The sequence below is a fragment of the Eublepharis macularius genome, chromosome 4 (genome assembly GCF_028583425.1).
Source record: "Eublepharis macularius isolate TG4126 chromosome 4, MPM_Emac_v1.0, whole genome shotgun sequence".
Taxonomy (NCBI): domain Eukaryota; kingdom Metazoa; phylum Chordata; class Lepidosauria; order Squamata; family Eublepharidae; genus Eublepharis; species Eublepharis macularius.
The window spans coordinates 161,620,199-161,763,317 of record NC_072793.1 but is presented as its reverse complement, the minus strand read 5'-3'; the positions used below and the strand labels follow the sequence as shown (position 1 = coordinate 161,763,317).

General features: G+C 44.4%; 5 protein-coding genes and 2 pseudogenes across 7 annotated transcripts; 4 read left to right on the top strand and 3 right to left on the bottom strand.

The window, feature by feature from the left end:
• Window positions 1-17,378: 17,378 nt before the first annotated feature.
• On the bottom strand, window positions 17,379-30,382 carry LOC129328118 (zinc finger protein 420-like). Of its 3 annotated transcripts, none has more exons than XM_054976901.1 (7): window positions 30,326-30,382; window positions 28,993-29,096; window positions 28,144-28,270; window positions 27,458-27,568; window positions 26,390-26,491; window positions 23,500-25,584; window positions 17,379-22,268 (listed from the first exon to the last, which is right to left on the bottom strand). In XM_054976901.1, the coding sequence occupies exons 2-7, from the start codon at window positions 29,086-29,088 to the stop codon at window positions 22,189-22,191; spliced, it is 2,601 nt and encodes an 866-aa protein (XP_054832876.1). In that variant the 5' UTR covers window positions 29,089-29,096; window positions 30,326-30,382; the 3' UTR covers window positions 17,379-22,188. The 3 variants fall into 3 exon arrangements, with proteins under 3 accessions (XP_054832876.1, XP_054832879.1, XP_054832877.1); XM_054976904.1 differs by having other exon boundaries at window positions 26,390-26,476; XM_054976902.1 differs by lacking the exon at window positions 30,326-30,382 and adding an exon at window positions 30,187-30,315.
• Window positions 30,383-37,378: 6,996 nt separating this feature from the next.
• On the bottom strand, window positions 37,379-50,995 carry LOC129329014 (zinc finger protein 850-like). Its single transcript, XM_054978396.1, has 7 exons — window positions 50,853-50,995; window positions 48,019-48,101; window positions 47,100-47,226; window positions 45,991-46,101; window positions 44,255-44,359; window positions 39,457-43,137; window positions 37,379-37,842 (listed from the first exon to the last, which is right to left on the bottom strand). Exons 2-7 carry the CDS (start codon window positions 48,091-48,093, stop codon window positions 37,763-37,765), a joined length of 4,179 nt encoding a protein of 1,392 aa, XP_054834371.1. The 5' UTR covers window positions 48,094-48,101; window positions 50,853-50,995; the 3' UTR covers window positions 37,379-37,762.
• A 13,309-nt stretch (window positions 50,996-64,304) lies between these two features.
• On the top strand, window positions 64,305-67,624 carry LOC129328360 (zinc finger protein 501-like). The gene is made up of 2 exons (XM_054977373.1): window positions 64,305-64,374; window positions 64,674-67,624. The coding sequence occupies exon 2, from the start codon at window positions 64,724-64,726 to the stop codon at window positions 65,669-65,671; it is 948 nt and encodes a 315-aa protein (XP_054833348.1). The 5' UTR covers window positions 64,305-64,374; window positions 64,674-64,723; the 3' UTR covers window positions 65,672-67,624.
• Window positions 67,625-69,804: 2,180 nt separating this feature from the next.
• On the top strand, window positions 69,805-105,096 carry LOC129327740 (zinc finger protein 850-like; annotated as a pseudogene).
• LOC129328361 (zinc finger protein ZFP2-like) lies at window positions 88,512-90,497 on the top strand. The gene has a single exon (XM_054977374.1). The coding sequence runs from the start codon at window positions 88,685-88,687 to the stop codon at window positions 89,180-89,182; it is 498 nt and encodes a 165-aa protein (XP_054833349.1). The 5' UTR covers window positions 88,512-88,684; the 3' UTR covers window positions 89,183-90,497.
• Window positions 105,097-108,537: 3,441 nt separating the features above from the next.
• On the top strand, window positions 108,538-116,844 carry LOC129328240 (zinc finger protein 883-like; annotated as a pseudogene).
• A 9,721-nt stretch (window positions 116,845-126,565) lies between these two features.
• Window positions 126,566-135,691, bottom strand: LOC129327739 (zinc finger protein 260-like). Its single transcript, XM_054976498.1, has 5 exons — window positions 135,671-135,691; window positions 133,575-133,641; window positions 133,175-133,301; window positions 132,766-132,876; window positions 126,566-131,279 (listed from the first exon to the last, which is right to left on the bottom strand). Exons 2-5 carry the CDS (start codon window positions 133,596-133,598, stop codon window positions 129,268-129,270), a joined length of 2,274 nt encoding a protein of 757 aa, XP_054832473.1. The 5' UTR covers window positions 133,599-133,641; window positions 135,671-135,691; the 3' UTR covers window positions 126,566-129,267.
• Window positions 135,692-143,119: the final 7,428 nt, after the last annotated feature.

The window sequence follows — 143,119 nt, the reverse complement described above, 5'->3', positions numbered from 1 at the left end:
AATCTCTTTAACATGTGTAATTATTTGATTTAGATCTTGTGAGATGTGCACTTTGTTCCCTCAGCACTACTATGTGGGAATCAGCTGTTGTGTTTCAGGCTCTGGATCTGACTTAGCATGACTCCCGTGCTAAGGGGAACACATAGAGGGTGGAATCCGGTAATACACGGACCCAAGAATCCCTCCTCTCTCCTCTCTTCCCCTTAGCTCTCCAGCCATTTCTGACACCAGGAAAGATTATTCCCAGCATTGCAAAACACCTGTGGAGTAGCAGTCATAGAAGTCAGGGAGGCTTCAGTGAAGAGCTGCACACATAGAAGAGAGAGAAATGGCAAATTTCATCCGCATCCCCATTGACTTCCTCTTGATGAGTGTGGCTATTACTCAACAGGAGTCCTGGAAGAGTGCTAGGAAATAGGGAATGCAGGAAAATCAGAGACACCTTCTGCTGACCTATCGCTGCATTCAACCCACAGAGTCCTATTACCGATTTTTTAATGCTCAAATTTGATATGTTTCTGTTGCATGGAAGGTGAAAACGTGACACATCAATTTTATTGCAGCATAGGACACATGGAGTACTGGTTCATGCTGCCCTTCTTGTTTGCCATTCAAGAGATCAACCAGAATCCTGAGCTCTTATCAAATATCACGCTTGGCTACAACATTTATGAGAACTATTTTAACGAAAGGATGACTTCTATTGCCTTGGTAGACCTCCTGTCAATGGGACAGAAAACTTTTCCAAATTATAACTGTGGAAGAGAGAACCTGCTGGCTGTTGTGGAAGGAACTGGCTCAGAAATCTCTAACCAGATTTCAACTATGTTGGGCCCCTACAAAATCCCACAGGTATGAACAGTTGGTGTGGTGTCTTGAGGTAGGGGGGTTATGTTATATATATCCTAAGATAAAGAAAATGTATATCTTCCTAATGGAAATGAAAGAAAATGATGGGGTGGAGAAATGTAAAAGACTATGGAAACAGAATTTAGGTAATGATATTGACCAAGTACAGTGGGATAAGAGACGGAAAGTAAATGTTAAAATAACTAAATCTGCTGTGTTTAAAAAGAATTTATATAAGATGTTCCATAGATGGTATCTAACGCCAGTTAGACTGGCTAAAATGTTTAAAAATATGTCAAATAAGTATTGGAAATGTAAAGAAGGTACAGGGACATTTTTACATATGTGGTGGTCCTGCAAAGAAGGACGCAGATATTGGGTAATGGTACATAAGTTAATACAAAATATCCTACAGATAACAATTCCTTTGAAACCAGAGATTTTTTTATTAAACCATATGTCGGATATGAAGAAAGAGCAAGAACACTTAGTAATCCATATAGTAACAGCGGCTAGAATCTTATTAGCAACCTATTGGAAACAACAAAGAGTCCCCCAACAAGAAGAATTAATAACGAAGGTAATGGAGACAGCGGAAATGGATAAATTAACATTGTTAATGAAAGGGCAAATGGAAGAAGATTTTTCTGTACCATGGGAACCCTTCTACAAATGGATGACAAACAACAATAACCAGTAAACATAAATATGATACTAAGATTAACTGTATAATGACATAATAGAGCTCACAATTGATGTAATAAGGTGGAATATAAGAGATAAAAGAAATAGATAATAAAGTAAAAGTAAAAGGATAACTGTCTCATGTTTGTATATATGTGTTGGAAAACAATAAAAAATATTTTTTTTAAAAAAAGAGCAGATATTTTTCCTAATTGTTAATACAATTCATGAAGGTGCCTTGATTCAAAAGGAGAAAATTATGGGCTGTATTTCTCCCATCAAGGCTAATTGCAATCCCAAGAGGCAACTAAGTTTATTTTAAAAGTGCCCATTATTTGACTCATCTCTCTCTGAGATATGAGAGCTGCTATAGCACCGTGGTTAAGTGGTTCAGCTGCAAATCAGCACTCTACTGGTTTGAATCCCACTACTGCCACGAGCTCAGTAGGTGGCCTTGGGTAAGCCACTCCTCTCAGCCCAAGCTCCCCAGCTGTATTGTGGGGATAATAATAACACTAACTTGTGAGGCACTAATCTATCTGAGCAGTATATAAGCGCAGTCATTATAATTATCATTTGGCACAGGATATTCAGTCTTGTATATTGTGTAACTTAGCCTTCAAGATTTATCTTGAATCCCAAACAACAAAAAATGTCTTTCTTCCTGTTACTAGGTCAGTTATGACTTTGTTAGTAATGTTTTCCAAGATAAAAATCAATTTCCTTTTTTCTATCGGATGGTCTCCAAACAAGAATCCCATTATAGGGGAATTGTCAAACTGCTCCTTCATTTCAGATGGACGTGGATTGGTCTCCTTGCTCCAGACAATGAGATTGGAGAGAACTTCATGAGCACTTTCGCACCCATAGCCACCAAGAGTGGTGTTTGTGTTTACTTCTCACAAAAAATCCCAACCTTTAAGCCGGAAAAGGCACAGTTGCAGAATCTCGATACATTTCTCAAGCAGAGAACATGCAATGTAGTTGTTTACCATGAGGATTCTTACTCCATGATCGTCCTAGGGATCTTGCTAAAAGAATATGAAGATCTCAGTGTCATTGTTGGGAAAGTCTGTATCACAACAATTTTGCATGACCTAAGTTTGACGCTGTTTTATGAAGTCTTTGATATCCGTGGCTCATTGTTCCTAATGCACACAAAGAAATTGACAAAATATTACAATTTTGACTCATATCTCTCTGCGATTAATAAAACTGGAGAGGAAGCATTTCATTGCTTATATTCGCAACACATGATGTCTGTGAAAGGATGGACAAGATGCAAAGAGAAGGCTGAGATGGAAACTCCATCCCAGGAGCTGCTTAATAGAATCCTGTCTCAAGACAACTACAGTATTTACAACATCCTTCATGCTCTGGCTCATGCCTTAGATACTGCATATACATCCAGGTACAATCGGATAATGAAAGTGGAAGGACAATGGCTGGGACATCAAAGGCTACAGCCATGGCAGGTATTCCTTTTCCCATGCAGTTTCACTGCAAATCGCTATTGATTGTTCAAGTCTAGATTCAGACTCAAATTGAAGAAGTGAAGTTTTGCACAAATCCAGGCAATTCCAGTTTGTGATGCATGTAACTCATGGCAAGAGGCATGTCATATGCTAATGAGTTATGCTAATGAGTTCCTCCAACTCTTTTTCTACAAAATGACCCCTGATTTTGAGTAACATTATGAACTTCATTTTGTTTCACAATTTTTATGAGACATTTATAGTAGTTTAGCTGTTGTAAAGTTCTTCAGTCTCTAGCATGTCCTCTCCATTTTCTTACTTTGTGGGAGCAATGACAATATGACTGGAACAGACAGCTTTACAAGGGAGTCTAGCTTGTAAAAATTGACCAACTTCACCTGAGGCTAATTCTTGTTCTCTTAAAGCACCATGTCACTGTGAGAGGGGGGAGATATAATTTAATATCTCTGACAACCCTCATGATGGGGCAATATCTCTTCACTTACCAAGTGCAGGATATACCACCGTATAGCAGAGTCAACAGAAGAATCCAGTGTGAAGTAAAATCATGTAAGAAGATAAATAGAAACTTCATTTAATAACTATTTACAGTAAAGAACAAACTGTGAGAGAAACATATTCAGAGCTTATACACAGGAGAGAGAGGCAGTTACAGCAACAGACATCTTAAATGACCTAGAAGGAATCTTCACTCCCTGCCGGGAGGGGCCAGTTCCATCGCAACAGATAACCAGACACTATACAGAACCTATACAAGGTATCAAGCCCCTTCTCCACCTGCAAGCACTCTTTACTCTTTCAGCTCAAATTAGGCCACAGGGTCTTATTCCAACAGTCACAATTACTGTCGTAGCAGGCATTTTTTTTAAGAGGATCATAATGGGAGTGAAATACATTTTAGAAAATAAAAAAGGACCAAGTTCTAAAAACAACTCACTTGTAAAGCTTGGCTTTTTGTGCAAAATTGTTAAATTAAATGAACACGTGCTCCAGGTAGTATAGGGTAGTCAGTGAGGTCCCAACCTTGCCGAGAGGTGCTATGAAGCAGCCAGTACCCCCAGCACTGCTCCAAATGCCGTGGTCATGAAGAGACGGCATGTCTAACACAATCTGAGGTGAAAGATGTGAATGGTGCTGTCAGCCTGTGCCCAGTAAAAACACTTGCTGCTTTTCAATGATGCCCCAAATCGTCTGCCTGCAGAGCTCAGTCTCACTTCTCGACCCAATGGGAACAGTGGCTTCTGTTTACACAGTCCTCTTTTCTTACTGCTTCCGTTTCTGTCATTCTAGCTTCATCCTTTCCTTAGAAACATCCAGTTTTACAATAATTCCAGGAAGGGAATGGATGTTGATGAAAATGGGGCTCTTACAGATAACTTTGATATTCAGAACTGGGTTGAATTTCCCAATCAGTCCATTATTAGTGTGACAGTTGGAAGGATAGAAAGACAGACCTCATCAGACCTAAAGATCACCATTGACCAGGAAGCCATTCAGTGGCCCAGGTGGTTCAACTGGGTAAGGAAACCAGATGATTCATTTTATTACTTTTAATAGCTCTTAAGATCTAATAATTTCTTATTGCTATCTGTGGTACATAAAGGATATAGTTAGGGTCACCAAGTGTGGCTTGGGAAATTCCTGGTGATTTGGGGGTGGAGCCTGGGAGGGTGGAGTTTAGGGAGGGGAGGGAACTCAGACCTCATCTGGAAGTTGGCATCCTAGATAGGACTCAGATGCAGAGGAGTTAGCTGTGTTAGTCTGTAGTAGCAAAATCAAAAAGAGTCCAGATGCATCTGACGAAGAGAACTGTGATTCTCGAAAGCATATGCTACAATAAAGTTGGTTAGTCTTAAAGGTGCTACTAGATTCTTTTAGATAGGACTCCTATCTGATTAGTTTGAAGTGAAATCACATAGGGGTATGAGTGGTTGGGATTATCCTACTTATAGAGATATGTAGGTAATACTTAGGGTTGCTAGGTCCCCTTACCTTCCCAGCGGGAGCGGGGGAGACCTGGCTCTTACCGCCTTCTTGCCTTCTTAATTCTTTACTCACATTCAAGTCCAGTAGCACCTTAAAGACCAACAAGATTTCCAAGGTATAAGCTTTCGAGAGTTAAGGCTCCCTTTGTCAGATACCAGTAGGAATTGAGATCCCTAATTCTTTATATCCCAGTCAGGAGGTGAGAGGGGCATTGTAAAGAAGGGAACCAGGATGCAAAAACACAATCCACATTGATTAAAGCAGGGAGAAACGTTAAAGGTAGGAAATGCAGAAAAAAGGCATCTTTAGTGAGATAAGAGTCCTCTGCTGATATACAGCCCAGGGACTGAATAGGCAAAGTATCATTTGTTGGCCATTGCTTTCCTGTTTTTATTCCCAAAGTTTTCCAGTGTGTTTTCAGACTTTTCATAGAATCATAGAATCATAGAGTTGGAAGGGGCCATACAGACCATCTAGTCCAACCCCCTGCCCAGTGCAGGATCAGCCTAAAGCATCTCTGATATAGAATCATAGAATCATTTTGCTGTGGTCCTAAGAATGATACTTCTTGTAAGCGTGGGTGTGGGGGACTAATTCAGTAAACAAGCTTTGCTGCAGTAAAATTCATTGGAGAAAAGCCTTTTAATTCCCTTGCATAGTTCCCCGTACACTGATACAAGATCTTGAGCGCAAAAATCTGCCCCTCAACAGGTGTTTCTTTCAAACTTGAAGCATTATGCGTATGTCATTGCACCTGCTTTCTCTGTTTCCTCCCCAGTTTTCTGGGCATCATGAGCAGGATGGTAGAGGTCAAACTGAGAAATGGAAGAGGGGAATAAGAGTAACAACATGGCCCATGCAACTGCAGTTTAAACTTTAGTACACAAGGGTGGATTCTTCACACATATTCCATTGTCAGATCTAGTTTGGCTCTCATTTTCCACGAAGACAAATATCTGTAAAGTATTTTTCTTTGATACGTCTTATCTGTGCTTCAGACCCTGCCTCTTTCTAGGTGCAATGAAAACTGTCGCCCTGGATACTCCAAGGTGATTCGGAAAGAGGAGCCTCTTTGCTGCTATGACTGTGTTCCGTGCATGGAAGGAACAATCTCCACGCAGGAAGGTAGGAGACTCCGGATACAGTAGGCCTAGGGGAATGCAGCACAGGTTCACTGAGCCAGATTCTGAGAAATATTTTTAAAACAAAGTGAAACTTTGATTCTTTCTTGGTTCGTATATTAAGAATATGAAAACAAAAAGATGCCTTGTAGGATCAGACCAGTGATCCTTCTCGGGGTCCCAGGTCCCCTGGTGAGGGATCCCCATCTCCCCCTGTACTGTTCCAGCAGCAAGATGACTATATTAATCAATATGTACCAGGCTAGACTGTATGCCTATAGTTTTAAGAGAAGTGCATCTTGGGAGTTGTAGTGCCTTACCCCACAAGTTCAGTTCCCGCCAAAATTTGTTAAGGCCATTTCCTCTTTTGTTCATTCACACCTCAGCAGGGAGAGGAGCAAGTCATCTCTCTTTTTTCACCACATTCACTGGGTCTACAAAGCTCCATCAAGTGCCTTTATGCATGAAAGATGCACTCTCTCCTTTCATTATTTAGAAGAATTGTGAGTAGTGATTCCTTATGTGTATGAAGAAGTTAAATAAAACCATTTAAGTTTGTAACCAGTGCGTGTGCGTTGACACTTGATGACAAAGGGTTGGGATTCCCTCCTTGCGTCGGAATACCCACCCTCCACCCTCTGTCACCACTCACGTGGCCGGTGTGGGTGAAAAGCAGGGGAACAGGCCTCCTGGGTATGCTCCTGGAGCAGCGTGACAATGCACTCCCATGCTTCACAAGAGGCTGATTTCGGGCCCAAAGAGACTTTGTTCATGTGAGATGGAGCAAAGAGAAGGTAAGTGCTGGGTCTCCCCCTCCTACCAACAGGGTATGGGGACCTGGCATCACTAGATCCATCTAGGCCACCATCCTGTCTCACACACTGACCTCTCAGATGCCCACGGAAGGAGGGCAGGTGGGGCACAGAGGTCAATGCCTCTGCTTGTCTTCACCCCCTCAAGTAGTGCTATTCACAGGGTTGCTGCCTGTCAGCATGGAGGTTGTACATGGCTAATGGCCATTGCGCTATCTGTGGCTCATGAATTTGTCCAAGTTCCTGTTACAGCTAACTAAACTAACTTGACAGGGAATTCCACAAGTTAATTACACTTAAAGAGCAAGAAATTAATTCGCTCATCACACAATGAGTGTCAGAAGAAGAGTTCTTGCAGACTAGACTGATGGGAGAGGGTACAGCCAAACCTACTGGCTCATATTCACTTTTTGCATCTTAAATCCACTCTACCATTTTTACATGTGAAAGGGTCAGAATCAAACTAAGTGGCATGAGACACCCACAGTAATGTGTAGTTTGTTCCTAAATGGACTGTTTAGGAGGGATATATGCAATACTGCCACTTCTGCTAGAAGATTAGAACTACACAAGCAGGAACCTGCAAGGACTTGTGGGGAGCATATCATTTCCCCCTCCTCCACTATTTCCTTTTCCCCTCCCCTTAAAGTCTCCCATAATCCTCTCCTTTTTTAATCTCTTTCTGTCCTTCCCACTTACTAAAGCAAATCTAATCTCCCTCCCACCCATCTTCAGATTTCCCTCCTTCCTTACCCGTTGCACTTTCTACCCAGGAAAACTATGGCTGAGAGAGCCAAACTACAAGTGATGCCTGACACTAGTTGGACACTTGTCAGCTTCCCTCAAGATTTGGTGGGAAATGTAGGCAGCTTGACAGAATGTTGGACAAGTGACAGTTGAAAAGTCCATTGGACAGCAGTCGGAGAGCCAAGCAGCAACAGCAGGACGCCTACATTTCCCATCAAAACTTGAGGGAAGCTGACAAGTTTCCAACCTGTGTCAGGCATCAATGGTAGCTTGGCTCTCAATTGCATGATGCCTAGGGTTGCCAGGTCCCTATAGCCTCCTGGCAGGGGAGGGAGGAAGCTGGTACTCACCAAAATGATAATACTAGTGCACACTCCCTGCACTGACTTGATGACATCACTTCTGGAAGTGACATCATTGTGCTGGCAGCAGGAGTACTCCCACACTTTGCACATGGCTGATTCAGTCTATTTGTGGAAAAAAATTGGCCCCTGCAAAGCATGGAAGTGCTCCCATGGCCAGCACAATGACATCACTTCAGGAAAATTAGAAATATTGATGATGACTCATGAGAAATATTTGAATTATTAGCTAAAATGCTGAAAGTCATTTGTCAGAGAAGGCAGGACACCTTCTGGGGCTGAATCTGACCAATGGGACCCAACTTCAATTCCCCAGTCAATCATAAACCTTTCTATATGATCTGGAGCCAGTCTACAGTCTCTGCTAAATTCTGCACACTGACAAGCTGTGAGAAGAGGTGCACCTGACCCAGGGCTTTTTTCCAGGGGGAACGTGGGGGAACAGAGTTCCAGAAACTCTTGAAAATGGTCACATGGCTGGTGGCCCCGCCTCCTGATCTCCAGACAGAGCGGTGTTGAGATTGCCCTCTGTGCCGCTCAGTGGCATGGAGGGCAATCTCAACTCCCCTCTGTCTGGAGATCAGGGGGCGGGGCCACCAGCCATGTGACCATTTTCTCTGAGGGCTACCCACTGAGTTCCACCACCTCTTTTCCCAGAAAAAAAGCCTTGACCTGACCTATGCCAACCTGAGCACTTTGGAGGAAGAGCTGGATGAAAATAGCATGAGTAAACATTGACTTGACAATAACAAGATTCTCAATAGATCCCTGTTCCGATTAAACTACATTCCAGAAAGGGAGTGCCAGGCATAATAAAGAGCCTATTACATAACCTTGGGTGCATTGACGCTGCTGCTCCATTAATCACAATTTAAATAAAATTGGGATGTGCTTTTTACTGAATCAGATCACTCTGTCATCTAGTCCCACATCTATTCTGACTGATGTTACTTCTGAGTCTCTGCTAGAAGATCCTGTGACAGGAGATGTTTTATGTGGGGAAGCCAGGGGCTCAATCTGGGACTTTCTAAATGTGAAGAATGTCCTGTACCACTGATATTTGGCCCACTGCCCCTACCATTTACATATTATCAGTTTTTCCCATTTACTATCTGTGTGGTTTCTGGAACTTGGGGCTCTCGTCCTTCAGATACAAGATTTATGAAATGTAATCAAATCAAGGATGTAAAGTAGATGTTAGTGATACTGAAGTCAGGCTCTCTTTTTTTTCCAGATGCGAGCCACTGCACTAGGTGTCCAGAAGATCAGCAGTCAAACAAGGACAGAAATCAATGCATTCCCAAGATTATAACCTTTCTGTCTTATGAAGAACCTTTGGGAATACTTCTAACTTCCTTGGCAATAATCTTGACTCTAACGACAGGCCTTGTTTTAGGAATCTTCATTAAATACTTAGAAACTCCAATAGTCAGGGCCAACAACCGGGACCTCTCCTACATCCTTCTTGTCTCCCTTCTGCTTTCATTTCTCTCTTCTTTTCTCTTCATTGGTCAGCCCCACAAGGTGACCTGCCTCCTCAGACAAACTGCCTTCAGCATCATCTTCTCTGTAGCCGTCTCTTCAGTGTTGGCAAAAACTGTCACTGTGGTGGTGGCCTTCATGGCCTCAAGGCCAGGCAGCAGGATGAGGAAATGGCTGGGGAAGAGTTTGGCCAACTCCATTGTCCTTTCCTGTTCTGGTATCCAAGTGGGCATCTGCACTCTCTGGCTGGGCATCTCTCTCCCATTCCCAGACTCAGACATGCACTCTCAGCCTGGACAGATCATACTGCAATGCAATGAAGGTTGTGTCGCCCTGTTCTATGCTGCCCTGGGCTACATGGGCTTCCTGGCTGCCATCTGCTTCACTGTGGCTTTCCTAGCCAGGAAGCTGCCTGGGGCATTCAACGAAGCCAAGCTGATCACCTTCAGCATGCTGGTCTTCTGCAGTGTCTGGGTGTCCTTTGTGCCCACCTACCTGAGCACTAAGGGGAAATACATGGTGGCGGTGCAGGTTTTCTCGATCTTGGCCTCCAGTCTGGGCTTACTGGGCTGCATCTTTCTTCCCAAGTGCTACATTATTATCCTGAGGCCTCATCTGAATACAAAGGAATTTCTAATGATGAAATGTAAAGATTGCATCTGATTTTCCATACATTCGTTTTCTTAACTTTTGCAGTTATCATCTAGCACAGGACCACTGCATCCAACAGAACAGAAAAGAGTCAGATGCATCTGATGAAGGGAACTGTGATTCTCGAAAGCTTAAGCTACAGTAAAGTTAGTTAGTCTAAAAGGTGCTACTGGACTCTTTTTCTACTTTGCTACTATAGACTATACAGCTAACTCCTCTAGATCTGCATCCAACAGAGACTTTCACCAGTTTAAGTGGTTCTTCCATTATAAGAGGAGCCCCTTCCACTGGAAGAAAGCTCCTTAGGCTGGCAAACGGCTTCATATTTTGCTCAGTGGAGTGCTAGGATACATTCCAATGCCTCAATACCCTGTCCTGGCAATTAAAACATATTTCATTGTCATAACTTGGTATGTGTTATCATGCCGCATTCATATTACTGGAGATTTTGCAACAAATGTACATGTGATGTAACTCGATCTGGTTTTGCATGATCTGACTTGGAATCAGGGGAGTGGTCATGGGTCGGCGGTCGAGCATCTGCTTGGCATGCAGAAAGTCCCAGGTTCAATCCCTGGCATCCCCGCTTAAAAGGACCAGGTGGTAGGCAATGTGAAAGACCTTTGCCTGAAACCTGGGAGTGCTGCTGCCAGCCTGAGTAAACAATACTGGCTTTGACGGACTGATCATCTCATTCAGTATAAGGTAGCTTCATGTGCTCATGGGTGTTCATGTATTGAAGTGTGATTGATGCAGCTTTGTAGCTCATCGTCTGCAAATATTTTTCGAATAACTGTTCTTGTCACTACCATTTGTGCACATATTTGTAAATGTCCTCTTAAGCGGTGCAACAAAGGCATTGACCCACTGTAAGCATGCGACAACGTTATCTAGAAAAGTGCCGCTGGAGCAGCTTGCAAGCAGATGGGCATTCTGAGCTGGACACAGGAGGCTGCCTTAGACTGAATCAGATCGTAGGTCCATCGATATCAGTATTGTCTACTCAGACTGGCAGCGCTGCTCCAGGGTCTCAAGCAGTGGCCCTTCACTGCTTGATCTCAAGTGTTCTGCAGTGCCATCACTTCAGATGGCAAAGAATGGTGCTACAATTTCAGCCCAGGTGGCTTTTAAGGGACAGGAGCCAGTAAGGTCCAGTTGGGGCATCTAAAACAACTGACTTGGGCCTTTATGAGCAAGTTGCTACCAAAGTGCCCAGTGAGTTGTAGATCTACCTGCAGAACCCACTCTTGGCATCAAGGCTTCCAGCCCTTCTTCAAGCAAGTTCCTCTCAATCTGGGTTGAACATGAAATCCAGATCTTAAATATATATATATATATTTAACTATAGCCTGGAGCTTTACAGAGTACAAGAAGATGGGCCCATGCCTCAAGTAACTTACAAATCTAAAAGAATCATCTTTATAAACCTGATTTTAAAAAAATTACGCTACATCCCTTTGTCTTTGAAATAGCAAACATTAGGGAACTATCTTAACCATTATTTGGTTATTGCTCTGCGTTGTAGGACCTTGTAGAAAGTCATGTAGCTCCTTCAAAAGCTTATGCAATAAATTCAGCACATCTGGATTTTCTCTGCATTTTCCGCTATACGCTAAATGGTAAACAAGTTGATGATCTAAACTGAGACATACAGAAAAGAATTTTAAAAATTGTGTCTGAGCTGCTGTTATTTGACCCATTGACACTGCTCTGAATCCCATAGACCATGGGTGGCCAAACTGCGGCTCGGGAGCCACATGTGGCTCTTCTAGACACAATGTGTGGCTCCCAGAAGTCTCTGAGCATCACTGTGACCATACATTTTAGTTTAGTTTATTTCCCACCCATCCTTTCTTTCCATATCTTTCCCTCCCTTTCCTTCTTTCTTTCCATGTCTTTCCTTCCTTTTTCCTTCCTTCTCTCTTTCCATGACTTTCATATTTTCAATAAAAATGTTGGGGTTGCCAGGTCTGACTCAGAAAATACCTGGGGACTTTGGAGGTGAAGCCTAGCAAGGATGTGACCACTTTTGTGATGTTACTTCCAAGTCAAAGGTCAGGTGATGGCTCTTCCCAAGCTCCACCCCTTCCAATGATGTCACTTCCAGCATACTGCACCAAAACTCCACCTTTTGCTGTGATGTCACTTTCAGGACACCCTGAAAGTGACATCAAATCCACCTCTTCATCTGAAGTCACTTCAATGCATCATGTATTGTGGCTGACGTTTAATTCTATGTGGCTCTTACATTAAGCAAATTTGGCCACCCCTGCCATAGACGAAGATAAAAATGATCAAGATGAGGTCATTTGGATTGCAGTAGACTAATATAGCTATCATCCTTTAATTTTTTTTATTAAAGACAGACACTGAATTGGTTCCTTATGTTCTGATTCCACAGGAATCAGAACATAAGGGGTGCCCTGCTGGATCAGATGGCTCAGTCTAGTGGCCCATCTAGTCTGGGCATCCTATTTCACACAGTGGTCAACCTAGAGAGCCAAAAACTGGGTCAGAAGCCAAGAATTCCCATGATGTTGCCTTGTAGCACTGTTACTCAAGATTTATTGCATCTGACATTAGACAGCAGTCAGAGAGCCAAGCTGCAAGACTAGGATGCCTACATTTCCCATCAAAACTTGAGAGAAGCTGACAAGTGTCCAATCTGTGCCTTTTGTCACTTGTAGTTCCGCACAATTGGCCAAGCTACTAGTGACAAAAGGCAAGTTTTGAAATGTAGGCATCCTAGTCTTGAAGCTTCGCTCTCTGACTGCTGTCCAATGGACTTTTCAACTGTCACTTGTCCAACATTCCGCCAAGCTGCCTACATTTCCCATCAAAACTTGAGGGAAGCTGACAAGTGTCCAATCTGTGCCTTTTGTCACTTGTAGTTCCGCACTGAATGTGGAGGTTCCCTTTAGTCACCATGGCTAGCAGCTAATGATAGACCTCTTCATGAATCTGTCTAGTCCCCTTTTAAAGCTGCCTCTTTTCTTGTGGCCATCATTACATCCTTTGTCAATAAATTCCACAAATTAATTGCTTGTCGAGTAAAGAAATACATCCCTTTCTCTGTCCGGCATCTATTGCCTATCAACTTAATCAAGTGCCTCCTGAGTTCTAACATTAGGAAAGACGGGTCTCTCTACTCATTTTTCCCACCCCATGTGCATCATCATTTTATAAACCTCTGCCCATCTGCCCATGAATTCCTGATTACCCCTTAGAAGCATTTGTTCCTTCCTAGGACTGGCCCAGCAAATATACTTTATTTCTGAATAGCACTTGAAATATATTAAAGATGACTGGTTTGCCCAGCATAAGAGATGTGACTCAGAGTTCCCTTCATCAGATGCATGAAGTGTAAATCCATAGCAGGATAGAGCTATACATGTGTTTACGAGTGAAGATGGCTTATGGTATGCTGCAGAGTTTTGTTCTGGAAGATGCAGGACACACTAAGTTATCTTGTTTGTCTGTACTTAAAATAACTTTTCTCACAAAATGTTGGCTACTTTGAAGTAGAAGAACTATGTCACTTCCTGAGCTAACTTCATGCTTGGATCCAGTGGCAATTTCCACTAATGGAAGGGGTTTCCATTAGCAGAGTACATTTCTTCCCTCCATCCTCCCACTGAAGCCATCAGAGCCTTTGCCCAGCCAAGGCTTGGTTAATTGAAAGTTTTAAGCAGCGACGGCAGCAGAGTAAAAAGTCTGGGAGGGGAGACGCCAGAACCTGTGGAGAGTTGTGAGAGAATCCATCCCTTCTGGACCAGTCTCTGCCAGCTTTGTCATTTAAAACTATGCTTCCTGGCTAACACTAAGTTTCCTAATACATGAAGAACACATGTCAAAATTATTGTGTAGGGAGATTCTGAGTAAACAAGCAGAGGCATCCTTGCAAAGCTGTTGGGATTCGCTGCTTTGTAGTCAGAGAAATTAAAGTAATACACATTAACTACAAAACTATCAAGTCCAGCGTCTAAAATTACCTAATCAAAAAGAGTCCAGTAGCACCTTTAAGACTAACCAATTTTATTGTAGCATAAGCTTTCGAGAATCAAGAACTTGATTCTCGAAAGCTTACGCTACAATAAAATTGGTTAGTCTTAAAGGTGCTACTGGACTCTTTCTGATTTTGCTACTACAGACTAACACGGCTAACTCCTGTGGATCTAAAATTACCTAATTGCCACACTGTACTAGACAAGAGTTTTACAAGAATGGATGATATTGTTCTTCAAAACCCACCGTAGCAATAGTATCCCTGTTATTTTCAGCAGCTTTTCAGCCACATGCTATGCCAGAGCCGGAGAAGTCAACAATCCTTAGCATACATCCCATTGACATTACTTTCTTCTCAGTAAACACATTTAGAATCAAGCATGTCTCCAACTTCTAGGGAAGCATTTCCCAACCTGTGGGTCAGGATCCCAACCTGTGGGTCAGGATCTACATAAGAGGGTTGCAGGCCAGCCATCCCTAATGGCAGCTCCTGCCTCTTGCACACTTCTCTCCTTTCCTTCCTTTCCAGCTTCTCACATTCATACCTTCCCCCTTTGCAATAATGGGGCGAGGGGGAATCTGCCTGGCAAGTAATACCTTTATGATAGTAGGTGGAAGAATGGGGGGAAAGGCTGTTGTCAACAGGCCAAGAATAAACAGATTGAAATTGAAGCCAGACAAGCTGGAAGAGATGCTGGTTGGGAAGGCAGAGATCTTGAAGGGCGTTGTGGTCCCCACTTTTGATGGGATTCAGTTGACTTTGGCTGACTCAGATCAGTGTTTAGGATCCATCGCTGCTACTAGAAAAGCACGCTGGAAAAAAGGCCTTCTCTCAACTCAGACTAACCTGCCCCAGTAACATCAGTGGACTACTGCAAGGCACTCTACGCAAGTTTCCCCTCAAAGCCAGCTCGGAGACTAGCTGGTACAGAACACCACACCTTATTATCAGAAGATAGACAGAGACGGGCACCTCTCATGAATGTGCTTTGACTGGGTGGTAGCTGTACCTGAGGGGGCAGAGTCAGAGCACTGAAAGAAAGGGGTTCTTCTGTCTATTTCAGTGAGTCTGTGTGGAAGCCAAGGTGGTGAGAGTTTTATTCTGAGAGTGAAGAGCTGAGAGAAGTCCCATGTTCATCTTTGGGAGAGAAAGGAGGGTGTGTGTATTGTGTTGATGAATAACCTCTTTTCTTCCTACACCTGGAGTTCCTGCAGTTAATGCTTGTCTTGCTGCACTCTGAATCAAAAATGGTGTTGGGACTATAAAAATAAACTAATGATCTGCTATGGTAAGCTAGTACTGGAGCGCAGCTCTTTGACAACAAAGGCACTTGTGAGTCATCCCCCCCCCTGGACATTCCAATCTCCCCTCTCTCCAGTGATTAGAGCCAGCCCTGCAATCTAACACCACCAATCAGCTCTGATAATTTTAAAATCTTCTGGGAACATCTAATCAAAACTAAATTCATCAGCCAACTCAGGGGAAACATTTAATTAACTATAGCTTCTTTGTAAAACACCAGGAGCAGTCACTCTAATTGTTCTGTTATATCCCGGCAGCACCAATCAAAGTACTCAAACATTTTGTTCTTTCCAGGAGGCAACCTTTTGTTTTACTAGCTGAAGTCACTATCCAGCCTCAAGGTCAGTTTCACTGTATAAGAATACTGGCTTTGCCCCAGTCAAATTGTACACACTTACTGGAACCCAACTGTAGTGCCTTCGGCATCTCACTGAGCTTCTCCTGGTTGAGAATGCTGGCTGTTTGAAGCCCTCTTCCTCCGCGGACTACACTACACTTCTGATAGGTAATTATCACCCGAAAAACCCTGAAACCTATTCCAACTTTCATCACTGCTTTCCTAGGAATCTTGTCTGTTTGTATATTTCCTTGTCTCTTGTGTGTGTGTTTGAGTTTTCCCCTTTAAATAAAAATACTCTTTGTTTGGAAAACACCCATCTCTCCTGCAGTTTCCTTAGGGAGGGGACCCTGTAAAAAATGGTGGAGGATCTCTTGTTACCCTTCTCCCATAACCTTCTCCTTGCTGCTAATTCCCCCTACTCACAAGGAGACCAATTCCAGTAACAGGTATATTACCCGAGATGTGTGGGAGATCTTGGGGTGGGTGGATGAAGAGAGGGAAGGAATGTCCACAGCCCTTGTCTTACTGCACTCCTGATCTTACTGGTCTATAAAAAAGGAAAAATTGGCAAGCAAATGTGGTGTCGTCAAGATAGCAAGCCAGAACAAACAAAGCCAATTGATCCGGTCTCCTGACCTACCAGTATAGGGGCCCTCCTGAAATTCCCCCTCCCACCCTGTGCTCTCTTCTCCATTGGATAGTTTGGCAAGGAAGCAAGGGTACAAGTACATAACCATGTTGCTTAACCTGCTAGATCTCACCCAATACCTTTTTTGGCCATACAGTTTGCAGGATCAATTTTATTTAGCCTGTTCTCCTACATAGTATTTTAATTACACTATCTCTTTTATACAGATTCTTGACATATTTTCATGCATGAGTTCCTTCAAAGTAATTCCACTGTTTTATCATTGAGAATATAGTAGAGTTGTAGACAATTTAATTGGAAATAACACTTGATCTTAATCTCAATGATTCATCTTACTTAAATCACTTTGTATCTAATAAACCATAACATTTTAAATAGTGTAATAATCCAATACCTCCAACAATTAAGGAACAATAATGAAACATCAAAGACAAAAAAATCCATGTTAATTGAATGCGCACCAGAGAAATCTGTAAAGATAAAATGTCAGGATATGTTGTAATTGCAAAACTGATGAGTTACATAAACAGAATTAAAGAATTTGAAGAGAAATTGGGAAATTACTTTGCTTATAATAGATAAAATCTGGAAAGCAATATATGAATAAGACATATCAGTCCTGTAAGTTTGATTATGATCAGGTGTCATTAAGATGTTGTTTGTTTCAAGCTTTAAATTGAGATAGAGGAAGGATAAATATGCTCTATAATGAAAAGATGTATACAGTATATATATATATATATATATATAGTTATAGTTATAGTTATAGTTATATAGTTATATAAATAGACGTGTCTTTTAATTTGATTGTTGTAAGATAATTAGTTGAATTAAGACAACTGTTAGAATACAATGTATGATAGATAGTATTGAAATATTGTTAAGAAGTCAGCACTGAAATATTGCTAAGAAATATATAAGACAATAAGGGTAATAATGAGTTTTTCTATTTTCTTAAGATGAGTAGAAGCAGGTTCAAATTCTGTACATGTTGTTTATTTGAAAATATACATCTCAAATTAACATTTTCAAATGTTACAAGATTTTTGTACTCTGTATTACAAAATAACCCTTATAACACACAGCTTTTTTCTTAATTTTTGTCTTTTCTTTTCGATACTCCCTTTAAAAAATAAAATTAAAAAAACAAATCCATAATCCGATACCTACAACAATTAAGCAAACATCAACGTCAATAAAGCCCATGTTAATTGATTTCTATCACTAAGAATTATCACACCTCTCATTTGTCATCCTTCCCCCTAACTGCAATCATTCTACCATGTAAAATATTTACACAACCACAAATGCATTCAATCAAATTCACTCCCCAAATCTCATCAAACTACTATATATAAAACTCAGCTCTAAAACAGTTTCCAGGTATTTAACGTATTTAACATTCTGACTTTTGTTAGCATCCATTATATAGAGTATCCATTTTGTTTAAATCAATTATCTTAATGCGAATGGAAAAAATTAAGGCTCTTAAGATTCCTGCATAGTTTTTCTGTTCTGTTATTTACCAACATTTTCACTGGAGAAGTTCACACACACTGTGAGGACACCGGCTGCTGCACTGTTAAATCCAGTCAATACCTCAATATGAGTCACAGTATACTCATTTCTATCGCATTTCTATCCCAATTTAATTACATCAGCCTTCCAACTAATTCCAACCTGCATGTAATTAATTAAATTACCACTTATTAAGTGGGCATTAGCCCTTCTTCATCCTTTAAGGGCTAATCGATCCCCAAATACAAGTTCCAATGACCCCCAAGAAAAAATTCAACTGGCAATCATTAATAAATCCACGATCCCTCAACCAATTTGAAGAGTGACCCACAGTTCCAATTCTAATGCAATGAAGCAGCCTGATTTCCCGGGTCTGCTTCCAACAGTCTTTCAGGTGCAATCCAAGGTGAGCTTTCCCAGCTTCCCAAGCAGGTGTAGGCAGGCAGAGCAATGTACCATGCCCACCATCCAGACTCAGTACTGATGCTATGCTCTGCAGCCCAATTTCACTGGCCCAAACAATCGGTTCTGTCTTCTCCACTCCACTCCCCCCATCAATTCACCAGGTGCTTCTCCTAGCTGCCACCCTCCAACTCCAACTCCCCAGCATGCCAGCTCCGAAACCTCCAGAGCCGCCTAGGGTGCGGCCTCAAGCCTCCTGGCATCTAGGCAATCAGGTGGCTGACAAAAACTGGGCAGTCAGTAGCCAGCCAGCAGCCAGCCGTCCTACCACTCAGCTTGGCTCAGTGTCAGATATCCGTGCACACAGCAATATGTGGGGGGGGGGGTGAGTGTCGCATTCAACCGGGTCATCCTCTCGGCGTCAGATAATCTAGCTCAACAGAGTCCTCAGCTTGGTAGGTGTTGAATTAGTTTCACTTTACTTTGCTCTCACTTTGCTTTGCTCACGCCCGGTTGTTCTCATACAGGTTCAGGGGAAGGAAAGGGCTCCACCTCAGTCAGCCTAATTCAGCCTCGCTCTAAGGTTGCCCCCAGTCCCCACTCCGCTTTGCAGGCTGGTCTAATCACTCCAGTTTTCCACAGGTCAGTTCGTTGCTGTTATTCTGCTAGTTGCTCTTCTCTCTTCCTTCTCCACTTCACACCCTGGACTGTTGTTGTTCTTCTGCTAGTCACTCTTCTCTGTTTTTCCTCCACACCTCCTCCACTCCCCTTAATGGGCAAGGGATACGCCCAGGTAAAAATAATAAAATAGCAAAGATAGACGTAGCAGCTTTGCCAAGTTAGTTAATGCTGATAAAAAATTAGCTGCTGCTAGTAAAAATAGGTGTTGCTAGTAAAAATAAGAATAAAAATAGCAGGGAAACCCATATAAAACAAGAGGTTAAAAGGAGGATAGCAGGAGCTAGCAAAACAGCTCCTGTCCGTGCTGCCATCTTTGTTATGTTACTAGATCAAAAAAAAAAGAAAAAGGCCCAGATCTTTTTTAAAGGATTATGCACATTTGCATAGAAAACATGACTACCGAAAATCATGAAGGAACAACAGCAAGTTATGAATGATCCAATAACAGCTAGAGAGATGGCTGAAGCAATTAAAAAGCTTAATCTGGGAAAGGCAGCAGGTCCAGATGGCTTGTCAGGCTGTTATTATAAATGTTTTGAAGAGGATATTATACATTTGCAGAATTTTATTGTAATGTTTTAAATGTTTATTTATAATGCTTTTATTGTTTAAACTGTATGTTGTAAACTGTATGTTGTTACACCGCCCTGAGCCCGTCTGACGGGGAGGGCAATCTGGAAATGTAATAAATAAAAAATAAAAAATTACAATGAATTCAATTTTACAAGAAAGAAAGATGCCCGAGACTTGGAAGGATGCTAACATTACATTTATACCTAAAGAAGGACAAGATTTGATTTTAGCACAAAATTATAGACCAATTTCACTATTGAACAATGATTGCAAGGTGTTTACCACAATCTTAGCAGAAAGATAAAGTTCATTCTCAAAGACACTGTTCATGAAGATCAAGGTGGTTTTCTACCCAAAAGATAGCTGAAGGATAATGTCAGGATGATATCGGACATAATGGAATATTTGGAGAAAAACTATGAGAAACAAGCAGCTCTAATTTCCCTAGATGCTGAGAAGGCCTTGACAATTTGAATGGAATTTTCTCGTTGAGAGTTTTGGAAGAGATTAGCTTTGGAGAGAATTTTATAAAATGGGTGAAGTCAATTTATACCTCACAGACAGCTAAAATTATGGTTAACTGAAAGCTAACAAAACCTGGTAAGATTCAAAAAGGAACATGTCAAGGATTTCCATTGTCACTGCTACCCTTTATTTTGGTGCTAGAGATTATGAATAAAGATATTAGACAAGATGAGAGGATTAGAGGTGTTAAAATAAAGAAAGAATCATACAAGGTGAGAGCCTTTGCAGATGATTTAGTTTTAATCTTGGAGGATCCACTAATGGGAATTGATATATTGATGGACAAGTTGAAAGAATTTGGTTTATTGGCAGGTTTTAAAATTAAGGAACAGAAAACAAAAATGTTGATAAAAACGTGGGCATAAAAAAAATCAGTCTCTGTTAGGGAGGTTATCTGAGATTAAGATGAATGTTTTACCTAGAATGCTATTTTTGTTTCAGACAATACCTGTTTTTGGATTTTGGATATAAAAATATACAAATGGATCAATGGGAAAATAGGTGGTAGAATTTTCTTTAAACTATAAATTATAAACCATGACATAATAACTATAAACAATAAACACAGAGAATAAGAAAAAACACAACATTCTAAACAGAAGACTAGTTTTATATACACTAACAGTACATAAAACTATACAATTTTTTAAAAACCCTAAATTACACTATAGGTTGAGTTCCGATATTCTCCACAACAAATACGTATCACTTCTAGAGTCTCGCTTATTCTAGGTTAATCATAAGAGTCCTCTTTTTTCTATTGTTTATGTTTCTTAATACATAAATCCAGATGTCTTCAAATCCTTGTTATCCATTTCATGTAAAAAGTCTATAAACGGTTTCCATTCAGTAAGAAGTTAATTAATGTCCTCTCTCTAATCAATTCAGTGTTTTACCATTGATGCAAACTCCAATGGGAAAATATGTTGGTAAAGGGACTTAAAATATTTGGGTAAAGGGACTTAAATTTACTTTGAATTCCACTATCAAAGAAAATTTTTACGAAATAATTACTGTTGATATATGTCTCCAGACAAACTAGCTAAAATGGCCAAAGGTATTTCGAATAAATGTTGGAAATGTGAACAACATGAGGGGGCATTTTACCATCTTTGGTAGACCTGCCATAAAGTTAAAAAAAAATGGTTACAAATTCATATGAAAATTCAGAAAATTTTGAGGATTAATATACAACTTAAACCAGAAGCATTTTTGTTGAGATTAATGGACAAAGCTGGAAAACAAGTATGGCACCTTGTTTTTATATATGACTACAGCGGCAGGCTTTTAAATGCACAAAAATGGAAAAGTATAGTACTGCCTTCAATAGATGACTGGATTGTGAAAATGATGGAGTTAGCCAAGATGGCTAAACTACAGCGTTGATTAGAGACAAAACATTATTCACGTTTATAATGAATTGGAAGCCCCTTACTGACTGACTGTGGGAGACGGAAAAAAATGAGCGGATGATTTGTGGATTTGACTTTTAAGAAGACAATTTGGGAAAGCTAAATAAAGGAGAAGGTTAAGTTTATGTATCAGTAAGACTACAAGAATGCTGTTTGTAATGATGATGTACTCGTCGTAGAGAAAACTGAAAATGGTCTATTATATATGTATTATTTTCTTTCTTCTTTACTTATTATTTCCTCTTTCTTTTCTTCTTTTTCTCTTTTTTCTTCTCATATATTTTCCTTTTCTTTTCCCTTTGATGAGATTTTAATCTCTGTATTAAAATAAAATTTAAAAGCAAAAAAAAAAGAACTCACAAAAAGACGCTGGTGACCGTGTTTCCATTTACATTTTTTGCAGCAGATTTGGAAAATGTTTACCCTCTTCAGAAATTCTGTTCCTATGAAAACTGTATATTGAAGCAAAGGTACTCTTTCTCTCTCTCTGAACGAATCTTCTGCTGCCTCCACTGAGCTATCCTCTTGAGGTGGAATGATGACAAATGAGAGCCTCTGTCAGGCATAATCTTTCTCCACAAGGAAGCTATTCATGTAATTTTCTTTCCTGAGTTGCTTTTCTGCTGTTTTCCACCCTTAGGGGAGGAGTGTTCAACCATCAAGAGATGCACTGGGATTAAAAAACAAAGAGAATTAACAGCGTACAGACACGTGGTTAAACCTCCAGCCAACCCATTCCGATCAACAAGATTCTACTGTCCCCCCATCATTACTGTTGTTCAAGAGAGTAGTTGACAGGAGATGTTTTTAAAACTGGCTGTTCTCGCGCAAAATTGCGCCAGGAAGACACTGCCGTTCCGGGAGCTCGGTGTGATGTTTCATGGCCGGTAAGCAGTGTGAAAACGGCCACTGAAATGCAGCACTAAAGAGGAGGTGGGATTTCTTTTTCCTGTCCCAAAGCATCCCACAGCTGCCTCTCCACAGTCGCTTGGATCCTGGGGCAGACTAAACAGTAAATGATTTGTTTGGCTTAGAAAATTCTCCCCATTTCTCTACTGTTCAAAAACTTAATGTAAGGGTGGTCAGCCTCCTCCCCATAACCTTTACCTGCAGACCCATGCTGTAATGCCACAGCAGAGCTCAGCTCAGAAAGGCGGGGGGGGGGCGGGCTTTAAAGCAATGGTACTCAGTTTGGGTCTCACACAGAGCCACGTTCACAATTTTCATCAGCCAAAGGGCCCTGCCACATTCTTCTTCTGTGAATGTGAATAAGTCCTGAGAGAAAGACTGACCTAAAGCCTCCTAAAAGGTTTCATGGCAAGCAAGGACTGGAATCCAGGTCACCCCAGACCTACTCCAGCACTTACCACTACAACACACTGCCTCTCTACAAGAGAGGCTGATTACTGTGCCAGTTTGGGATGCTTTTAGTAATTTTAAATGTAATAGTTCAATCTGGATTTTCCTTGCAAAGTGCCAATGGTTGAGAAATAACTTTTAAAAAATCAGAAATGGAACCTCTGAGTGGCACCCTGATGAAAGGGTGGGGGCTATGCAAATAGGGGCTGGCTCAGTTCCAAGGCTCCTTTGGGATTCCATGGACAAAGAACGTGAGCTGCAATCTGGGACAGAGTCGAAAGTGGGCAAAACACAAACACTCAAGTCTTCAGAAGTGGTTGAGCCCCACCTTCATGCTGTCAGCCAGAGGTCCCCTTTTACATTCTCCCATGTAATTGAGTGAGTGCCATACACAACAATTGGAGGAAATAAAATATTGTGCATAGTGCCAATATTGCATCGGAGGCAACATTTGTTCTCCACATGCTTTTCAGACACACACAGTACTACCACCACACCTGTCTCTGTAACACATAAACACTGTTTGGTGGAACATCTCTCACCTGAATGGGACCTTCGCTTTCCTTTGCCTTCCATGTGGACCTTCTGGTGAAACACAAGACGCGGACGCTGAGAAAAACATTTCCCACACTCAGGGCATTTATAAGGTTTCTCTCCAGTGTGGACTCTATGGTGAGTCAAAAGGTGTGGACTTTGTGCAAAACACTTGCCACATTCCAAGCATTTGTAAGGTTTCTCTCCTGTGTGGACTCTTTGATGTATAACAAGTAATGATTTTCGAGCAAAACACTTCCCACACTCCAAGCATCCATAGGGTCTCTCTCCACACTCTAAACGTTTACACTGCTTCTCTCGTGTGTGGATTGTCTGGTGAATTGCTAGGTGGGGTCGCTGAGCAAAACATTTCCCACAATCAAGACACTCGTAAGGTTTTTCTCCTGTGTGGACTCTACTATGTGTTGCAAGGTTTGAGTATTGAGCAAAACACTTCCCACACTCCAAACATTTATAGGGTTTCTCTCCCGTATGGACTCTTTGGTGTGTTGAAAAATCTGACTGTTGAGTAAAACCTTTCCCACACTCCAAGCATTTATAAGGTTTCTCCCCTGTGTGGAGCCTGCGATGAATCACAAGAGAGGAGCTGTAACCAAAACATTTCCCACATTCCAAACATTTGTATGGTTTCTCTCCAGTGTGGACTCTCTTATGGATCATAAGCTCTGATTTCCGAGAAAAATTCTTCCCGCACTCCAAACATTTATAAGGTTTTACTCCAGTATGAATCCTCTGGTGTTTTAAACAACTAGAGGTATAAGCAAAGCATTTCCCACACTCTGTGCACTTATATGGTTTCTCTCCTGTGTGGACTCTCCCGTGGACCACAAGGGTAGATTTGTCCGCAAAGCATTTTCCACACACTGTGCACTTATAACTTCTCTCTCCTGTGTGAATTCTACTATGTTTTGCAAGGTGGGAATGACGACCAAAGCATTTCCCACACTCTGGACATTTATAAGGTTTCTTACCAGTGTGAGTTCTCTTGTGGCTTAAAAGGCTTGAGGAATATGCAAAACATTTTCCACACTCCATGCATTTATAGGGTTTCTCTCCTGTGTGAAATCTCTGGTGTTTTGCAAAAGTTGAGGAATCAGCAAAACACTTTTCGCACTCCATACATTTGTATGGTTTTTCTCCTGTGTGGAGTCTCTGATGGTTCAGAAGGTGAGCTTTTTGAGAAAAACATTTTTCACACTCAGAGCACTTATAAGGTTTTTCTCCCGTGTGGATTCTCTGGTGCTTGACAAGGTATGATGGGCGAGCAAAACATTTCTTGCATTTCAAACACTGATAGGGTTTCTCTCCACCATGGACAGTCTGGTGTTTCACAAACCCTGAATGGTGAGCAAAACATTTCCCACACTCCATGCATTGATAGGGTTTCTCTCCTGTGTGAGTTCTCTTGTGGTTCAAAAAAGCTGAGAAATATGTAAAACATTTTCCACATTCCATGCATTTATACGGTTTCTCTCCTGTGTGAGTTCTGTTGTGGTACAAGATGGCTGAGGAATCTGCAAAACATTTCCCACACTCTATACATTTATAAGGTTTCTCTCCAGTGTGGATTCTCTTGTGCCTTATGAGGTTAGGCCGCTGAGAAAATCGCTTCCCGCATTCCAGACATTTATAGGGTTTGTCTCCTGTGTGGATTCTCTTGTGGCCTATGAGGTGATGCTGCTGAGAAAATTGCTTCCTGCATTCCAGACATTTATAGGGTTTGTCTCCTGTGTGGATTCTCTTGTGGCTTATAAGGCTAGGCTGCTGAGAAAATCGCTTCCCGCATTCTAGACATTTATAGGGTTTGTCTCCAGTGTGGATTCTCTTGTGCCTTATGAGGTGATGCTGCTGAGAAAATCGCTTCCCACATTCCAGACATTCATAGGGTTTGTCTCCTGTGTGGATTCTCTTGTGCCTCAAAAGCTGTGATTGGTGAGGAAACCATTTCCCACACCTCAAGCACTTATATGGTTTATGTCCCAGATGGACTTGACGGTGCCTGGCAAGAGTCCGTTTCTGAGTAAAACATGTTCCACATACACGGCACATGTTCTTCCTTTCTAAATTTTTCCCTAAATAAAAAGAAAATGGATAAAGACAGAGAACATCAAAACATTCCTTCTGAAGTTTTTTACGTCATATATATTTTGTACCCCAGCGTTGCAGAAACATATACTTTTGCCTTGCTTGTTGTTTTTACTGTTTGCATAGCAGGGCCACACATCACTATTAGATATGCAATACTTGGTGAGAAACTGTAACTACAACATATTTATTTATCTGGAAAATGTATAAGCCTGCAACTAAAACAAAAACATTAAAAGAGTCATTAGAAACAAAATAAAGCCATCACAGTCCGTGGGCCAGAGGCAGATCATAAAAGAACTAAAAGAGAGAAATCACCTTATTAGGAAAGAAGAGAACTTCACCAGCCACCTCAGAAACCACTGGCTCTGAGGTGGGGTGTATTTTAAAAATAAATAAGTAAATTTCAGAAAAACCTAGCATTCTACAAGGAAAATCGTTAAAATGCCTGACAAAGGAACATCACCATTTAGAGGGAGGACAAAGAGTAGGTTCTAGAGAACTATTAGGATGTTCCCTAGCAATGGGTGAATGAGAGGCTCTGATAGGCCTCAGAGATGTGAAAGCCGGGGGCGGAGGGAACAGTATCTGAATAAGGGCTGCCTTTATGGAAATGACAGCAGAAAAAGCTGGTCCCCAGAAGAAGCCTTTTTAGAAAAAACTGCCTGTTCATTCCACATCAACAAGGGTTCTGCTGAGACATTTTCATTTAGGCATAAGGAGGAGTGTATCCAGTCTTTGAATAGATCTGTCACCTGGCTTCCCCCCAACGCCAACCCCTGGTGCTCTTACCTGTGCTGGCGCCCACAATCTTTGTTTCTTCCTGGCAAACAGTCACCCTACGGGCTTCTTGTTCCAGCTGAGTAATATCTTCACGTTCTGGGGCAAGAAATCCTTATCAGAAAAAGAGCATTATGGGAGGGGGGAATCCTAAATTTCCAGGAATTTTACTCGTACATCTTTAATTCTGACTTTTTTCAGAAAGGTTTTATTTATTTGTTATTTATTTACTTCATTTATATCCAATCTTTTTCCCCAGTGGGGAGTCAAGGTGGCTTATATCATGCTCCGCTCCTCCATTTATCCTCTCAAAAATTCTGTGAGGTAGGTTAGCGGAGTGTGTGACTGGCCCAAGGTCACCCAGCAAGCTTCCATGATAGAGTGGAGATTTGAGACTAGTTATCCAAGATCCTAGTCCAACAATCTAACCACTGCACAAGCCATTATCTAGTTCCCATGGCCCCAAAAACTTGGGTTAATTAACAAAAAGCTTAAACGTGTAAAGCAAAAATAAGCTTAACTCAATGCAGAATTAGAATTTCAGGTTAGCATAACCTTAACATCCAAAAGGAATCCCAAATTAAAGACATTTAAGCCTCACTGATTGGAACATAAAAGAATCAAAATTGTTTTTAATTAGTTCTGTTAACGAATTAAAGAAATCTTACTGAAGTGATCATATGCATTTTAATTGACTAAATAGATAAAACCTGCACACATTTGCATATGAACAGAGTCAGATTCCTAAGCACTGAAGAAGAGGTAACATCAAGAGAATATGGTAAGAATTATTTTTATAGTCGGCCTTTCTTTCATGTAACTCAAGGGGGCCAAATAGTGGGCTCATGGGAAGTCTCACCTCCAGGCACTATCCCCATACAGGCCTCCTTAGCCAAAGCAGGGTAGCTGTGCCAGGTGTCTTCAGATCTCCACGTAGGCCAATTTAAACAGTTTCAACTTTGAAGAAAATAATACCTAAATTCATCCTCAAAGCATCTCACTCTTTTCCCCATGTTAGCTGTATGTCCTGCAAGAGCACTGAAAACTACGATGGGTCCACCCTAAAAACAAGACATTTACCTGAACCAGTGTGGGAAATCTTTGCTTCTTCCAAGCCCTCAGAATCCGGCAACCACGGCATGTCTCCCTGTTCCAGCTGAGCAATGAGCTCCGGCTTTGAAGCCGGAAATCCTTCTCGGAAAAGAAATGAACAAGAGACAACAGCAAGAATTTAGCATTTGTGTTGCTTTATTTTTATTTCTGTAATTTGATTTGATATTGTAGCCCATGCTTTCTTCCTCCTATGACAGGATTCAAGAACAAAGAATGTAACAACGTAAACAGAATAGACATTAAAGAACAATTTTGTTAGTATATCATTGGCAAGAAAACAGTTGACTGTGGCAGAACACAGCTTAGAGCCCATTTTCAGGACCATATTATGATGTGAAACTTGGAAAGAAAGTTTTCGTCTTAGCGGCTCATTTGCGGACGCTTTTACAAGTGGTGAAGGGGTTTCAAAATAGGCCTTTGAAAAATCTCTAACTCTCAGCATCCCCTACTTCAGAGGGGTCTCCTTGAAAATCAAATGAGACAAGGATATCACACAGGCAGGGTGAGGTACTCAGCGGCAAAGGACATGGTTAGCACACAGAAAGCCCCAGGTTCAGCCCCTGGCACCTTCAGGTCAAGGATCTTAGCAGGATTTGGGAAAGAGGCTGGCAAAATCTCCTGGTATCTATTAAATGAAGTGGCAATAACCTTACCCAAAGAGACCACATTCTCATAATTTTCCACCATAACATCCTTATATAAGGCTCTTTGGTTTGGATCCAGCAGAGCTGCTTGCCCAGCTGTGAAATGCACAGCCACATCTTCAAAGGTCACTGGGCTCTGCAAAGATAAACAGCACTCACTCAACACCCATCATCCTTCAAATTCTCTCAGTATTACAAAAAAAAATGGAAGCATTAGAATTCTGGACTTCACCTGTATCAAGCCAAACTGCAGGTGGGAATTTGTGTACTATTTATTTACAGAAAACTTTATACCTTGGAATTGGCACAAAAGTTTTCATTGGTTTTTCAGAACAAAACTGTAGAAGCACAGGTCTAATTGCAAAGACCACCAGAAATACTGATCTGAAAGCTAGCGGCAGAAGAAGTGACCAAGATCAAAGCAAGGGTCCTGGACATGTAAAAATTGTCCCTGAGTTGTACAAAGTGAAAAGCAGCTCTGCCAGATCTCTGCTGGAAGAATTTTAGGACTCTATCGAGTCAGTCTGCACACGGTTGGGGTCATTTTTCAATGTTCCCCACATAAAAAGTTTCCTGCATGTAATTAGCTAGGATATGAGGACAAGAATGCTGATGTGCTAGTTTGCAATCTACAGGGAGTGCTTAACAATATAACCCTCCCCCTCTAGTCTGAAACCAAACACAGAATTTTGCTGTTTCAGTCTATCAGTTCATGCAGTTTGGCCCTTTGAAAGATAATTTTTTAAAGGATCGAGAAAAGAGACCCAAGTGCACATTCTCTTTGTGTACTGATCCTCTTCATCACATCTTGGTCCCACCCCACCCCCTTGCCCAAGCTCACAACCTGCCATCTCCTACCTCCACAGCCTCTGATGCAACCTTTGCACTTCGCTGTATCAAGCCAAACTGCAGTTTAAGAAGAGGGGACAATCCAGATTGACATACGGACATCATTCTTTACTCTGTAAGGGCAAGAAAGGGAAAAGGGCAAATCAGTCAGGTGACAGCGAGGCCTGCATTTTCCAATATTTCATTGTATATCAAGGACTGATCTTCAGAGAGAAAGGCAAAAAGAGAAACAGAAGAGGGAAAGCAGCAAGAATTTCAAGGCTCTACCAAATTCCATGTCCCCAAACCTTTATGAAGCAAGTAGTGGGTGGTGCAGCCAGCCCCATTAAGGCATCTTAAAGACTAACAATATTTATATCAGCAGAAGCTTTCAGTGAGTCAGAGCTCCCTTCATCAGATGCCTTGGAGAGTATATCCCTCGGCTGGTGCTCTTACATTCAGAAGAGGTTAAGTGTACTCTAGAAGCTCGCACTTGGGTTTCAGTTTATAACATCAGATACCTCCACAAGTTTACTGACAGGCTCAAGCACATCTGAGAAAGACATAGGGTGGGGGATCATGATGTCATGATCAAAGAGAAAACAATATGGGTCCTCTTTGGTGGGATTCATTAGAACTTCTGTTCTGCTACATGCAATGCATCCTGTATACAAGGGAAGGTCTGGACATACCAGACCAAGGCGGTCCACTGAATGCACGCCTGACTTGTTTAGTCTGGCCAGAGCTTCATACTTGGGAATTTCCTTCTACTTCGTTTGCTAGAGGCCATTGGAACTGCCGTTCCCTTCCTTGAATCTCAGCCACTTGATGCCATTTGCTCTGCAGACCATTTCCTGTTCTCCCGCAGTGTGTTGCGATCAGAATTGTTTTGGTATGCATCCCCACGAGTCACGACACACACGTCCCGAACTGTTCCGAAGCGACAGTGACACACAACGGCAATCCACCGAAGAGTTACTTCCTTCCAAGCCCATTGCAATCAATAGGCTTAGACTGGTGCGACTCTGCACAGGGTCGCAGTGCTAACATCATCACATCGCCGCTGCCCGCCCGTCTTAGCCAGTCCTCCGTCCATTGTGAACGTGACCCCCCCCCCTACCCCTCTTCCGACATGGATTCTTCGCCACCCTTTTGGCCTCACTTGTTTCCAAGCGCTTCCTCACTCCGCTGTGCGTTTGCTACTTTCGCCCTTCTCCTACCCACCTTCAGGGCGGCCAAAGGAGAATCCAAAGGGCAGCCTCCGCCTCTCCTTCTGCAAACCGGCCAAGCTAATGCAAACTCGGATAAGGCAAGACCGACAGGCAGACGCCCCCAAGGCTGCCTGCCCCTTCGCCCCGCTTACCAGGAGTTGCAGGGGCGACTGCAGCAGACACGACCCCGCCGCGGTCCACGCGCTACAACAGAGCTTTCTTTTTCCCAGCCTGCCACGGGCGCGTTTCTCAAGGCCAAAGCAGCCAATCGGCTACCCAGATTCCCAGTTAGAGCCATTTCGCAAGAACTACAGGAGAGGATGTGATTCCTCCTGGGAACTGTAGTCTTTACTGGGAAAGCCTAGAGGATTCTGGGAATCGTAGTTTCAATGCGTCCTGCTCGGCTCCACAATGAGAAGAGAAAGCACAAAAGAGCTGCTCCAGGGGCACAAAGAAAAGAAAAACACAAAGATCACTGGAAAGAAACCCTTCTATAAAATTTCCTTTTACAGCAAATGCTCGTCAGCCCGTACTTGATGTCACAGGATCAATCACACCTGTGCCCTAAACTTTGGGCAGCTTTGGGTGAAAGAACACAAGAGCCTGCTGGATCGGACCAATGTTCCATCTGGGCCCCCCAGGATTTCAGCACAAATTGCTGAAATTGCATCTTCAAAGAACCTCTCTGAAGCCTTTCCTTGGTAACATTAATGAGCTCAATTCTTCAGGCTGGAACACAAAACCTTCCTACAATTTATTTATTTAGAAGGTTTCCCCCCACCTTTCTTCCCTCAGAGGGCCACCAAATTCAAATCTCATCTTAAAAACCATTAAAATCAGCACACAAATAAAGCATTAAAACCACTTAAAACCAGAGTTAAAATGAATACGAAAGATAACAACAGTTAAAATATTGGTAAGGGAGGAAGGTTCCTTGAGGGATAAGGTTGCCAGGTCCAGGCTGGGAATTTCCTGGAGATTTTGGGGGTGGGGTCTGGACAGAGCAGGGTTTGAGGTGGGGAGGGGTCTCAGAATGGTATAATGCCATAGAGTCCACCCACCAAAGCAGCCATTTTCTCCAGGTGAAGTGATCTCTATCACCTGGAGATCAGTTGTAATTCTTGGAGATCTCCAGCTACCACCTGGAGGCTACCAAGAGGGAATAAGAAGCGAAACAAAAAAAGTCTTCATGCACTCAAAGAAGATGGTTGCCAATCCCCCATTCCTGGCAGGGAATCCCGCACTTACCTGGCCAACGAGGGAGGCGCGTCTCCGGGGTGCACGCCCAGGTGGCATGGTGCATATCCACACACCACAGCTGCCCAGTTTGGTCCCCTTTCAGCCTGAACCAGGCCGAATATAGCCCAATTCCAGCCCAAATCAGGCTGCTGCGGAGCACAAGAGCACTCCCATTCTCTGCAGCAGCCCAATCCAGGCTGATTTGGGCCCAGATCAAGCTAGCCGCAGCCACATTCAAGCTTCCCACCACCTTTTTTGGCAGATAGGAGCAGGGACCTCTTAGGGTTGTCAGGTCTAGGTGGGAAATTCCTGTAGATTTTGGGGGTGGAGCCTGGAGAAGTCAGGGTTCAGGGAGGGAAGGGACTTCAGTGTCATACAGTCTTGCATCCAAAGCAGCCGTTTTCTCTAGGGCGGCACGTGTCATCACCGGAATGCCTTCTAATGCACACCTTACACAGGTATTGTGCCAGCTGCATTGGTTACCGGTGGAGTACCAGAACAGAGTCAAGGTTTTCATATTAACCTATAAAGCCCTATGCGGACTTGGACTGGCATATTTGCGGGACTGCTTCTCCCTATATGAGCCCCAGAGGATGCTTCAATCCAGTGACAAACAGCTGTTAATGGCCCCTGGCCCCAGGGAGGCCTGCCTAGCATCAACCAGCACCAGGGCGTTTTCGGTCCTGGCTCCCACCTGGTGGAACGCTCTGTCTAAAGAGACTAGGGCCCAGGCGGATTTGTTATCCTTCCACCAGGTCTGCAAGACTGAGCTGTTCCGCCAGGCGTATGGTTGACACTGGTTGGGCTTCCCCATCGGCCAACTAGAAGAAAACATACCCCCGTACCCACCCAGCCTGTTAAATACTTTGGAGATGGTTGGGTGGTGGTTATTGGAGACGTCTGCTGCTGTGTTTTAAATATTTATGTGGTTTTATTGGTTTTTAAGTTATATGTATTTTCAATTACTATACCGATTGCAATCCGCCCTGTGCCTGCTGATGCGGAGAGGGCAGAATATAAATAAATAAATAAACTGAGCTGTAATTCCGGGAGATCTCCAACCACCAACTGAAATATTGGAACCCTACTCCCTCCCAATTCTGCCCTTTGCAGAGTGCAGGAGCGCTTCCAGGGCACTCATTGCCTGCGTGATGACATCACTTACTGGAAGTGACATCATTGAGCGTGCTGTCCGCACACACGAAGAGGAACATCCCAAGGTAAGTCCCATGCCTCCAACCTCCTGCACGGCGGCTGAAAGGTCCTGGTAACCCTACAACTGAAGGGGAAGGCAAATCTCCATGGGGAGAGCATTCTAGAGTCTTGATGCCACTACTTAAATGTCAGCACCTGGAATTGTGCCAAGAGTGGGTCACTCATCTGTCTAGAAGACCAACATATAAACACATTATTATTATTATTATTATTTATTGATGATGATGATGATGATGATGATAAACTGGAAGCCAGTGTCGATGAGGCAAGTCTGGAGTGATATGGTCCCTATGACCTACTCCAGTCTGCATCCTGGCTGCAGCATTCTGCACCATCTGAACATTTGTTAAGGGGTGCCCCATGTAGAACATGGCGCAGTAATCAAATCTCGATGTGACCAAGGCATGTACCACAATAGCCAGACCTTTTCTGCCTGGAAAAGTTGCAGCTGGCTAACCCGCTGAAGCTGGTTAACAGCACTCCTAGTCACAGCTGCCACCTGCTTATCCAGCAATAGACCTGAATCCAAGAGCATCCCCCAACTGCAGACCTGCTCCTTCAAGGGGAGTGCAACCCCATCCAGAATGGGTGGGTTAAATTCAGGGTCAGAGCTTCTGTTCACCAGTAGCACCTGTCTTGTTGGAATTAAGTTTCATTCCCTTAATGGGGGTGGAGGATTCCCTGCTTTCACCCTTCTTCCCCCCCACAACCAATCACCTGGCTGGCAGTGGGGGAGCGGAAATAGGCCTCCCAGGCACACTCCTGGGGCAGCACGATTACATCCCAGATGTCATCACACCGCAAGAGTGCCTCTGTGCTTCTCAGTGGATTGATTTGGGTCCTGAATAGGCTGAATTGGGCCCATTTGTGGCCCAAATCAACCCACTGAGGGCCAAGCTACACATGACGAATGACACTTGAATGGCAAGTGTATTTCTCCCTGTTCACTTGCCCTCCACTCAATCCACTTGCCATTCAAGTGTCATTTGTCATGTGTAGCTTGGCCCTGAGAAGTGCATATAAGCCTCAACGCTGGTGCAATGATGTCACTTTCCAGAAGTGACATCACTGCACCAGAACAAAAAAACACACTAGGAGCAAGCTGCAGGTTAAGCGCTGGGTCCCCCACTCCAGCCAAGAGGGTAAGAGGACTTGGCAACCCTATTCCAGGCAGAATGGCCCATGTATTCCAAAACATATTATTTATTTACATTTCTGACAAAAAACCAAAATACAAATGAGGTACGTCTTCAGATTCTGGTGTTTGATTTTTTAAAAACAGTTAATTTTTAAAATAGTTCATGTTTAATCAAATAACATACTGAAAATACATACAGAAAAAAATATGAACAAATACCAGTCTTAGGATTCCTTGTGGAGATTCACAGATTTTAGACAACCTAAAAGGGGCGGGGGGACTGTTATAAGGATAATAAAGGCAAATTCACGTCAACTGTTTTTTAAAAAATGATTTTTTGCATATATGTTTTTTACAAAAATTATATTAATTTGGGCAGAACATTAGCTATATTAAAGCTGTACTGCAAATGCATTCATAAATACATAGTTTACATTTATGATATATGCCAAGGTGATCTGATTTATTGATCCTCTTCTATCTTAAGTTACATCTAATCCTAACTGAGGATCATTCAATTGAAGCACTATAAAAACCAAAGAGAAATTGATACTCTGTAAAAGGAAGAAATGGCTTTCTTCCACATTGCATATGTATTTGACTTAAGTCCCTGTTGCAAAATTAAACTTAAAATAATTTCCAAAAGAAAAATTCAGGAAAAAAATACAGAAAGAAGCTGAATCCAAGCTCAGTTAATTAAAATGGCAACAATCCAGACCTTTGTATGTAGAAGGGGTCTCAGTCCCCGTCAGAGGTCCAGAGGAATATACTGCCACTGTATGTGTTCAAAAAGAACATGATGATAATATGACCTGAGATGTGTGGGAGATCTTGGGCTGGATGGACAAAGAAAGGGAAGAAATGTCCGCAGCCCTTGTCTTACTGGACTCCTGATCTTACTGGTCTATAGAAAAAGAAAAATGGGCAAGCAAATGTGGTGTTGTCAAGATAGCAACCGAGAACAAACAAAGCCAATTCATCCGGTCTCCTGACCTACCGATACAGGGGCCCTCCTGAAAGCCTTAGGAATTCCCCCTTCCACCCTGTGCTCTCTTCTCCATTGGGTAGTTTGGCATGGGAGCAAGGGTACAAGTACATAACCATGTTGCTTAACCTTGACTCTTTAAAAGCTAGATCTCACCCAATACCGTTTTTGGCCATACGGTTTGCAGGATCAATTTTATTTAGCCCGTTCTCCTACATGGTATTTTAATCACAATATCTCTTTTATACAGATTCTTGACATTTTTTCGTGCATGAGTTCCTTCAAAGTAATTCCACTGGTATATCATTGAGAATATAGTATAGTAGACAATTTAATTGGAAATAACACTTGATCTTAATCTCAATGATTCATCTTATTTAAATCACTTTGTATAGAATAAACCATAACATTTTAAATAGTGTAATAATCCAGTACCTACAACAATTGAGGAACAATAATGAAACATCAAAGACAATAAGTCCATGTTAATTGATATTTCTGTTATTAAGAAAGAGCCCCATGGCGCAGAGTGGTTAAACTACAGTATTGCAGCCCAAGCTCTGCTCACAACCTGAGGTCAATCCTGGTGGAGGCCAGATTCAAGTACCCGGCTCAAGGTGGACTCAGCCTTCCATCCTTCCAAGTTTGGTAAAATGACTACCCAGTTTCCTGGGGATAAAGTGTAGGTGACTGGGGAAGGCAATGACAAACCACCCTGTAACAAAAAGTCTGCCAAGAAAACATTGTGATGTGACGGCCCCCCTATGGGTCAGTAATGACTCGGTGCTTGCACGGGGGACTACTTTTACCTTTACCTATCATTAAACATTAATATGTCTCTAATTTGTCGTCCTTCTTCCTAACTGCAATCATTCTACCATGTAAAATATTTACATAACAAATGCATTCAATAAAATTTGCTCCTCAAATCACACCAAACTGCTGCATATAAAACTCAGATCTAAAACTTCCAAATGAAAACCTGTTACCAAGTATTCAACATATTTAACATTCTAACTTTTGTTAGCATCCATTATATACAAACAGAGTACCCATTTTGTTTAAATCAATTATCTTAATGTGAAGGGGGCGGGGATTAAGAGACTTAAGATTCCCGCAGAGTTTTCCTGTTCTGTTCTTCAAAAACATTTTCACTGGAGAGGTTCACACACACTGGGATGTCACAGGCTGCTGCACTGTTAAAGCCAGTCCTTATCCCAGGAAGCAGCAGACACATGTCCAGTGTCTTACTCTCTTCGACTCTGTATGCAGTACTTTCTGGGGGGAAAGGGGTGAGCCATAACAAGTTGACCATAAAGTACAGAAACAAGTAACACCATCATCTGAAAAGTCTCCAGACTTGTGTTGGTTGCTATAACATGATTGCCTTGTCAGACCACCACACACTGTGTGATCACAACTCACCTGTTTAAGAACAGACCCAACCTGTGGCTTGCTCCATGTGTCAAGCGCGAAATACACTAGAAAAGCTCTACAGTCTCCATAGTCCAAAGTGTCACCAGTTATTGGCTGTGTTCAGATGATCCAAGTAAATCTCAGTTTGTGATGGAAGAACAAGCCAAAATCCTGATTCATGCACCCCGCACCCTCTGCAGCTGAAGCTATCTGAAGAAGTGAGCTGTGGTTCACGAAAGCTCATACCCTACCACAAATTTTGTTAGTCTTATAGGTGGTACTGGAATGTTGCTCTTTTCTGCTGCCACAGACAGACTAACATGGCATCCCATCTTGTTCTATCTCCTTGCAATTGTGCACAACACTGGAATTGTAAGCCTATTTGCTGCAACATTCAAGCTGGGCACTTTGAACAAACTGATTTGTTCCTTGCTTATAAACCAGGATTTTAAATCACCATTTGTAAAAGTGTGGTGTAGTGGTTAGAGTGTCAGACTAGGATCTGGGAGAACTAGGTTCAAATCCCAGCTTTGCCCTGGAAGCCTGCTGGGAGACCTTGGGCCGGTCACACACTGTCAGCCTAACCTACCTCACAGGGATCTTGTGAGGATAAAATGGAGGAGAAGAGAATCGTGTAAGCCATCTTCGGGCTCCATTGGGGGGAAAGGGAGGTATAAAAGAAGTAAATAAGTGCTACTGCACAACACTTGCAACCACTGAAGAGGGCTAGGCTCCCAACCTACAAGCAGTGTCAGTGTCTGGGCACTGGGCCAGAGGCACGAAGCAAAGTAACAGGTAGGTTGAAAACTGGAACAAAGACCTCCAGCTATGACTTACTTGTACTGGAACCAGCAAGTCTAAGACAAGCAACGGACTGGGTTTGGGTGGAGTGTTTCTACCTACTCCCTCATTTAAAGGGGCAATATGCCAGTTGGCATCAAAAAGAAGCTCATCATAAGAGGATGAAATAGAAAGGAGTCCAGTAGCACCTTTAAGTCTAACCAACTTTATTGTAGCATAAGCTTTTGGGAACCACAGTTCTCTTCGTCAGATGCATCTGGTTAGTCTTAAAGTTGCTACTGGACTCTTTTCTATTTTGCTACTACAGAATAACACGGCTAACTCTTCTGGATCTGATAAGATGATGGTCACTCTGTTTCTGTTAACATTTCTTGGCAACAAATCTGGAAAACATGCTCTTCCCCGGTTTGCTGAATATCAGGCAGCTAGCCATCTGCCCCACAGGCCTTTGCATATTGAGGGATTGTGCAACAAGAATGCCACGATGTTCTTACTTGAAGTGTTTTAATTATTATGCTACTTGTTTTACATTTCTGATGGGATCTGCTCTGAACCTGATTCGCAGGGAGAGCGGAATACAAGTGTAATAAAATAAATATAAACAAATTTACCCTATTCAGATAGTTTCTTCCTATGAAAACTGTATCTTAAATCAAAGTCTCTCTCTCTCTCTCTCTCTCTCTCTCTCTCTCTGAACGAATCTTCTGGTGCCTCCACTGAGCTATCCTCTTGAGGTGGAATGATGACAAATGAGGACCTTTGTCGGGCATAATCTTTTCTCCACAAGTGAGCTATTCATATGATTTTCTTTCCTGAGTTGCTTTTCTGCCGTTTCCCACTCTTAGAGGAGGAGTGTTCAACCATCAAGAGATGCACTGGGATTAAAAAACAAAGAGAATAAACAGCATACAGAAGCGAACTTTTTTTACCTGTATCTCAGCTTGCAAGGTACATAATAGAGTATGTTTGTGTGTGCGTGTGCGCACACTTGTGGGCATCACTGGAATCAGAAGCTATGCTCGGAGCCTCAGGAAAGCCTTTTGGGCCCTCTGAACCTCCAGCTGATTATTCCTTACTGTAGCATCAGACCAAGAAGGACCACCTCCACCTGTATAAAGCTACCCAATCTTGAAGTCTACGGGCAACTGGTCTCCTGCAGAAAGCTGCCATTATGGCAGTAACGTTAGGCTGGGACTTGTGAGAGGGTGTTTCCAGCTCCTCCCCCAGATTGTGAGATTCCCTTCCTCAGGAGGAGAGGTTGGCATCCTTCCTACAGGCATTTTGGTCATTCTTTTCTAGAAGGCCTTTGAGCTGGGTTTATTTATTTAGCGTATTTTTACTTTGCCTCAGCTCAGGGCAAGGAACATGTTTCTTTGTCCTCTCAACAACTCTGTGAAAAGGTTAGGCTGAGGACTGATTCTCATGTTACAAAATGCTTACATCCTCTGTATGGCCACCACTAGGACATTTGCTTACAGGTGTGCTGCAGGGTCTGTGCTCAGAATTAAATTCCCAAGTGTATGAGGCCCAATTTGGATAGGGACTGTAACACGTGAGGGACTTAACCGCTCCCCTGCTGTTTTCCTATTCTGAAACAGCTCCAAAGAGCTGGAGTATTGGTAGCTATATGGAAGCTTCCAGAGGAGGGTGGGGGAGAGAATAGGTTTAAGTCCCCTCTACCCATGCACCATGGTCTCGATCTGAATTGAAACACTCCCCCCACCCCCCATGCACCTGGGAACTGAATTTTGAGCACAGAACTCATAGCCCATTTCTTGTCAAAAGCACTTATGGCCACTGCATAGGAGCCAGAAATCATAAAATCTTTACAGCATGTGAATAAGTCCTGAGAGAATAATTGATCCAAAATCACCCACAAGTTTTCATGGGAAGCAAAGACTGGAATCCAGGTCACACTAGACAGGTCCAGCACTTACCACTACCGAATACTGCCTCCCTACAACAGGGCCTGCAGGGCTGATTCCTGTGTTTTGGATGTTTCAGTCATTTTAAATTAATTAATCTGAATTTTTCATTGTAAAATGCCAATGGTTGAGAAATAACCTAAAGAAAGAAATAAGAAATGGAACCCCTGAGTGACACCCTGATGAAAGGGCGGGGCTATGCAAATAGGGGTTGGCTCAGTTTCAAGGCTTCTTTGGGATTCTACAAAGAACATAAACTGCAATCTAGGACAAAGCTGAAAGTGAGCAAACCCCGAACACTCCAGTCATCAGAAGTGGTTGAGCCCCACCTTCATGCTGTCAGCAACAGTTACCTTTTTACATTCTCCCAGGTAACAAAGTGACTGCAATATACAGAAATTGGGGGAAATAAAACTTTGTGCAGGGTGCCGATATTGCATCGGTGGCAAAACTTTTTCTCCACATGGGGTGCAATGTCTCCATGTGCTCTCCAGGCACATATAGCACTACCACCATCACCCATCTCTGTAACACATACACACTATGTGGTGGAACATCTCTCACCTGAATGGGTCCTTCGTTTTCGTTTGCCTTCCATGTGAACCTTCTGGTGAATCATAAGATGTGGACGATGAGAAAAACATTTCTCACAATGAGGGCATTTATAAGGTTTCTCCCCCGTGTGGACTCTACGGTGAGTCACAAGGTGTGGCTTTTGTGCAAAACACTTCCCACATGCCAAGCATTTATAAGGTTTTTCTCCTGTATGGACTCTTTGATGGTTAACAAGAAGCGATTTATGAGCAAAACATTTTCCACACACTGAACATTTACACTGCTTCTCTCGTGTGTGGATTGTCTGGTGAATTGCTAGGTGGGGTCGTTGAGCAAAACATTTCCCACAATCAAGACAGTCGTAAGGTTTCTCTCTTGTGTGGGATTTCTGGTGTTTTAGAAAGCTTGAGCAACGAGAAAAAGATTTCCTACACTTGAGGCACTCATAAGGTTTTTCGCCTGTGTGCACCCTTTTGTGTATCACTAAGTTTGATTGTCGTGTGAAACATTTACCACACTGTGGACATTCATATGGTTTCTCCCCTGTATGGACTCTTTGATGTGTCACAAAGTTTGATTGTTGAACAAAACATTTACCACACTCTGAGCACTTATAAGGTTTTTCCCCTGTGTGGAGCCTATGATGATCCACAAGATATGATTTGTAACCAAAACATTTCCCACATTCCAAACATTTGTATGGTTTCTCCCCAGTGTGGACTCTCTTATGGATCAAAAGATCTGGTCGGTGAGAAAAACACTTCCCACACTCTGAACATTTATTAGGTTTTTCTCCAGTGTGAATTCTCTGGTGTTTCATACAAACTGACCTATAAGCAAAACATTTCCCACACACTGTGCACTTATATGGTTTTTCTCCGGTGTGGACTCTCCCATGTATCACAAGGGTAGATTTGTCCGCAAAGCATTTTCCACACACTGTGCACTTATAACTTCTCTCTCCTGTGTGAATTCTCCTATGTTTTGCAAGGTAGGATTGACGACCAAAGCATTTCCCACACTCTGAACATTTGTAAGGTTTCTCTCCAGTGTGGGTTCTCTTGTGTATCAAAAAGGCTGAGCTATATGCAAAACATTTTCCACACTCCATGCATTTATAGGGTTTCTCTCCTGTGTGAAATCTCTGGTGTTTTGCAAAAGTTGAGGAATCAGCAAAACACTTTTCGCACTCCATACATTTGTATGGTTTTTCTCCTGTGTGGAGTCTCTGATGGTTCAGAAGGTGAGCTTTTTGAGAAAAACATTTCCCACACTCAGGGCATTTATAAGGTTTCTCTCCAGTGTGGACACTATGGTGAGTCAAAAGGTGTGACCTTTGTGCAAAACACTTGCCACATTCCAAGCATTTGTAAGGTTTCTCTCCTGTGTGGACTCTTTGATGTATAACAAGTAATGATTTTCGAGCAAAACACTTCCCACACTCCAAGCATCCATAGGGTCTCTCTCCACACTCTAAACGTTTACACTGCTTCTCTCGTGTGTGGATTGTCTGGTGAATTGCTAGGTGGGGTCGCTGAGCAAAACATTTCCCACAATCAAGACACTCGTAAGGTTTTTCTCCTGTGTGGACTCTCTTATGTGTAGCAAGGTTTGAGTGTTGAGCAAAACACTTCCCACACTCCAAACATTTATAGGGTTTCTCTCCCGTATGGACTCTTTGGTGTGCTGAAAAACTTGACTGGCGAGCAAAACTTTTCCCACACTCCCAACATTTATAAGGTTTCTCTCCTGTGTGGACCATCTGATGTTTCACATACGCTGAACGGTGAGCAAAACATTTCACACATTCTGAGCATTTATAAGGTTTCTCTCCAGTGTGGACTCTCTTGTGTTGCTGAAGGTCTGACTGGTGAGCAAAACATTTCCCACATTGCAAGCACTCGTAAGGTTTCTCTCCTGTGTGGGATTTCTGGTGTTTTAGAAAGCTTGAGCAACGAGAAAAAGATTTCCTACACTTGAGGCACTCATAAGGTTTTTCGCCTGTGTGCACCCTTTTGTGTATCACTAAGTTTGATTGTTGTGTGAAACATTTACCACACTGTGGACATTCATATGGTTTCTCCCCTGTATGGACTCTTTGATGTGTCACAAAGTTTGATTGCTGAACAAAACATTTACCACACTCTGAGCACTTATAAGGTTTTTCCCCTGTGTGGAGCCTATGATGATCCACAAGATATGATTTGTAACCAAAACATTTCCCACATTCCAAACATTTGTATGGTTTCTCCCCAGTGTGGACTCTCTTATGGATCATAAGATCTGGTCGTTGAGAAAAACACTTCCCACACTCTGAACATTTATTAGGTTTTTCTCCAGTGTGAATTCTCTGGTGTTTCATACAAACTGACCTATAAGCAAAACATTTCCCACACACTGTGCACTTATATGGTTTTTCTCCGGTGTGGACTCTCCCATGTATCACAAGGGTAGATTTGTCAGCAAAGCATTTTCCACACACTGTGCACTTATAACTTCTCTCTCCTGTGTGAATTCTCCTATGTTTTGCAAGGTAGGATTGACGACCAAAGCATTTCCCACACTCTGAACATTTGTAAGGTTTCTCTCCAGTGTGGGTTCTCTTGTGTATCAAAAAGGCTGAGCTATATGCAAAACATTTTCCACACTCCATGCATTTATAGGGTTTCTCTCCTGTGTGAAATCTTTGGTGTTTTGCAAAAGTTGAGGAATCAGCAAAACACTTTTCGCACTCCATACATTTGTATGGTTTTTCTCCTGTGTGGAGTCTCTGATGGTTCAGAAGGTGAGCTTTTTGAGAAAAACATTTTTCACACTCAGAGCACTTATAAGGTTTTTCTCCCGTGTGGATTCTCTGGTGATTGACAAGGTATGACGGGCGAGCAAAACATTTCTTGCATTTCAAACACTGATAGGGTTTCTCTCCACCATGGACAGTCTGGTGTTTCACAAACCCTGACTGGTGAGCAAAACATTTCCCACACTCCAAGCATTTATAGGGTTTTTCTCCAGTGTGGATTTTCTTGTGGCTTATGAGGTGAGGCTGCTGAGAAAATTGCTTCCCGCATTCCAAACATTTATAGGGTTTGTCTCCTGTGTGAAGTCTCTGATGGTTCAGAAGGTGAGTTTTTTGAGAACAACATTTTCCACACTCCATGCATTGATAGGGTTTTTCTCCTGTGTGAGTTCTCTTGTGGGTCAAGAAAGCTGAGAAATATGCAAAACATTTTCCACATTCCATGCATCTATACGGCTTATCTCCTGTATGAGTTCTCGTGTGGTTCAAGAAGGCTGCGGAATATGCAAAACATTTCCCACACTCCATACATTTATAAGGTTTCTCTCCAGTGTGGATTCTCTTGTGCCTTATGAGGTTAGGCTGCTGAGAAAATCGCTTCCCACATTCCAGACATTTATATGGTTTATCTCCAGTGTGGATTCTCTTGTGGCTAATGAGGTGATGCTGCTGAGAAAATCGCTTCCCACATTCCAGACATTTATAGGGTTTGTCTCCTGTGTGGATTCTCTTGTGCCTCAAAAGCTGCGATTGGTGAGGAAACCATTTCCCACACCTCAAGCACTTATATGGTTTATGTCCCAGATGGACTTGACGGTGCCTGGCAAGAGTCCGTTTCTGAGTAAAACATTTTCCACATACACGGCACATATTCTTCCTTTCTAAATTTTTTCCTAAATAAAAAGAAAATGGATAAAGACACTGAACATCAAAACATTCCTTCTGAAGTTTTTTACATCATATATATTTTGTACCCCAGCGTTGCAGAAACATATACTTTTGCCTTGCTTGTTTCTTTTTTCAGTTTGCATAGCAGGGCCACACATCAATATTAGATATGCAATACTTGGTGAGAAACTGTAACTACAACAAATTTATCTATCTGGAAAATACATATGCCCACCTCTCCAGAAACCTGTCTGAGGTGGCCTGCAACTAAAACAAAAACATTAAAGGAGTCATTAAAACAAAGCCATTAAAAACAAGGCAGGGCGTAAAAGCAGCATAAAACACAAAGAAGTCTAAAATGGTTTTGATAAATCAGTCCTCAGGCCAGAGGCAGACCACAAAAGAGATAAAACACCTGAAAAACCTAGCATTCTACATGGAAAACCTTTAAAATGCCTGACAGAGGAATATCACCATCTAGAGAGAGGACAAAGAGAGGATTTTGAAGAACCATTAGGATGTTACCCAGCAACGAGTGAGTGAGAGGCCTGGATAGTTCCCTCCTGGGAGATGTGAAGGCCTGTGGGGTAGAGGTAAGGGAACAGGGATGGTGTCTGAATAAGAACTTCCTTCATGGAAATTACTAATGAGAAGAAAAAAAGATGGTCCCCAGAAGAAGCCTTTTTAGAGATACCTACATGTTCATTCTAAATCAACAATGGTTCTGCTGAGACATTTTCACTTAGGTATACAAGGAAGAATGTATCCAGTCTTCGAATTGGATCCAAAAACCTGAAGGGATCAGTTTCTCACTCACACCTTAGCTATGAAATTATTGATTTATCTGTTGACTCTGTACACTACTGTTTACTTTCTGCAACAGAACTCATTATAGACTCCCAGCTATTAGCCCCTTTACTCTCTTGCGATAAAAGCTGTATAACCAACCAAGTCTGAGTATGGCGTGACAACTGCTTTGTGATGATTACTAATGAAAAAATCTGGCCCAGTTTGCTGACAGGAGCTAAGCAAAAGAGTTTATGTAATAATAACAGCCAATAGATCTGTTATCTGGTTTACTGCTCCCCTCCCCCACCCCCACAACCTCTGGTGTGCCAATACCTGCGCTGGCGCCCACAATCTTTGTTTCTTCCTGGCAAATGGTCACCCTAGGGGCTTCTTGTTCCAGCTGAGTAATATCTTCAAGTTCTGGGACAAGAAATCCTTCTGAGGAAAGAAGAGAGCATTATGAAAAAACCCCCTAGGTTTTCGGGCATTTTACTTGTACATCTTTAATTCGAACTTTTTCAGATTGGTTTTACTTATTTTTTATTTACTTACTTCATTTATATCCAACCTTTTTCCCCAGTGGGGAGTCAAGGTGGCTTATATCATGCTCCGCTCCTCCATTTATCCTCTCAAAAATTCTGTGAGGTAGGTTAGGCGGAGAGTGTGTGACTGGCCAAAGGTCACCTAGTAAGCTTCCATGATAGAGTAGAGATTTGAACCTAGTTATCCAAGATCCTAGTCCAACAATCTAACCACTGCACAAACCATTATCCAGTTCCCAAGGCCCCAAAAACTTGGGTTAAGTAACAAAAAGCTTAAATGCATATGCGTAAAGCAAAGATAAGCTTAACCCAATGCAGAATTAAAATTTCAGGTTAGCATAACCTTAACATCCAAAAGGAATCCCAAATTAACGACATTTAAGCCTCATTGAATGGAACACAAAAGAATCAAAATTGTTTTTAATTAGTTCTGTTTATGAATTAAAGAAATGTTACTATGAATTTTAATTGACTAATCAATATATAAAACTTGCTAGATTCCTAAGCAATGAAGGAGCAGTAACATCAAGAGAATGTGGTAAATTTATTATATTTATAGTCGGCCTTTCTTTCATGTAACTCAAGGGGGCCAAATAGTGGGCTCACAGGAAGTCTCACTTCCAGGCACTATCCCCACAGAAGCCTTCTTAGCCAAAACTAGAGATGGGCATGAACAGCAATACTAACTAAAAAAAACCCACGAACACCCCAATCTGCTGTTCACGAACAAGCTGTTTGTGAGGCCCCATTCTAAACGAACAGGTGGTCATTGCAAGCCTCATTCATTGCTGTTTGTCAAGCCAGACAGTCTGGCACCTGCAATCAATTCCCTTGGCAATTTAGACAGGGATTGTCTGAACTCTGTCTGAACTCCTGCTGTTGCCCTGGAAACCCCAATCTAAGTCAAATTTAGCTTGATAGGCAGGATAGGCAGTGTGGAGCTCCAAATTTGTTACAAGGGAACAAAGACCAGGGGGGAGGGGGGCTCCCAGCTCTGAAGACAGTTGCTGTTGGCATTTTGATAGAGAGAGTGCATTGGAGCTTGAATTTTCTTTGTGTGTGGTGGGATAGGGATCTAGCCCTTCGAGTTCCAGAGCTGCTGCCAGGCTCAGGGCCAAGCTATTATTTATTATTGGTACCTTTCCTGCTGCCTGCTAAAGTAAGGTTTCTAGGAGTGGTGCAGTACGGATCTTGACTTGGATGATGGCTGGAGGAGAGCCTGCTGGCCCCCACGAACATGTTTGTGAACAGGGCCATGTTCGTGGTTGTTCGTGAGTCCCTGTTCGTGGATGGCAACGAACAACCAACATGTTTGTTTTTTTCTGTTCGTGCCCATCTCTAGCCAAAACAGGGTAGCTGTGCCAGGTGTCTTTAGATCACCACATAGGACAATTTAAACAGTTTCAACTTTGAAGAAAGAAATACCTAAATTCATTCTCAAAGAATCTCACTCTTCTCATGTTAGCTGTACGTCCTGCAAGAGCACTGAAAATTAGGATGGGTCCACCCCAAAAACAAGACATTTACCTGAACCAGTGTGGGAAATCTTTGCTTCTTCCAAGCCCTCAGAATCCGGCAACCACGGCATGTCTCCATGTTCCAGCTGAGCAATGAGCTCCGGCTTTGAAGCCAGAAATCCTTCTCGGAAAAGAAATGAACAAGAGACAACAGCAGGAATTTAGCATTTGTGTTACTTTATTTCTGTAATTTAATTTATTATTGCAGCACACGCTTTCGTCCTCCTAGGATTAATTTTAAGAACAAATGAATTTAACAATGCATGCAGAATAGTCATTAAAGAGCAATTGTCTAAATATACCATTGGCAAGAAAAGTCAGGTACAAAAACAGATATTCTTAGTGACTGCCCCTCACCCTTGGAATACACTTTGATGGAGACTTGTCAAAGCTGGAGACTCTTCAGCAATATAAGTTATTCTCATCCACTGTTGATTTTGATGGCCAGGGAGAGGGAAGCAGCATATTGTTTGTTTAATGATTAAGTTTTGGCTACCTACCTCAAGCTTTTGGGATGGAGCAGGCTAGAAATCAAATTAAATCAATGTGTCACAAATAAACTGTTGACTGTGGCAGAACACAGTTTTTCAGGACCATATTATGACGTCGCACTGGCAAAGAACATTTTCATCTTAGTGGCTCATTTGGGGATGCTTTTCCAAGTGGTGAAGGGGCTTCAAAATAGGTCTTCAAAAAATCACTAACTCTCAGTATCCCCTACTTCAGAGGAGTCTTCTTGAAAATCAAATGAGACAAGGATATCACACAGGCAGTGTGAGGTACTCAGTGGCAAAGGACATGGTTAGCATACAGAAAGCTCCAGGTTCAACCCCCGCCACTTTCTGGTCAAGGATCTCAGCAGGATTTAGGAAAGATTTTTCTTAGCCTCAGATCCTGGAGAACTGTTGCTACTCAGAGTAGACAATACTGAGAAAGATGGATCAATGGCCTGACTCAGTGCAGGCTAGCTTTATATGTTTATATCTGTAGACTCTGGATAAAGTAAGGAAGAAATCTAAGCAAATAGAGAAGATAATCCAGTCCTGAAAATGTGAATGACAGTGAAAAAGGCTGGCTAAATCTCCCATTGTCTATCAAAGAAAGCAGCAATAACCTTACCCAAAGAGACCACATTCTCATAATTTTCCACCATAACATCCTTATATAAGGCTCTTTGGTTAGGATCCAGCAGAGCCGCTTGCCCAGCTGTGAAATGCACAGCCACATCTTCAAAGGTCACTGGGCTCTGCAAAGATAAAGAGCACTGACTCAATACCCATCATCCCCCAAATGCTCTCAGTATTACAAAAAATGGAAGCATTAGAATTCTGGGCATTACCTGTATCATGCCACACTGAAGGTGGGAATTTGTGTACTGTTTATTTATAGAAAACTTTATACTTTGGAACTCGCACGAAAGTTTTCATTTTAAAATATGCATAACAGAAAGAACCAGATGGCTTCCATTTCATTTTTTGTCATGGTTTTTCAGAACAGGTAGAAGCACAGATCTAATTGCAAAGAACACCAGATATACTGATCTGAAAGGTATAGGCAGAAGAGGTAACCAAGATTGAAACAAGGGTCCTGGACGTGTAAAAATTGTCCTTGAGTTGTACAACCAGAAAAGCAGCTCTGCCAGATCTCTGCTGGAAGAATTTTAGGGCTCTATCAAATCAGGCTACAGGGGGTTGGGATCATTTTTTTAATGTTCCCCATATAAAACACTTCCTGCATGTAGTTAGCTAGCAATTGAGGACAAGAACATTTCTGTTTAGCCCTCTCTCTGATATGCTAGTGTGCAATCTATAGGGAGTATTTAACAAAATAACCCTTCCCCTGCAGTCTGAAATAGAATAGTCGTAGAATTTTGCTGTCTCAGTCTACCAGTTCATGCAGCTTGGCCCTTTGAAAGATAATTTTTAAAGGATCCAGAAAAGAGACCCAAGTGCACATTCTCTTTGAGTTTTGATCCTCTTCATCACATCTTGGTCCCACCCCACCCCCTTACCGAAGCTCACAACCTGCCATCTCCTACCTCCACAGCCTCTGATGCAACCTTTGCACTTCGCTGAAGAAGAAGGGACAATCCAGATTGACGTACAGACATCATTCTTCACTCTGTAAGGGCAAGAAAGGGAAAAGGGCAAATCAGTCAGGTGACGGCGAGGCCTGCATTTTCCAATATTTCATTGTATATCAAGGACTGATCTTCGGAGGGGGAGGCACAAAGAGAAACAGAAGAGGGAAAGCAGCAAGAATTTCAAGGCACTACCAAATTCCATGTCCCCAAATCTTTATAAAGCAAGTAGTGGGTGGTGAAGCCAGCCCCATTAAGGTAGACAGTCTGCATATGAACTGTCATAGATACAGTTAGAACTATAGGGGAACAGTTGGTGGATTTGATCAAGAAAGTGATACAAGACGCCTTTGCACATAAAAACAGGGCTAGCTCAGTCCCATAACTAGACAGGCCACAAAGGGAGTATAGAGACCTAGAACAGAACAACCTTGGAGAGGAGTATGAAACAATGGAGCAACACAGTTGAATTGCCCTGTGTAGATTAGAAGTGCTATCATATCAGTAAATATAATATCCCAAAGCCCAGGAGGAGGGAATATCTGAGAATGGTAGGAATGTCTAATGTTACAGAAGCTGGCAATATTATTCAAGGATAAGTGCATTGGGGGAGGGCCGAAAGATATTGAGATGTATGAGAAACCTGTAATCACTAATTTTACATAGACTTTGTTAAGATAAAAAGTAGCATGTATGTTTCAAGAAGATGTTTCAAATATGGATAACCTTGTTCGGCGTGTGAAATCACAAGATAATAAGTTAGCCAAGAATTTGAGTCTTTGAAGCAGGATAGACAGTTATTGTCAAGAGAAGGTTCTGAAATCCTATAAATATGACAGACTAAATTGATCAATAGCTTCTCCTTAGAAGAGGCTCCTTGCCTGTGACCTTCGTATCTTCAGGTAAGATACTTTTTTGGACTCGTGTAATGGCTCTTCTTTAATGATCAATATAGTTATAATAGATGGTATGATTTTCTTCTGTTGATTGAATTGATATTAAAAATACTGAATAATTATTTTGTAATAATAAAGGCTTAAAATGGAAGCAGACATTCCATCATCTTATTACTTGCGTACAATACCCAGTAATGAACCAAAGATTGTTATCTGTGGTGTAGCTCTAGCCAGGAAGTAAATGACTTGATGTATGAAAGTTAACGAGATGCTCACGGCTTATTAAGTGCACACTTCTATCTAAATCAGGCCTGACCAGAGTCATCCAGAACACAATGCATCTGGCAAAGTGGGCTGGCAAAGGTATTTCAGGGGGGCAAGCAAATAAAAAGTCCCACTCCCAAAGCCTGTTGGGCTTAGGTATATAAAGGCTGGCTCATAAAAAGGCACCTACAATGCAGGGAAACTAGGGGAAGAGAACAGGCATCCAATGGCATCTTATAGATCCAGAGGAGTTAGCCGTGTTAGTCTGTAGTAGCAAAATCAAAAAGAGTCCAGTAGCACCTTTAAGACTAACCAATTTTATTGTAGCATAAGCTTTCGAAAATCACAGTTCTCTTCGTCAGATACATGGAGGGCAAAAAGAGAAACTGGTCAGATATAGAGGAGGGGGGGCAGGGTAGATGCAAACATCTCCTTCTGATATGCAGATGCAGACAGATCCTTTTGGTGTGGGGATCAGTTTGCTTGTGTAAAGGTTCAAAGGAGTTTGCCATGTTAGTCTGTAGTAGCAAAATCAAAAAGAGTCCAGCAGCACCTCCAAGACCAACCAATTCCACTGCAGCACAAGCCTTCGAGAACCACAGCTCTCCCCGCCAGATGCATCTGACAAAGAGAACTGTGATCCCCGAACTAACAATATTTATATCAGCAGAAGCTTTCAGTGAGTCAGAGATCCCTTCATCAGATGCCTTGGAGAGTATATCCCTCGGCTGGTGCTGTTACATTCAGAAGAGGTTAAGTGTACTCTAGAAGCTTGCACTTGGGTTTCAGTTTATAACATCAGATACCTCCACAAGTTTACTGGCAGGCTCAAGCACATCTGGGACAGACGTAGAGTGGCGGACCATGATGTCATGATCAAAGAGAAAACAATGTGGGTGGTGGGATTCATTAGAACTTCTGTTCTGCTTCATGCAATGCATCCTGTATACAAGGGAAGGTCTGGACATACCAGACCAAGGCGGTCCACTGAATGCCCACCTGACCAGTTTAGTCTGGCCAGAGCTTCATACTTGCGGATTTCCTTCTAGTTCGTTTGCTAGAGACCCTTGGAAGTGCCGTTCCCTTCTCTGCATCTCAGCCACTTGATGCCATTTGCTCTGCAGACCATTTCCTGTTCTCCCGCAGTGTGTTGCGATCTGAATTGTTTTGGTATGCATTCCCACGGCACACACGTCCCAAACGGGCCCGAAGCGACAAAGTGACACACAACGGCAATCCACCGAAGAGTTACTTCCTTCCAACCCCATTGCAATCAATAGGTTTAGATTGGTGCGGACTCTGCACAGGGTCGCAGTGCTAATATCACATCGCCGCTTCCCGCCGTCTTAGCCAGTCCTCCGTCCATTGTGAACGTGACCCCCCCTCTACCCCTCTTCCGACATGGATTCTTCGCCACCCTTTTGGCCTCACTTGTTTCCAAGCGCTTCCTCACTCCGCTGTGCGTTTGCTACTTTCGCCCTTCTCCTACCCACCTTCAGGGCGGCCAAAGGAGAATCCAAAGGGCAGCCTCCGCCTCTCCTTCTGCAAACCAGCCAAGCTAATGCAAACTCGGATAAGGCAAGACCGACAGACAGACGCCCCCAAGGCTGCCTGCCCCTTCGCCCCGCTTACCAGTATTTGCAGGGGCGACTGCGGCCGCTTCCCCAACGTTGATACAATCCCGCCAGCCCTGTCTGCTCGCGCAAGGGCGCTTTCTTTGTCCCGGGTCCGCTACGGGCCACAAGATCAAAACAGCCAATCGGTCACCCAGACTCTCATCTCGGTCCATTCACAAGAATTAAGAAAGGAAATGACCGCCATCTGGGAAGAGGCGCTCCTGGGAACTGTAGTCTTTACTCGGAAAACGTAGAGGATCCTGGGAATCGTAGTTTCTGTGCGTCCTACTCTACTCCTACTTCCTTTTGCCTTCACAATGAAGGCAAAGGGAACCTTCACTCTTCTATGTCACTAAGATCAGCACAGATTAGGAAAGGGAAAGAAACCCTTCTATAAAATCTCCTTTTAGAGTAAGAGCTCAGGATCTCATACTTGATATCATCTGAACCCTAACCTTGGGTGAAAGAACACAAGAGCCTGCAGGATTGGACCAATGTTCCATCTGGGCCACCAAGGATTTCAGCACAAATTGGGGTGGAGGGAAAGTCCAGCATCTTCAAAGAACCTCTCTGAAGCCTTTCATTGGCAACCTTAATGAACTCAGTTCTCCAGGCTGGAACACACAACCTTCCAAGAATTTATTTATTTGCAAGATTTCCCCCCTCCTTTCTGGCCTGAGGGGGCCACCAAGGCAGCCAACAAATTCAAATCTCATCTTAAAAACCATTAAAATCAGTACACAAATACAGCATTAAAACAATTTAAAAGCAGCATTTAAAATAAATACAAAAGAGAACAAAAGTTAAAACATCGGTGAGAGAGGAGGGGTCATTGAAGGAATGCCAAACAAAACAAAAAAATGTCTTCATACACTCAAAGAAGATGGCCACAAAAAGGGAAGGAAAATCTCTCTGGGAAGAGCATTCTAGGGTCTTGGTGCCACTACTGAGAAGACCCTCTCCCTGTCTGCCACCTAGTGTCAGAAGGCAGGGGTACCTAGAACAGGGCCTCTGAAGATGACAGCAATCGATGGTTGTTGTGGGTTTTCCGGGCTGTATTGCCGTGGTCTTGGCATTGTAGTTCCTGACGTGCCAAGACCACGGTAATACAGCCCGGAAAACCCACAACAACCATCGTTCTCCGGCCGTGAAAGCCTTCGACAATACATGACAGCAATCATTCTGTGGATTCATAAAGGGAGTAGGCAGTCCATCAGGTATGTTGGTCCCAAACCATATAGGAGTTTAAATGTCAGTGCTTGCACCTGCAATTGTGCCCAGACATAAATTGATAATAATAGAGATCGTTTTGGGGAAGCTGCTGTAGCATAGTGGTTACATGGTTGGGCTGCAAATCAGCACTCTGTTAGCTTGAATCTCGCTGCTGTCCTTGGATCAGCAGATGGCCTTGGGTAAGCCACTCCTAGCAGCCCCAGCTCCCCAGGGGCATTGTGGGGATAACGATAACACGGAGTCTTTTCACTGCTCTGAGTGGGGCACTAATCTGGCTAGAAGTGTGGTATATTGTTGTTGGTGTTAAATTGGAAGCCAGTATAGATGAAGCAAGTTTATGATAGGGTTCCTATGACCTACTCTGGTCAGCATCCTAGCTGCAGCATTCTGCACCAACTGAACACTTTCTAAGGGCGGCCCCATGTAGAACATGTTGTAGTAATCTAATCTAGATGTGATCAGGGCATGTATCCCAGTAGCCAGACAGATTTTTTTTCCTCCTGGAAAGGCTGCAGCTGGCTAATACCCACTGAACCTGATAAAAGGCACTCTTGGTCACAGCTGCCATCTGCATTCAGTAGGCCTGAATCCAAAAGCATTCCCCAACCGCAGGCCTGTTTCTACAAGGGAAGTGTCACCCCATCCAGAATGGGTGGGTTAAATTCTAGGTCAGAACTTCCGCTCACTCGTAGCACCTCTGTCTTGTTGGGATTAAGCTTCAATTTATTATCCTGCCTTCACTCCCAAACCGCCTCCAGATGGAATGGCACATGTATACCAAAACACAGGGCTTTTTTTCTGGGAAAAGAGGTGGTGGAACTCAGTGGGTTGCCCTCGGAGAAAATGGTCACATGGCTGGTGGCCCTGCCCCCTGATCTCCAGGCAGAGGGGAGTTTAGATTGCCCTCCACGCCCTTGACGCCAAGGGCGCAGAGGGCAATCTAAACTCCCCTCTGTCTGGAGATCAGGGGGCGGGGCCACCAGCCATGTGACCATTTTCTCCGAGGGCAACCCACTGAGTTCTACCACCTCTTTTCCCAGAAATACCCTGTATTCTACTAACAAGACTAAGTATCAATGCAGTTATTGTTAATTTTATTGATAAAAACGGGCAGTGTCTCTTGAACAAACTTAGGTGGCACATTTCTGTCGGAAATAATTTGATCACTTTAAAACGAGCAAGCAATTTCAAGACTTGTTGTCCACCTATGTGCTACGTCAGTCTGAGTTCTGACAAATAACACACAGGCACCATCTCTTGGTTGGAATGGCCACAACGTTATTGATTACAGCTGGAAAGGAAAAGGACTCAGTCAGGCAGAGAGAACAAAACGTCAGTGGCTCAGTGGAAAAGCATCTGCTTTGCATGCCAAAGGTTGCCAGTTCATTCCCCAACATCTCTAGATGAAGGTTCAGGTAACATGAAAGTCTTCTGCTGGGGCCCCTGGAGGGCCAGGGCCTATCCAGAAGACAATAGTGATCATGGAAAATTAAGGGCCTAATCAGCATAAGGCAGCTTTCAGTGTTCATTTCACATCGGAAGGGCCTTACCACCAGGGGGCGCTCTTTGAGCAGACAGTGAAAGATGAAGGATTGCAGAATGTGGCAGGGCTTTGTCTGTTTTGTTACTGGCCACCTTTACAAACCCATACCATCTGATCCAGCTCGGATTCAGGAATTCTCTATTATGCCAAGTCCAATGCTTTGAACAGTTTTTAAAAAGGAGATGTAGGTCTGACTGCAATATTGTGTCAGCTTATGAGCACTTTGTGGTATTTGAAAAGTGGGGGAATGGCCGCCATGGGGTATTGGGCCCAATATCAGAACACTGAGAGGTTGTAGCAAACCATTGGCTCCAGTTTAGACTGAGTCCCTTCACCCTCAGACTCCTGGACTGCCCTTCTATAAGCTTGTCTTTCTCCTTGCTGTACCCATGTAATCCTTATGGTTAAAGAAATCATGCAGATCCTTTAGGCAGGTCAAGATGCCAGGAGGCCAACATAGAGCCTAATGACTGAGGACCTGAGCTGTGAACTGGAAACGACCCTAATTCAGAAACACATTGCCTATGAATTCTCAGGTGGCCATACTGCTCCATCCTTGAAGCAATGGCTCTGAGAAGGCACAGAGTGCATATTGCCACCCCACTCCCACCCCATAATTGATTTAACTCTTTTCCAGCAGTCCCAGAAAGAAATTACAAAGTCCATGGCTCTGAGAACCCCAGAAAGAGGCTTCGGGACGAAATGACTTCCTCTGTCTGCTCGGGGTATTTCACAGTTGTGTGGACTCTGGCTTGTGAGCACAGCTTCTCCCGCGCTGTCATTAAGCAGCCCTGGATGCAATCGCCCACCAGCACAAGACAGGGTTCCCAGGTGAGGCCTAGAGATATCCTGGAATTACAACTGATGTCCAGGCTACAGGGATGAGTTCCGTGAGAGAAAATGGGTGCTTTGGAGGATGGACTATGACATGATACCCCACTCAGGTCCTTCCTTCCCCAACACCTGTCCCCCTCAGGCTTCACCCACAGATCTCCAGGAATTTCCCAGCCCAGAGTTGGTAATCCTTAGACCATACACACACAACCACACCTATGTTATCTGGCAACAAGGAAATGCGTCCACATCGCTAGTTCAACAAGCATGACAGATTGAACCTACTCAAAAAGAGTCCAGTAGCACCTGATACAGTCTCTGTATCAGGCATCTGAAGAAGAGAACTTGATTCTCGAAAGCTTATGCTAAAATAAAATTGGTTAGTCTTAAAGGTGCTACTGGACTCTTTTTGATTTTGCTACCACAGACTAACACGGCTAACTTCTCTGCATCTATGAACCTACTCAGTTCTCTTCAGGAACTGACCAAACAACCCTGGGTGACTGAGACAGCCTGAAAGAAGAATGGTCAAGATCAGTAGCCCTGTTAGAGCCAAGCTACAAGTGACGAATGACACTTGCCTGGCAAGTGAACAGACTCACGTGTATTCCTCCCTGTTCACTTGCCATTCACTTGCAGATGCGACTTAAACCGGGGGAAAAGAAAGAAAAGGTTTTCTGGTTGTGAATGAGTCCATGGGGGGGCGGAGCCGAGACAGCGCCCCGCGACAGCCAATGGGATGAAGCCCAACCTTCCAAGGGAAGCGACTGAAGGGAGGAACGACGAAGCTGGCCCAATTCAAAGCGAAACTAACGGCGCTTGGTGCGCACTCGCTCCTGGGAAACACCGGTGCAAAGCGGCTCTGCAGGGCGCAGATAGGAAGAGGCGCGGCCTATTCTACGCGTGTTTAATGGGGACGGGAGGAAGTCCTCGGCAGGCACAAGATCATGTACTTATCGGGTCTCTTCCATTACGACGCAAGCACGAGGTGGATGAAAATCTGCTAAAAAGAAGGCGGTTACTGCGGCGGTAATCGAGGAATAATGCGACCCTTTCTATTAAAAAATACTACTGCCTAGTCCAAACTGTAATCTGTCTTGAAACTGGGTGAGAAGGCGGACTATAAATAAAGAGGGATGTAATAAAGAACGTGCAAATGTTGCTTCTTTCATTAGTCCGGGATGGGGGTGGGTAAAGGGGGAGACACCGAGGCGGGATTGCCGGCAGCGATCAAGATGTTTCCTCCTCCGCAGAGCCACCGATCGGGACTCTCGAGTCTCCCTACTGTGACCTTGGGCGGCCTGCTTAGAGAAGAGGGTCGCCGCCCGGAGGGGAGCAGAACTCGTTTCTCAGCGACGAAGGTGAACCGAGGCTTGTCTGGAAGGGCAGACACGTGGTCAAAAAACACGTCGGTAAGGCATCTTCCTTCCTCTGAGTTTCAGATTGCGCATTTTTTCCCGGGGAACATACAGTTGGAAGAGTTAGAAGCAGGTTGCAGAAGGGCTGGGTCATTTCACCGTTTGGTGAGAATAGTTTCAGGTAAGTAGCTGCGTTAGTCGGTAGATTTCTTTTCATGGCATTTGGCACCCACATCCAGGGGTGAGGATCTTCTGAATTAAATCCCTGTGGCAGGGAAAGAATTTTAGCTATACAGCACTGACCTCCACCACTCCTTTATACGCTCCGGCTCCTTAGCCTTAGCAATTTGTCACAAACCCTCCTTTCTACCCTTTAGTAGGTAAGAAGAGTTGTTTGGAGTCAGTCCAAAAGAATTACGATGATTCCCTGCCAGGTCAGATCCGTGGTCCATACAGTTGCCTTTTAGAAATGAGGTCTACTGCTTCTGGATGGGGAGGATCCATTTTCTTTCTAACACTAGTTATTACTGCTGAACCTGTCTTCTAATCCTCAAGTCTAGTGGCTATCACTACATGTGGTGGCAGTGAGTTCCAACATTCTATGTTTTTCTTCATACTTGATTGATTCTTGTTGAAGAAACTGGCGTAGAAGAACTTCTTGACTGCTTGTGTATCTTAGCTAGCAGGGATTTTTCTTTGAAGTTGGACTTACAATATACAACGTGTATACTGTAAGGTGCAGTTTAAAGGAAAGTGCTGCACAGCAGCACCTGAAAAGGATGTTGAAGTCGGGCATAGGGATGGAGGCCAATCACTGAAACTGCCCTCCCCATGTGGCTCTATTTATGCTATCTGGCACAGAGTTTCAGCTGGACAAGGACCCAGTCAGCTCAAAATGGGACTGAACAAATAGCCATCTTTTTTAATCTGCCTGTGCGGATTAATAAGAAATATTATTAATTCCACACTTTTGGGAGCATGAAGTAGTATCTGTGTACTTACACACACACTGCAACTAAACACTGACTGAGCTCTTGTTAGAACATGTTTAACATTTTGGGGTTTCGCACCTTTCCCATACAACTAAACTAATAGAAAAGACCAAACAGCTGTCAAGGGGAGTCGGAGAAAATGGTAGCAAGAGAGTTAGGGGGAAGGAGGGTTTGGAAGGGAACTTGGTAAATTGGATGAAAATGGAGCCTGATTCCTTCAGGCTGGTCTAGGTGGCCTTGTGGGTGGTAAAAACTTTTTGTATAGTGTCTTTTGTAGATATATTTGCAAAGAGCTGGGAGTAAACAGTGGACCTAGAGGATCACATTTCAAACGGGATGCAGGGAGCATTAAAGAGTATTTAAACAGAGGAGATAAAATAAGGGTTGTGATTGTATGAGAGGAAGCTTCCCCCTGCTAGGTCTTGAACACTGGCGGCAGAAAGACGTCACTGATGGGATCCCATCCACAATTTCTTTGCAGACGAGTGGGAAGAACGGTTTTGCAGAAGGCTCAGGTCAGGAAGATGAGCAAGGAACTGCATGGCTCCTCCTCCCCTTGTCACATAAACACGGTAGGCTATGAACTCTGCTCCCATTTCCCACGTGAAAATAAAGAATCCCCCCTTGGACTTAGCTGTGGATAAAATGCTTCCTCCCTCCAGGGCCTCGTGTCCTTCAAGGAGGTGGCCATCTACTTCACAGAGGAGGAGTGGGCTCTGCTGGATGCTGGCCAGAGAGCTCTTTACAGGGAAGTCATGCTGGAGAACTATGGGAACGTGGCCTCTCTGGGTAAGCCAGTATTTCACTAGTGTGTGGATGGTCCTGAATCCTTCAGGGAGTGTCCTGTGAAATCTTTGACAGAGATCCCCCTCTGTTCCTTATCTGTTACACTGAATTGTCTAATGTTTAAGGGGGCCCACTTGCCATCGGGCAAGCTGACACCCTGGCCAGTCCACCACTGCTAGTTAGTTTGTGCTGCTTTTCTTCCAAGAAGGATTTTGGACCTGCAAACCTGGCCTCATCTCCTGGCTGGAGGAAGTGGGTGAGACATTTGTGCAGGACTCTGAGGAAGCCAAGAACTCAGCAGGTATGTGCAGCTGGACCCTTCAGCATCTGAGAGTTGTGGTTCTGCCTTCATTCCACTTGGAATATGCTGAACTATCTACCATTGGTGGTTTCCTTCCAGCCAGTTCTGTGGATTCATGTCATTCCCTTCTATCTGACAGTAAACTTGACATGAAACCGTGTTCCCTTCCAACTTTGACTAACTTTGTAAGCTCAAGCATACTTCAATCAAGACTGAATTATTTCAGTCCATTCAAGCACCAAGACCACCTGTACTGGAACCTTCCATTCAGTTACCAAGGATTCCATCATTTGTTCTTGCTCCTGCACATTAATAAAGCAGGCTTGCTTAACAATAGAGAAAGGATTTCCGTTCATTATTGGTTCAAGTTCTTCATGTTAGCCGAATTAAATCTCAAAGCTCGGGCATCCAACAGTTTCCGGTTTTCATGTTTATTTGAGAAGTGGTCTTCACTATTTGTAGATGAAGGTACTGTCTTTAACTCCTGTGTGTCAGTGCAGGACTCAGTGAGCTATTACCACAGAAAATCAGAAGACAGGTGAGAGGAAGGAGGGGAGCGAGAGTTAAGGTAAAGGCAGAGCTCCAGCAAAGATGGAGGATGGGTTTTGCTGCCATGGAGGGGGCCACTTCTATGAAACTTGTCCTTCATGGAAAGCACGTCTGCCTAATAAAAGACATGAAACTAAAATGGAGATAAACATTCTCTTTCTCTTCACTAGTAATCTATAAAGGAATGAAGCATAATGTTTAGCCTACTGGCTGCTTTTCTTCTGGGATCTGAAAACCAACAACAGGCCACTATGCCCTTTCAACTAATCTCCCCTCCGTTTTGCTGTCTTTACTGATCATTAGAGACAGAGGTTTCTCACAGCCTGTTGCAGCAAGAATACATCACTTAGAACTCTTTCTGGAGGGCAATGCGCACGCGCTAGCGTTTGGACGCCTTGTCTCCACTCTCCCGAGGACATCCAAGTTAACAGCTTTAAAAGAATGTAAACTGCTGATTGAAACTGCTGAAACTGATTTATGAGACGTCTGGCACAACAAGAAGAAGCTTGGTGAAAAGAATAGGTGAGAGGATAACAGAACTTGTTTAGTTTTAAAAGGGAAGGGAGGACGAGCCGAGACAGATAACATGGCGGCTACTGTGAAAGGCTTATCAGAACAACTGGCACAATTTCAAGCACTAATGCTTGACTCCCAGACCAAAATACAAACTTCTTTAACTGAGCTAACAGCAGAAATGAGAAATTTGGGCTCAGAGGTTAAATTGGTGGCAGGCATTGCATCGGAAGCCAAGGCTCTTGCGCAACAGAACAAAGTGGAGATTGACTCATTGAAAAAACAATACGTAGACTTATCCGACCGTAATAGGAGGGGGAACATTATTTTCTTTGGTATTTCTGAAGAAGTTAAAGCATGTGATTTAGAGCGGACCCTGGTGGGATGGTTATCACAACAGGAGCTGGAAATAGAAGAAGAAGATATTGAACGTGCCCACAGACTCCAAACAAGAAGAATGGGGGGGGAACCGCGCCCGGTGATAATGAAGCTTGTGAGGGAGAAGTTACAGCAGAGGATATTCAAAACACTCAAGAAAAATAAAGAGCTGACATTTAAAGGCAGAAGGGTTTATGTGAAGGAAGATTTTTGCAAAGAAACGCTTTATCAAAGGACTCAAATGAAACCTTTTGCACAGAAACTTAACCAAAGCAACATTAAATTCAGCTGGGCGTACCCAGCATCCCTGGTTATTTACCAAGAGGGGAGGAGGCTTTGTGCGAGGAACCCTGAAGAGGCACGGGACCTATTAGAAACTTTGGGAGTAAATGTGAGGAATACTGAGTCAATCCCGATGGATGAAACGCATCAACCTCGGCCACAGCAACCGGACTCTGAGGAAGGTCCATCTAACCGTCAGGACAAGAGGCCAAGACTGTCTCGAGACTGAGACATATTAAGGGAAGTATACAAACAAAATTAAAATAGTATTAAAATGGTTATTAATATAACTCGGGGAGTGGAGGGTGCGCTTACCCCAGATGTGTAGAGAAGGGATGAGTACTCATCCCCAGCTCATGGCTCTACACAAGGGAAGGGGAGGGGGAGGGAGGGGGAAGGGAAGTTGGGTATACAAAGGGGAATATCAAACTAAATATCGGGCCAGGGGAACAAAGGGAAGGTAAATCTGAGTTTGAAAATGGATAAAACGCTACAGGTGCTGACACTGAACGTCAATGGTCTGGGTTCGGATTTAAAAAGGTATAAACTTCTTAGATTCCTTAAACAACAGAATATAGATATAGCATGGCTCCAGGAAACACATAAATCAAAGAAAGATAAAAGACCTTTATTCAGAGACCCTAATTGGGGGATCTTGGCAGAGGCACGTGGATCATCAAAATCAAGAGGTGTGGCAATTCTGGCTCACAAGAGGAATGATATAAGAGTAATAGAAGTGATAAGAGATGCTGAAGGGAGGTTCATAATGGTTAAATGCCTGGTTGAAAATAGATTAACAACATTGATAAACATATATGCTCCAAATATGGGACAGAAAACCTTTTTATTAAAGGTATTAAAAAAAGCGCGTAGCTTCTCTGAAGGAGAGGTAATTTTGGCAGGAGATTTAAATAAGGATTTTAATAAAGATAACATAATTAATTGGAAACAATGGGATTTGACTGAAGTACACAAAGTTCTTAACCTAGTGCCCAAACCCACATATTTTTCAAGTAGACATAAAACCACCTCATGTTTAGACTATGTACTTATAAATAGAATGAGTACCTGGGAGGTAAAAAGAGTAACCACCCATCCAACATGGATTTCAGACCACGCCCCGGTAAGTGTAGAAATAATACTAATGCATAAACAAGTTAGAAGACCATGGAGATACAACAACATGATTATGGCTAGGGAGGAGGACAAGCGATATATTACGGATCAAATAAAGCTATACTTCAAAGAGAACAGAGGAACAGTGGAGACAAATACACTATGGGATGCGGCTAAGGCGGTAATTAGAGGGCAATGTATTATGAAAGAAAAGGAGATAAGGAAAAAATGGCATGCCGATAGGGAAGGGAAACTACAGGAATTAAGTAAGTTGCAAGAGGACCAAATAAAGAAATTTTGCCCCAATAGACATAAATTAATTAGGGAACTGCGGAAAAAACTGGATGTTCTTGACTCCATGGCATTATGGAAAAAGCAGGTTATGGTAAAAAACGAATACCAGAGAAATACACTTAATTCAGCCAAGAGATTAGCAAATTACCTGAGAAGGGAAAAGGAGAGACAAAGGGTGAGGAGTATTAAGATAAATAAAAAGGTGACACAGAATCCAGAGGAGATAAAAGGAGCATTTGAGAAATTTTATAAAAGTTTATATGAGGAAAAAGAGGTGAAGGAATTTGAGGAAGAGATAGGGACAGTGTTAACGGAAACTGAACGAAGGAGGCTTGAGGAGGATGTAAAGTGTCAAGAGATTGAGCAGGCGATAGGTAGCTTAAAGATAGGTAGATCTCCAGGGTTAGATGGTTTTTCAGCTGAATTTTATAGGGAAATGAAAGAGGTATTGATCCCTGAATTACAAGAAGTATTTAATAATATACTAAAAGGAGGAAAGGCCCCGGATACCTGGAGGAAAGCAGAAATAACGGTGATTTTGAAACCTAAGAGAGACCCCCAAGAAGTGGGTTCATATAGACCGATTAGCCTGCTGAATCAGGATTATAAACTCTTTGCCAAAATATTGGCAAATAGACTTAAGAATATTATTCAGAAAGTGATAAAAGAGGATCAATACGGTTTTATGGAGGGTAGAAACATTGCACACCCAATAAGAAATTTAATCAATGTCTTGTGTCATAGTAAATTTAGGAAACTGGCTTTATTAAAATTAGATGTTTATAAAGCTTTTGATACACTGTCATATCAATTTTTATGGACAGTTATGGCCAAATATGGAATTAGTCAATCAATTATACAAGTATTCCAGGAAATATATAGAGAAGGCACAGCGGTAGTTAGACTCAATGGGGAACATACCTCACAATTCTCAATTCAGAGAGGAGTTAGGCAAGGATGTCCGCTTTCCCCGTTCCTCTTCATAATGGCTATAGAACAACTAGCTCAACGCATTAGGAACTCTGGGAGGATAGAGGGATGTCAAATAGGCAAGGAAGAAATTAAATTAAACTTATTTGCAGATGACCTGATCATAGTTATATCTAATCCGAAAGAGGGAGTCAAAGAGACAAAAATTATATTAGAAGACTTTGAGTTAAACTCAGGATTAAAAGTTAATATGGCAAAATCAGAGATAATGTATATTAATGTGAGGATGGAAGAAAGGAAAGCGATACATAAATGGACAGGAATAGGTTTAGGGGTCAAGAAATTCAGATATTTAGGGATAGATATAGTTAAAAATGTTAATAAGATGGTAGAGAGGAATTATAATCGGACGTGGAACACAATATTGAAAGAAATGAGGAGGTGGGGCAAGAAGACATTAAGCATAACAGCTAGGATTAATATAGTGAAAATGTTCTGGACCCCAAAGTTATTATATTTGTTTCAAACGATACCTTTAGAAATCAATAGACAAAAAATTAACAGTTGGAATGCGAGAATAAAAGAATGGGTCTTTGGCAGTAAAAAAAGTAGGGTTTCTAGATATTTCATATATGCTCATAGATCTGACATGGGATGGGGTGTCCCAGAACTGGGAAATTATTATGAAGCATTTCAAATAAAAACATTAATGGAAATAGGGGAGAGAAGTGAACAAAAATGGGTTAGAATCGAGAATGAGGCAAATAAAGGGGTTGGAAGATTTGGAGTATTTACAGGAGGAAAGTTTAAATACAGTATGTTAGAACCGGGACCGAGAAAAACAGCATTAATGATTTGGAGGAAATGGCAACCGAAATGGTTAAAGGGAGTATCTAAACAAGTATTATTAGAAGCATTGGATGAGGAGGAGGAAGATGAGAAGTGGTGGAGATTACTTAAACAGAAAGGGTACACTAGATTGCAAGATATACTATGTGGGCAGTCACTTAAACCATTACAAACATTACATGATGAAATAGGAAGGCAATATTGGTTGAAGCTAATAGGTTTACATAATAGACTTAAAAAGATAATCGAAAATAGGACTCTGACGGCGGGGGAACCAATGGAGGAGTTATTAAAGGTGATGATAAACACAAAAAGAGGATTAGCAGGCAAGATATATAGAAGGATGATGTCTGATAAAGATCGGACAAGAACCCTCCTTCAGGGGAAGTGGAGCGTAGAAATTAGTCTAGCGGATAGAAGGGTTGACAGAATTATAAAAGGTATACAGGAGATAAAAGTGCATAAATTCAGAGAGCTGGAATTGAAATTCTACACGAAGTGGTATAGAACCCCGGCTATATTAGCTAATATGTTCTCAAGACTAAGTTCAAACTGTTGGCACTGCAGAAATGGGAAAGGATGGTACTCCCATATGTGGTGGGAGTGTGCAGAAGTTAAAGCTTTTTGGGAGAAGGTAACAGAGCAACTTTATAAGTTCTTCGCAATAAGACCAAAGATAGACCCAGAATTGATGCTAGGTAGTACTTTAGGTCATAAAGATATCAGAAAAGAAGGACAGGACTTATTTAAAGCAATGGTGCTAGCCGGTAAAGCAGTAATAGCATTTGGTTGGAAAGACAAAACTAAGTGGACGGAACTAAACTGGCAGGATTATTTATTTGAATACATTCAATCAGACATTATAGCCATAATTAATCAGGATGAGTCATGGGAATTAAGAATAGGAAAGATTAAGGAAAAATGGCATTTATATTTAAAATGGGTCATGGAGGGTCAACAACGGGACGTTCGGTGGAAGCTCCTAAGCTTGTGCCCCTGGCTAGAAAGGATGAGTAGCTAAAGGGAGGGCGGGAGGGATAAGGGTATGGGGGAAAAAAAAAAAGAGAAAAAGAAAAGGAAAAAAATAAAAAAAAGAAAAAAAACCTAACAAAAGGAGGTGCTAGAATATCCACCTCTTTTTTTCGTTGTATTTTGCACTGAACATACAGCCTAGTGAAGATTTCTAGAGGACTCAAAAGCTTACTCACAATTTTGTGATATTTGGTTTGTGTTAATAAAAGTGACCATCATTTCATTGTATGGGACTTTAACAAAAAGAGTAAATGATATCAGGTGAAGTTCTTCACTGTTAGGAAATGGCTGAATATTTTAAGTGACTTCTGTTTTAGAAGAACTGCTTCATTTAGATCTGTAATTCAAAATTGTTTTTTTTTAATTACTTTATAGCAAACATGGGTAAAGGGATCCTCCATCCAGAGTGAAAAAAATTCAGTGCCAATGACTGGCATGCTACTCAGCAAGATGGAAAGAGCATGCTTTTATCTGGCTGGCTGGCTGCAAGGAAAGAGAAAACCTGAGGAGGAAGAGGAGAATTCACCCAACTTTGTGACATGTTGCATGTAGTATTTCACTTATAGTGTATGGCCTATGGGCTGTTAAATTTGAATAAACTGAAACTAAACTGCAAAAAAAAAAAAGAATATTTTCTTTTAATATTCCATTTATCTATTTGTTAAATCTATCTTCAGATGTAATGTGGAACATTTTCTCTTGTTGTTATGGCTATAATACTATTGTTAATGTTAATTTGCTTAATACTAATAAAAATATTTAAAAAAAAAAAACTTAGAACTCTTTCTGCTAGGTAGTAATTGTTCCTGTTCCTAGGGTATTTATTGGTTCTCTCTTTGTATTCTAGCAGGAAATGAAGGGGAACCAAATGCAGTGAATGTGGGAAAAGAAAAGGATATGGAAGAAGAAGAGAATCAAAGCAGGCCAGGTAACCAGAAACAGAACAAGAAATCATCTACCTTTCAAGGCAAGGATCTCCAGGCAGTCCTATTTGAAGAAAAAATAAAGAAAGGAAAAGGAAGGAATAAGAAAAGGAAAAGTTCTGGCTGCAAGTTTAGTGTTAAGAGAAACCAGGGAATTTACACTGAGGAGAACCTGTACAAATGCTTTCAGTGTGGGAAGAGCTTCACACGCAGCACAAGCATTACTCGTCACCAAAGGAGTCACACAGGGGAGAAACCATATGAATGCTTGGAGTGTGGGAAAAGCTTCACACAGAGCACACACCTTACTCGTCATCAAATGATACATATAGGAGAGAAACCATATGAATGCTTGGAGTGTAGGAAGAGCTTCACACAGAGCACACACCTTACTCGTCACCAAAGGAGTCACACAGGAGAGAAACTATATGAATGCTTGGAGTGTAGGAAGAGCTTTACACAGAGCACACACCTTACTCGTCACCAAAGGAGTCACACAGGAGAGAAACCATATGAATGCTTGGAGTGTGGGAAAAGCTTCAGATGCAACATGAACCTTACTCGTCACCAAAGGAGTCACACAGGAGAGAAACCATATGAATGCTTGGAGTGTGGGAAAAGCTTCACACGCAGGGCAAATCTTACTTGTCACCAAAAGTGTCACTCTGGGGAGAAACTGTTTAAATGCTTGGAGACTGGAGTTTCACTTACAAGTCAAGCATTATCCCACACCAAAAGATTGACATGGGAGAAAACTTACCAGTGCTCAGAGTCTGAAAAGAGGTTTAGTTGGAGATCAGACCTTGTGCCCCTTAAGAGAATCCACACTGGAGAGAAACCATATAAATGTTTGCTGTGTAGGAAGTGCTTCAGTGAAAAAAGAAGACTTACTTCACACCAAAGACTCCACTTAATAAATTAATCCGATTCTCACACAAGTTGCATCTGTTATCCTTTCTGACATTACAGTGTCATAAAACTCATATAGGTGTTCTGTTTAGATATCTGGGGAAGTACATAATATTACAGTAGAAACAGGAAGATGAAAAGTGATAATAGGCAGCAAAAAAGTGTCAAGTAGCTTCTCTGAGTTAAATTGTAAGAAGTGATACTATGTGATGCTTTCTAGAAATACCTTTTTTTTTAGATCATAGCTACATTAAGCTAATTAAAGTATGTTAGTGGTTAGAGAGCCAGCAGAGTGTAGTAGTTGGAGGGCTAGGATAGAATCTGGGATACCCAGGTTCAGCTCCCCACTCTGCCATAGAAGCTTACTGGGTGACTTAGGACTAGTCACACACCCTCAGTCTAACTTACCTTATGGGGTGATGTGAGTAGCTTTCAGTCCCCATTGGGGAGAACTGGGATAGAAATGGAGTAAATAAATAAATTGATTTCATTTATGGTTGCCAAACTGGCAGCATCAGTGATGGAACTGGAACATGTACTTAGCAATGAATATTGGCTGGGACAAGTCTGGTTATTTAATACTAACGAATATATGAACCGTTCATAGTAGTAATATTCAGGAGCTTGAGAACCACATGTTTTTCTGATATTTCACATGCAGTTCTGAGCACTATTCCCCAGTGCACTATTCCTGGATCTATCTGCAGCCTTTGACACAGTAGATCATGCCATCCTGTTGAGGCATTTAGAAACAGAAGTGGGCATCAAAGGATGTGCCCTGGACTCGCTTAAATCGTTTCTCATGGAATGGACTGAAAGGGTGGCCATTGGAAATCTGCTATCTCCAGAATGGGAACTATTTTGCAGGGTTCCGCAGAGCGTAATCTTATGTTATTCAACCGCTACATAAAGCCTTTAGGAGAACTCATTCACAGCTAGGAAGTTGGGTGTCACCAATATACAGATGACACCCAACTCTATATCTCGTTATCTAGGATGCAATAGAAATCTTGGATTGCTGCCTGACAGCCATGGTGTATTGTAGGGAGGGGGTCTCAAATGCTTCACTAGTGAGTTAGGGACTGTAGACTTCAGCACTATGTTGCCTTGCATATTATCTGTTGCTTTAAATATGTACTCCTATGCACTACCTGTGCTTTATGTTTGCTTTATGTTGTCTGATGTCAATCCTAGAAGGGATTATGTTCTGTTTCAGTATTTTCTTCTATTTTGTATTGAATTCTTCTAATGCTGTGTCTTTTGAACTTGTATCTATTTACCCTATGGCATTGTTTATGGAAATGTCCTTGATACCGTATGGGAATGTACTTGATACGGATTGTACTAATCTCATACTCTGTAATCTGTCTTTCAGCCTCAGTGAGAAAGGTGCGCTATAAGTGACATAAATAAGTAAAATAAATACTTACAAGAAAATAGGCAAGACTCTTGCTCTGTGGGGCTGGCAGTTGGCATGTAGCTCCCACCTTGAAACAGCCATTGCTGGAGGAATGTGTAAGCTAGGAGCCTCCCTGAGGTGCAAACCTCATACCTAATAAGGGTGAAATGTGGGGATGGGAGGAAGTTCAGTGAAGACGTTTGTATAGTGGCAGAGCGGGGATTCAAACCTGGGCCTCCCAGTTCCTAGTCTAACACTTGATCACTACATCATAGGGCCATCTTGTAAAAAGCTACTCGGATGTTTTTGTAAAGGATCAAGGACTGTACACTATACTACTCAGTACTTTATATCAATGTAGATATTCTCCTAATGGTAAGTTTCTGCATTGTTAATGTGTCATGTTTAATTATGCTGTTTCAACTATCATCTCTGTATTTTTGATTTGTTTTAAAATTTCTGTCATGCATACCCTAATGGATTTGTTCATTGAATGTCCTATCTATTTCTTGTATTGACTTGCACTGTATAATCCACCTCAGTGAGAAAGACAAGTGATAAATAAATATTTCTGTACTAAAGATAAAAACAGGATCTGTGAGAGCTTTTATTTCCTCAGGAACAAACACGCTTCCACCCAACTTTCCTATCCTGGCATTCCTTTCCACTTCTTGCTGCCTTCCACAATGATGATGTGTCTGATAAAGTGACTTCTGGGATAAATGTTAGCATCCAAAGCACCACGGAAATAAACTGTGCCACAGGGTCCCCGTTAATTTGATAAGCAGCTTTGTGGCTGCTTACCAGCCCTCTAGCTCTCTCCTCCCATAATATGTAATGATAGTTTGTGTACTGAATAAGGAATAATGCTTCCTGCCAAGGGGGTTGCAGCAATAATAGATGAAGCTTCTGAGACAGGCTGGGATTCAAACTTGCGGCCATTAGATCCTAGTTGAGCGCTCGAATCACTGTGCCACACAGGCTCTCATAGGTCAGGGAAGCTGTTTAAAAACCCTTTGTTGTGTTACCGGGGGTGGGGGGATATTTTCCACACTCACTCTCTGTGCTGCCTGCCCTTCCTGACTTCTCATGAGTAAACCTTACTCCATTTTTGGCACTACAGGTGCCATCATCCTGAAGCTTAGGGGCCACGTGTGACATGTCTGGTTTTATTTTGTGATGAGTGATGCCTACCAGGGCTGCTTAATGACAGCACGGGAGAAACTGCTCACAAGCCAGAGTCCCCACAACTGTGAAATACCCCGAGCGGACAGAAGTCATTTCGTCCCGAAGCCTCTTTCTGGGGTTCTCAGAGTCATGAGCTTTGTATTTTCTTTCTGGGACTGCTGGAAAGGAAAAAGGACTCAGTCAGGCAGAGAAAAAACATCTGTGGCTCCATGGAAAAGCATCTGCTTTGCATGCCGAAGACTGCCAGTTCATTCCCCCACATTTCTAGATGAGGGTCCAGGTAATGTGAAAGTCCTCTGCTGGGGCCCCTGGAGCGCCAGGGCCTATGCAGAAGACAATAGTGATCATGGAAAATTAAGGGCCTGAATTAGAATAATGCAGCTGCATGTGTTCATCTTACATGTGGCCAGCTTCATCACTAGGGAGAGCTCTTCAATCTCCATGGCTTCCCAACTGAGCCGTCAGTGAAAGAGGAAGGACTGCAAAATGTCAGGGTGTGCGTGCGAATGTGCGCTTATCAGAGCCAAGCTACAAGTGACGCCTGACACAGGTTGGACACTTGTCAGCTTCCCTCAAGTTTTGATGGGAAATGTAGGCATCCTGGTCTTGCAGCTGTAATGGAGAGCCAAGCTGTAAAACCAGGACACCCACATTTCCCATCAAAACTTGAGGGAAGCTGGCATGTGTCCAACCTGTGTCAGGCGTCACTTGTAGCTTGGCTCTCAGTATCACTTTGCATATCAGTAGTGGCTACTCACACCTGGCAAAAAGAAAGTTTTCTGGTTGTGAAAGGGTCAGTGTGAGAGTGCAGTCAGGAAAGCAACAGCCAATAGGATGAAACCGAACCTCCCAAGGGAGGCGAATGGAGGAAGGAATATCGGAGCTGGACCCATTCAAAGCGAAACTGGAGGCACCTTGCACGCCTTGGAAACACCGCTCTCCAGAGGACAGATAGGAAGAGGCACCCCCGAACCTACGTGTGTCTAATCGGGAGTAAATCTAATGGAAATTGAACTACCTCCACATAAGTAGGCGCTAGATCAGGATCTGTCACGTCTCTTGCATTAACCTAAAACCACAAGGTGGATGGAGATCTGCTAATAAGGCTGTTACTGGGGCGGTTATTGAGGAAAACTATGAACTTTTCTATTAAAAATCATACCTAATCAAGATTGTGATTTGCCCTAAAACTGAGTGAGAAGGAGGACTATAAAGAAACAACCTGCAAACTCCTATCCTTCCTAAGGCGGCGTGGGGGTGGGATGGACCCCACGGGGGGGGGGGCAATGAGCCGCGATTGCCGGCAGGGATCAAGGCCTCGCCTCCCCTCCCCCACAGCGGCGCCCAGTTGGACCTCTCGAGTCTCCTCCCTGCGCACTTCGGGGCTGCGAGCTTGGAGAGGGAGGTCGCCGCCTGGCGAGGAGGAGCGGGGAAAGCGAGCCGAGGCTTGTCTGGAAGGGCAGAAACAGGATCAGGAAGCACGTCGGGAAGGCACCTTCCTTCCGCCGGGTTTCAGACCGCCTTTTCCCCCTTCTCTCCGGATGCGTTAGCATCCGGTTGCAGCAGGACCGAATTATTTCCTAGGTCGGGAATTGACGAGCTGGCGAGGCGTTCGCCAGAATCTCGGGGCTGGAAGGGTTGGGGTCGAGATCACCAGAGCATTTAGTGGAGGCTTTGTACGGTAGGAAGCGTTTTAACCGCGTCTTCTATGGGGGGAGTTTGGGGGCTGCATGCACGAGTGTTGCTCTGCCCTCCCTCCCAGCTTGGGAACGGAGCCCTTGGAGGACATGAAAGGAAGGCTCCAGGGAGGTTTTTTGAAGACATTTCCCTTCCCTCGCTTGTGCAGAAATTCTCCCGCTCAGACGCAGGCTTTATGTCTGTTTTGCCAGGACTTGCCCCGCTCCCTGGGAAGGAGGGTGTGTGTGTTCTGCCTCCCTCCAGCCATTTTTGCTGTGCTGAAACGCCCCTCCGCCTTCCAGGCGCCTCTCTGAACCCTCAGTCAGCATTCAAAGGTACACTGCCTCAGAATGTGGAGGTTCCATTTATGGATATGGATTTACAGCCCGTCTCCCATACTCTGGCCCAGAATTTAGTCAGAGCTCCAGGTGCTTTTGAAAGTAGACAAGAGAGGCCAGCAGAGACCATGGAATGCATCCTTGTTTACTGTTTGTGGCAAAGTTACTTTGGAGCTCCTCCACTTGGATTTTTTTAAAGACGTGGGACCATTTCACACAGCTATTCTAGACAACCCTGATTCAGATATAGGTGTGTACTTAGGAAGTCCTACATATCTAGTGAAGCTCTCCTATAACAAACCATTCAACTCCTGGCAAGAAATACAACTCAGAAATGTTATAGGTCTGTTAGCAGGTGTAGTACACAAGTTTAAAAATTATTAGACTCTCCTCCATTTTATCCTTCTGTTAATTGTTTATGCTTTAACATAACTTCATTAAAAGGAATATTAGAATACCGTCTCCTCATTTTCCATAAATCATGAAAGGCTCTTTAAAATAGCTTACTAGAAGTAAATTGTTTACAGGCAAGGAACATCTTCTAAGAAGATATTTCAGATCAATTCCGATTTTCCAAACAATATTCCAACAATGGCTCTCGTTCTATCTGATAGATGGATGTTCCTGGGCCTGATATACCCTCCTTTGGGGTAGGGGAGATAGTTAAGAAAGCAGTCTTCCTGCCTACCTTAGATTTGGCCCAGTTTGGAGAAAGCCCCCTCTATCTCCCAAATCCTCAGTGAGTATTCAGCTGTTCTTTCCAATAATTATGGAGCATCTGGTTCTGCCTGAAACAATCTTATCCAGAAGGTATTTTCAAGCCTTCCGCCCAGGGCTTCTAAAAGAAGCCGCAAAACCCAACATTGACCTCGGACTCTTGCCAGTGATATCCGGACTGAACAAATGGCTTACAGGGACATAAGGAACCACCCTCACCCTGTGCAAATCTGGTTGCACGCAGCAGTGGTTTTTGATGGATCAGGACTCAGGGGCCTACAGGCTTTTCTTGGCATTCCAGTTTCTGCTTGATTTAAATCTGCTGATGCTGCCTCGTCCAGTAGGTGCAGCAGTTTCCGCGTTCCTTTAGCTGAATTCCCAGATTTTCCTAAAGCCATTTCAAGAATGGCACACATTCATGAATAATAATATTTGATTTATATACCACCCTTCAGGACAACTTAACGCCCACACAGAGAGATTTACAAAGTATTATCCCCACAACAATAATCACCCTGTGAGGTGGGTGGGGCTGAGAGAGCTCCTAGAAGTTGTGACTGACCCAAGGTCACCCAGCTGGCTTCAAGTGAAGGAGTGGGGAATCAAACCCGGCTCTCCAGATTAGAGTCCCACACTCTTAACCACTACACCAAACTGGCTCTTGTTGCAACAAGTTTAGCATTCTGGGGTTTATCAGCTATCCCATGCAACAAAGCAAGCAGAAAAAAGCCAACAGAGCTGTCAAGGAGAGAGGGAGAAAATCGTGGCAAGAGGGTTAGGGGGAAGGAGGATCTGGGGAGAGGATATCATGAGAATGGAGCGTGATTCTTTCAGGCTTATAACTGTGGCCTTGTGGGCGGTAAGACTTTTTGTGAAGTTGAATCTTCTGTGGATGTATTTGCAGAGTGTTTGGGTAAACAGCTGACCTAGAGCATCATATTCCTAAAGGGATGTGGGGAACATTAAAAAGTATTTAGACAGAAGAGTTGAAATAAAAGTTGCAAATGTAAGAGAGAAATCTTCCCCCTGCCTTGTCTTGCTCACTAGCAGAAGGAAGACGTTGCTGATGGGATCCCATCCACAATTTATTTGCAGAGAAGAAATGGAAGCCGCTATTTTGCAGGAGGCTCAGGTCAGGAAGATGAGCAAGGAATGGCTTAGCCCCCCCTATCTTTGTCACATGAAGAAGGTAGGCTGTGAATGGTGCTCCCTTTACTCCTGTGAAAATAATTCCCCACCTGGACTTAGCTGTGGATAAAATGCTTCCTCCCTCCAGGGCCTCGTGTCCTTCAAGGAGGTGGCCATCTACTTCACAGAGGAGGAGTGGGCTCTGCTGCATCCTGGCCAGAGAGCTCTTTACAGGGAAGTCATGCTGGAGAACTATGGGAACGTGGCCTCTCTGGGTAAGCAAGTATTTCAGTAGTGTGTGGAAGGTCCTGAATCCTTTCGTGAGTGTCCTGTGAAATCTTTGACAGACATCCCCCTCTGTTCCTTAACTGTTCTCATGAATTCTCAATGCTTTAAGATCCCTGTAGAATGAATGGTTGTTATCCTAGACAGTCTGTAGCACAGATACAGTGTCAAAGACGTGTCTAAGCAGTTTGTTCTGCTTTTCCTCGCAGAAGGATCTTGGACCTGCAAACCTGGCCTCATCTCCTGGCTGGAGGAAGCGGGTGAGACGTTCAAGCAGGACTCCAAGGATATGAAGAGTACAGCAGGTATGTGTGACTGGACCCTTCAGCGTCTGAGAGCTGTGGTTCTGTGTTTATTTTACTTGGAAAATATTGAACTTGCATTCATTTCACTTGGAATATATTGAACTATCTGCCATTAGGGGTTTCCCGCCAGCCAGTTCTGTGGCTTCGTGTCATTCCCTTATATCTGAAAATAAACTTGACATGAATCTGCATCCCCTACAGCTTTGGCTAAGTGTGTAAGCTGAATTGTGCTTAAGTCAAGACTGAATATTTCCTCCTTCCTTAGGTGGCCTTTCTTGCTGCAAAAATGAGTCCATCTTTCTTTCTCCCAAACTAGATGAAGCCATGGAAGAGATCAAAGTGAAGCACTCTCCCCAGGAGGGCCTTAAGTCAGAAGGCACGCTGGAGTGTTTCCCAGGAGGATCCACAAACGACTTTTTCTTCCCAACAGAGCTGGTTAAAGGTGAGTTTTCTTCATAGTGACGTCAGCGAAACAGACCAAGCCTAACCTGGGACGACTCCTTCATTGTGAGAGAATTGTTGCCATGTTGAAAGATGCTGTGAAGGAACTTCATTACTCAAGGCAGGATGAGGCCCTATTAGGGAGCAAAGCATGCTGGAGTGGTGTAGTGGACAGGGTGACTGGCAGAGATTGCAGAGACCCAGGGATGGAGTCCTTAGTGCCTTGAAACTCGCCGAATGATTTGGGCTCAGTCATTCTCTTCAGCATAACCTATACCTCAGGGAAATTGTGAGGATGAAACGGAGGATAATCATAAAATATATGTTGTACTCCCAGGCTGCTTATTGCGGTACCCTCTAGAAAAGGCACTTTGTGCTTTTTATCCCCCTCCTGCACATTAATAAAACAGCCTTGCATAAGAGTAGAGCAAGGTCTTCGTGTTAGCCAAATCTAATCTCAAAGCTCTGGCACTCAAAGAGCCTCTGGGTTACCTATTTACTTGAGGAGTGGTCTTCACTATTTGCAGACACAGGTACTGTCTTTAACTCCTGTGTACCAGTACAGGACTCACTCAGCTACTATCACAGGAAATCAGGAGGCCTGAGAGAGGAAGGAGGGGAGCCAGAGTTAGGGTAAAGGTAGAGTTCCATCAAGATGCGTTTTGCTGCCATGGAAGGGGTGGCTTCTGCTATGAAGCTTGTCCTTCATAGAATGTACTTCCCAGTAAAATAAGTGGAACTGAAATGGAGAAAAGCATTCTATTTATCTTCCCTTGTAATCTGTAAAGAAATGAAGCAGTGTTTAGCCAACTGGCTGCTTTCCTTCTGGGAACTGAAAAGCAACAAGAGGCCACGATATCCCCACAACAGTTCTCCACTTCCCTCTCCTCCCCTTACAAAATGCCTTTGCTGATTGTTAGAGACAGGGGTTTCGCCAAGCCTCCTGCAGTAAGACTATGTCCCTTATAACTGGTGATAACCATTCCTTTTCCTTGGGTTTTGGGATTTTTTTCTGTTCTCCAGCAAATGAAAGGGAACCAAATGCACTGAATGTGGGCAAAGAAAATGATGTGAAGATGGACAAAGAGGCAGGGAATCAGTGCAGATCAGGCAACAAGAAACAGGACAAGGAATTAACTGCCTTTGAAGGCAGGGATCTCCAGGCAATCCTAATTGAAGAGAAAATAAAGGAAGGAATAAGAAGGAATAAGCAGTGTATGAATGGGAAAAGTTCCAGCTGCAAATCTAGCATTAAGAGAAACCAGAGAATAAACATGGGAGAGAAACTGTACAAATGCTTGGAGTGTGGGAAGAGCTTCAAATACAGTGCACAACTTGCTCCTCACCAAAGGATTCACAGAGGAGAGAAACCATATCAGTGCTTGGAATGTGGGAAGAGCTTCACGCGGAGCACAAGCCTTAATGATCACCAAAGGATTCACACAGGGGAGAAATCATATGAATGCTTGGAGTGTGGAAAGAGCTTCAAACAAAGCGCACACCTTACTCGTCACCAAAGGGTTCACACAGGGGAGAAACCATATGAATGCTTAGAGTGTGGGAAGAGATTCACCAGCACCACAAGCCTTAATTATCACCAAAGGATTCACAGAGGGGAGCAACCATATGAATGCTTGGAGTGTGGTAAGAGATTCAGATGCAGCACAAGCCTTAATGGTCACCAAAGGATTCACACAGGGGAGAAACCATATGAATGCTTGGAGTGTGGGAAGAGCTTTGGGTTCAGCACAAGCCTTAAGTATCACCAAAAGATTCACAGAGGGGAGAAACTATATGAATGCTTGGAGTGTGGAAAGAGCTTCACATGGAGCACACACTTTTTTTCTCATCAAAGGATTCATACAGGAGAGAAACCGTATCCATGCTTGGAATGTGGGAAGAGGTTCAGACGCAGCACACACCTTACTTCTCACCAAAGAATTCACACAGGGGAGAAACCGTATTCATGCTTGGAGTGTGGGAAGACCTTCAGATTCAGCACAAGCCTTAAGTATCACCAGAAGATCTTCCCAGAGGGGAGATGCCGTATTCATGCTTGGCATGTGGGAAGACCTTCAGATGCAGAAAACACCTTAATTGTCACCGAAGGATTCACACATTGGAGCAACAATATGAATGCTTAAGAGTGTGGAAAGAGTTTCATTCAGAGTATGTCCCTTACTTATCACCAAAGGATGCATTAAGAGGAGAAACAATATAAATGCTGGCAGTATGAGAATATTCATTCACAGCATAAGCCTTGTCCCGCACTGAAAGATTCACACAGGGGAGAGAGCTTCCCAGTGCTTAGAGTGTGGAAAAAGGTTCAGTTGGAGATCAAGCCTTGCTTCCCATCAGAGAACCTACACTGGAGAGAAACCATATAGATGTTTGCAATGTGGGAAGAGCTTCAGTTGGTACAGTAGTTTATCTTCACATGAAAGGATTCGCACGGGTGGTGGTGGGGAGAAACCATATAAAAGCTTCAGGTGTGGGAAGATCTTCAGTCAGAGAAGCAGCCTTACTTTACATCAAAGGGTTCACTTAATCAAGTAAATGAAGCTAATCTTAGTCTCACAAGGGTTGCATTTGTTATCCTTTCTGACATTCCAATGATTAAGTATCTGGGGAAGTGCATAAGACTATGGCAGTTTCCACACGTCTTTATCTGTTGCAAAAGTCACGGAACGAGGGCGTCTTCTTGGCGCGATTTCTGACATAATCGCACCACAATTCCAGAATCTTGGTGTGATGGCATCAGAAATTGCACTAGGAAAACACCCTTGTTCTGTGAGTTGAACAGTGGCATTTTTTTCCAGAGCAGGCATGTGGCTATTTTTGATTTTTTAAATGATGGAGGTTTAAGAGCAAAATCACCCTTAGTGTTGATCAGTTATCAGGTGTCCTGATCACTAAAATTTTCTCATTGCAACTTAAACTTATTTTCAAGAAGTTAAAAGGAAATTTCTTTTAAACTTTGTTTCATTGATATCTCACTCACCCCATGTTAGCCAATATTTAGAGAATATGTGGGAGAATTTTGGCTGTGGCTCATCTATGGTGGAGTTTTTCCATATTTTATCTCCCTATTCAACATTTAGGAAACTGGTAATTCAATCTGTTAATGAACTGTTGGGCTGTCATATACTCCTTGATCCCCAAGTTATTCTGTTGAACTGGCATATTGCCAGTTCAGACACAGAAGTGATCTTGAACCTACTTCCCTCTGTTATGTTGGCAATAGCCAAAATAGAACAGGACCGCAGTCCCCCGTGGGCTACCAGTCACTATAAGCAATCAAACCTTCAATGATATTTATAAAGGGCAGTGATATAAATATGTTTACTAATACAATAAATAATAAATATGGAATAAATATCAAAACTGAATAGCCACTAAATAGAATATCATGAATCAACATCAAGCAATGACCATACAAAATACAGAAGCATTGATACACTCCTAAAGAGACAGAAAATGTTTATATTTGTAGTTGAGAGAGTCTGAAGTATGGGATGTGAAATATGTTGTGTTTTTATGTTGTTATATTTTGAAAACCAGCATAATAGGATAAACAGTGCAAGAAAAGAAGCCTAAAAATGTTATAGGTGTTCCATTTAAAGCAAGATCTCTCTTCCATTTATAAAAATGTGTTCTTCAACATACCCTAGAAGTGTAGGCGCATTCTTCCCCCTCTGGCAGGCTGTTCCAACAGCTAGGAGTCATACAAATTATTGTGCCCCTTTGCAGAGTGGCCCCTTCAGACGACTTTGCTCAGATAAGTGCAGCAGCCACCATATCATGAGGGGCTTCATAAGTAGTAACTACCCCTACCCAAGGATAAGGACAATGGTTGGAAAGGGACTTGGCCCACGCATACTTCAGGGTGTATTTTTGTGTTCATGGAGTTAAGTTCCTTCTTGCTTTTGGAGTTTTAACTTCAGACTCTTTGATTTTGAACTGTCCCCTCCCTTAAAAATGGCCTGTGCGTAAAGGAAAGTAGTCAGACTTCGAGCATGTCTCTTGTGCAGCCTGCGTCCTGCTGTGTTACTTTTCTACCTGCAGGGTGTTGCAAGTGAGAGACTTTACACTGTCTTTTTGCCTCAGACTTCAGAGGGGGCCTTAGAAGCCGAGAGAGGGAAGGGTCAATACCTGTGTATCCTTTCTACTGCTCCACTGCTGTCCCTTTGAAGGGTAGATTGAGGTTCTATCTCAGGGAGTCTCCCTTTTTGGATCATTTTTTTTTCTCTTTTCCATCTTAACACCATGAGAACAGGCCTTGCTTCCTTTGCTCCTCTCTGTTCTAGCATAGCTGGCTAGAGTAAAATGCTATCTCTGCTTTGTCCTATCCTGAATGGAGCTCCTACAAATAAATAAAGGTGGAGTATGCAAATTACACCCATTCTGCAATCAACTCAATTGACGTATCCGTCAGTTACTAGACTCAGTTCAAGGTTTTGACTATTACATACAAAGCCCTCCATGGTCTTGGCCATTCATATCTGCGGGACCCCCTCTCCTGCTACATTCCACAAAGCTCACCTAAATAGGACCTTCTGGATGCCTGCTCTCTGGTGGCCCCCACCTTATGGAATGGCCTACCTGAAGAGGTCAGGAAAGCCTCATTGGCTTTCTGCAAGATATGCAAAACTGAATTATTTAGGAGGGCTTTTTTACTCAGGTTATTTATTTTCTGAACTTATACCCCACCTTTCTCCTCAATCGGGGCCCAAAACAGCTTACATCACTCTCCTCCACTTTATCCTCACAATAACTGTGTGAGATAGGTTCGGCCAGGGCTTTTTTTCTGGGAAAAGAGGTGGTGGAACTCACTGGGTTGCCCTCAGAGAAAATGGTCACATGGCTGGTGGCCCCGCCCCCTGATCTCCAGACAGAGGGGAGTTTAGATGGCCCTCTGTGCCGCTCAGCGGCGTGGAGGGCAATCTCAACTCCCCTCTGTCTGGAGATCGGGGCGGGGCCACCAGCCATGTGACCATTTTCAAGAGGTTCCGGAAGTCCGTTCCCCCGCATTCCCTCTGAAAAAACCCTGGGTTCGGCTGCGTGTATGATTGGCCCAAGGGCATCCAGTCAGCTTCCATGGCAGAGTGGTGAATCAAACTTGGATTTCCCAGTCCTAGGCTGACACTTTATTCACTGCATCATAGGGCAGTGCTATAAGAAACTGCTTAGATGTTTTGGTAATGGAACAAGGACTCTAGACTATACTACTGGGTACTATCTATCGATGTAGATATGCTCCTACTGGCTAGTTTCTGCATTGTTAAACGTGTCATGTTTAATTATGCTCTGCTTCAGCAAGATTTCATCTCTGTATCTGGATTTGTTTTCAAATTTCTGCAAGGCATACCCTATTGGATTTGTTTATTGAATTTCCCAGTTTTTGCTTGTATTGATTTGCACTGTATTATCAGCCTCAGTGAGGAAGGCAAATAAATAAAAATTTCTTTTGGAAAGATGGAAGTAGACTCCATGAGAGCTTTATTTCCTCAGCAGCAAACATGCTGATTCCATTGTAGCAAACACACTGTACTCAAAACAGTGAGAGGGCTGTCGCTGCAAAAAGAATCCAGTTTGTTTCCCTTTAGTGAAAGAACTGGCTAGCCTTTTATATCCCCCACCCGACTTTCCTAAATACTAGTACTGCCAAAAACAATAAGATACATTAAAGACACTGGAGAACATTTTAGGAATAAAAACAGGTCACTGTTTAAATTTTATTAACTTTTTCAACAAAAAATACTTTACAACACCAGTTTCTAGGGCCTACCACCACACCTAAAATACATAGTGTATTAGCATAGATAGCAGTGATGTACCAAGCTACAAAAGTTCTATAGAACAGATATTACCAATTAAATTTGATTCACTGGTTTGCGTAAAAACAGCTGGGAAAGGACGCTTCCCCTTAGCCCACCCTTGCCGCAAGCACCATACGACTTTTCATAGACTGCTAAACTTTGCCCCCAGCTTCTCTGGAAATTGATGGAAAGGAGAGAAAGTTGAGGTGCCGTCCATATATTGGTGAGCCTCACCCCAAATCCCAAGATGATCTCTTCCAGTGGTTTTGCGTAGATGTGAAAAAGCAGGGGAGACAAGGATTGTTTTTATTTTTATGTATTTTAAAGTTTGTTTTAATGTGTTTTAATAGTGTAATCCTATATGGGAAGGCCAAAAGTGCTTAAGAAGCCAATGAGCCTCCATGTTGGCGTATCCACCCCTATTATGCCAGTGTAAACCCTTGCACCAGCAGGCCAGGGCACATGGTAGTCCACTCACCAAGCCGTTTTGGGCTTAGGAACGTTCCCTGCAGTGGTGGAAAGTTACGCCATGAAAAATGACGGTATAACCCATAGGCGACCAGTGTAAGGGGAAAGTTGCTTCTGTCCCCACACACATCCCTGCCCAAGCAGCCCAGTGGCACATAGGATGCTGAATGCTGCAATGACCAATCTGCTCGTGCCTCCATGGCAGCTGAGCCCCTTCCCCAGCACTAGATCATTCCCCCCCCCACCCTACATAATCTCTGGCCAGGGTGCCCATGAACCCAGGTAAGTAGGGATGTGGCTGGAGGCTGTGCCCAAGACCTCTGCTGTGGGGACTTGGGATTGTGAGTTGGGAGGAAATGCACGTAATGCGCAGGGGGGCTTTGGGAAATGTGGGGTGTACCTTGTACTCGCGCATGGGAAGAGAGCCAAGTCCAGAATATCTGACTAACAACAACTCTCACAACTCTCACTCAAGTTCCTTTACAGGTAACCCATCCTGAGTCCTGGCTCAGGGAGGGGCTCAAGTGTACTGACAAATAAGAAGGAGCTATGGAACCAGCTGCCCCAGTTTTCATGTTTGCACCTCTTCCCCACTCCCCTCACATATGAGCTGGTGCCTCCTCCCAAACACAGGGGTCTGCAGTTGGAGCTGGGAGGGGGGGGTAGCCCCTGCCTTTGAAGCACCACGGCCCATGCCTACCAAAGAGGCAGTCACCCAGGGAGCCACGCTCAACAGAGCCGCCTTGGATGGGGTGGTAGAGATGCCAGCAGGCCATGTCCGGGCTGTCTATGGACTCTCACTCTCACTCCTCCCTTGGGCAGAGGAAAGAGCACCGCCATGGGTCACGGTGGCTGGGTGCTTGCTCACGTAAGTCCTCTGTGAGGGCTGCTTTGCATCCCTTCGACTTTCTCTCACAGGATCAGAGCTCCAAGCAGCAGAGGGAGCAGTGAACCAGCCTGATGCAGTTGAGGACCATTTTCTTGCTGGAAGGGCATTCATCACCTGGTTGCTGGCAGCACCTGCGATGATGGAGCTGCCGCCACCCCTCCCCCAGCCATGGACACTCCCAGGGCGTGGCAGACCTGGTTGTGGCTTGCGTAAGGCCAGGCCCCTCACCCTCGCCACACCTCTGTGTTTCTCTTTCAGGCTGTACGCAACCCATCAGGGAGGCTGAGGTACATGACTACCTTTCCAGCTCAGCCCCAGGAGCGGATCTCCAGTCAGTCCGCAACTCTACCTCCCCATAGGATGGTCACTGGCTGTGGGCTGGCAAGGACGGGATGGCCCCGAAGGTGCTCCAGGTGACTGTGTGGCTCTGCGGCCAAAAGGAGCAGGGGCCCAGTGGCACCTTGGAGGCTCCATCCCCATTTAGCTCTTCCTCCTCCCCTACGAATACACTGTAGGCAGCTGGGTGGGGCTTTGAGTGTCACCTCTGTGTGTCTGGCCTTGAAAAGATGTGAGGGAAATGTGGGATGGACTTTAGGAATATTGCTCTGGGGATGGGATGATGGCCCCTGGAGCAGTTTTTCTGGCCCTATTGGCTGGCATTCCGCTTGGGGGGACCTCTTCCCACTCATTCCAGCCCTGAAGCACAACTCTTGAGGTCCACTTTGCATTTTTCTAACATCTTTTCAATGCTGTAATGTATTCCAATGGGGCTAATACACCGAGCCTTCAGGCCTCTCCTGTTGTTTCCAAAAGACATTCTTGTCATTCATTTCAGTGCCTCACCCCCACCCCCACCCCACTTTCTCTGTGCACCTTCCTGGGCCAGCATGATAACATCATTTCCTGAAAGTGATGTCATCGTGTGGGCACAGGAGCCTGGCTGATTCTGCTCCAGCCAGCCTTACTGGTACTCTTGGCTGCCTGGACACTGTCCAGAGGGGTGGGCACTCGGGAGAACTTTTACCACAGGTTCCCAACCTGTTAGAAATTTTCTGCTGGAGGCCGTAATAGCAAGCCGCCTCCTGCTCAGACACCCCTTATCTTCTGTGTCATATTCTAGAGTAGGAAGTTTGCTGCTCCGCCAACCTCAGCCTCCCCAGTCTTAGGGTTGCCAACTCCTGCTTGGGAAATACCTGGAGATTTGGGGATGGAACCTGTGGACGGAATGGTTTAAGAAAAGAAGAAACCTCATTTCCAAAATATTGTTCTGTGTCTTCTACGTAATGGGGACAATGAGCCAAATTTACAAAAATTAGTTTCCAGGTTTGGCTTGATATAGTGGATTCTGGAAATCCAATCCAGCTGTCCATGTGTTTGCATGCTGTGAGTTTCTGCTCGGTTCTTCTCCGAGATCAGGGCAGCAGGCGGCAGGACATCGTCATTGTGGAGGGAAGGTGAAATGAGTCAATTGAAAATAAAGCCCTCCCTTGGAGGAGACGGGGAAAGACAACCGCGGGGAGGGGAGCAGTTCGAAGGCAACAGCATTTTCTTTCAAGCAATGGAAACTCAGGGGAGAACTGCCGCTCTGCTCCTTCCAGCCCTGGCGTAGAAGGAACGCGGGGAAAGCAAACTTTGGGGGCGGGCGGGCAAGGGTTGCGGCGGGAGGATGAACCCCGGAGTAGAATAAGCAGGTGTTTACATTTCTATTATTCTTTAGTGTCTTTAATGCTTGTCCGTTCAAGCCGATTCGGCTTTTACCCCCCCCCCCCAAAAAAAAACCCCTCGTGGCTGCCGGCGGGGAGGCAATGAGCAGGAACGTTTAGAAGTCCAATAAAACCTCACTTTGAAACTCTGCAGCTGCTTCTTACATCACACCAGACCATAATAGTAATAGTAATAAAACAACCAAGCCCCACCCCACCCCCGCGACAGCCAATTGGGAGGAAGCCCAACCTTCCAAGGGAGACGAATGGAGGAAGGAATGACGGACCCATTCAAAGAGAAACTCCTTGGGAACACCGGGGCAAAGCAGACATTCCCCTAGAAGGAAGAGGCGTGCCGGATTCGACGCGTGTCTAATCGGGAGCAAATCCTCTAATGAAAGTCGAGCGACTTCCACATGAGTAGGCGCTGGATCGAGCCCTTAGCAGATTCTGTCAAGTCTCCTGCATTAAGCGGAAAGCACGAGGTGGATGCAAACTTGCTAATAAGGTTGTTACTCCGGCGGTAATCGAGGAAATAATTTGACACTTTCTATTAAAAACCATACCTGGTCCAAATTGTAATCTGCCTGGAATCTAAGTGAGAGGCGGACTATAAACAACGTGCAATTTTTTGTGTCCTTGCTCAGGTCAGATTGGGATGCGATGGTTCCCCCTACTGGAGACAATGGACCGGGATGGCCAGCCGCGATTCCGCGCCCAAGACTTCCCCTCCCCCACAGCCAGAAGCGCCCAATTGGACCTCTCGAGTCTCCTCCCTGCGAACCTCGAGCCTGCCTGTTTAGAGGAGAGTGTCGACCCACTCACTTCTCAGGGGGGAAGACGAACTGCGGCTTGCCGGGAAGGGCAGAAACGTGGTCAGAAAGCACGTCGGTAAGGTATATATCTTCTGCTAGTTTCAAATTGCCTTCGACTGTCCCTCCTCTCCTGCGTTAGCATCAGGTTGCAGCAGGACTGGAGGATTTCCTAGTTCGGGGACTGAGGAGCTGGCGAGGTCTTCCCCGAAATCTCCAGGTCGGAAGAGTTGGCCTCGAGGGCACCAGAACGCTTGGGGGAGAATTTGCACGGCAGGAAGCATTTTCACCGCGGCGTCTATGGTGGGAGGTTTCGGGTGCGAGCATGGGTGTTCTCTGCACTCCCTGCCAGCCTGGGAAGGGGAACTGAGCCCTCGAAGGGCACGAAAGGGAGGTTCCTCTGAAGACATCCCCCCTCCATAGTTTGTGCTGAAATTCTCCCTCTCAGATGCGGTCTTTGTGTCTTTTTTGCTGGAACTTGCTCCTCTTCCTGGGGTGCTGGTGGGGTGTTCTGCCTCCCCGGAGCCATCTTTCCGGTGCTGAAACTCCCTTCGGCCTTCCAGAAACCCCTCTGAACCCTCGGTCAGCATTCAAGGGTAGAGTGCCTCAGATTATGGAGGTTCCATTGATGGACATGGATTCCCAGCCTGATAGCCATTCCTGGGCCCAGAATCTAGTCAGAGCACCAGAAAGTAGACGAGAGAGGCCATGAAATAGTTACATTGGAGCTCCTGCCCTTGCGTTTTTTTAAAGGCCTGGGACCGTTTGGACAGCTGTTCTAGATGACTCTGCCAGGCCTGATACAGATGTAGGCATGCGCTTCAGAAGCCCTTGAGAAGCTTTCCTATAATGGATCGTTCCACTCCTGGCAAGAGGCACACCTCAGAAATCTTATAGGTGTGTCAGCAGGTATAGTACACAAGTTAAAAAAAATAGATTCTCTTGCCTCCATTTTGTCTTTCTATTCATTGTTTATACTTTAACATCAATTCACTAAAAAGAATATTAGAATACCATCTCCTGATTGTACGTAGATCATTAAAGGAGAGCAATTGTTTGAGCCCATTTATTTATTTATTTTATTTATACCCTGCCCTCCCCACAGATGGGCTCAGGGCGGCGTTAAAATGGCTTCTCAGAAGGAAGTTGTTTACAGGCAGAGAACATCTTCTAAGAAGATGTTTCATATCTATTCAGATTTTCCAAATCATTTTCCAGCAATGGCTCTCTGTCCTACCTGATAGAGTCCCTGGGCCTGATATACCCTCCTAGGAGGGGGAGTGGGGGGGTAGTGAAGAAAGCAGTCTTCCTGCCTACCTTAGATTCGGCCCCGTTGAGAGAAAGGGCCCTCAGCCTCCCAAATCCTCCGTAAGTATTGAGCTGCTCGTTGCCAAGGAACTTGGAGCTTCTGGCTGTGCCTGAAATCCAGAATATATTTAAAAGTCTGTAGCCCAGGCAGGGCCAGATCTACCTATTTTCTGAGTGGGGGCAAAACTAAAAAAAATGGCACCCCCTTATGTTTTTCTTCTGTTCTTTTTTAAACAACAGAATACATTGTGTTGGCTCTCTTTACAGAAAGTCACTGGGTCAAGGCTGCCATGGGTCGGCACACTCCCGAATGCAAGTGGAACTCATCCCAGAGAAAGCCCACCCTGACAAAACTGGACAGGAATACAATCCCCCCACAACCAAAGTGAAGGGAGGGGGCAAACATCTAATGAGAGAATCACATCTATTCCTACCAAACCAAACAGAGGGAAGAGTGACGGCTGGAACTTAGGCCAAGAGAACCAGTGTCATTCAAAGCAGCCAGGCACTGGGTTCAGCAAATGGGGGAACACCACAGATCAGAGCCAAGCAGTATCCAACCGCAAGCACAAGGCATTCCCTTGCTTCCGTCTGCTTCTGTTGGTTTACGTTGCAGCTGTCTGCCTTGCTTCAGTTTGGTTTGGGAGGAAAGGATGTGATTCTTTGATGTGGGGTTGATCTCCTTTCTTCACTTTGGTTGGGGGGTGGGGAGATTCCATTCCTGTGCTTCAGTTAGGTTCTGTTGGGCTTTCTCTGATATGAAGCCAACTTCCATTTGAGAATTTCCCCTGGCCATGTCAGCCTTGTCCAAATGATATGCCCTTGGGCATATCAACATATCTCAAGATGTTGAGAGGAAGTAGAGACCTACCCTGCAGGGTTATTGTGCAAATAAGAACTATTTCAAAAATAAATCAGCCAGAATGCTCCAGCTGGACTCTTTATACCTGGCATTATTCCTCCTCCGAAAAGCTGCTTTGTGCTGGGATGTATGTAGGATGGCTGCCCTACAACTCTGGTATTCCTTTCTACTGGAAGTCTCCCAAAACTGAAGAGTCTTCTAGCTGGGCTAGATGGCCAAGCTGGTTCTGCATGAGTGCGGACATGTAGAAGCCTCCGTGCTGCCCCCCTCTCTTTGGTGCTGCCAGGGTCAAGTGACCACCCTGCCTCTTCCCAAGATCCAGCTCAGAGCCCAGGTATTCTAAAAGATGTCATAGAAACCAACATTGGCCTAGAACTGTGGCCAATGATATTAGGCCTGAACAAATAAATGGCTTGTGGGGGCATAAGGAACCCCCTTCTTTGCAATCCGGTTGCATGCAGCAGTCATTTCTGATGGATCAGGAGCCTACAGGCTGTTCTTGGCACCCCAGTAGCTGCTTACCTTAAAGTCTGTTGATGCAGCGACATCTGGTACTTTTTGTGAAGTAATATCTTTTGTGGATATATTTGCAGGGTGTTTGAGTAAACAGTTGACCTAGAGCATCATATTCGTAAAAGGATGTGGAGTGTTTGGACAGAAGAGTTGGGAGGGGGGAAAGTCGCAAATATTAAGGGAGAAATCTTCCCCCTGCTTTCTCTCGCTCGCCGGCAGCAGAAAGACGTCAGTGATGGGATCCCAACCACAATTTCTTTGCAGACGAGTGGAAACAGCTATTTTGCAGAAGAATCAGGTCAGGAAAATGAGCAAGGAACTGCTTGGCCTCCCCTCCGCTTGTCACGTGAACACGGTAGGCTATGAACACTGCTCCCTTTTCTCACGTGAAAATAAAGACTTCCCCACCTGGACTTAGTTGTTGATAAAATGCTTCCTCCCTCCAGGGCCTCGTGTCCTTCAAGGAGGTGGCCGTCTACTTCACAGAGGAGGAGTGGGCTCTGCTGGATGCTGGCCAGAGAGCTCTTTACAGGGAAGTCATGCTGGAGAACTATGGGAACGTGGCCTCTCTGGGTAAACAAGTATTTCAGTAGTGTGTGGAAGGTCCTGAACCCTTTTGTGAATGTCCTGTGAAATCCCCTCTGTTCCTTAACTGTTCCCCTAAATTTCAGTGCTGTAAGATTCCTGGAGAATGAATGGTTGTTATCCTAGACAGTCTGTAGCACAGATACAGTTTGAAAGATGTGTCTAGTCAGTTTATGCTGCTTTTCCTCCCAGAAGGATCTTGGACCTGCAAACCTGACCTTATCTCCTGGCTACAGGAAGTGGGTGAGACGTTGGTGCATCACTCTGCGGAAGCCAAGAGCACAGCAGGTATGAGCAGCTGAATAATTTGGGTTAAGTCGTTCTCTTCAGCCTTCATTTCAGCCTATACCTCAGGGAAATCTGGAGGCTGAAATGGAGGATAATTGTAAAATGCCACCAGGCCCCTTGTTGCAGTGCCCTGTACAAATGCTGCTTTTTATCCTCTCTAGTGTAGAGCAAGGTTTTCTATCTTGATGTGATTTCAAATGCCAAGGATTCAATCACTTCTTCTTTCTTCTTCATATTAATAAGGGACCTTGATTAAGAGTAGAGCAAGGCCTTCCATTCTCTTATTTGTTCAAATTCTTCATGTAAGCTTTATGAATTGCAAAGGCTAGGGCACTCAAAGAGCTTCAGGTTTACATCTATACTTGAGTGGACTTTACTATTTGGAGACACAGGTAGTGTCTTTAACTCCTGTGTGCCGGTGCAGGCCTCATTAAACTACTATCGCAGGAGATCGGGAGGTATGTGAGAGGAAGGAGGGGAGTCAGAGTTGAGGTAAAGGTGAAATTCCCACAAGATGGGTTTTGCTGCCATGGAGGGGGCAGCCTCTGCTATGGAAAAGCTCATGGAAAGCTCTTCTGTCTAGTAAAAGACATGAAATTGAAATGGAGATAAACTTTCTCTTCACTTGTAATCTGTAAAGGAGTGAAGCATAATTTTCTTCTGGGATCTGAAAGCTACATACCAGCCGCAATGCCTTCTCAACTCATCTCCCTTCCCCTCCCCTTTGCTGTCTTTGCTGATCATTAAAGACAGAGGTGTCTCCAAGCCCGTTGCAGCAAGAATACATCACTTAGAACTCTTTCTGCCAGGTAGTCATTGTTCTGTTCCTTGCACGTTTATTGGGTCTCTGTTTGTATTCCAGCAAGAAGTGAAGGGGAACCAAAGACAGTGAATGTGGGAAAAGAAAAGGATATGGATATGGAGGAAGAAGCAGAGAATCAAAGCAGGCCAGGTAACCAGAAACAGAACAAGAAATCATCTACCTTTCAAGGCAAGGATCTCCAGGCAATCGTATTTGAAGAAAAAATAAAGAAAGGAAACGGAAGGAATAAGAAAGGGAAAAGTTCTGGCTGCAAGTCTAGTGTTAAGAGAAACCAGGGAATTTACACTGAGGAGAAACTGTACAAATGTTTGGAATGTGGGAAGAGCTTCACACGCAGAACAAGCCTTAATGATCACCAAAGGATTCACACTGGGGAGAAACCATATGCATGCTTGGAATGTGGGAAGAGCTTCACACAGAGTACAGCCTTTACTCAGCACCAAAGGAGTCACACGTGGGAGAAACCATATGAATGCTTGGATTGTGGGAAAAGCTTCAGACACAATGCAAGCCTTATTCGTCACCAAAAGAGTCACACAGGGGAAAAACCATATGCATGCTTGGAATGTGGGAAGAGCTTCACATACAGAAAAAGCCTTAATGATCACCAAACTATTCACACCGGGGAGAAACCATATGAATGCTTGGAATGTGGGAAAAGCTTCAGATGCAAAACAGGCCTTATTCATCACCAAAGGAGTCACACAGGGGAGAAACCATATAAATGCTTGGAATGTGGTAAGTGCTTCACACACAGCACAGCCCTTACTCGGCACCAAAGGAGTCACACTGGGGAGAAACCATATGAATGCTTGGAATGTGGGAAGAGTTTCATACACAGCACAAGCCTTACTCAGCATCAAAGGAGTCACACAGGGGAGAAACCATATAAATGCTTGGAATGTGGAAAGTACTTTACACAGAGCACATCCCTTACTCGGCACCAAAGGAGTCACACTGGGGAGAAACCATATGAATGCTTGGAATGTGGGAAGAGTTTCATACGCACCACAAGCCTTACTCAGCATCAAAGGAGTCACACAGGGGAGAAACCATATAAATGCTTGGAATGTGGAAAGTACTTTACACAGAGCACATCCCTTACTCGGCACCAAAGGAGTCACACAGGGGAGAAACCATATGAATGCTTGGAGTGTAAGAAGAGCTTCACACGCAACACAAGCCTTACTCAGCACCAAAGGAGTCACAGAGGGGAGAAACCATATAAATGCTTGGAGTGTAAGAAGAGCTTCACACGCAGCACAAGCCTTACTCGGCACCATAGGAGTCACACGGGGGAGAAACCATAAGAATGCTTGGAATGTGGGAAGAGTTTCACACAAAGCACAAGCCTTACTCAGCACCAAAGGAGTCACACGGGAGAAACCATACGAATGTTTGGAGTGTAAGAAGAGCTTCACACAGAGCACAGCCCTTACTCGGCACCAAAGGAGTCTCACGGGGGAGCAGCCATATGAATGCTTGGAGTATTAGAAATGCTTCACACACAGCACAAGCCCTACTCAGCACCAAAGGAGTCACACAGGAGAAACCATATCAATGCTTGGAATGTGGCAAGTGCTTCACACAAAGCACAAGCCTTACTCAGCACCAAAGGAGTCACACGGGAGAAACCATATAAATGCTTGGAGTGTAAGAAGAGCTTCACACGCAGCATACACCTTACTTGTCACCAAGGGATTCACACAGGGAAGAAACCATATGAATGCTTGGAATGTGGGAAGAGTTTCACACGCAGCATACACCTTACTTGTCACCAAGGGATTCACACAGGGGAGAAACCGTATGAATGCTTGGAGTGTGGGAAAACCTTCAGATATAACATGAACCTTACTTACCATCAAAGAAGTCACACAGGGGAGAAACCATATGCATGTTTGGAGTGTAGGAAGAGCTTCACATACAGCAAAGAACTTATTCAGCACCAAAGGAGGCACACAGGAGAAACCGTATGAATGCTTGGAATGTGACAAGAACTTCAAATGCAGCACAAGCCTTACTTGGCACCAAAGAAGTCACACAGGGGAGAAACCTTATAAATGCTTCGAGTGTGGAAAAAGCTTCAGTTGCAACACAAAGCTTCCTTGTCACCAAAGGAGTCATTCAGGGAAGAAACCGTTTAAATGCTTGGATTGTGGAAAGAGTTTCATCTACAAGTCAAACATTATTCCACACTAAAAAATTCACATGGAAGAAATCGTACCATTGCTCCGAGCATGCAAAGAGTTTCAGATAGAGAGCAAACCTTGTGTGCCATCAGAGAATCCGGAGTTGAGAGAAATCATATAAATGTTTGCAGTGTGGGAAGATCTTCAGCGAAAGAAGCTTTTCTTACACCAAAGGATCCACTTCTTCAAGTAAATGAAGCTAATCCCACTCTCATACCCTTGAAACTTGTTAATCGTCATAGCAAAGCAGATCTTGAGGGAAACTGGATTCTTTAGAACTCATTCTATCGACCTTGGAATGATGGAAGGCTGAGTCAACTCTGAACCAGCTACCTGGACCCGGCTTCCACCGGGATCGAACTTAGGCTGTGAGCAGGGCTTGGGCTGCAGTACAGCAGCTTGCCACTCTGCGGCTCAGGGCTCCTATTGGGTGCTACGGTATTTAACCACTTTAAATCTAGTTATAATACTTATGGGTATGTCCATAGAATCCAGTGCTTGGATTGCTATCTTTAAATATTGGTTACGTCTTTATTTTCGCCCTCCCTCCAATAGCCTTACTGCTTCTAAAAGGGCCGATCCTTGTTTCTCAGTAGTCCCAATCAGTATCTGAAAAAATTAATACTCTGGATATCGATCTAGATTCTCTGGCTAATTCTAGTGAAACTCATATATTCTGAATAATTTGCACGAGAATTTGGGACATTGATTCACAGGTGATAAATGCTGGCACAGCGGGGACTTGCTCCCCCCAGTCTTGAGGTCTTTCCTTTCCACATAATGCTACGGCCCAGTATTTCTCGACTCTATCAATTCCCTCTCAACACAGAGCTTTCATGCTAGCCAGTCTTAATATATTTCCCTCAGCCGTGGCCACAGGCAGATATAAGGATGTTCCTCATGAGGCAAGATTCTGCAGGTGTCACTGCCGTGAACCTGACTCCATTCAGCATATATTTTTATACTGCCCGCTGTTTACCCAGCTGTGTTCACGACTGATTCGCCCTCTCTTTCAAGATGGCGACTATTAGAGGTGTGGAATTTTTGTTAGCAGACAGATCTCCTGAATTACTGAACTGGTGGTAGAGTTTCTGGCAAATGTGCTGAGGGGAAGGGAAAACGGGGGGAAATGGTAAAGGGGATAGGAAGGGAGAGGGAAGGTTGACTGTGATACCTGTTAGGATTGTCAGGTTCCTGGGGGGAGGGTTTATTGTCGTTCTTCATTTTTATTAGTAGTTACAACTACAACCACCTGTAAATTAGTTTGCCCTCATTTTGGCAAATTGTACTGTATTGCCATTGTCATTGCTTTCTTGACGCTTCTATGATGCCAATAAAGGTTACTGGATCTTATGGGTATGTAATATTTTTTGGTTTGTGGGGTGGGGGGCTGGTTCGTTGCATTTGTAGTATAATAGTATAGTACCCGAGCTTCACAAGTGTTTGAATAAAGCGAAGCGTGTTGATGCCGAAAACTGATTAAGTGAATTTCAAAATGTATTGTTTATTGAAAAGATTTTTAAAAGGAAGACTTTGTAGCGCAATAAATAAAGTGAAAACCACATACAGCCAGGGTTTTTTTTCCTACTGAAAGACCTCTTTATAGACATCATTGGTGTTTTCCCCTCAGGTACTAGGATCACCAGGCTGCTGGGTGAGCTCACGTACAACTGCCCATGTGAGAAGCAGTCCTCCCTCAAGTCAATTCCTGCCACCTTCAGTATGTACTCTTGGAACTTGTTAATTGTCATAGCAAAGCAGATCTTGAGGGAAACTGGAGAACTCAAAGAGGTTATATGATGGTATGCATAGTATGAGTGGTATGAACATCAACTCCCCCCGAGTACTACCGGTGAACAATGTGGCCTCGATGATGTTCCTGTGGAGGGCTTTCCCTTGTATTCTTGTGCCTTTGCAGAGTTTAGGTGGGCTGAAGTTCTGGAGCAGCATCACTGGAGCCTCCAGTTTGAGGAGAAGCGTGTGGGCTGGGAAACCAGGAGGGTTATGCATGTTGAGGAATTCCATGGGGTAGAGGACTGTGTCATCCATTTTCACCACTGAGTCCACAGTTCTGTACTCCCATTTCTGCCCCTTCAAGGGAGTTATGTGGTGTTTCATTAATGATAGCAGCCTTGTCATTCTTGGGGGTTAGAATGGCATGCTTTCACAGCCCGTCCATGGACTTCTCCGTGATAATGGCAATATCAGGGTATATCTTGGCTGTTAGGTCTGCAGGGGTCATCACTACGGTGCCCAGGTCTGCAGGGATGGTCTCCTTTCCCTTGGACTTGGGATATGCTCCATCCCCTATTTTTAGTAGGAGTTCAGAGAATTCCCCAGCAGACACCTCGCCTCTCAAGTGGACCCTCATATTCTTTGAGTTTCCTGATGAGGGGCCACAGATACAACACCTTGACACACGTGGTAACCTCGTCAGCTCGACTTCCCCTTGGGACTACTGGCAGAGTCTGCCAGAGGTCTCCAGCCAGCAACACTGACTCCTCTCATCGCTCTCTTGTTGCCCCTAACATCTTTGAGGGTTATGCTCAGTGCCTCAGAACACCCCTTAAGCACCATGGTGTTCTCATCCCAAACAGGGAGCTTACAGTTGCGCAGCACTTGGGCCACGTTGCTCTGTTCTGAGATGCTGAACAGGGTTGTTTCTGCATGGATGTGGTTAAGAGGCAGCTTAAAGGTAGCAAAGGATCATAGGCCATGCCTGAGTGAGCCTTGACCTTCCTTGGAAGTGAGTACCTCTCTACTCGTCTTCCAAGATTGCTTTGCTTATAGAGAGAGGCTGCCACTCTGTGCACCTTGGGATGATCTTGCCACTGCTGCTCGGTACACCACAGAAGCAGGACTTGCAAATTTCCTTAGCGCATCTCTAAGTTGCTTACTCTTTTTAGCTTCGGTGTATCTTGCATTAAATACAGTACTGACTACTGTATGCTTAACCGCACACATGCACTATAACATATGATTAATATTAAATATTCAACTATAGAACCTTTTTAATTACGTGAGTTCCTCTGTGCATCTAGACAAAATGTCATGTTTATTGAAAAGATTTTTAAAGGGAAGGCGTAGTGAAATAAATAAAATGAAAACTACGTACATCCATTTTTTTCTACTGAAGGACCTCTTTGAAGACCTCATTGGTGGTTTCCCCCTCAGGTGCTAGGATCACCAGGCTGCTGAGTGAGCTCACGTACAACTGCCCATATGAGAACCAGTCCTCCATCAAGTCAATTCCTGCCACCTTCAGTATCTGCCCCTGGGACAGATATGATGGTATGAATAGTATGCATGGTACGAACACCAACTCCCCCCGAGCACTGTCTGTGAACAGTGTGGCCTCGATGATGTTCCTGTGGAGGGCTTTCACTCGTAGTCTGGTGCCATTACAGACTTTGGGTGGGCTGAGGTTCTGGAGCAGCATCACTGGAGCCCCCTTTTTGAGGAAAAACTTGTGGACTTTCCTTTGGACACAGGACTTCTTGGTACCTGGTCACTGCTTCTCAGTGCACCGCAGGAGTATAATGTGCATATTTCTTTGCTGCATCTCTAAGTTGCTTCCTCTTTTTAGTATCGGTACATCTTGCACAACGTCTGCCATGAGGCTTCTTGGAGGCAGTAAGAGATGATGGCTGCAAGAAGTGTGAGGTGGAGTTGGACTGAGGGAGGGGTGGTGTGGTGGGCAGTTTGGCAGGTTCATGTGAGAGGTTTGCATTGAAATGGCCCCTAGAAAGGTCGTGTACCATCTCCCCATGAACATTTAAAAACTCAGTTGCCATACTGACTTTATATAAAATCCCTGTTCAGGAGTCTTGTACTGTCTTTCTTCAACAGTGTGCAGTTTCCTTTACCTGATTTTTGCCTCAGAAGACAGAGTTCCACAGCTGACCCATCAGGGAGGGGGAAAGGTGCGAGCAGACAGGAGCGTACTAGCCACACAGGAAAGCAAGCCCCACAGGGAGATTGGCAACCCTAGAGGAAAAGACTGGGAGGTCTATTTTTACCTCGGGACACATTCAATGATTCCCAATAGCAACTGTATACTCTTTAGAATGTTAGGAAGATGCCAATTAGGCCACATATGCAAATGACCTCCACTCCTCTCCCCCCCTCTGCCGGGGGCTGGGGACGGGGGGGGGGAAGAGGAGCAGAGAGGACTCTGCTGCTCAGTGCATCTTGGGGTGATCTTGCTAATACTTGGCCACTGCTGCTCGGCACACCACAGGAGCAGGACTTGCATATTTCCTTGCCGCATTTAGTATCGGTGTATCTTGCAGGATGGCTGCCAGAAGGCTTCTTGGCAGCAGTAAGGTGATGGCTGTGAGAGGTGTGAGGTGAAGTTGGATTGAGGGAGGGGTGGTGTGGTGGGCACTTCAGTAAGTTCATGTGAGAGGTTCGCATTGAAATGGCCCCTAGAAAGGTCGTGCACCATCCCCAGGTAGAGTAAGCAGGTATTTTGATTTCTAAGCGATTGTTCTCTGGTGACTTTAATGCTTCTCACTGGTTTTTGTGGTTATCCCTATTTCTTCAATGCCCGTTCCAACCTTTACCCCGTCCCCCAAACAAACCCCTTCGTGGCTGCCACAGACTGAAAGAGGAAAGCAAATTGTATTGTCGAAGGCTTTCACGGCCGGAGAACGATGGTTGTTGGGGGTTTTCCGGGCTGTATTGCCGTGGTCTTGGCATTGTAGTTCCTGATGTTTCGCCAGCAGCTGTGGCTGGCATCTTCAGAGGTGTAGCACCAAAAGACAGAGATCTCTCTCTGTCTTTTGGTGCTACACCTCTGAAGATGCCAGCCACAGCTGCTGGCGAAACATCAGGAACTACAATGCCAAGACCACGGCAATACAGCCCGGAAAACCCCCAACAACCATCGGAAAGCAAATTGTTCACCTCGGATCACAAGAAAGAAGGCGGGGGAGGCCATGGCCAGGAACGTTTAAAAGTCCACTAAAACCTAAAATTTGGAACTCCGCAGCTGCTACTTACATCGCACCTGACAAAAGAAAGAAAACCCATTTGCTGGTGGTGAATGTGTCCCTGTGGGGGCGGAGCCAAGACAGCGAGGGCCAATAGGGTGAAGCCCAACCTTCGGAGTGAGGCGAAAGGAGGAAAGAAGGAATGGCGGATCCGGACCCATTCAAAGCGAAACTAAAGGCGGTCGGAGTGGTGGTGTGCTTTGGTAAATCCCGGTGCAAAGCGGCTCTGCAGGGCGCAGCTATTCCTCCAGAAGGAAGAGGCCCACCCGCTCCTACGCGTGGCTAATCGGGAGTACAGCCTCGAATGGAAATCGAGACATTGCCACTTAAGTAGACACTAGATCAAATTCTGTCACGTCTCTTGCATTAAGCTAAAAGCACGAGGTGCCTGGAAATCTGCTAAGAAAGTTATTACTTGCGGGGAATAATTTGACCCTTTCTGTTAAAAACCATGGCTGGCCCAAATGAAATCCACCTGAAAGCTGAGTGAGAGGCGGACTAAAAATAAACTGCGTGGAAACTGTTGTGTCCTTCTTCAGGCCGGAATTTGGGGGGGGGGGATGGGATGGGCCCGGCCTGGGGGAGACAATGACCCCGGATTGCCGGCAGCGATGACGGCCTCCCCTCCCCCGCAGAGGCGCCCAGTCGGCCCGCCGGAGGCTCCTCCCTGCGCCCTTCGGGGCTGCCTGCCTGGAGGAGGAGGTGGGCGCCTGGAGGGGAGGAGAACTCATTTCTCAGCGGGAAAGACGAACCGCGGCTTGTCTGGAAGGTTAGTGGCGGCGTCGGGAAGGCGCCTTCCTTCGGCCGGGGTTCAGGTGGCCTTTGCTCCCCCCTCCCCTGCGTCTGCATCAGCGTGCAGCAGGGCTGGGTGATTTCCTAGTTCGGGGCCACCCCCAAAACCCCGCGGGCTGCAAGAGTTGGGCCCGAGGGCAGCAGAGGGTTTGCGGGAGACTCTGCACGGCACGAAGCGCTTTCCCCGCGTCTTCTGTGGAGGGAGGCTCGGGGCTGCATGCCGGAGTGAGCGTGGCCCTAGGCCGGTGCTCTGCGCTCGCCGCCAGCCTGGGAAGGGAGCTGAACCCTCGAAGGGCACGAAAGGAAGGCTCCGGGGAGGTTCTCTGAAGGCATCCCCCCTCCGTAGCTTGCGCTGAAATGCTCCCGCTCAGACGCGGGCCTTCTTTGTGCCTGTTTTGCTGGGACCTGGCCTCCGCCCCGGGATGGTGGGGAGGGGGCGCGCGGATGTTCTGCCTCCCTTGAGCCATCTTTGCTGTGCTGAAACGCCCCTCGGCCTTCCAGAAACCCCTCTGGACCCTCGGTCAGCGTTCAAGGGTAAAGTGCCTCAGAAGGTGGAGGTTCCATTGATGGACATGGATTCCCAGCCTGTTTTCCATTCCCTGGCCCAGAATCTAGTCAGAACACCAGTTGCTTTTGAAAGTAGACAAGAGAGGCCAGCAGAGGCCATGAAATGGTTACATTGGAGGTCCTGCTCTTGCTTTTTTTTAATAGCATAGGGCCCTTTGGACAGCTGTTCTAGATGACCCTGCCAGGCCTGATACAGATATAGGCGTGCACTTCAGAAGCCCTTGAGAAGCTCTAAGTATCTAGTTAAGCTTTCTTATAATGGATCCTTCCACTCCTGGCAAGAGGTACACCTCAGAAATCTTATAGGTCTGTCAGCAGGTCTAGTACACAAGTTAAAAAAATAGATTCTCTTGCCTCCATTTTGTCTTTCTATTCATTGTTTATACTTTAACATCGATTCATAAAAAGAATATTAGGATACCATCTCCTGATTGTACGTAGATCATTAAAGGAGAGCAATTGTTTGAGCCCATTTATTTATTTATTTATTTATGCCCCGCCCTCCCCACAGATGGGCTCAGGGCGGCATTAAAATGGCTTCTCAGAAGAAAGTTGTTTACAGACAAGGAACATCTAAGAAGATGTTTCAGATATATTCAGGTTTTCCAAATCATTTTCCAGCAATGGCTCCCTGTCCTACCTGACAGAGTCCCTGGCCTGATATACCCTCCTTTGGAGGGGGAGTGGGGAGTGGGGGGGGAGTCAAGAAAGCAGACTTCCTGCCTAACTTAGATTTGGCCCAGTTTAGAGAAAGGGCCCTCAGCCTCCCAAATCCTCCGTAAGTATTGAGCTGTTCTTTGCCAAGGAACTTGGAGCTTCTGGCTGTGCCTGAAATCCAGAATATATTTAAAAGTCTGTAGCCCAGGCAGGGCCAGATCTACCTATTTTCTGAGTGGGGGCAAAAGTAAAAAATGGCGCCCCCTTATATTTTTCTTCTGTTCTTTTTTAAACAACAGAATACATTGTGTTGGCTCTCTTTACAGAAAGTCACTGGGTCAAGGCTGCCATGGGTCGGCACACTCCCGAATGCAAGTGGAACTCATCCCAGAGAAAGCCCATCCTGACAAAACTGGACAGGAATACAATCCCCCCACAACCAAAGTGAAGGGAGGGGGCAAACATCTAATGAGAGAATCACATCTATTCCTACCAAACCAAACAGAGGGAAGAGAGACGGCTGGAACTTAGGCCAAGAGAACCAGTGTCATTCAAAGCAGCCAGGCACTGGGTTCAGCAAATGGGGTAACACCACAGATCAGAACCAAGCAGTATCCAACCGGAAGCACAAGGCATTCCCTTGCTTCCGTCTGCTTCTGTTGGTTTACGTTGCAGCTGTCTGCCTTGCTTCGGGGCTGCATGCCGGAGTGAGCGTGGCCCTAGGCCGGTGCTCTGCGCTCGCCGCCAGCCTGGGAAGGGAGCTGAGCCCTCGAAGGGCACGAAAGGAAGGCTCCGGGGAGGTTCTCTGAAGGCATCCCCCCTCCGTAGCTTGCGCTGAAATGCTCCCGCTCAGACGCGGGCCTTCTTTGTGCCTGTTTTGCTGGGACCTGGCCTCCGCCCCGGGATGGTGGGGGGGGGCGCGGATGTTCTGCCTCCCCGGAGCCATCTTTGCTGTGCTGAAACGCCCCTCGGCCTTCCAGAAACCCCTCTGGGCCCTCGGTCAGCGTTCAAGGGTAGAGTGCCTCAGAACGTGGAGGTTCCATTGATGGACATGGATTCACAGCCTCCTTCTCATTCCCGGGCCCAGAATCTAGTCAGAGCACCAGATGCTTTTGAAAGTAGACAAGAGAGGCCAACAGAGACCATGAAATGGTTACATTGGAGCTCCTGCCCTTGCATTTTTTTTAAGGCATGGGACCATTTGGACAGCTGTTCTAGATGACCCTGCCAGTCCTGATACAGATATAGACATGCACTTAAGAAGCCCCTGAGAAGTTCCAAGTTAAAAAAAAAGATTTTCTTGCCTCCATTTTGTCTTTCTATTCATTGTTTATACTTTAACATAGATTCACTAAAAAGAATATTAGAATACCATCTGATTGTACGTAGATCATTAAAAGAGAGCAATTGTTTGAGCCCATTTATTTATTTATTTATTTTATACCCCGCCCTCCCCACAGATGGGCTCAGGGCGGCGTTAAAATGGCTTATCAGAAGAAAGTTGTTTACAGGCAAGGAACATCTTCTAAGAAGATGTTTCAGATCTATTCAGATTTTCCAAATCATTTTCCAACAATGGCTCTCTGTCCTACCTGATAGAGTCCCTGGGCCTGATATACCCTCCTTTGGAAGGAGAGTGGGGGGGGGGAGTGAAGAAAGCAGTCTTCCTGCCTGCCTTAGATTTGGCCCAGTTTAGAGAATGGGCCCTCAGCCTCCCAAATCCTCCGTAAGTATTGAGCTGCTCTTGGCCAAGGAACTTGGAGCTTCTGGCTGTGCCTGAAATCCAGAATATATTTAAAAGTCTGTAGCCCAGGCAGGGCCAGATCTACATGTTTTTTGAGTGTGGGCAAAAGTAAAAAAATGGCACCCCCTTATGTTTTTCTTTATATATATGAATATGATCAATGTTTTTAATATAAACATATAATAAACAACTCTTTTAAACAACAGAATACATTCTGTTGGCTCCCTTTGCAGAAAGTCACTAGGGCAAGGCTGCCATGGGTCGGCACACTCCCAAATGCAAGCGGAACTCATCCCAGACAAAGCCCACCCTGACAAAACTGGACAGGAATACAATCCTCCCCACAACCAAAGTGAAGGGAGGGGGCAAACATCTAATGAGAGAATCACATCTATTCCTACCAAACCAAACAGAGGGAAGAGAGACGGCTGGAACTTAGGCCAAGAGAACCAGTGTCATTCAAAGCAGCCAGGCACTGGGTTCAGCAAATGGGGTAACACCACAGATCAGAACCAAGCAGTATCCAACCGCAAGCACAAGGCATTCCCTTGCTTCCGTCTGCTTCTGTTGGTTTACGTTGCAGCTGTCTGCCTTGCTTCAGTTTGGTTTGGGAGGAAAGGATGTGATTCTTTGATGTGGGGTTGGTCTCCTTCCTTCACTTTGGTTGGGGGGGGGATTTCATTCCTGTGCTTCAGTTAGATTCCGTTGGGCTTTCTCTGATATGAATTCAGCTTCCATTTGGGAATTTCCCCTGGCCATGTCAGCCTTGTCCCAATGATATGCCCTTGGGCATATCAACATATCTCAATATGCTGAGAGGAAGTAGAGACCTACCCTGCAGGGTTATTGTGCAAATAAGAACTATTTCAAAAATAAATAAGCCAGAATGCTCCAGCTGGACTCTTTACACCTGGCATTATTCCTCCTCCCAAAAGCCGCTTTGTGCTTGGATGTATGTGGGATGGCTGCCCTACAACCCTGGTATTCCTTTCTACTGGAAGTTTCCCAAAACTGAAGAGTTTTCTAGCTGGGCTAGATGGCCAGGCTTGTTCTGCATGCGCGCACGTATATAGAAGCCTCCGTGCTCCTCCCCTCTCTTTGGTGCCGCCGGGGTCAAGTGACCACCCTGCCTCTCCCCAAGATCCAGCTCAGAGCCCAGGTCTTCTAAAAGAAGTCATAGATCCCAACATTGACCTAGGACTGTGGCCAATGATATTAGGCCTGAACAAATAAATGGCTTGTGGGGGCATAAGGAACCCCCCTTCTTTGAAATCTGGTTGTGTGCAGCAGTCATTTCTGATGGATCAGGAGCCTACAGGCTGTTCTTGGCACCCCAGTAGCTGCTTACCTTAAATCTGTTGATGCAGCGACATCTGGTAGGTGCACCAGCTTCCTGATTCCTTCAACTGAATTCACAGGTTCTCGTGAAGCCATCGGAAGAATAGCACACAATAAGGGGCTCGTGTTACAACAACAACAGGTTTAGCGTTTTGGGGTTTCTCACCTATCCCATTCAACAAAGCAAGTAGGAAAAAGCTAAGAGAGCTGCCAAGGGAAGAGGGAGAAAACAGCTGCAAGAGGATTAGGGAGAAGGAGGATTTGGGGAGAAAACTTCAGAAATTGCATAAGAGTGGAACATGATTCTTTCAGGCTGGCAACTGTGGCCTTGTGGGCGGTAAGACTTTTTGTGAAGTAGTATCTTTTATGGATATATTTGCAGGGTGTTTGGGTAAACAGCTGACCTAGAGCATCATATTCGTAAAAGGATGTGGAGTGTTTGGACAGAAGAGTTGGGAGGGGGGAAAGTCGCAAATTTTACGGGAGACATCTTCCCCCTGCTTTGTCCTGTTCGCCGGCAGCAGAAAGACGTCAGTGATGGGATCCCAACCACAACTTCATTGAAGACGAGTGGAAAGAGCTATTTTGCAGAAGAGTCAGGTCAGGAAGATGAGCAAGGAACTGCTTGGCCTCCCCTCCGTTTGTCACACGAACATGGTAGGCTGTGAACACTGCTCCCTTTTCCCACGTGAAAATAAAGACTTCCCCACCTGGACTTAGCTGTGGATAAAATGCTTCCTCCCTCCAGGGCCTCGTGTCCTTCAAGGAGGTGGCCGTCTACTTCACAGAGGAGGAGTGGGCTCTGCTGGATGCTGGCCAGAGAGCTCTTTACAGAGAAGTCATGCTGGAGAACTATGGGAACGTGGCCTCTCTGGGTAAGCAATGATTTCAGTAGTGCGTGGAAGGTCCTGAGTCGTTTTGTGAATGTCCTTTTGTGAATGTCCTGTGAAATCCCCTCTGTTCCTTACCTGTTCCCCTGAATTTCAATGCTGTAAGATTCCTGGAGAATGAATGGTTGTTATCCTAGACAGTCTGGAGCACAGATACAGTTTGAAAGATGTGTCTAGTCAGTTTATGCTGCTTTTCCTCCCAGAAGGATCTTGGACCTGCAAACCTGACCTTATCTCCTGGCTAGAGGAAGTGGGTGAGACGTTGGTGCATCACTCTGCGGAAGCCAAGAACACAGCAGGTATGAGCGGCTGGACCCTTCAGCATCTGAGAGTTGTGGTTCTGCCTTCATTCCACTTGGAATATATTGACCTACCTACCTGGGGTGGGGGGGAGGGGCCTTCCTGCCAGCCAATTCTGTGGCTTCATTCCATTATATCTGAAAGTCAGCTTGATATGAATCCATATTCCCTTGAGCTTTGGCTAAGTGTGTAAGCTGAATCGTAACTAAGTCGAGACTGAATTAGTTCCTCCTTCCTTAGGGGGCCTTTCTTGCTGGAAAAATGAGTCCATTTTCCTTTCTTCCATAGAAGATGAAGAAGGAATAAATTGGGACAACTTCTTCATTGTGAGAGAGTTGTCAACATGTTGAAAGATGCTGTGGGGAATCTTCCTTCACAATGGCAGGATCAGGCCCTATTAGGGAGCCAGTGTGGTATCGTCATTTGGGAGATTGCAGAGACCCAGGTCTGGAGTCTTGACTGTGCCTTGAAATTCGCTGAATCGGTCCAGTCGTTCTCTTCAGCCTTCATTTCGGCCTCTACCTCAGGGAAATCTGGAGGCTGAAATGGAGGATAATTGTAAAATGCCACCATGCCCCTTGTTGCAGTGCCCTGTACAAATGCTGCTTTTTATCCTCTCTAGTGTAGAACAAGGTTTTCTATCTTGATGTGATTTCAAATGCCAAGGATTCAATCACTTCTTCTTTCTCCTGCATATTAATAAGGGACCTTGATTAAGAGTAGAGCAAGGCCTTCCATTCTTTTATTTGTTCAAATTCTTCATGTAAGCCTAATGAATTGCAAACGCTAGGGCACTCAAAGAGCTTCAGGTGTACATCTTTACTTGAGGAGTGGACTTTACTATTTGCAGACACAGGTAGTGTCTTTAACTCCTGTGTGCCAGTGCAGGCCTCATTAAACTACTATCTCAGGAAATCGGGAGGCGTGTGAGAGGAAGGAGGGGAGCCAGAGTTGAGGTATAGGTGAAATTCCCACAGGATGGGTTTTGCTGCCATGGAGGGGGCAGCCTCTGCTGTGGAAAAGCTCATGGAAAGTGCTTCTGTCTAGTAAAACACATGAAATTGAAATGGAGATAAACTTTCTCCTCACTTGTAATCTGTAAAGGAGTGAAGTATAATGTTTAGCCAACAGGCTGCTTTGCTTCTAGGATCTGAAAGCCACATACCGGCCACAATGCCTTCTCAACTCATCTCCCTTCCCCTCCCCTTTGCTGTCTTTGCTGATCATTAAAGACAGAGGTGTCTCCAAGCCCTTTGCAGTAAGAATACGTCACTTAGAACTCTTTCTGCTAGGCTGTCATTGTTCCTGTTCCTTGCATGTTTATTGTGTCTCTCTGTATTCCAGTACGAAATGAAGGGGAACCAAAGATAGTGAATGTGGGAAAAGAAAAGGATATGGATATGGATGAAGAAGCAGAGAATCAAAGCAGGCCAGGTAACCAGAAACAGAACAAGAAATCATCTACCTTTCAAGGCAAGGATCTCCAGGCAATCGTATTTGAAGAAAAAATAAAGAAAGGAAACAGAAGGAATAAGAAAGGGAAAAGTTCTGGCTGCAAGTCTAGTGTTAAGAGAAACCAGGGAATTTACACTGAGGAGAAACTGTATAAATGTTTGGAATGTAGGAAGAGCTTCACACGCAGGACAAGCCTTAATGATCACCAAAGGATTCACACTGGGGAGAAACCATATGAATGCTTGGAATGTGGGAAGAGTTTCACACGCAGCATACTCCTTACTTATCACCAAGGGATTCACACTGGGGAGAAACCATATGCATGCTTGGAATGTGGGAGGAGCTTCACACAGAGAAAAAACCTTAATAGTCACCAAAGGATTCACACTGGGGAGAAACCATATAAATGCTTGGAATGTGGGAAGTGCTTCACACACAGCACAGCCCTTACTCGGCACCAAAGGAGTCACACGGGGGAGAAACCATATGAATGCTTGGAATGTAGGAAGAGTTTCACACACAGCACAAGCCTTAATGATCACCAAAGAATTCACACAGGGGAGAAACCATACGAATGTTTGGAGTGTAGGAAGAGCTTCACACGCACCACAAGCCTTACTCGGCACCAAAGGATTCACACTGGGGAGAAACCATATAAATGCTTGGAATGTGGGAAGTGCTTCACACAGAGCACAGCCCTTACTCGACACCAAAGGAGTCACACGGGGGAGAAACCATATGAATGCTTGGGGTATAAGAAGAGCTTCACACGCAGTACAAGCCTTAATGATCACCAAAGAATTCACACAGGGGAGAAACCATACGAATGCTTGGAGTGTAGGAAGAGCTTCACACGCACCACAAGCCTTACTCAGCACCAAAGGAGTCATACAGGGGAGAAACCATATAAATGCTTGGAATGTGGGAAGTGCTTCACACAGAGCACAAGCCTTACTCGGCACCAAAGGAGTCACATGGGGGAGAAACCATATGAATGCTTGGAATGTGGGAAGAGCTTCACACGCAGCACAAGCCTTACTCGGCACCAAAGGAGTCACACGGGAGAAACCATATAAATGCTTGGAACGTGGTAAGTGCTTCACACACAGCACAGCCCTTACTTGGCACCAAAGGAGTCATACGGGGGAGAAACCATATGAATGCTTGGAATGTGGGAAGAGTTTCACACGCAGCATACACCTTACTTGTCACCAAGGGATTCACACAGGGGAGAAATCATATGAATGCTTGGAGTGTGGGAAAACCTTAGATATAACATGAACCTTACTTACCATCAAAGAAGTCACACGGGAGAAACCATATGCATGTTTGGAGTGTAGGAAGAGCTTCACAAACAGCAAAGACCTTATTCAGCACCAAAGGAGGCACACAGAAGAAACTGTATGAATGCTTGGAATGTGACAAGAGCTTCAAATGCAGCACAAGCCTTACTTGGCACCAAAGAAGTCACACGGGAGAAACCATATAATTGCTTGGAGCATGGGAAAAGCTTCAGTTGCAACACAAACCTTACCTGTCACCAAAGAAGTCATTCAGGGGAGAAACCGTTTAAATGCTTGGATTGTGGAAAGAGTTTCATTTACAAGTCAAACATTATTCCACACTAAAAAATTCACATGGAAGAAATCATACCATTGCTCAGAGCGTGCAAAGAGTTTCAGATAGAGAGCAAACCTTGTGTGCCATCAGAGAATCCGCAGTCGAGAGAAATCGTATAAATGTTTGCAGTGTGGGAAGAACTTCAGCGAAAGAAGCCTTTCTTTACACCAAAGGATCTACTTCTTCAAGTAAATGAAGCTAATCCCACTCTCATGCCCTTGAAACTTGTTAATCGTCATAGCAAAGCAGATCTTGAGGGAAACTGGATTCTTTAGAACTCATTTTATCGACCTTGGAAGGATGGAAGGCTGAGTCAACTCTGAGCCAGCTACCTGGACCCGGCTTCCACCGGCATCGAACTCAGGCTGTGAGCAGGGCTTGGGCTGCAGTACAGCAGCTTGCCACTCTGCGGCTCACGGCTCCTATCAGGTGCTACGGTATTTAACCACTTTAAATCTAGTTATAATACTTATGGGTATGTCCATAGAATCCTGTGCTTGGATTGCTATCTTTAAATATTGGTTACGTCTTTATTTTCGCCCTCCCTCCAATAGCCTTATTGCTTCTAAAAGGGCCAATCCTTGTTTCTCAGTAGTCCCAATCAATATCTGAAAAAATTAATACTCTGGATATCGATCTAGATTCTCTGGCTAATTCTAGTGAAACTCATATTCTGAATAATTTGCACGAGAATTTGGGACATTGATTCACAGGTGATAAATGCTGGTGCAGAGGGGACTTGCTCCCCCCGGTCTTGAGGTCTTTCCTTTCCACATAATGCTATGGCCCAGTATTTCTCGACTCTAGCAATTCCCTCTCAACACAGAGCTTTCATGCTAGCTAGTCTTAATATATTTCCCTCAGCCATGGCCACAGGCAGATATAAGGATGTTCCTCATGAGGGAAGATTCTGCAGGTGTCACTGCCGTGAACCTGACTCCATTCAGCATATACTTTTATACTGCCCGCTGTTTACCAAGCTGCACTTACGACTGATTAGCCCTCTCTTTCAAGATGGCGACTATTAGAGGTGTGGAATTTTTGTTAGCAGACTGATCTCCTGAAATTACTGAACAGGTGGTGGAGTTTCTGGCAAATGTGCTGAGGGTGAGGAAAAAGGGAGGGAAATGGTAAAGGGGATAGGAAGGGAGAGGGAAGGTTGACTGTGATACCTGTGAGGATTGTAGGGATCCTGGGGGGAGGGTGTATTGTCGTTCTTCATTTTTATTAGTAGTTACAACTACAACCACCTGTAAATTATTTTGCCCTCATTTTGACAAATTGGCAAATTGTACTGTATTGCCATTGTCATTGCTTTCTTGACGCTTCTATGATGCCAATAAAGGTTGCTGGATCTTATGGGTATGCAATATTTTTTGGTTTGTGGGGTGGGGGGCGGTTTCATTGCATTTGTAGTATAATAGCATAGTACCCGAGCTTCTAGAGAGAGGCTGCCACTCTGTGCACCTTGAGATGATCTTGCCACTGCGGCTCAGTGCACCGCAGGAGCAGGACTTGCATATTTCTTTGCCGCATCTCCAAGTTGCTTACTCTTTTTAGCTTCGGTGTATCTTGCATTAAATACAGTACTGACTACTGTATGCTCAACTGCACACATGCACAATAACATGAGTAATATTAAATATTCAACTATATAAACTTTTTAATTACGTGAGTTCCTCTGTGCATCTAGACAAAATGTCATGTTTATTGAAAAGATTTTTAAAGGGAAGACATTGTAGTGCGATAAATAAAGTGAAACCTACATCCATTTTTTTCTACTGAAGGACCTCTTTGTAGACCTCATTGGTGGTTTCCCCCTCAGGTGCTAGCATCACCTGGCTGCTGAGTGAGCTCACGTACAACTGCCCATATGAGAACCGGTCCTCCATCAAGTCAATTCCTGCCACCTTCAGTATCTGCCCCTGAGACAGATATGAAGGTATGAATAGTATGCATGGTATGAACACCAACTCCCCCCGAGCACTGTCTGTGAACAGTGTGGCCTCGATGATGTTCCTGTGGAGGGCTTTCACTCGTAGTCTGGTGCCATTACAGACTTTGGGTGGGCTGAGGTTCTGGAGCAGCATCACTGGAGCCCCCTTTTTGAGGAAAAACTTGTGGGCTTTCCTTTGGATACGGGACTTGTCGGTACTTGGTCGCTGCTTCTCAGTGCACCGCAGGAGTATGATGTGCATATTTCTTTGCTGCATCTCTTAAGTTGCTTCCTCCTTTTAGTATCAGTACATCTTGCACAACGTCTGCCATGAGGCTTCTTGGAGGCAGTAAGAGATGATGGCTGCAAGAAGTGTGAGGTGGAGTTGGATTGAGGGAGGGGTGGTGTGGTGGGCAGTTTGGCAGGTTCATGTGAGAGGTTCACATTGAAATTGCCCCTAGAAAGGTTGTGTACCATCTCCCCATTTAAAAACTCAGTTGCCATACTGACTTTATATAAAATCCCTGTTCAGGAGTCTTGTACTGTCTTTCTTCAACAGTGTGCAGTTTCCTTTACCTGATTTTTACCTCAGAAGACAGAGTTCCACAGCTGACCCATCATGGAGGGGGAACGGTGCGAGCAGGCGGGAGCCTAGTAGCCACAAAGGAAAGCAAGCCCCACAGGGAGATTGGCAACCCTAGAGGAAAAGACTGGGAGGTCTATTTTTACCTCGGGACACATTCAACTATTCCCAGTAGCAACTGTATACTCTTTAGAATGTTAGGGAGATGACCAATTAGGCCACATATGCAAATGACCTCAAGCAAGAGTGGCGTTTGGCGGGGGGGGGCAGAGGAGCAGAGAGGACTCTGCCAGTCTGTGCATCTTGGGGTGATCTTGCTGATACTTGGCCACTGCTGCTCGGCACACCACAGGAACAGGACTTGCATATTTCTTTGCTGCATCTCTAAGTTGCTTACTCTTTTTAGCATCGGTGTATCTTGCAGGATGGCTGCAAGAAGGCTTCTTGGCAGCAGTAAGATGATGGCTGTGAGAGGTGTGAGGTGAAGTTGGACTGAGGGAGGAGTGGTGTGGTGGGCACTTCAGTAAGTTCATGTGAGAGGTTCGCATTGAAATGGCCCCTAGAAAGGTCGTGCACCATCCCCAGGTAGAGTAAGCAGGTGTTTTCATTTCTAAGCAATTGTTCTCTGGTGACTTTAATGCTTCTCAGTGGTTTTTGTAGTACCACTATTTCTTTACTGCCAGTTCCAGCCTTTACCCCGTCCCCCAAACAAACCCCTCGTGGCTGCCACAGACTGATAAGAGCCTTGCTACAAGTGACATTTTACACGTGAAGGATAAAGGATCATATTCGCAAGTCTTTCTGGGAACTGAAGTTCCTCTCCCCCACCCCTTTCCCTTCTGTTCCTTCCCCTCGCTGCCTGAAGAGACAGAGAGAGCCTATGGCAACATCAGCTTTTGCAAATTGTCTTGCTGGGGGCGGGGGCGGGGGAGAGAAATGCTCTGGAGAAAACTGAGAAAGTTGCAGCTGCCTGCCCCAAAGATCATTGAGAGCAGGCTTGTGACTGGAGGAACTACCTGCAAAAGTTGCTGTTGCCGCAGGCTTTCTCTGTCTCTTCAGGCAACGAGGGGAAGGAACAAAAGGAAAAGGGGTGGGGGAGAGGAACTTCAGTTCCCAGAAAGACTTGCGAAAATGATCCTTTATCCTTCACCTGTAAAATGGGCGGGCTGGCGGGGGGGCGGGGGGAGGCAATGGCCCAGGGACGTTTAAAAGTCCACTAAAACCTCACTTTGCAACTCCGCAGCTGCTACTTACATTGCACCAGACAAAAGAAAGAAAACCCATTTGCTGGTGGTGAATGTGTCCCTTTAGGGGCGGAGCCAAGACAGCGAGAGCCAATAGGATGCAGCCCAACCTTCCGCGTGAGGCGAAAGGAGGAAGGAAGGAATGGTGGATCTGGACCCATTCAAAGCGAAACTAAAGGCGCTCGAAGTGGTCGCGTGCTTTGGTAAATCCCGGTGCAAAGCGGCTCTGCAGGGCGCAGCTATTCCTCCAGAAGGAAGAGGCCCGCCCGCTCCCACGCGTGGCTAATCGGGAGTAAATCCTCTAATGCAGGGATCCCCAACCTTTTGGCACATGGGGACCGCATTAGAGTGCCCAGTGCCTAAAGAGGGCCCCATCTTAACTCAAAATGCAACAAAATTGCAGGGTGATAGCAGCAAATAAGCAGGTTGGAGGACCACACAAAAAGAGCTTGGAGGCCGCAGGTTGGGTACCCCTGCTCTAATGGAAATCGAGACATTTCCACTTAAGTAGACGCCAGATCAAATTCTGTCTCGTCTCTTGCATTAAGCTCAAAACACGAGGTGCCTGGAAATCTGCTAAGAAAGTTATTACTGCGAGGAATAATTTGACCCTTTCTGTTAAAAACCATGTCTGGTCCAAATGTAATCCACCTGGAAGCTGAGTGAGAGGCGGACTAAAAATAAACTATGTGAAAACTGTATTGTCGAAGGCTTTCAGTGTTGACACTGAGAGATCTCTATCTTTTGGTGCTACACCTCTGAAGATGCCAGCCACAGCTGCTGGCGAAACGACAGGAACTACAATGCCAAGACCACGGCAATACAGCCCGGAAAACCCACAACAACCATACCTGAAAACTGTTGTGTCATTCAGGGCGGATTTTGGGAGGGGGGGGGATGGGATGGGCCCGGCCTGGGGGAGACAATGACCCCGGATTGCCGGCAGCGATGACGGCCTCCCCTCCCCCGCAGAGGCGCCCAGTCGGCCCGCCGGAGGCTCCTCCCTGCGCCCTTCGGGGCTGCCTGCCTGGAGGAGGAGGTGGGCGCCTGGAGGGGAGGAGAACTCATTTCTCAGCGGGAAAGACGAACCGCGGCTTGTCTGGAAGGTCAGTGGCGGCGACGGGAAGGCGCCTTCCTTTGGCCGGGGTTCAGGTTGCCTTTGCTCCCCCCTCCCCTGCGTCTGCATCAGCGTGCAGCAGGGCTGGGTGATTTCCTAGTTCGGGGCCACCCCCAAAACCCCGCGGGCTGCATGAGTTGGGCCCGAGGGCAGCAGAGGGTTTGCGGGAGACTCTGCATGGCACGAAGTGCTTTCCCCGCGTCTTCTGTGGAGGGAGGCTCGGGGCTGCATGCCGGAGTGAGCGTGGCCCTAGGCCGGTGCTTTGCGCTGGCCGCCAGCCTGGGAAGGGAGCTGAGCCCTCGAAGGGCACGAAAGGAAGGCTCCGGGGAGGTTCTCTGAAGGCATCCCCCCTCCGTAGCTTGCGCTGAAATGCTCCCGCTCAGACGCGGTCCTTCTTTGTACCTGTTTTGCTGGGACTTGGCCCCTGGCCCGGGATGGGGGGGAGGGAGGGGGGATGTCCTGCCTCCCCGGAGCCATCTTTGCTGCGCTGAAACGCCCCTCGGCTTTCCAAAAACCCCTCTGGGCCCTCGGTCAGCGTTCAAGGGTAGAGTGCCTCAGAACGTGGAGGCTCCATTGATGGACATGGATTCCCAGCCTGTTTTCCATTCCCTGGCCCAGAATCTAGTCAGAGCACCAGAAAGTAGACAAGAGAGGCCAACAGAGACCATGAAATGGTTACATTGGAGCTCCTGCCCTTGCGTTTTTTTAAAGGCCTGGGACCATTTGGACAGCTGTTCTAGATGACCCTGCAAGTCCTGATACAGATATAGGCATGCCCTTCAGAAGCCCTTGAGAAGCTCGAAGTTTTAAAAAAGGTATATTCTCTTGCCTCCATTTTGTCTTTCTATTCATTGTTTATACTTTAACATAGATTCACTAAAAAGAATATTAGAATACCATCTCCTGATTGTACGTAGATCATTAAAGGAGAGCAATTGTTTGAGCCCATTTATTTATTTATTTTATTTATACCCTGCCCTCCCCACAGATGGGCTCAGGGCGGCGTTAAAATGGCTTCTCAGAAGGAAGTTGTTTACAGGCAGAGAACATCTTCTAAGAAGATGTTTCAGATCTATTCAGATTTTCCAAATCATTTTCCAACAATGGCTCTCTGTCCTACCTGATAGAGTCCCTGGGCCTGATATACCCTCCTTAGAGGGGGAGTGGGGGGGTGGGGTAGTGAAGAAAGCAGTCTTCCTGCCTACCTTAGATTCGACCCCATTGAGAGAAAGGGCCCTCAGCCTCCCAAATCCTCCGTAAGTATTGAGCTGCTCTTGGCCAAGGAACTTGGAGCTTCTGGCTGTGCCTGAAATCCAGAATATATTTAAAAGTCTGTAGCCCAGGCAGGGCCAGATCTACCTATTTTCTGAGTGTGGGCAAAAGTAAAAAATGGTGCCCCTTATATTTTTCTTCTGTTCTTTTTTAAACAACAGAATACATTGTGTTGGCTCTCTTTACAGAAAGTCACTGGGTCAAGGCTGCCATGGGTCGGCACACTCCCGAATGCAAGTGGAACTCATCCCAGAGAAAGCCCATCCTGACAAAACTGGACAGGAATACAATCCCCCCACAACCAAAGTGAAGGGAGGGGGCAAACATCTAATGAGAGAATCACATCTATTCCTACCAAACCAAACAGAGGGAAGAGAGACGGCTGGAACTTAGGCCAAGAGAACCAGTGTCATTCAAAGCAGCCAGGCACTGGGTTCAGCAAATGGGGTAACACCACAGATCAGAACCAAGCAGTATCCAACCGGAAGCACAAGGCATTCCCTTGCTTCCATCTGCTTCTGTTGGGTTACGTTGCAGCTGTCTGCCTTGCTTCAGTTTGTTTTGGGAGAAAAGGATGTGATTCTTTGATGTGGGGTTGGTCTCCTTCCTTCACTTTGGTTGGGGGGTGGGGAGGTTCCATTCCTGTGCTTCAGTTAGGTTCCGTTGCACTTTCTCTGATATGAGCTCAGCTTGCATTTGGGAATTTCCCCGGGCCATGTCAGCCTTGTCCCAATGATATGCCCTTGGGCATATCAACATATCTCAAGATGTTGAGAGGAAGTAGAGACCTACCCTGCAGGGTTATTGTGCAAGTAAGAACTATTTCAAAAATAAATCAGCCAGAATGCTCCAGCTGGACTCTTTACACCTGGCATTATTCCTCCTCCCAAAAGCTGCTTTGTGCTGGGATGTATGTAGGATGGCTGCCCTACAACCCTGGTATTCCTTTCCACTGGAAGTCTCCCAAAACTGAAGAGTCTTCTAGCTGGGCTGATTGCCAGTGATGAGGCAGAATAACAACCAGACTGAGAAACTTTTTAATCACAATTCAGACTGAGGGGGGTCCTCGAGGTCTAGAAACTTTCATAGACTTGCTTTCAAGGCTGTTTCCAAAACATTTTTCCAGACTGGCAATGTGGCAACTAAGCAAGTACCATTATTCTGATTTACCCCACCCCATCTTTGACCCACTGAACACATATTGCCTCCTCTGAACCTTTGGGACAGCAAAAGTTGGAGATTTATGCAAAAGTCCAAAAAAGAGACTTTTTAAAGAGAGGTTTGCAAATCCTATCTTTTGAGATTGCCAAAGAAACAATCAGGAACCCCTTTCCCAAATGGGGGCTTTGAAGATGCAGCTAAGCTGGGGTCTATACGGAGCTTAGCAATATGACAAAGAAAGCACTCTGCACATGCTTAGGGGCATTCATGTGTTAAATAAAGGTTCAAGTGCAAAGCCAGTTAAAGTGCCCCTTAGCAGAAAATGGAGCTGCTCCTGACCTAGGCAGTGGGCTCTTATTTGTCTCCAGTACTTAAAAGGGAGGTGCCACGAAACATGTGCCAAGCCCCATCCTTGAATTTCCCGATTCCAGGTATAACCAGGCTGGTTGTGATTACTGTAGGGATAAATGCACTTTAAGGGCAAACTAAGGTGGGTGTTTGTTGTTTTGAAGGGAAATTACTTTGGGAGAGGAAGTGAAGAAGAAGAAGCAGAAGGGGGGAGAACCTGTGGAAAAGCTTAACTCTTTCCATGCCTGCCATTCCTCCACTCCAGACAGCCTCTCCACCAAACCCAGCTACTGAACAGAGCCTCCCAAAGGCAGAGCTGCTGCCCTCCAGAGTGTGAGGGGCGAGCACCACTACTGGCCTCTTTCCCTCCCTCCCTGACAGCCTGACAACTTCCGCCAAGGCAGCTGGCCCGTCAGAGACGCCTGATCCAGTACTTACAACACCCACCCTGCTCCCACAGCAAGTGTTCTGCGTGCATGCGCATGTGCACAGCAGCCCTCACCTCACTCCGTCAAGGAAGAGGGAAAGAGTGGCGGCTGATGGCCAGGCTTGTTCTGCATGCTTGTGCGCATGTAGAAGCCTCCGTGCTGCTCCCCTCTCTTTGGTGCCGCCGGGGTCAAGTGACCACCCTGCCTCTCCCCAAGATCCAGCTCAGAGCCCAGGTCTTCTAAAAGAAGTCATAGATCCCAACATTGACCTAGGACTGTGGCCAATGATATTAGGCCTGAACAAATAAATGGCTTGTGGGGGCATAAGGAACCCCTCCTTCTTTGCAATCTGGTTGTGTGCAGCAGTCATTTCTGACGGATCAGGAGCCTACAGGCTGTTCTTGGCACCCCAGTAGCTGCTTACCTTAAATCTGTTGATGCAGCGACATCTGGTAGGTGCACCAGCTTCCTGATTCCTTCAACTGAATTCACAGGTTTTCGTGAAGCCATCGGAAGAATAGCACACAATAAGGGGCTCGTGTTACAACAACAACAGGTTTAGCGTTTTGGGGTTTCTCACCTATCCCATTCAACAAAGCAAGTAGGAAAAAGCTAAGAGAGCTGCCAAGGGAAGAGGGAGAAAACAGTTGCAAGAGGATTAGGCAGGAGGAGGATTTGGGGAGAAAACTTCAGAAATTGCATAAGAGTGGAACGTGATTCTTTCAGGCTGGCAACTGTGGCCTTGTGGGCGGTAAGACTTTTTGTGAAGTAGTATCTTTTGTGGATATATTTGCAGGGTGTTTGGGTAAACAGCTGACCTAGAGCATCATATTTGTAAAAGGATGTGGAGTGTTTGGACAGAAGAGTTGGGAGGGGGGAAAGTCGCAAATTTTACGGGACAAATCTTCCCCCTGCTTTGTCTTGCTCGCCGGCAGCAGAAAGACGTCAGTGATGGGATCCCAACCACAATTTCTTTGCAGACGAGTGGAAAGAGCTATTTTGCAGAAGAATCAGGTCAGGAAGATGAACAAGGAACTGCTTGGCCTCCCCTCCGCTTGTCACATGAACACGGTAGGCTATGAACACTGCTCCCTTTTCCCACGTGAAAATAAAGACTTCCCCACCTGGACTTAGCTGTGGATAAAATGCTTCCTCCCTCCAGGGCCTCGTGTCCTTCAAGGAGGTGGCCGTCTACTTCACAGAGGAGGAGTGGGCTCTGCTGGATGCTGGCCAGAGAGCTCTTTACAGAGAAGTCATGCTGGAGAACTATGGGAACGTGGCCTCTCTGGGTAAGCAATGATTTCAGTAGTGCATGGAAGGTCCTGAGTCATTTTGTGAATGTCCTTTTGTGAATGTCCTGTGATATCCCCTCTGTTCCTTACCTGTTCCCCTGAATTTCAATGCTGTAAGATTCCTGGAGAATGAATGGTTGTTATCCTAGACAGTCTGGAGCACAGATACAGTTTGAAAGATGTGTCTAGTCAGTTTATGCTGCTTTTCCTCCCAGAAGGATCTTGGACCTGCAAACCTGACCTTATCTCCTGGCTAGAGGAAGTGGGTGAGACGTTGGTGCATCACTCTGCGGAAGCCAAGAACACAGCAGGTATGAGCGGCTGGACCCTTCAGCATCTGAGAGTTGTGGTTCTGCCTTCATTCCACTTGGAATATATTGACCTATCTACCTGGGGTGGGGGGCGGCTGTTCCTGCCAGCCAATTCTGTGGCTTCATTCCATTATATCTGAAAGTCAGCTTGATATGAATCCATATTCCTTTGAGCTTTGGCCAAGTGTGTAAGCTGAATCGTAACTCAGAGCCAAAACACACGTTAAGAAAAACCTAGGTTCAGCACGTGTTCTCTTACCTCAAGGTTTGCTGGGATCTGTAGGCGTCCTGGAAGCTTAAAGTTTAGCATTTACAGAGCAGCAAAAAGGGAAAGGGAAATACAGGCGCCTGTATTTTAAGCTTTAAGCTTCCAGGACGCCTTTAAGCTTCCAGGACGCTTACAGATCCTTTAAGCTTCCAGGACTTTAAGCTTCCAGGACCCCTACAGATCTTTAAGCTTCCAGGACCCCTACAGATCTTTAAGCTTCCAGGACTCCTACAGATCCCGGCAAACCTTGAGGTAAGAGAACACGTGCTGAACCTAGGTTTTTCTTAACGTGTGTTTTGGCTCTAAGTCGAGACTGAATTATTTCGTCCTTCCTTAAGGGGGCCTTTCTTGCTGGAAAAATGAGTTCATTTTCCTTTCTCCCAAAGAAGATGAAGATAGATAAGGAATAAATTGGGACAACTTCTTCATTGTGAGAGAATTGTCAACATGTTGAAAGATGCTGTGGGGAATCTTCGTTCACAATGGCAGGATCAGGCCCTATTAGGGAGCCAGTGTGGTATCGTCATTTGGGAGACTGCAGAGACCCAGGTTTGGAGTTTTGACTGTGCCTTGAAATTCGCTGAATAATTTCGGTCCAGTCGTTCTCTTCAGCCTTCATTTCAGCCTATACCTCAGGGAAATCTTGATGCTGAAATGGAGGAAATGGGCTAGGGCACTCAAAGAGCTTCAGGTTTACATCTTTACTTGAGGAGTGGACTTTACTATTTGCAGACACAGGTAGTGTCTTTAACTCCTGTGTGCCAGTGCAGGCCTCATTAAACTACTATCTCAGGAAGGAGGAAGGAGGAAGGAGGGGAGCCAGAGTTGAGGTATAGGTGAAATTCCCACAGGATGGGTTTTTCTGCCATGGAGGGGGCAGCTTCTGCTGTGGAAAAGCTCATGGAAAGCGCTTCTGTCTAGTAAAAGACATGAAATTGAAATGGAGATAAATTTTCTCTTCACTTGTAATCTGTAAAGGAGTGAAGCATAATGTTTAGCCAACTGGCTGCTTTTCTTCTGGGATCTGAAAGCCACATACCGGCCACAATGCCTTCTCAACTCATCTCCCTTCCCCTCCCCTTCGCTGTCTTTGCTGATCATTAAAGACAGAGGTGTCTCCAAGCCCTTTGCAGCAAGAATATGTCACTTAGAACTCTTTCTGCCAGGTAGTCATTGTTCTGTTCCTTGCACGTTTATTGGGTCTCTGTCTGTATTCCAGCAAGAAGTGAAGGGGAACCAAAGACAGTGAATGTGGGAAAAGAAAAGGATATGGATATGGAGGAAGAAGCAGAGAATCAAAGCATGCCAGGTAAACAGAAACAGAACAAGAAATCATCTATCTTTCAAGGCAAGGATCTCCAGGCAATCGTATTTGAAGAAAAAATAAAGAAAGGAAACAGAAGGAATAAGAAAGGGAAAAGTTCTGGCTGCAAGTCTAGTGTTAAGAGAAACCAGGGAATTTACACTGAGGAGAAACTGTACAAATGCTCGGAATGTGGGAAGTGCTTCACACAGAGCACAGCCCTTACTCGGCACCAAAGGAGTCACACGGGGGAGAAACCATACGCATGCTTGGAATGTGGGAAGAGCTTCACATACAGAAAAAACCTTAATGATCACCAAATGATTCACACTGGGGAGAAACCATATAAATGCTCGGAATGTGGGAAGTGCTTCACACAGAGCACAGCCCTTACTCAGCACCAAAGGAGTCACACGGGGGAGAAACCATATGCATGCTTGGAATGTGGGAAGAGCTTCACACAGAGCACAGCCCTTACTTGCCACCAAAGGAGTCACACGGGGGAGAAACCATATGCATGCTTGGAATGTGGGAAGAGCTTCACATACAGGAAAAGCCTTAATGATCACCAAAGAATTCACACAGGGGAGAAACCGTATGCATGCTTGGAATGTGGGAAGAGCTTCACATACAGAAAAAGCCTTAATGATCACCAAAGAAGCCACACGGGAGAGAAACCATATGAATGCTTGGAATGTGGGAAATGCTTCAGATATAGCACCCACCGTACTCGGCATCAAAGGAGTCACACGGGGGAGAAATTATATGAATGCTTGGAATGTGGGAAAAGCTTCAGATGCTACACAAGCCTTATTCGTCACCAAAGGAGTCACACGGGGGAGAAACCATATGCATGCTTGGAATGTGGGAAGAGCTTCACACACAGAAAAAGCCTTAATGATCACCAAAGAATTCACACAGGGGAGAAACCGTATGCATGCTTGGAATGTGGGAAGAGCTTCACATACAGAAAAAGCCTTAATGATCACCAAAGAAGCCACACGGGAGAGAAACCATATGAATGCTTGGAATGTGGGAAATGCTTCACACAGAGCTCAGCCCTTACTCGACACCAAAGGAGTCACACAGGGGAGAAACCATACGAATGCTTGAAGTGTGGGAAGAGTTTCACACGCAGCATACACCTTACTTGTCACCAAGGGATTCACACGGGAGAAACCATATGAATGCTTGGAGTGTGGGAAAACCTTCAGATATAACACGAACCTTACTTATCATCAAAGAAGTCACACAGGGGAGAAACCATATGAATGTTCCGAGTGTAGGAAGCGCTTCACATACAGCAGAGACCTTATTCAGCACCAAAGAATTCACACAGGGGAGCAACCATATGCATGCTTGGAATGTGGGAAGAGCTTCTCACACAGAAAAAGCCTTAATGATCACCAAAGAATTCACCCAGGGGAGAAACCATATGCATGCTTGGAAGGTGGGAAGAGCTTCTCACACAGAAAAAGCCTTAATGATCACCAAAGAATTCACACTGGGGAGAAACCATATGAATGCTTGGAATGTGGGAAGTGCTTCACACAGAGCGCAGCCCTTACTCAGCACCAAAGGAGTCACACGGGAGAAACCATACGAATGCTTGAAGTGTGGGAAGTGTTTCACGTGCAGCATATACCTTACTTGTCACCAAGGGATTCACACAGGGGAGAAACCATATGCATGTTTGGAGTGTAGGAAGCGCTTCACATACAGCAAAGACCTTATTCAGCACCAAAGGAGGCACACAGGAGAAACCGTATGAATGCTTGGAATGTGACAAGAGCTTCAAATGCAGCACAAGTCTTACTTGGCACCAAAGAAGTCACACAGGGGAGAAACCATATAAATGCTTTGAGCGTGGAAAAAGCTTCAGTTGCAACACAAACCTTACTTGTCACCAAAGGAGTCATTCAGGGGAGAAACCATTTAAATGCTTGGATTGTGGAAAGAGTTTCATTAAGAAGTCAAACATTATTCCACACTAAAAAATTCACACGGGAGAAATCTTTCCATTGCTCAGAGCATGCAAAGAGTTTCAGATAGAGAGCAAACCTTGTGTGCCATCAGAGAATCTGGAATCGAGAGAAATCATATAAATGTTTGCAGTGTGGGAAGAGCTTCAGTGAAAGAAGAAGCCTTTCTTCACACCAAAGGAACTACTTATTTAAGTAAATGAAGCTAATCGCACGCTCACATAAATTGCACCTGTTATCCTTTCTGGCAATAGAATGTCATTTATAGGTGTTCTGATTAGGTATCTGGGGAAGAGCATAAAACTGTGGTAGAAACAGGAGATGGAACAGAAGTGATAATAAGGCAGTAGAAAGGTCTTTGAGTAGGTTCTGTGATTTAAAATGTACAAATAATAATATAATCTTAATAACTTCTGCTTTATATACTTCTCTTCAGGACAACTTAACACCCACTAAGAGCAGTTTACAAAGTATATCATTATTATTCCTCACAACAACAAGCACCGTGTGAGGTGGGTGGGCTGAGAGAGCTCCCAGAAGCTGTGACTGACCTAAGCTGGCTTCAAGTGGAGGAGCAGGGAATCAAACCTGGTTCTCCAGATTAGAGTCCCGTGCTCTTACTATGCCTTGTGATGCTTTCCATGAATACTGTTTTTTTTAAATTTATAAGTTTATTTATTTTAATTTTAGATAAATAAAATAATTATGAGATACTGAACAGAAGAGAAAAAAATAACCCCACCCCAATTTCCCTCCCCCTCCCACCAATCCCTCCCCTTATTCTATGTTAATGAGACTTAAATAAGGTAAAATAGTAATAATCCGTAACTGTCGAGCTCAGGTTAAGAAAGACAGTTATCAGCCTAAACTAACTACTTTAATTGTTACTTAGTGAAAGGAGCTTAGAACTATTCCAATTATTCTAAATTGGTACTCCCAACCCCTATCCCATAACCTCTAAGAAATGTTTAAATTTACAAAGATACATATAACATCTATAAAGGTATATTAACAAAGATTACTACAGCTTCGGTAAGAGTCAGATGTGTTTGATGGGGATTTTACTCCCTTTAATGGATGAAGGTGATAATTAAGGAGGCATTTTGCGCTTCTGCGAAGCTCTGTCATACTCCATGGGTGCAACAAAGTTCAGAGTTTGTAGAAATTGCTTCCCTGATACTTCATTTTCAATTATAACTTGTTTTCCCTGTGATTGGACAAGCAGGTATGTGTAGTTCACCCATCTGTAATTTATATTTGCCTCACGCAGCACCACAGTTACTGATTTCAAAGCTCTTCTTTTTTCTAAAATCTCAGCTGGAAGGTCAGTGAGAATGATGAGTGGAGTACCTTTTTAAGATGTAGAGCCAAAACACACGTTAAGAAAAACCTAGGTTCAGCACGTGTTCTCTTACCTCAAGGTTTGCTGGGATCTGTAGGCGTCCTGGAAGCTTAAAGTTTAGCATTTACAGAGCAGCAAAAAGGGAAAGGGAAATACAGGCGCCTGTATTTTAAGCTTTAAGCTTCCAGGACGCCTTTAAGCTTCCAGGACGCTTACAGATCCTTTAAGCTTCCAGGACTTTAAGCTTCCAGGACCCCTACAGATCTTTAAGCTTCCAGGACGCCTACTTTAAGCTTCCAGGACTCCTACAGATCCCGGCAAACCTTGAGGTAAGAGAACAAGTGCTGAACCTAGGTTTTTCTTAACGTGTGTTTTGGCTCATAGAGCCATTCTTTCTTGCTTCATTAAGGATTTTCACTCGTACTCTTTGATCAGGGATTTCAATTAGCACATCCCTTGGACTTTCTTTTTTTGTGTGATTAAGAGAGCCAATCCGGTAAGCCTTTGTTATTATTGGTGAAACCTCCAATTGGAGTTGATGGGAGAGCCATGTGGCTATAAAGGCTGTAAGGTCGACATTACGTGTAACTTCCTCATTCAAGCCCCTAATCTTGATGTTCCGCTGCCAGGAGAGTAAGTCTAATTTTAACATTTTTTCTTTAAGCATAACAACTGATGCCTGCTGCTCCCTCAGATCGTTTTCTGCCACAGTGCTCTTACTAAGTGCTGTATGAGCTTTTGAATTCACTATCTGTAAGTCATGTCGGATTTCAGCGATCTGATCTGCTAGGGGCTTGATAATTAGTGACATCTGATCTCTGGACACTAAACTAGCAAGGCTAGAAAATAATATTTTGAATCACATGAATACCGTTTTTTAATCATAGACAGATTATGCTAGTTAGCATATGTAAGTGGTTAGAGAGCACGCACGGTATAGTAGTTAGCATTTTGGGATAGGATCTGGGAAACCCAGGTTCAAGTTTCCAGTCTGCCGTCGATGGTTAATGGGTGACCTTGAACTAGTCACACAGACTCAGTCTAAGCTACCTCAAAGGGTTGTTGTGAGGATGAAATGGAAGAGAAGAGGAAGATGTGAGTAGCTTTAAATTTCCATTGGGGAGAACTGCAAGGTATATATAAAATAAATTGATTTCATTTATGGATTCACTAGTAACAAATCCCGTTGTAGGGAAACAATACAACGGGTTCTAGAAAGGGTAGGGCAGGACAGATGGGGCAGGCATTGCTGTCTCTGCCTTGTCTTGCCTCATCGGGCAGGGGGATGGCAGGACAGCTGGGCCAGGCGTTGCCCCCTCCCCAATGCCCCGATTGAGATGGGGGAGGGCAGGGTGGCCAGTGCTGGCATTTCCCTGGAGTCCTCCTGCGCCTGGCAGCCACCTGGTTCGGCTCTATTGGGGCCAAACTGGGTGGCTGGAGCTACAGAAGCACTGCAGGGAGGGGGAGGTGAGCAGCCTGGCATGCACCTGCAGCTGGCAGCTACCCAGTTTGGCTCGGTTCGGGTCCAACCGGGCAGCTGGAATAGGATTGCCACCTCCAGGTTGTGAAATTCCTGGAGATTTGGGGGAGTGGAGTCTGGAGAAGTCAGGGTTTGGGGAGAGTAGGCCCCTCAACATGCTATAATGCCATAGAGGCCACTTTTCCAAATAGCCATTTTCTGCAGAGCAACTGAGAGATATTAAGCAGAGAGATATTCTATGTCCCTCCTTCACTCAGTGCGTGTCACCTATGAGGAAAATTTGAATCCAGGTATGCCATACACTATAACCAGCTATCAAATAACTAGCTTGATGCCCGTGCTTCTCTAAGGTATTTATGGTAGGTAAAGGTAGTCCCCTGTGCAAGCACTGAGTCATTACTGACCCATGGGGGGACGTCCCATCACGATGTTTTCTTAGCAGACTTTTGTTACGGGGTGGCTTGCCATTGCCTTCCCCAGTCACCTAACTTTCCCGCCAAGAAACTGGATACTCATTTTACTGACCTTGGAAGGATGGAAGGCTGAGTCAACCTTGAGCTGGCTACCTGGACCCAGCTTCCACCGGGATCGAACTCAGGCTGTGAGCAGGGCTTGGGCTGCAGTACAGCAGCTTACCACTTTGCGGCTCAGGGCTCCTATCGGGTGCTACGGTATTTAACTACTTGAAATCTACTTATAATACTAATGGGTACGTCCATAGAATCCAGCGCTTGGATTGCTACCATGAAATATTGGTTACGTCTTAAGTTTTGGCCTCCCTTCGATAGCCTTATTGCTTATATAAGGGCTGATCCTTGTTTCTCAGTGGTCCAAATCAATATCTGAAAAAATTAATACTATGGATATCGATCTAGATTCTCTGGCTAATTCTAGTGAAACTCATATATTCCGAATAATTCGCACAAGAATTTGGGACATTCATTCACAGGTGATTAATGCTGGAGCATAGGGGACTTGCTCCCCCTGGTCTTTAGGTCTCCTTTCCACATAATGCTACAGCCCAGTATTTCTCGACTCTAGCAATTCCCTCTCAACGCAGAGCTTTCATGCTAGCCAGCCTTAATATATTTCCCTCACACTGGCTTTGCCTGCAAAGTGGGTGTGGGTGTTCTTGAGGCCTGGATTATTGTCCTCTGTTTTAACTTTTGGTTCCAGGGAAGCAAGGGGGGAACATTTTTACTGGGAGATTGGCCACACTGCTTGCATGTTTGCTCTGTTTTTCTCTGTGGCCTGCCTGTGCACAGTGGCTCGGCATTGCCAGTTCACACCTATGCCAGGGCCTGGTGTTTTTTAACTTTTGGTGCCTGGGAAGCAAGGGTGGAGCATTTTTACTGGGAGGTTAGCCACACTGTTTGCATGTTTGCTCTGTTTTTCTCTGTGGCCTGCCTGTGCGCAGTGGCTCTGGGCCTTGCCAGGTCACACCTATGCCAGGGCCTTTTGTTTTTAAACTTTTGGTGCCAGGGAAGCAAGGGGGGGACATTTTTCCTGGGAGATTGGCCACACTGCTTGCATGTTTCACAGTATTTCACAGTTCTGGGGAGTCTGGCATGTGAGCACACCTGCCATGCTGTCATTAAGCAGTCCTGGATGCAATCGCCCACCAGCACCTTCTGCGCATTGTTCAAAAGGGCTTTTCGGCCAGGGATCTTCAGAATGACCAGGAAAGGAGGGAGGTCTCCGGGCGGCCTCAAGAATGCCTGAAACTTTTCTGCAAGGATGATAAAGTCCTCTGCAAGATTTGTGACAGATCCCAGGAGCACCAAAGTCACAATGCAATTCTAGTGGAAGATAGGAGAGTTTGCCCCAGAGTGTAAGGCACTGCAGGGGGCTGGGGATAAAAGGTGTGTAGTTTGAAATAAGGAACTGATTAGACAAGGATCGGTGTGACACTAGCCATGATAATAATAAATAAATAAAATAATCCAATGATTGTGGCATGAGTAGATTTTCTTGCTTTCTTATGTAGTTACACTCTAAAATGCTTATCCCGAATGGAAATTTGGACATTATATGTGTATGGGCCCTGGTGATAAGGAGAGGAAGTGACTCTCTCTAAAGTTTGAACCCCTTAGAAGGGGGAAAAAGTTTTATCCCTGGTTCCATTTTTCTGTATCTAATGAAATACTGTATCTGTTGCTAAGTCACAATATGGTAAAGACTCAGACAGCATTTAGTAAACCAGGGTTATGCTGTGTTAGAGAATCCCAGCTTGATGGTGAAGAATCTACAGTTTGTCAAGCATCAGCCTCATTAAGATTTCACAACAAATTGGAATTACATTGAAGATTTCATAGACTCCAAGCAAGAGTCCAGTAGCACCGATAAGACTAACAACATTTGTGGTAGGGTATGAGCTTTCGTGAGCCACAGCTCACTTCAGATACCATTGAAGAAGTGAGCTGTGACTTATGAAAGCTCATAACCTACCACAAATGTTGTTAGTCTTATAGGTGCTACTGTTACCAGAACTGCTATTTATGGGGAAATTAGCATGCAGGCTGGGTTTTAATTATTGCGGATCTTAACCAGGTATACCAGAGTCCCTCTTTCGGATTACTCATGCAATAAAGAGGCGAGACTAATAAGGATAAAATGTGTTTTACTAATAGTGTTGCGTATGCCTACACTAACACACACAAACGAGGTACATACAAGATACTAGGAAACAAAGAGTAGGAAAAATAGAGCTGTTTGCATTAGCAGGAGGACCCGCTTGAGATCGACGGAACTGGGTATACTCACCTAGTCACGGCGTGGAAGAAAGATGTAGCAGTGACGCGTGGCGGTATCTAATGCCTGCACTAGTCCCGTAAAGAGAGGCAGCAGAGGTTCAGGATAGGAATGGCACACGCCTGGCTGGGATCAGGAGAGGAATGGCACGCATACCTCATGGCAGTGGAAGCCTGCTTAAATACCCCAAAACGTACCCTGGGGGGTACAAAGGAGGGGAGTGCCGGGTGGGTTGATTGGATCTGCCAGGAAGCTGGCAGTGGCTTGATGGCATCAGCTCTGGAATGTGGTGGCTGCATTGAGATGCGTCCATTAGATGTTCTGGACAGCTGGCACGTAGCTTCCATTCTGGGGCAGCTTCCAAGATATGCATAGCAAGGTGAGGCTGGCTGCTGTGGACGTGACCGGTTCGCTTTCACAAAATGGCAGCCTTGTAGTAAACTGTCCAGGCTGGCTCTTTACTGCTTTGGAACACGGCTTCTTCCTTGGCATGGCTTGGGCTTGCTAGCAGGCTGCCTCGTGGTGAGGGCAGACTCAGTGACCATCCAGACAGACTAACACAGCTACCCATCTTGATCTATCTTCGTAAGACTAAGAAGTCTACAGTTGTGCTCTGGATGTAAAGTGAAAAGGAAGTGCATGCCTGAATCTAAGGGGGTGGGGGAAGGGTCTTGCTTGCTGTGAAACAAATCTTGTTTGTATTGTCAGAGCCTGAGAGGGTTTGATAACCAGACTGTGTGACGCAGGGCCTAGACGTACTGTCCCAAGTATGTCCCACAGCAAAGGAAATCTGCCCCTTTTACGTTTTAAATAGGCCTTTTGGAAAAGCAGACCTAAAATAGCTTCAGTGATCCCTAAAGGTAGGGAAAGCTAGAAGTGGAGGGCGTGCACCATCAAGCACACATCTCCAGACCCCTGATTTCACCAAAAAATCTTGTACACAATAGGGGATAAAGATTAGTCCCCTTCCTGCTGGTCTGGCTCATAGCTGAGTGAGCTGCATGGCCTTCATTGACCCCCAAATCTGATCCTTTTAGTGGTGCTGGGCTATAGAAGAATTGGATTTCTTGCTTGATCATTTGTGAAGTGCCCACCACTCCTGTAATCCTCTTAAAAACTAACCTGCCATTAACATATTTTCCCTTGAGGCCTGGATTTCTGCCTCTCTGGAGGCGTTGAAGATGCAGAGAGTAGAATCTCTCATATATAAATCAACAACCCAAGAGGAAAGTGAAGATCTGCTTGTAAGTATTCCTATAACTGGAAGTGCTTGGAATGTTTTGAGTATGAATTTTCCCATGAGGAAATCCTGCAGCGCAGAGACTTTAAAAAAAAATATTTTTTTGGTAGGTTAGCATATACATCCAATATAAAAACATTAATTAGTCTTCCCTTAACTAACATATGCCCCCACCCCTCCCTCCCCCCTTTTGACTTCCAGCAGCGCTAGACCCGTTCTGTCCCTGATCATTACATGTAGTTTACATCGTTTTAATTACAGGTAAAGTCACTTAGTATTTATATTTCAGTAATTATCAAAGCAGCGCAGAGACTGTTGTTTGGCATGGTTTGATGTCCCACCAATTGTTCAGGAAAGGATTTTTTGGGTGTCGGGGAATCTGGACTGCAAAATTGAGAAGGGGGTGACTTTTCTCCTTCCCCTTCAGCTGTTTTCTCAGTCAACAAATAGACACACACACACACCTCACCAATCTGATGAAATTGACTGTGGCTTATGAAAAGCTTTATTGTTTATTTTAAGGGTATTTTATCATACAAAGCAGCAAAACCCATGTATCCTGTATGAGAGCGCCTACTGAAACATTTCAGTGACATTTGTGTATAGCATCTACTTTATCTCAACAAGTAACTCATGCAGCTATTAAATTTTAACAATATCCAAGTACGTCATTACAATTGATTATTCCCTTTCAACTATATTAAAAATAGAACAAGAATTGACTGTTCTTAAATCCCTGAGAATAAGTCTGGCTGACCTCAACACCTTAACCCCAGATTCATTTCTGGTGTCTGTTTCTCTAAGAACCGGTCAGGGCCTTGCTAAGACCCCGAACATGGTCCTCTGCAGCCAGTCAAGCCACCCATCAGAGCACCTGGGCTCTGATTTCTGACAAGATGGAATGCAGGAGACAAACCTTGCTCTTTGGTCCCGGGCCTTGGTACTCCCGTGATCTTGGGTGCATCTGGGTTCTGCAAAAGACGTGCAGGTCTCTCTCTCTGGGGAGTCCATTCCACTGGGATTCTCTAAGCCTCCTGGAATTCTCCTTTGAGGCCTAACCAGGCAGTTTTGCCTTAGCATGAGTTTGGCAAAGAATCAGACTAAGCAGACTAGTTTCTTGACAGGTTAGTTGGAGGATTGTTCTATCTTTGCCTCTTTAGAAGAGAACAGGTGAAGGACGGTTAGGAATCTAAGTTACATAAACAAACAAGTCCAGTGGCTTTTCCTTGTATACTAAAATGGAAAGTCCGGGACTTCAGTGACATGACAGGAATGCCGTTCTGGAGAGTGCCGTGGAAGAATTCAAAGGTATTGAAGTGTCCCTTCAGGAACTGTAAGCTGAGAAAAGGCTCTTAAAGTAGGAAAAAAGGTGGAATTTCTTTCGGAATGGAACTGAGGTCAGGCAAGGTTGAAAAGCAGGGATTCATTTCCACTTAGACACCAGCCCTTAGTCAGTGAGAGTCAGCTTCAGGGGCTGAGGTGGTGCTACGTGGTCATGTTAAAATCCTCCTAGAGAGTAATTCACTTCATACCCTGAAGTGGCGCAAACTGCTACCATATTTATTCTTGTGTTTTTTATCCAAAAGAGTTTTTATAAAATAGAAAAACGATGAAATTCTGACATTTTCAATACAAAGTTTAAAATCATAAAAGATATGGGACCATGGAAAGCCATCAGAGAAGAACCAGTAGCTGAAGAAAGAGGAGGGCTGGATGGTGTGATGGTTAGAGTCAGACCAGGATCAGGGGGACTGGGAGGGGGCTGCATCCTTCAGTTATAAGGCTCCCTGGATGACATTGAGCCTGTCACTCTCAGCCTCACCTATCACAACAATCCTGTGAGGTAAACTCTTGTGCTTTTATGAGGTGGTGCTGGAGAGTGCCCTCAAGTATGGCGACCCCTGGTGGGGTTTTCATGGAAAGACCAACGGAGGTGGTTTGCCATTGCCTGGCTCTGCAACCCTGTTCTTTATTGGAGGTCTCCCATTCAATTACTAACCAAGGCAGACCTTGCTTAGTTTCTGAGATCTAACAAGATCAGCTCACCTACTTTATCCAAGTCAGGGCACTTTTATGAGGAAGGAAAGATAACATACTGTAGAGAACAAATTATTTTTTCTTTCACTTAGTGTTGCTAGCACTACACACTTGTGTGATGTTCAGCTAAAGTCCAATATATTCCTTTGATGGAAGCAGAATTGAAGTTGGCTTTGAGATGGGGCCACTCCCAACATGACTTCCTTTCCTAATTGCCAACTTCCATATACAGTAGCCTCATTTCATAAGGCTTAACACCTCAGAGCCAAGCTACAAGTGACGCCTGACACAGGTTGGACACTTGTCAGCTTCCCTCAAGTTATGTTGGGAAATGTAGGCATCCTGGTCTTGCAGCTCTAATGGAGAGCCAAGCTGTAAAACCAGGATGCCTACATTTCCCATCAAAACTTGAGGTAAGCTGATAAGTGTCCTGTGTCAGGCGTCACTTGTAGCTTGGCTCTCAGTTTTTCCTTAGTTTGTCACAACTTCCATAGACAGTCAAGATTAGGCACCAATTTATTTATTACCTCACTAGCAGCTTACATTTTTCTCCTATCCTTCATGTTATCCTTCCAGAATCTGGGAGAGCCAGGTTCCAAACTCCACTCTGCCGTGGAAACGTGGGATAGCCTTAAATCAGGCGCATACTGGCAGCCTAACCTAAGAGTCGTTGTGAGGATGAAATAGAGGAGAGGAGAAAGATGTAAGCCACCTTGGGGGTCCCTGTAGGGGTCAAAGGCAGGGAATAAATGAAGTACGTAAATAAATGGGTGAGCCTAAAATTCTCATAACAGAGGAGCACGGAGTAGGCCAAGTTACACCGGAGCAGGAAGTTAGGTTTAGGGAGTTCTTCCTTCCTCAGACACCCTGGCTAGTGAAAGCTTGCAAGTCAGAAAATGGAACTGGAACTTGCCCCTCACACACATACTTTGACTGTCTTGTACATTTTTACTTTGTCCTTCATCTAAGGAACTCAGAGTGATGTACATGGTTTTCCCTTCCATTTTATCTTCACCACAGCCTCATGAGAGAGATTTGTGTGTTAAGTGGGTGATTGAGCAGAAGGAAGAGCATCTGAAGAAAGGGAGTTCTGGCTCTCAAAAGCTTACACCCTGAAAATCATGTTGGTGTCTAAGGAACCACTGGGCTCAAATCCTGCTGTTGTACTGCAGACCAACATGGCTACCCACATAAAACTTTCTCAACTGCCTTTATGCTGTCTTTCAAATTGATTGCTGTAAAGTGGCTCAGTATTTATACTTGTATGCCATCGTCCCCTCAAGCAACTTAGGGCAGCATACCTGTTCCCCCCTCCCCACACACACACTTTATTGTATCTTCACAACAACCATCTTGCAAGGGGTGCTCAGAAGAAGTTCTTGGCTAGTAGGACACGTCTAAATTTGGTTACTTTTACCTATATCCCCTGTGGGGCCTTCAGTCAGTTGCATTAAAATTCATGTAGCACACTCATACTGTTCATCATACTGTTAGCACACTCTGAAATAATGATCTCCTTTTGCTATACCTCCGTCTATCTTCCCATGTGCTATTCTATCTTTTAATATGGCTAAGACCAAAATCACAAGGGCGGTGGGCAGGAAAACTGAAAGGTGATAGCCAAGGATGAGTGTTAATTTCTTTTCAGTATAATGCAAAACTATATTAATTTTTTGCACAGGCACACCTGCAGCTAGAGAAAGACTTGAAAGCGACATGTGTGAATTTGGTCTGCACTCTTCATTCTTCACAAAGCAGCTGAGTTGTTGCTCCTGCAGTTCAGCCAAATCAAGACTGTCTGGCCCCAACAGATATTAATATCAACCGAGCAGCCTTTTTGTTGAATAACCACTGTAGTGCTGAGTGACAAGTATTGCTAGGTTTCACCACACATGAGGGTTGCTGCTGAAGTGTTTTTATAGCTTCAGTAATAAGCATGCCTCTGGGAGTGAGGGCCTGTCCATGTCCAAGAGAGAGCACATTAGAATGTAGATACTCCCTGAAGCTGGCTGAAGTAGTTGCATTTATTGAAAATATTAATCAATTTATTAACAAGATGGAACTGCATGGTTGGCCCCTTCAGTTTCTGACAGATGATGTGATACTGCTAACAGGCAATGCCACCCGTAACAAGATACTACTAATTCAACAAATATTACCCACAACGTCCGCAATGTCCCATAGACCTGCCTCCTCCTCCTTTTGAACTCCCTATGATGGGCACATAGCCCAGACACAGCTCCAAATCTATTTCTTCATTTAGGTATTTACAAGAACATTCTCCCCTTCTCCATCTTATCCTTACAACAACCACCCTGTAAAGCAGGTTCGGGGATGAGGGACTGATTGGCCCAAGGTCATCCAGGAAGCTTCTATGGCAGAGTGGGGATTTGAACCTGGGTCTCCCAGATCTTAATCAAACATTTTAATCAGTGCACTAGCTAGTTTAGTGCTGTTTATCCTGTTAGGCGGCAGGATCATGCCCCTCAATTACTGATTTATATCCCATAAGTTCAACTTACAAAAAACCCACCTAGTTAAAGTGACTGCCACGAAAAACACCAAAAGCAAGTCCATGCAGTGCACAAGACTTTTGACCCCTTGAGTGAAACATTATCAACAATTCATCAAAGCATGAACCACTTGGCAATGTTTGATCAGTTGTTTAGATCAGTGGCTCACATTGTAATCTTCCCTTGAAGATTCTTTGTTTTGAAGACTGCTGCTCTTAGCTCAGCAATCAAATGTCGTGGAAGATTAAAATGTTCTCCCACAGTACGTGAATTAAATACCACATCTTATCAAAATTGCCTCAGAGCCTTATTTTTCTGAGGACATCGCCTCAGAAAGGTTCCCAAGCACTGTTTCTTTCACATGGATTTTCTCTTTATGAATAAAGATCACATCTTTTCCCACAAGCAAACCACTCATACAGCTTTCTGTCCTGTGTAGCTTCCTCAGTTGATATTTCCTCAGTTGATACTTTTCCACATTTAGGACCAGAGTTTCCCTTCTTCAAAAGTGCTGGGATATCAAACAAGAAAATGATTAAATCAAGAGCCTTGAAGAGGACAGAGAGGCAGCACAAAGCCAACAGTACATACAGAAGGGCTGGGTGCACGCAGACATGCCACTAGAGTATAGAAAAAGCATAGAAAGGCCTAGAATTCAGCTTCTTGAAAATCTGTTGTCATTTTAAAAACTATGTTTCTACTCCTGTGCAAGCAATGTTTACTGAAAGAAACTAAAGGTTGTTCTAGATAAGAGGATTGGGCATGTGTGCATGCATTTTTGTCCTTGCCAGCTCTAGACCAAACTGTCTATCTAACCCAAATGCATTTACTGTTAAGGAAATATTTCATCCGGTGGACCAATTTAGAAGATTTACAGTGTGTCTCACCTGTATGGTATCTTTCATGTTTAGGCAGTTTTCTTTTCAAGCCTACCCTTTTCTGACATTTCAAGGCATTCATCAGATTTCTCTTTCTTGTGGACTTTCTGGTGTCTAATCAGGCTCTGGAGTTGAGCAAAAGATTTCCCACAGATGGGGCACTGATACAGTTTCTCTCCAGTGTGGATTCTGATGTGGCACCTGAGGTGTGATCGTTGCCTAAAACGTTTCCCACACTCTAAGCAGCTGTATGGTTTCTCGCCCGTGTGGATTCTCCTGTGTATCAAAAGGAGCGACTGACGAGCAAAGGATTTCCCACAATCTGGGCACTTAGTGTTTTTCTTTCTTGTGTGGACGATCTGATGTATCACAAGGTGTGAATGCTGGGTAAAACGCTTCCCGCATTTCAGACACTCATAAGGTCTCTCTCCTGTGTGAACTCGAAGATGTGTCGCATAGCTTGATTGATGAGCAAAACATTTCCCACACTCAGCGCACTTATAAGGCTTCTCACCTGTGTGGACTCGCAGGTGCTTAGTGCAGCTGGACTGTAGAGCGAAAGATTTCCCGCATTCTGAACATTTATATGGTTTCTCACCTGTGTGGACCCTCTGGTGTTTCACAAATGCTGAACGGTAAGCAAACGCTTTCCCGCACTCCAAGCACTTGTGAGGTTTCTCTCCAGTGTGCACCTTCCAATGGCTTGCAAGATGTGAGCGCCGTGCAAAACATTTCCCACATTCCAAACATTTAGCCTTTTTCTCCCCTGTATGGACTGTCTGGTGACTCACAAGCCATGAACGGTTAGCAAAGCATTTCCCACACTTGAGGCATTCATAGGGTTTCTCTCCTGTATGGATTCTCAGGTGCATTTCAAAGCTTGATTTTTGAGATAAACATTTCCCACACTCTAGACATTTATACGGCTTCACTCCCGTGTGGACTTTTTGGTGTGTGGCAAAAGTGGATCTTTGAGCAAAACTCTTCCCACACTCCAAGCACTTATAGGGTTTCTCTCCTGTGTGGAGTTTGTGGTGATCTGTAAGGTATGACTGGTGAGAAAAACATTTCCCACATTCCATACATTTTGATTTTTTCTCTCCAGTGTGGACTACCTGGTGAATTAAAAGGTTTCCATACTGAGTAAACCTTTTCCCACATTCTAAACATTTATATGGCTTCTCTCCAGTGTGGAGTCTTTGATGATTCACAAGGACTGACCGATATGCAAAATATTTCCCACACTCCATGCACTTGTAGGGTTTCTCTCCAGTGTGAACTCTCTGGTGGAGCACACGGGTGGAGTTGTCAGCAAAACATTTTCCACACTCCAAGCACTTATAGCGTTTCTCCCCTGTATGAATTTTCAGGTGTTTTGCAAGGTGTGAATGGCGGGAAAAGTATTTCCCACACACTGTGCACTTGTAGGGTTTCTCTCCTGTGTGGATTCTCTGGTGGTTGACAAGGCCTGAGCTGTATGCAAAACGTTTCCCACATTCTGAACATCTGTAGGGTTTCTCTCCTGTGTGGACTCTTTGGTGACTCAGGAGAGCTGTGCGGTTACCAAAACGTTTCCCACAGTCTGCACAGTTATAGGGCTTCTCTCCCGTGTGGACTTTACCATGGTTCTTCAGATGAGCTTGCTGAGTAAAACATCTCCCACATTCCAAGCATTTGTAAGGCTTCTCTCCTGTGTGGATTCTCTGGTGATTCACAAGGCCTGAATGATGATGAAAACATTTTCCACACTCTGGACACTTGTAACGCTTCTCACCTGTGTGGATTTTCTGGTGATTCATGAGGTGAGGCTGCTGAAAGAAACATTTCCCACATATTGGGCATTTATAGGGTTTCTCTCCAGTGTGGATTCTCTGGTGGCCCTCTAGGTATGACTTGCGAGCAAAACATTTTCCACATGTCAAGCATTTATAGGGTTTCCCTTGTATGTTGACTCCCCCAAGGCACGCAGGCCTACTCAAGTCATCTGCTGAGATAAAGAACAGAGGCAAAATTTTCTCTTGATCTGGGAATGGAATGAACCCTGCAAAGAAATAATAACCAATTGAAAAAATAATCCTTCAATAATTGAGAATGATCAAAACTGCACTATCAAATTTCTTGTTCTTGAAACAGAGCTCCCTTCATGCACATACCACTAAGCCTTTTCAGTTGCCGTATCTCATCTGTGCAGCCCCTGCATAAGTACACATGGCTGACATTAATGTGTAAGTATTGCATCCAAAGAAATGAACAGGGCGCTCTCTCTCCAAGATGTGGGTGTGTGTGTAAATATTACAGCCAAATGGGTGGGGTCAATTTATTTACTTAGTCAATTTTTCTCTCTCCTTCCTTCCAAGAAGCTCAGGGCAGCATACATGGCCCCCTCATTCTCACAGCAATCCTGTGAGGACAGTTAGGTTGACAAAGAATGACAAAGTGTTACCCATTGAGCTTCATGGCAGCATTGGGATTCAAACTCTCGTGTAGTTTGACACTAATCATTATACCACATTGGCTGTCAGCAAGGTTTTGTGGATTTTTCCCATCCTCTTGATGATGTATTGATGGTGTACTGTCCTTATGGGATGGGAAAGACTCACAAGACTAGTTCCAACTACGTAGGCGCAACATTCACAAACACACACCTCAGCCATGAGGGTTAGCATGGAGTAAATTTCAAAGATCCTACAACAGAAAAAGCCCTGCCTAGACACATGGAGGCCTGGAGGAATGGAAAATATAAGGGGAGGGAGAAACATTTTCCCCCGGGACAGCCCCCTCAATTCCTTCCCCGCCTCCCAGCTTCAACATTTTTAGAAAGTTTACATCTCTAGGCCTGTCCCTCATAGCCCCTAATGTGCAAGTGTGGGGGCCTCTGAAGACCTTAGTAAACAGGCCACCCCTCATCCCAGGCCATTTAGATATTTAATTATAAGGATCAGCAATTTGAATTGTATCGGAAAACTAAGCAGTAGTTAGGTGGGCTCTTTAAGCACTGTCAGGCTATGTTCTAGCTCAGTGACTCTTGAACCAGTATGGTATAGTAGTTACTGGGATTTGGCAGACCCAGGTTCGAATCCTCACTCAGCCATGGAAGCTTCCTAGCTGACCTTGGACCAGACACACATCCTCAGCCTGGTCTACCTCACAGGGTCATTGTGAGGGGAAAATGTGGAGGCAGGGAGAAGGATTTAAACCACTTTGGGTCCCCGCTGGACAGAAACATGAGGGCTAAGTGAAGTAAATAAAATCAAATTAAAATAGCCAAACTGCTCAGCATGGAAATAAACATACTGAGAATCTGAGATCAGAGGGAAAGAAGAAACGTGGAAATGTTGGGACGGGTGAGCGCCTGCAAAGACCTGGGAAACACGTTCCTCATAAACACACTGCCTGCTTTGTGACTATTTCTGCTCTTCTGAATGGAGGTGGGCAAAAGACATCTCACCATTTCTTAGCAGATTAAGAGTTCCACAGCCTATCAGCCTTTTTTTTTGGTAGTTGTCTTGCTTACCACAACCCCTCACCTGAGCAGGTATCAGAGATCTCATTTTCATTCGCATCCAGGGAATTCAGCACCCACGGCTCTTCCCCTCGTTCCAGTCGTGAGATGAGATCTGGCTTGGGGATCAGACACCCTTCACAAGAAGGAAGGGACTAGGTCAGCACAAACTTCCTCTTTGAGGTAGGTATATAATTAGGCATTGATGTTCTATCCCCAAAGCTAATAATGGGCTCTCTTCATTTAAGTGAGGCATCTTCCAGCACAGGAAGAAGTCCTTCCCACTGGAGACAGAAGATCCAATTGGATATTCATCAATTAGCAGGAAGAAACTTCTTACTGCCTGGGGGAAATGAGGATTGTGTCCCACTGACAGACCTCAAGGTGCTTCAAGGTCTTTCAGCTTCTACCAAATGAGAAAGCAAGTTCCTTACCCAAGGAGGCCACGTTCTCATAGTTCTCCATCATGACTTCCTTGTACAAGGCCCTTTGTTCTGGATCCAGCAGGGCTCCCTGTGTCTCTGTGAAATACACGGCCACATCCTCAAAGGTCACTGGTCCCTGCAAGAACAAGGAGCCCTCAGTCTCGGCGACCTGGAAGTCATCTCCCCAGCTTGCTCTCATGCAGCAAACTAGAGCTGATGCCCTCCAAACAGACCCCTCCTTTTAGCAAAAATGGTGTATTTCCCCCACTTCCAATTCCTTTCTTTTAGGAGGAGACATTTGTATGGGATTCACATTTCCCAAAGCCCGGAGATCAAGTGAGCATACCCCGTCTCTCTGAAAATGAGAATAAAACAGACGTGGCTCTTTAGCATTTGGATAATCGCCTACCTCCGCTGGCTCTTCTGAGGCCATTTTTCTTCCACTGAAAGTTAAAAGATGGACATCACTCTGCACTCTGTGATAAGAAAGGAAATGGAATCTGTCAGGAGGCTCTTTTTTCTTTATAACAAAATGTCTGAAGAGGATATGAGAGGACACGAGAGATCTGGAAAGATTTCCAGAAAGACAGAGGAGAAGATTTGTAGAAAACTTTTCAAAAGGAATAGTGAAAGGGGGGAGGCTTCATAAACCTAACAGTACATGAACATCTCAAGTTGCTTTGAGAATCTCTCACTTTCAGCTGTATGATGGGAGAAAGAACTGCTGAAAGATGATCTCAGAAACAATCTTTAGGACACAAACTTGTATCAAGTTCTTTGATTTACTGTTGTAAATATTCAAGTTCTTGGACCAGCAACCCATTTCTAAAACTAAAGCTAAAAATAAAGCTAAAAATACAAACTTGTGTCCAGTTCTTTGACACTGTTATAAATATTCAAGTACTTGTAAATCAGTAACATTCATGAAGAATATTGTTAAGATTGGCTAGGATCCTACAAACGAGTTCCTAGATTGCCTTTATTCTGAGCTCGTTTCCTCTTCTGCAAGCGCTTCCATTTGCGCAAGTGTTCACTGAAAAACCAGTGATCTTGCACAAATGGAAGTTGTAGGCAAAGAGGAAGAATGCTCTGAGCATGGAGCCCACTGAGAGGATAGAGGCTTATATTTCTGTGAGTTGCAGCCAATGATCCCCTTTCACTATGAAAAGTGTTTTTACCAAAAGGAAGAGTTTTCTGCTGTTGGAGGAATTCTCCACCCCCCCCCCAAAGAACTCTCTCACTTGGCAAAGAGAGTTACTGGATCCAACCCAATATATCCTCCTCCAGATGGGCTCAATATATAGATTTATAAATAGCTAACCATATAGTTGGTCCTAGTTCTCCTTAACAATGGATAAGGTGGAAAACCTGTTTCTGGCCAGACTGCAGAGAGGAGCACAGGTGGATGAATGCTCCTGCATATTTGTTTTTTTAAAGCGAGCACATAGAAAGCTGGTGTGCAAAAGGTTTTAGCCTATCCTCATCCCCTAGCATGCTATTTTCCCAAATGTGAGGATTTTCTAAACCTCCATTTGCAATGAAACCATCCAGAAACAGATTCGACTACCTCCTCTGCCACTGTGAGACAACTAGGCCTCACACAGTCTAGGCTAATGTGTGCCCCACAGAACTGGAGGTCAAACTGGATGACTTCTGGTCTTAGCTTCACTCGTTGATTTCTGTGCAATAGTTCACACACTTTGAAAGTGAAATAGTAAGGCAGGTGCTTGCTGCAGGCTTCTGAAACTGCACTCCGAGTTTTCCATAATTGGAATCAGATCTGAATAATTTTAGAGGCTGTGATACACCATTAAATCAGTTTCTAGTTGTGTCTGGATATCTAAAACACGTGGTTGCTTCTGATGATCTTTAAAACTTTTGATGGTGCAAAAACAGCACTGGCTCAGGTACTAACAGATTCTGGTAAAACAAAGGGTGGATTATACATTTGTTGTAAAACAAGCAACATTTATAAAACTAAATGTTTTAAATGAATAAATTCAGAATGTTAACAAAGAAAGCCAGGCAGCATTGTTAAAATTACCAGTTGTCAAACTTTGTTCTGACACTTTGAATGACTGCATATTTTTCTGCGTTAAAAATGCAACAACAATAAAGAAATGCAAGGCAAGAGTAACAGAACTACGCCCCCCCGCCCCGGCCCACCATCCCTCCCATTTACCCGGCTTTTCTCTACCATTTAACTCAGTCTGATGTTAATAAAGGGGAGAAATGGAGCCCTCCGCTAGGGGCGATTCCCCCCTTCCCCGCCCTATCTGCTTCCATATCTTGTCCACTGTTTGGGGACTCCACGTTTTAATAAATCTAATTTCTCCTCTCCCTCTTCTGCTTCCCAGAAAAACAAAGCGTAGACCCCCCCCCGCTTTTCCCTCGTCTGCCCCCATAACCAAATATGCAACATTCAGGCATAAAAGCCTCCCCATGCAAGAAATCCTCCCCAGGGCCCGGCATCCTTCCCAGGGCCGAGCACCGCGCATCAAATACCTCTCCCGGCTCTTTTCTCTTTCTGCGCCCTCCTCCACGCGTTTTCTTGCGGCTGCAATTTGTTCACGTGATACTTCTCACGTGTTTTGCAGGGGATTGTGGGAGTGAGAGTCTTTTCTTCCGCAAGGATAAGCAGCCCCCTTCCCTCAACCACCCCACGGGACGTTTGGAGATGTGGGCAGAAGGAGGCCACCTGAACAAGGGGCGCTTTGACTCTCGGAAGGTGATGCCTTGAAATGCTTGTTGGTGCCTAAGAAGGTGCCGCTGGACTCAAATCCTGCTGCTTTCTCGGACATAGTTGCTGTGCCTGGGCGAGAAGCAGCAATGCCAGAGGCAAGGATTTCCTCCCTGTATGTGTTAAGGTTGCCAATTACTGAAGTTGGTGGGGGGGGGCGGTGCCTGGGAAGGGAGGAGTTTGGTAGGGGAGGGAGCTCAGTGGAGACGTGATCTCTACAGCACACTATGATGTTAAAGAGAGAGGCAAAATATCTTTAAAGATTACAGATTAAGTGCCTTCCCTCCTCCTCCTCCTCGCTGTGCATTTTTCTTTAAAGCATTTACCTGTGTGGGAGCCCTTCAGAGTCCCAAAGAGGGCTTCATCTCTCATCCAAAACATTTCTCCCCCCGCCCCGCCTTTTCTAGGGGACAGCTGCTGCTTCATTGTAGGAGGCCTCCAAACCCCACCCAATAGAAATTTACCAAGTAGAGAGGGAGAAAGAAAATTCAAGAGCAAGATCCAAGTCAAAAAGGCTCAACTAGCCCCCACTGCTCAACCAGCCCACTCTGGCCATACCTATCCTGCTCTTTTGTCCTCCTGGTTTGCATTTATTACCATAATAATGGCTCTTCTTGCCAATTTCAGCATCTTGAAATTTAGGAGGATTTGAGATAGGGGGAAGAAAAGCTGGCTGTTCTTTCAACCAGACTAAAAATAAGGGCAGTTTGAACTTAACCCCTGAATATTTATAGATTGTGAACCCAACGTTCATAAAATCCCATGAAAAATTCTTATACGGGTACCTGGGGTGAAACGTCATATCACTACAGTTGGGACCTATGAGAACACACCTTGACAAACCATGGGAAGCTGTGGTAGAATGGATTGTGAAAGTTTTATTTGAGGAAGTTACATAATTGAGAGTAAAGAGGAGAGAAAGATCCTTGCTATCTGACTACATCTTGCAGAGAGAGAGAAGAAGTGTGGCAGGAGAGAGAAGAAGCAGGATATTGCCCTGTTTAGCCCAATAGGAGACAAAACAAGGAAATGACCCTCCAGGAAACAAGAGAGGTGCTGCTCTCACTGTCCTAACTAAGTGATCCTTGCTGCCCCCTGCATGGTAGGCTCTTCTTCCTTCTTGCTGCTGTTATACACCAGACATTGCTATTTCCAACAGTTATTACTTCTGAAGACCATCATGGCCTAGGACCCACAGCCTTCCCTGGTGTGATCCCTCATGGCAGCTGCGCTTATCAGATCAAAGTGTTCTGAAGGGGCCACTCTGCAAAGAGGCACAACCATTTTTATGACCACTCTTAGCTGCTCAACCTGTGTGCCCGAGGGGGTGAGGAAGGCACCTACATGTCTAGGGTTTTACAGATAGAAGAGAAACCTCACTTTAAATGTCTATGAAGGTTTTAGACTTTTTTCATGCACTGTTTATCACATGATGATGCTTTATTGTATTGATTTCATTAGGGATTTCCCCCCAAAATACAACAAAATTCAAACACACCATATTTCACATCGCATACGTCAGACTCTCAACTATGGAGGAGAGGCAGTATAACTTAAAAGCACCGAAGAGAACATTTCTCACCTTCAAGAACACGATAATATGTTAATTTTGTTAATAAGGCAATATTCCACACACTGGAACCATTCACCCTTCAACAGTTCTACCTTTTCCCATTTTGCAGCTAACACCAACATAACAGTGAAAAATAGGTTCAAGACCACTTCTACCTCTGAAATGGCAATGTGCCCTTTTACACATCTCAACAGAAAACTTGGGGATCAATGAGTATATGACAGCCCACCAGTTCATTAAAAGGCTGAATTACCACTTTCCAAAAATGTGAACATGGACAAAAAAATTGAAAACACTCCACCATAGATGAGCCACAGCCAAAATTGTCTCACTGCTAACTGAGGCTGACTGAGATATCGATGAAAAAGTTGAAAGACGTTTCCTTTTAACTTTCTAGAAACAGGTTTAAGTAGAAAGGGAAAAAATTCTTGATCAGGACACCAGATAACTGATCCACACTAATTGTAAACTCAAAGGGGGATTTTAAAACAGCTTCGTCATAACAGCACTTGATGATCCTTTACCAGAGTCTCCATTTCCCCAAGTCTTCTCCTACCCATCCCAATGACCACTACAATACAGTCACTATCCAATAGGCAAATAAAGGAAACCAACTGCTAGATTTTAAGTTTGAAAAACTAGACAGAAAGACCCTCAATGAAATAGAAAAAAATATGACTCCCCTTGCTGTATGTTGAAGAATCTAACTCCAATAAGCACTTTTCAAGGCTGAATAAACATCACTTGTCTAGTTTCTACCCCCTTTAACTATCGATAACCAGTGGCCTTCACTCCCCAGTTCCAGAAGAGCCACATTTACAATTACTGTCAACCAAAAAATAACAACATTCGATTTATATACCACCCTTCAGGATGACTTAACACCCATTCAGAGCGGTTTACAAAGTCTGCTACTATTATCCTCACAAGACACCCTGTGAGGTGGGTGGGGCTGAGAGAGCTAGAAGCTGTGACTGACCTAAGGTCACCCAACTGGCTTCAAGTGAAGGAGGGAAGAATCAAACCCAGTTCTCCAGATTAGAGGCCTGCGCTCTTAACCACTACACCAAACTGGCTCTCAAGTCACCTTTACTTCCCTCTCATCTGAGGCCTGTACCTCAGGAAGGCCCACAGCTCACCCATTCCTCCAGCAGTGGCTGTTTCAAGGTGGGAACTACTTGCCAATTACCCGCCCCACCGGTCTAGAGCCTTGCCTACCTTCCTGAAACATAAGGTAAGCGATGCACGGGGGAACAGTGCTCAGAGTCAGATCTGCTGCAAGTGGCACATCAAAAAGCCACATGTGGCTCTTGAGCCACTGAATATTACTGCTATAAATAGTTCATTTATTCATTAATACCACAGTTGCTTCAGCCAATCTTCAGTGCTAAGTATACTTCCCAGTTTCCATCAGTGATCCTGCCAGTTTGACAGTGGGGTTCGGATAATTCCAAGTACAACTAACCCATTATAACATCATGAACCTGGCTCTCTCAGATCCTATCCCATCAGTCTAATCACTACATGGTGCTGGTCACTCTAACCATTAACATAGCCTCATGTGTTATGATCTAATAAATGGGTATTTACGGAAAGCATCACAAAATATAGTATCCTGTCATACAATTTTACTAATAGACAAGCTATACAAGCACTTGTGTGCCACCTCATTATCGCTTTTGTTCTACTTCCTGTTTCTACTGTAGTCTTATGTACTTCCCAGCTATTTAATCAGAACATTTGTATGAGTTTTTTGACATTGGACTGTCAGAAAGGATAGCAGATACAACTCTTGTGAGACCAGGATAAGCTTCATTTTATTGAATAAGAGAACCATTTGATGTAAACTAAGGCTTATTCTTTGACCAAAGCTCATCCCAGACTATGAACATTTACATGGCTTCTCCCCTATGTGAATCATTTCATGTGAAACTGGACTCTTACAAAAACTGAAGCTCTTCCAACACTAAAAAAATTTATGTGGTTTCTCTACAATGTGGATACTCTGATGGGAAGCAAGATTTGAGCTCCAGTTGAAGCACTTTCCACACTCTGAGCACTGGTATGTTTTTGCCCTGTGTGAATTTTTTGGTGTTGAATAAGGCTCTTTCTGTGAAAGAAACGCTTTCCACAGTCAAAACATTCATATGGTTTCTCCCGTGTGAATCCTTTTGTGAGAAGATGTGAACTGCACACAAAGCTCTTTCCACACTCCAAGCATGTATACAGTTTCTCCCCTGTGTGAATCCTTTGATGACAATCAAGGCTTTTGTTGCATCTCAACCTCTTCCCACACTCCAAGCACTCATATGGTTTCTCCCCTCTGTGAATCATTTGGTGATAACTAAGGCTTGTTTTGCATTTGAAGGTTTTCCCACACTCCAAGCATTGATATGGTTTCTCCCCTGTGTGAATCCTTTTGTGACGATTAAGGCGTGTGCTGTATCTGAAGCTCTTCCCACACTCCAAGCATGGATACGGTTTCTCTCCTGTGTGAATCCTTTGGTGAGTAGTAAGGTATATGCCGAGTATGAAGGTCTTCCCACACTTGAAGCATAGATATGGTCTCTCTCCTGTGTGAATTCTTTGGTGACGAGTAAGGTGTGCACTGTGATAGAAGCTCTTTCCACATTCCAAGCACTTATATGGTTTCTCTCCTGTGTGAATCCTTTTGTGAGAAGGTGTGTGCTGTATCTGAAACTCTTCCCACACTCCAAACACTGATATGGTTTTTCCCCTTTGTGCATCCTTTGGTGAGAAGTAAGACTTGCGCTGCATCTGACGTTCTTCCCACACTCCAAGCAATCATAGGGTTTCTCCCCAGTATGAATTATTTGGTGATCGTTAAGGCTTTGGCTGCATCTGAAGCTCTTCCCACACTCAAAGCATTCATATGGTTTCTCCCCTGTGTGAATCCTTTGATGACAATTAAGGCTTGTGCTGCGTGTAAAGCTCTTTCCACACTCCAAGCATTGATATGGTTTCTCCCCTGTGTGAGTCCTTTGGTGACTCGCTGTTTTTGGTGTGCGCTGTTTTTGAAACTCTTCCCACACTCTGAGCAGTTGTAGCGTTTCTCTCCTGTGTAAATTCCCTGGTTTCTCTCACCACTAGACTTCTGGCTGGATCTTTTCTCATTTAGACAGTGGTTAGTCTTATCTTTACTTTCATTTATTTTCTCTTCTAAAACCATTGCTTCGGGATCCCTGCCTTGAAAGGCAGATAATTTCTTGTCCTGTTTCTTGTTTCCTGATCTGTATAGATTCCCTGCTTCTTCATCCTCCTCCATATCCTTTTCTTTGTCTGCATTCATTTCATTTGGTTCCCTATCATATCCTGTTGGAATACAGAGAGAAACCTAATAAATGTCTGAAGAACACCAGCTGAAATAATAATAACAACATTCGATTTATATACCGCCGTTCAGGACAAGTTAATGCCCACTCAGAGTGGTTTACAAAGTGTTATTATTACCCCACAACAATCACCCTGTGAGGTGGGTGGGGCTGAGAGAGCTCCAGAGAACTGTGGCTTGCCCAAGGTCACCCAGCTGGCTTTGTGGAGGAGTGGGGAATCAAACTTGGCTCTCCAGATTAGAGTCCCGTGCTGTTAACCACTACACCAAACTGAAAGAGTTATAAGTGACATATTCTTACTGAAAAAAGCTTGGAGAAACCTTTGTCTGTTTAAGGAAAGTGGAAAGGAGTCATAGGTTATGCTGAAGGGAATGATCGGCCCCAAATAATCAACTGAGTTTCATGGCACACTCAGGACTCCAAACCTCTGTTTTTTCAATCTCAGCCAGACACCCAAATCAGTATACCACACTGACATGCTTTGCTCCCTAACAGGGCCTCATCTTGCCATTGGTAATGAAGACCCCCCCCCCACACACACACACAGCATCTTTCAACATGATGATAATTCTCTCATAAAGAACTGGCTGGCAGGAAACCCCTAATGGTAGAAAGTTCAATATATTCCAAGTGGAATGAACGCAGAAGCACAACGCTTATACACAACTCTCATACGCAGAAAAGGCAAACTCAGTCTTGGGTTGTATCAAAAGGGCCATTGCATTGAAATCGCAGGTCATAGTCCCTCTCTATACTGCCTTGGTTAGACCGCACCTGGACTACTGTGTGCAGTTCTGAAGGAGTCATGGGTTATGCTGGAGGGAATGATCGGCCCCAAATAATCAACTGAGTTTCATGGCACACTCAGGACTCCAAACCTCTGTTTTTTCAATCTCAGCCAGACACCCAAATCAGTATACCACACTGACATGCTTTGCTCCCTAATAGGGCCTCATCTTGCCATTGGTAATGAAGACCAATGCATTCCACAGCATCTTGGGTTGTATCAAAAGGGCCATTGCCATCCTCTCTTTACAGTCAGCTTCCTCAACTCCCAATGGCTACCTGGGTCCTGCGATAACTTGCCTGAATGAGTCTTTATGAGGCTTCTTCCACGGCTGCAGTTTGGCTTTGGGGAGGAGCTTCTGTTGAACTCCTTTTTGCTGTCACTTCTTGGCTTTTGGCTGAAGGGATTGCATTTCAGTGGGACACTTTTGTGTGACTTGTTCAAAAGTTGATGGAGGTTGGCTGCACAGCACCAATAGTTTTGGAGGGGAGAGGCTGGGGGATTGTTTTTGCGGGTCTTTTTCCCTGAGCCCCCACACCCCGAACTCCCCCCTGGCAGGGGTCCCCGATCTTCTCCAGCCTGTGGGAACTTTAGAAATTTTTCTCAAAATATCTACGAGTGAGGGGTAATCACAGAATGGCTACCATTGGATATTGGAGCAGCTACAAAATACTAAGAAGTTGCAAGCCACGCATCCTCCAGTGATGGAGGAGAATTTTCTGAGTGGATGTTCTAATCAGATGGAGAAAAAACAACCTGTGTCAGGCGTCACTTTGTAGCTTGGCTCTCAGACAACAATTTGGAAGACCTGGGTTCTCAAATCCCAACTCTGCCAGACAGTTCTTTGGGGAATCTTTCATAAATTTGTCAATGAGCATTAGTCTTTCAAGTGTACATTTTCTATACAAAGGGAAAAGGAAAAAGTTGGAGTAGAAAGGTGTGAGTCTGTAAGTGAACAGGTCGGAACTGATAGTTATCGGGGCTGGAAAGCCCTGATTTTAAAAGCCTGCAGCAGGAAGGGAGTAGGTAGTAAAATCATGTGGGAGAAAAACAAAGAGATGGAGAAATAGTAAGAGAGCAGCTAGCTAAGGAAGGAAGGAGTAAACATCAGGGCGATGCTTGGCTCTTTATGCATGCCTTTGGGCAGGCCATCATTGGAAGCGAGTATGGTTTCAAAGCAGGAAGGGAATGTGGATAAGAAGTGTGCTAAACAGTGGGTAAGATGTGAAAATCTTTTGTAAGATGTGTTGGTGGGGAAGGATTCTTAATATTGTTTGTACAGATACAGCTCTTGTGCATTGGTCTTTGAATTATATCAAATCACAAGCATGCATATTCCTTTTGTGGCATTTACTAGAGCTACAAATAAGTACAAATCTTTGTTTTATTGAGGCTTGATGGGCATTGCTTTCTTCCAAAGAACCAATCTGAGGAACTCGAGTTTTGTGAGGTACTAAGAGGTCTCATGGGCCTTTACTGTGACCATATTATCACAATTCCC

What these genes read in the sequence shown, in the direction of transcription:
- LOC129328360 (XM_054977373.1), top strand. Translation starts at nt 64,724, where the DNA reads ATGGAAGAAGAAGAGAATCAAAGCAGGCCAGGTAACCAGAAACAGAAC.
- LOC129329014 (XM_054978396.1), bottom strand. Translation starts at nt 48,093, where the DNA reads ATGATGTCTGTACGTCAATCTGGATTGTCCCTTCTTCTTCAGCGAAGT. An exon ending in TTGCATCAGAGGCTGTGGAG is followed by an intron (nt 47,227 to 48,018) that starts GTAGGAGATGGC and finishes TTATCTTTGCAG; the next exon opens with AGCCCAGTGACCTTTGAAGA. An exon ending in GATTTCCCACACTGGTTCAG is followed by an intron (nt 44,360 to 45,990) that starts GTAAATGTCTTG and finishes TTCTTTCCTCAG; the next exon opens with AAGGATTTCTTGTCCCAGAA.
- LOC129328118 (XM_054976901.1), bottom strand. Translation starts at nt 29,088, where the DNA reads ATGATGTCCGTATGTCAATCTGGATTGTCCCCTCTTCTTAAACTGCAG. An exon ending in TGAGAATGTGGTCTCTTTGG is followed by an intron (nt 27,569 to 28,143) that starts GTAAGGTTATTG and finishes TTTTCCGAGAAG; the next exon opens with GATTTCCGGCTTCAAAGCCG. An exon ending in AAAGCGAAGGTCCCATTCAG is followed by an intron (nt 22,269 to 23,499) that starts GTGAGAGATGTT and finishes TTTTAATCCCAG; the next exon opens with TGCATCTCTTGATGGTTGAA.
- LOC129328361 (XM_054977374.1), top strand. Translation starts at nt 88,685, where the DNA reads ATGCTTGGAGTATTAGAAATGCTTCACACACAGCACAAGCCCTACTCA.
- LOC129327739 (XM_054976498.1), bottom strand. Translation starts at nt 133,598, where the DNA reads ATGGCCTCAGAAGAGCCAGCGGAG. An exon ending in CCTCAGAAGAGCCAGCGGAG is followed by an intron (nt 133,302 to 133,574) that starts GTAGGCGATTAT and finishes TTGTTCTTGCAG; the next exon opens with GGACCAGTGACCTTTGAGGA. An exon ending in TGAGAACGTGGCCTCCTTGG is followed by an intron (nt 132,877 to 133,174) that starts GTAAGGAACTTG and finishes CTTCTTGTGAAG; the next exon opens with GGTGTCTGATCCCCAAGCCA.